Source organism: Chionomys nivalis, chromosome 10 (assembly GCF_950005125.1).
Source record: "Chionomys nivalis chromosome 10, mChiNiv1.1, whole genome shotgun sequence".
Taxonomy (NCBI): domain Eukaryota; kingdom Metazoa; phylum Chordata; class Mammalia; order Rodentia; family Cricetidae; genus Chionomys; species Chionomys nivalis.
The window spans coordinates 77,522,104-77,666,282 of NC_080095.1; the positions used below are offsets into that span (position 1 = coordinate 77,522,104).

The 144,179-nt window shown below is 39.0% G+C and overlaps 1 protein-coding gene and 1 non-coding gene across 5 annotated transcripts; both read right to left on the reverse strand.

The window, feature by feature from the left end:
- Positions 1-9,431: 9,431 nt before the first annotated feature.
- On the reverse strand, positions 9,432-99,992 carry Etv1 (ETS variant transcription factor 1). Of its 4 annotated transcripts, none has more exons than XM_057782470.1 (13): positions 99,844-99,992; positions 99,288-99,419; positions 98,414-98,501; positions 97,049-97,096; positions 86,947-87,000; positions 50,473-50,602; positions 47,184-47,372; positions 44,085-44,332; positions 29,306-29,374; positions 27,403-27,471; positions 23,837-24,006; positions 17,848-17,949; positions 9,432-14,183 (listed from the first exon to the last, which is right to left on the reverse strand). In XM_057782470.1, the coding sequence occupies exons 2-13, from the start codon at positions 99,330-99,332 to the stop codon at positions 13,962-13,964; spliced, it is 1,434 nt and encodes a 477-aa protein (XP_057638453.1). In that variant the 5' UTR covers positions 99,333-99,419; positions 99,844-99,992; the 3' UTR covers positions 9,432-13,961. The 4 variants fall into 4 exon arrangements, with proteins under 4 accessions (XP_057638453.1, XP_057638454.1, XP_057638456.1 ...); XM_057782471.1 differs by lacking the exon at positions 99,844-99,992 and adding an exon at positions 99,554-99,706; XM_057782473.1 differs by lacking the exons at positions 27,403-27,471; positions 29,306-29,374.
- A 12,492-nt stretch (positions 99,993-112,484) lies between these two features.
- Positions 112,485-112,622, reverse strand: LOC130883229 (small nucleolar RNA SNORA22). The gene has a single exon (XR_009057925.1). It is a non-coding gene; the product is annotated as a small nucleolar RNA SNORA22 (small nucleolar RNA).
- Positions 112,623-144,179: the final 31,557 nt, after the last annotated feature.

Here is a 144,179-nt window from a genome sequence, read left to right on the forward strand (position 1 = left end):
TGAAAACACTATTGCACAATTGGTATACTTTGAATGATACCTTTATCATTCTCTTGTGGCATTGAAAACTTGAAAATCCATACATCAAGGAAACGTGGCAGTGAACAGGAGCATGAAAGCCTTAGCCTTGTTCTCAAGTCGTGATGATATATAAGCTTTCGGTAGAGCGTGACTATAGGCACACTGACAAGTATGTGCATACTTATGGATATGTGTGTATATATGTATTTAGGACTTGGCTGCCAACAGTTATTGAGTACTGTTGGTATTTAGTAGCCAAGGTCTACACATGGGATACTTCTTCCAATGGGCTCTGTTTATGAGAAACTATAAATCCAATAATGAGCTACTGGTAAGGAGACACTAGCTTGCAGAATTCAGTGAAAAAGTGAATTCAACCTTTAAGTTCATAGTGAATTTATGAAGAACATATACTGGAATTTTAATTTTTTATTCAAATATATTATACAAACTATCTATTTGTGAGGAATTTTCTCGTATCCTGCCAAAGTTTTACTCAGAAATCCATTACGTTTTGTATTCTGTTGCATAGTCTCAAGCTTTTTCCTCGGATTGATTCAGATATACAGTGTTATGCATTGTTACTAATGTAAGAATAAGTGTATTCATTTACAGTGTGCCTGCTTTTCTTATAGAAAACACTGAATTTCTTTTGCCACCTACCCCAATAGATACATCTATAGGATGACTTTTTGCCCTTTGTCTCATAATTGTGTGTGCCTTTCAATCTTTCATCTTACACCGGTCCTGCCACTTCATTACTGTTCTTGTGTATGCTCTGAGTTCCCTCTGCACTTATTATTCCAAAAAGAAATGTTTCTAGACAGCATGCATACTCTCCTCTAAAAATAATTTTAGTAATATATTCAGAAGCTGACGGATCATCTTGAATCTCCTCTAATAGATCAAACATCATGTTGTATCTCTTGGGTGATACCTGGTGCCATAAACTCAGAAGTAAATTCCTGCTTCCTGTCACCTCCTTGCATCGCAGGAATGAATGCTCCACATTTCTCTCTTCCCTAGTTATTCCCAGGCTTTGCATTTACTGTATGCATTTCTCACTCATGCCAGGGCACTGCTGTGATGTTACTCCCTTGATGCTTTTAGCAGTGTCTAATTTTGAATTAGCAGTAAATTTCATTGGAGTACTTCTACTCTCTCCTATTAATTTAATTACCTCTTATATTTAATCTGCACGTACCTAAGAAGCAGTGTTTAACGTGAAGTACTCACATGCTGCAGTGAAATTAAGAATGCTGACCAAACCTTGTTGTGGGAGCTGTGGGCTGTGTTCCTGCCGCCCCAGCTCCTGGTCACTTGGCTAGCTTATGCCCCAAAATAACAACACACAAACTATATTCTTTTAAACACTGCTTGGCCCATTATATCTAGCCTTCTCGGCTAACTCTTGCACCTGGATTAGCCCATTTCTAATAATATGTGTAGCACCCCAAGGTGCACTTACCGGGAAGATTCTAGCCTACGTCCATCCTGGGTCAGAGCTTCCTTGCATCTGCCCTGGAGAGCAGCTGCATGGCATCTAAGCTCACTTCCTCTTCCTCCCAGCATTCTGTTCTGTTTACTCCACCCACCTACGTTCTAACCTATGAGGGCCAAGCAGTTTCTTTATTTTTTAACCAATGACCTTCCTCCATCATTTCCCCTTTTTCTGTTTAAACAACAACAAAAAAAGGAAGGCTTTAACTTTAACATAGCAAAATTACATATAACAAAACAGTTATCAAGCAAGAATTACAATATTTACATCTATTTTATCATTATCATAACTAAGGAAAACTATAACTATAACTATTCTTCAACTCCAACAAAGACTCCAGAAAGATACAATATTACCTAAGCAAACAAGAAATAAGCAACTTCTAAACTCTAGAAATGACAGAGACATCTCGTTGCCTGGACAGTCACCCAAAATTTCTCTGTACCGTTGGGGTATCCATCTTCGGCCTACAGGCCCATAATTTTCAGCAGACAGGAAATTTCAAAGACAGTTCAGTCACTATCTGCTATGTCCTGCAGAATGTCTCACAGACTCTTTCATGAATCAGGAACCTTGTAATGATCCATTCCCAAGCTGCCATATCAACGGTCCATTATTGCTGTTTTTTTAAACAATCTTTTGTTTCATATCCATTTCTTAAACGGGTGTCAATAATCCTGATTATTTGAATGTATTTCAGAGTTCATGAAACACTGTATCTAATGTATTTCTGAACTTTAAATGTATTACGTCTCCCACATTGCCATCTACTAATGTTATAATTCAATGAAAAAAAAAGGAATTAGATTTGTTTGGCATGATTTGTTCTGTGTAAACCCACGCAGCTCATTGTTCAGTGGTGCTTAAGTGATAAAGAATGCTCAAATCAAATCTCTTCAGCTATATTTTTATTTGAGTTCAGGAACTAATGATTTTATTCATGTTTCCTGGATACCTTCTGGATCCTAAAACCTAAAGAACAATATCCTTTTTCAATATTGTTTTTCCCCATTATTTCTTCTTAATTATTTGTTTTGTTCTTATGTAATTCCATTGTTCATTTTTATTGCTACCTTTTCTTACTAGGCTTTTATTCAAAGTATTAGCTTTTTCATTCTAATTTCCTTTAACAAAGTTTTAGGAAAAAAAGCATTGATTTTTGAAAAGATAAAAAGAGCATGAACATGAATCTGATGTCCAGCATCTCCTTGGGAATACAGGGAATGCCTGTGTCATACTATACAACTTTCCTGCGCTCACCATACAAGAAAGTACCATGATTTAAGCCTTAGTCATACATAAGGATTTCTTCACTTTCCCTTTATGTTCAGCCTATCCTGGTTAAAAGTAAATAAGCTATGCTTTATTTGCACTTGTAGGAGAACTATCCTTTCTTGGATGGAGATGGAACAGGAAGGTGTTGCATAGTAGTAGGGGGAGAATAAGGGAGAGGGACAGGTAGGAGAGGATGGCAAATAAATAAATAAATAAATATATGATAGATAGATGATAGATAGAAGATAGATAGATAGATAGATGATAGATAGATAGATAGATAGATGATAGATGATAGATGATAGATGATAGATAGATAGATAGGTAGATAGATAATAAACAAGCAAGCAAGCAAACGAGAGTCCTGATTGAGGTACCTCACAAGGTAACTCTATTTAGAGACAGGGTCTTTACAAGTGTAGCTAAAATTAGGTCATGGGAGTAGACACGGATATCCGCACAACTAGTATCTTTCCAGCATGGAGAATTTGGACAAAGATAGAAAGACACAGAAGAAAAACCATGCTAAGACCTGCAGGGAGCCAATGGCCTCTACAGATAAAGGTTCTGGAAAGATACAGTGCTCAGTAGACACCAATCCTGCCAACTTCTTGATTTGGGACACCTGGTCTTTAGACCTGTGATCCCATGCACTTCTACTGGGTAAGCCACCATTCTTGCTTCATTGCCTCAGTACTGAAAAACTAGTAGAGTGCCTAACTGTACGTATGTAGTTTTGCTCTTGACTTTATTCCCTTCACTCTAGACTCTTGTACGTTGAGATGAATGACTCTGGTTCTCACTAAGCACAGCTTTTACAAATACGTGCCTCAGTAGCCAGCTTTCAGATCTCATAGGAGCCAAAACTCTTAAAGATGATGGGAAGACATAAGGGATATTCTATATTGTCCAGTTTTCCTTTCCTCAAGATAGACTGAAAGATTATTTTCAGGGACTTAAGAAAGAAACATCATTCTACATGTAGTTCTTAAAATGTCAGTTACCTTCGAGAAATTCTTAAGCATGGGTGGGGCTAAAGCTTGCTGGTACTTGCCGGCAAAGAGTATTTGCACAAATTAAGAAAAAGCTCTGGCGTTCTCGTTCTAGCCTCCAAATCTTGATCTAAGTCGTATAGGAACACAAAGATAGTTGATTATCATTGACTTCAGCACTAGTAACAAAAGTAGACTTAGTATTTCTGGAAGTTAGTTTTTTGTTTTGTTTTGTTTTGTTTTTTGCTAAACCCTTACAATTTCTGAAAGCTGTGTCCCCTATTTGCTGTTGTTCTAATCAGGTCCTTTTTTTTTCTAACTACAAGAGGTGAAGAATTGCCCTTATAGCTGATTGTTGTAGTTCATGCCTTTAATCCAGCACTGGAAAAGTAGAGACAGGTGGACCCTGTGAATTCAAGGGCATTCTGGGCTACAGAGCGAGTTTCAAAATAATTAGAGCTGTTATACAGCGAAACTCTGTCTCAAAAAACAAAACAAACAAACAAAAAACTTCCCTTGTTTTCATGGAGACATATCCAGAGTCCATAAGCCTTAACTTGTATTCAGTTTATTACATTCAGTTTAACACATAATAAAATTTTCTTCTGTCTTCTTCTCCTTCTACCTCTTCTTTACCATATTCAGCAGTGTGGCTTCACTGGCTCCTGCTTTGTCTCCAGCCTTTATCAGCTGCATACACTCAGAATTACAATGGTATCAATGGAGATTTAGTTTAGATACATAAGCCAGAGGGTACCTTATTGGCCAACAGAAAGTCCCTAACCTTGCGGAGGTCCTCCTTGGTGACAAAAGCCACAGGTTCTCCAAGGCTAGGTTGTTATCCAGATGCTCCAGGATGGCCTGGCACATCATAGTAGTCTCAACTTTCAGCATTGTAGTTTTTCAAATGTTGAGTGATCTTAAGGAAGTAGTTGGACTTCCAGGTTGCTGTGTCTTCCCTGGGCATAAAGGCAGTACATCATGGATTGTCATACAAAGTTTAAAGATCATGCCACTCTAATGAGGATGCCTGGCAAGAACTGATAAATGTTCTTCAACAGGCAATCAGGGTAAAGGTAACCCAGAAGTCAATGAGTAAGCAGCCTGGCCTCAAAATGCTGGTGTCCCTAATTTGTACATTTTGCTATTCCTTGACTAGTATCATAATATCTAGGAATGTAAGAATGTTAAATCCATGATAATCATTATGAGTTACCATATATAGAAAGGGGAAAATAGATTAAGTTCGTCAGATTTTTAAAAATTCATTTTTCAGTACTGGAGCACTAGCCTAAAATATTATTCCTCAAGGCAACCTCAAGCAGAGCATTCTAGATAGGTTCTTTTGACTCAGGCTACATTGAGAGTGAAACTGAGCCCTATTAATGTTACACAGGGGCAGTAACTGTAACAAGAGATGGCATCGGGCAGAAGGAGAGTATCCCACACAGGGTGCAAACACAGACAGATGCCAACTTGAGTTTCCTGCTATCAGTCAGATTAGTGGGCAAATAGATAACGGGCTGAATCAACCACTGTTGAGGGATCTTGTGACTCATCTCTACAGCCCTTTGTGGGCGTCAGTGATAGGCTCAGAGTAGATGGCCAGTTGCTAGGTGATATACCAAAAATAGCTGCTCCACCTACAAAAGTGAGCCTTTGGCTTGACTGTGTCCACATCAGTTGGTTCCTGTTGCTTAGCGCTATCACACAGAAGAACACAAACAACAACGCTCTCACTGAGCAGTGAGGAATCCCAGTATGTGCCTATGCTCAGAGAGGGCATGTGGCAAATGTCTTCCAGAAGTTAATGAGTAAGACTGCACTGCTTTGGTTCCCAAATCTTCAGATCAGGCACAGTATGTACCATGTGCTTTTATAGTAACTCACTGCTTTATGTCATAGCAATGGAAATTATTAAACTTTCAAATTATTTTGAATAAAGTCATCCTTGTGCTTCTATTACTAGATGCCATAAAGTTATGTATAAAGCATCAAACACAGTCATCACTAAAAGATACATTCCAATTTACACTCATCTGTTATAGATCTATATTGTTTAGTTTTGTTTAGTTTGAGTACAAAAATAGCTTTCTATAAATCTATCTTACACAGAAGGCACTTAATTTGAACAAAATATGCAAGCAAATGATTTTATGCCAGTATTCAATGTTAATTTCTAGAAGATTTTTATGTTAAGAAATGGACGGTTGAATGTGTGGATTTCCCAATACAGAAAAAGCTGAAACAAGTAATCTAGAATCCATCCTAGTATGCGTGAATTAATGTTTTTCTGTGCATGATCAAATGAGGTCTAAAGTAATGAGTTATTATTTTTGTATTTCTCACTGTTTCGGTTGTAAAAATACCGCCTCAGGAGTTCTTCATAATCATGAATTCTTGTGAAAGTGAGCACACAAGAAATCCAGGAAGGACATCTCTATCATTCACTTTCCATGGTTTTCTTAATAGTGAACTTTAGAGGTAAGCATGAAAATTAATTTTAATGGCAATAGTTAGGTCACTTGTACCGTTTATGACTTTAGGTGCAAATGAATATATGCAAAAGATCCACAGTTGGACCATATGCAGAAAATGAAACACTTTGGAGTGCTCATCTCTGGATGGGAATCTTTTTCACATGCACAAGATTGGAAAAGCTTAAGACAGACAAATTTGAGCTGAAAAAGGAGAAGTGGACACACAGTCCCACCTCTGCCAAGAAGGTGTTTATAATTGACGGCAGCTGGGAGAGGGAACGCTAGTTCTCTTCAATGGAGTCTCATTGAGCATGTCAGCCACACTTGGAGGCATGCGCAAACGGCCAACACAGGAGTAAACGGCCGGCATAAATTAGACTCCATGTTTTTTTAGTGACTCTTTTGCTGGTTTTGTTTTTAAAAGAGAAAGAATATGAGTTGAGTGGAGAGAATCTGGGGCTGTTTGGACGGCAGGAAAGCATATGAATAAAGTATATTGTATGCAATTCTCAAAGAATAAATAAACACAGAAAAAAGATTATAAAAGATATTTAAAGAGAAGGAAAACAGGGTATTGGAGCTTTGTATTTTTATAGTTTTAGATTCTGCCTTTTAACTAATGAACCAAAAATCTACATTATTGCCGGGCAGTGGTGGCACATGCCTTTAATCCCAGCACTCGGGAGGCAGAGACAGGCGGATCTCTGTGAGTTCGAGGCCAGCCTGGTCTACAAGAGCTAGTTCCAGGACAGGAACCAAAAGCTACGGAGAAACCCTGTCTCGAAAAATCAAAAAAAAAAAATCTACATTATTTCATTTTTAAATCAGTTTATCTTCTTCTATAGTTCAATAATATCACAGATTAAGAAAGCTTCAGATTAATTACATGCTAGCATAAATATGGCATGTTTTGAAATAGTTTCTTTTTAAAAACGTTATCTAAATAACCAGTATCTTAGAGAGTTTTATCACACTCTAAAGTTTATTTATTAATAAAAACATCTTTCAATTCAAACTAAAGAAAGATAAAAGCAAAAGGTCACTTTATTGTTTGATGTGGGTTTTCAAACTATAAATTACATTTCCTTTTGGGGGGTGCATCCCTTCCATGGCAGATGTGTGGAGGACATAGTACAACTACCAGGAGTCAGGTCTAAATCCTGGATGGAACTGAGGTCATCTGACTTGGCAGCAGGTGCCTTACCGTCTGGACCATCACACTAACCCTGGTGTGGATGACTTGAAGTCTCTGTTGTTAGCATGTATCTAAAAGGCTGAATTGTTTAAGAACACTCAATTAGCTGATGACTTCAGTATACTTTGCTTTCCCTGACATGATTAAAGAACTATTCGGACATTTTTATTTTCTTAATGATGATATCAAACTATCATATAAAATTTAAGTCAATCTATTAGTAAATGAATCATGTTTATATATTTCAGACCCTAACAACTAAATATCAACTGGAGTATTTTAAATATTAATATTTTGTCTAAGAAAAATAAAAACATTTTGAAATCAAGTGTTTGCCCACCCCTCTGAATATTGTTATTGACACTGGATGCTAAAGATCCTAGCCAGCAAGCGAATTTTTTTCTTTTGTTTTCCTTTTCCTGTGGGGGCAGCGTTTCAAGACAGGGTTTCTCTGTAGCTTTGGAGCCTGTCCTGTAACTCACTCTGTAGACCAGGCTGGCCTCACACTCGCAGGAATCCTCCTGCCTCTGCCTCCCAAATGCAGGGATTAAAGGTGTTTGTTGCCACCAGCGCCTGGTCAGCAGATAGATTTAAACTTGAATGCGTTTCAAGATTTTTTCCCAAAGTATGGAAAACTTTGCTTAAAATTAAGTTTTAAAACTATTTTTAAGAACAAAGGAAATATTTCTGTTCAATTACAAACAGAATAACCATGTTGTGGAGGCGATCAGTAACAAAGTCTTGCCTTATGTGTTTCAGGTCTGAGCTTGATTCCTGAACAAAAGACAGCATTTTGCAGACTGAAAAGTCCTGTTACACACGTTATCTTTCCTTGAATCCACCATTTTTGTAACTTTCTATGAGGTGATTTTTCTAGTGATTTGGAATATTTACCTGTATATGATGCTGTTGTTACCCCCTTAGCAAAAGTAAGCCTTAACAACTGAGTCGTGCTTATGTAACACTTCCTGTTTGGTTCAATTCTGCTCTTAAATCACTCTTGTTTCTTCTCAATCATGTGACTCATCCTTTTGTGCTTCAAAAGTTTTCTGAAGACTCTTTTTTTCCCTCTTCGACTAACAGTGCGGTGTGTACAGCTTACTGAAGGGTGCAGTGTGTGTGTGCACTTGTCGTGTGTACAGCTTACTGAAGAGTGCAGTGTGTGTGTGTACTTGCCGTGTGTACAGCTTACTGAAGGGTGCAGTATGTGTGTGCACTTGTCGTGTGTACAGCTTACTGAAGAGTGCAGTGTGTGTGTGCACTTGTCGTGTGTACAGCTTACTGAAGGGTGCAGTGTGTGTGTGCACTTATCGTGTGTACAGCTTACTGAAGGGTGCAGTGTGTAAGCGCTTCCTTGGTTAACCTTATTCTGGAATCATCTGCAACAGAAAAGAATCGAAGGATACTTCAGTCATTTTCATTTATCTTTGCTGTTGTCTTAAACGATGTTTGATTTACTTTTTAGCTTTCCTACAAGGATTGTTCAAAAGGTAAGACGGAGCAAGCAATCAATAACTCTTTCAGCCAAACATAATTGTAATAGACATTCATGTCAAGAGAAGTTAAAATGAGAATATAGTTAAGTCCAAGCTATGAATTTGCTTGTGCTATCATGACATCTCAGCACAGCCATGTTTCCTTAGCTCATTAGACAAACCTAGTCACGACAGAGGCAGTGTAGGCAAGTTTCATATCCTTGTGAGTCCCCAAAGTTCTGTTTCTTTCCCTCAATACATTTCTTAGGATTTAGTCAAATGTAACTGAAGAAGTTGAAACACAACTGGAAAGTGCACTAAGTGTCATGGTGCCTAAGTCCTTCGGAAACTGAATGGGAGGAGTGACGGCAGCAGCAAAGAAACGCTACAGTTCAGTCACAAATGATTCAAGCTGTAGCTGTTAAGAGGCAGTCAACCACTGACCATAGGGTGTGGCTGTGCCAGCATTCCAAGTGATCAACAACAATCCAATATTTTCAATTTCTGGGCTTTTATTTTAGACTTAAATCTTGAGCATACTTAATTTGTTATCACCACATGAATTTCATAATGATTTCCCAAACTGTAATTATAAGCTTAATACAACCAAGCAAATTAAAAAAAAAATCTCCCCCATAGAAACATACCTTTTGAATGGAACTAAGTAAGAATATTGGTGTTTATATGCAAAAAGAAACCTACCTTATATATGGATTCTTAAACCACAACTATTATATATACATTTTTATTGAACATTCCAAAACCGTTAATATTTCCATAAAGGCACCCGCTAGTCTAACCACAGTTTCCTCTTAAACTATACTTTTCCATAAAATGCCTTTTTTTTTTATAAATAAAGTGTCTAAGTCAGTCTTACTTTAAAAAAAAAGAAATCAAGCCCTAAAACTACTAGTTTAGTTCTCTCTAAGTTTGGTCAGCTTTCCAAAGAACCCAGGAAGCAGTAACCACCTCTCCATTTTCCTAGGTCAGCACTCACCCAAATCTTTAAAATTAAACGTGACAGAAATACTTTTATGAAACTTGGCTCCTACATAATTCTTGTTGCAATTGTCTAGCATACATATCAGCTGTCATTAAGTTGATTCCTCCACTTATTCTGCCTATTTTTAATGTTTTTTTCCCATACCAAACTTCCTGGAAAAGAGCCTATTTGTTACTGATCTTAAAAAATTTTAGGGACTCAAATAGGCATTCAACTGTTTTTTTTTTCTTCATGTTTTATGATTATATAATCTGGAAAGGGCTGCATGATAAAAACATGATTCATTTTAGAACACTCTAATCTGGTCCAAATTTGTGACATTAGGCAGGAAAATGCCCCTCATTGTCATATACAGAGAAGTAGACTCAGTTTTTAGAAGTTCTGTTCCTTCAATTAACAGAGACATATTGTTTATCGTGTTTATTGAGCTAGCAGTTGTCATTTTCCAGATGTGAAAATCAAAAGGAATCAACTCATTACTGATACTATTTTTTTTTCAAAACCTAATATGGCACGAGCATCAGATTTAGCTGTGCTCCTGTCGTTATTATCACAGCTTAGTTATCTTTTCTATCATAGTGTGCTTAACTAGGACACGCGGGATCTTTAAATCATACAAAGGCTTGATGTGTAACCCAGACGATTTACTAGAACAGGTGAATTTTGATACAGAGTTTTTTTTCAAAAGTATTTATACAAAATAAGGGGTGATAATCTGAAAGGTAAATAATGATATTCTTTAGAATACACTCATTTAGCAACCTCAATAAACTTTTTGTTCATAAATAAATCAAGTGGGGTTTTGCTCTACGGGGTCTTTGTGTGGGAAACTCAATAAAGTTGAACAGTCTCCCCCAGGATCGCATCATAATTCTAGGAACCTAGGAACTGATAATCTGTCAAAAGAAACGTGGCACGGATTGAGGAGACTGAGAGGGCAAGACCAACCTGGCTTTTCTAGGTAAACCCTAAATAGAATCACAAGGCCCTTAAAAGAAGTCCGGCTAAATGACAATGGAGAGGAAGGGATGTGTCCCAGGAGGGAAAATTGAAATGTAACTAGTAGTCAGGAAACGCGGCAGCCCAGAAACTGGAAAACAAAAAACAAAAAAACAAAAACAAAAAAACAATGCCCCTCCTAATGTCTTGGCTTTAGCCCTTTAAGGCTGACTTTGAAATTTTAACCTCCAGAACTGCAGGAAGATAAATTTCTGTTGGTACTAAAGTCTAAGTCATTTGTTATAACATCTACAGGAAGCAAGGCTTCTGTGATTTGAGGAAATACACACCCAGGTTTGCAAAATTTCATTTTGAAGCACCCCCGAATAAAATAATTTTTCACTGAAGGTGATATTCTGTGTTTTAAGAAGTTGTTGGATATGGCAATCTTTAGTGAGAGACCTAAATCACTAGTGAATATATCTTTTCATTTCTTTTACTGAGTTGAAACTTCACTTTACTAATTGCTATGTTTGGTAGACAATGCTGTTGAAATACAAAATGCAAGAATCTTGCAGAAATCAGCTACTACGTTTATTATCTGCCTCAAAGGAAAAAGATGCAGAAAACAAAAGATCACACAAAATAAAAACATAAAAACTTCCATTTTGCTTAAGTTTACGAAGCTATATTTTAAATGTTTCCAAATTAAGAAAACACTTAATGTTTGTTGATGACTTATTTAGTTAATTAAGTCACTACCTATGACAACACAACATGTAGTTGTCCTTAGATATGAAAATACCTTTATTCTTGTGATCCCTTGAAACGACTCAGGGTCCAGTTCATCTTCCCTGACTGATTAGAACAAGAATATTAAAAGGGCAAAAAAAAAAGAACAATGGAAAAAGAAGACTGCTCAAAATGATTTACATTTAAAGGTGCATTTAGAATTTCCTTCTATTTTACCAAGTAGCCCAATCACAAGCCTCAGCTGTCTGTACAGTGACTATTTCACTGGTTATTTACAAAGTCGGTCTCTGTTCTCAGTGTTGTAATGGCTACACGATCATGGTGGTGTCCTAAGTCTTAAGGCGTACTTATCGCCCTGTGAAGGACCACGTAGTACACATGCAACACAGTCAATGAAAGCATGTATACACATACACAGATATCAGAACTTTCCGAGAGGATGTGGATAGTACTGGGTTGGCTGTGTGCAGAGTGAAGTAACTGTCGGTTTAAAGAAAGAACTGTGGTCTGTGGGCATGGGAGAATGGGTACCGTGGGCTCATCTTCACAAGGTCTTTCTTGTGCTCAGAAATGCTTTCCTAGGCTTATTTGGGCTCTGTGTTTAAGAGTTTTCTAAAAAATAATTATTTTCCTATATATTCTTTACAAAGCTATTCTCCAGAATACTCAGAGATTGAACACAATTCATTTCCTTTGCTTGGATCTTGAAAGCAGCTACTCAGGGTTCATAAGACACTACTTCCTTGTGGTTTTCAGCGTGAACGAACAACACGGCACACCTTCGATGCTATTGTTTTTAAATGTAAAGCCAAACAAAATGACAACAAAGGCAACAACTCCGAAACTTTAGATCTTTGAATCTTCTTTCATACAATCTGATCACATTTACAGGCGTGTCCAGGAGACGATGAACTGCGTCAGCTCTGTCACACAGCAACTTCCCATATTCTTTAACCGTTCATGAACAGTGCTCCAAATCGCCAAAAGTTACACAAGTTCCCACAGTTTCCCTTAGCAAGCTGAAGCTCACTCTTATTTGTCAATGTGCATAAAAGCTGCTTATAGCAAGGCATGGTGTAAGCTATTTCTTAAGCAATAAATGGTTTGAGTCATCTATTTTGTCCTGAAATGCTATCTGTAGTTAACTGCATTGCTTATAAATGGTCATAGTAAATTCAGCATGAAAGAGAATATTACAGAAAAGACAGCAGCAGAAGCATTAGCATTATCTAATATTTATATATGTTATCAACAGAACACAGCCGTGAAACATTTAAATGCATATCAATGGGTACCATGTCTAAAAATTACTATAGTACCTATTTAGTGTAGTGGATATTTTTCTTAAAGAGTGCTTGCTGTAACTAGAACAGCATAATAGTGATTTAGTACAGTTAATTCTTATTGATTAAATAATGTATTTATGTACTGAAGATAGTGAAAGGAGACAGGTATTTTTTTTTTCTCTTTTTGCTTCATTGTGATCCCAGATTTAACACTTAAATGAAGATTCCAAAGGATCATGACATGTCATTATTTAACTGAAATGGGCATTGACATATTTAAAAGACAGTATTCGTACTGAAACAGCAAGATGGCACCGGATACATGTAATGCTACTGGCCTGTGACTCAATTGGAGCCAGAGTCCAAAATTGTGCCGCTCATTTACAGTAACGGTGATTACTCAAATTCAGAAAGAATTGCCCAAATATATGCTTACCCTTCACAAGTCATGTGTAAAGCAAAATGGAACAGAAAGAACAGCAAATGTAATTGCTAAATACTTCGCTTTTTTACAAGAGCTGCAAAACAGTCATTTCTAACATTAAACTGCCATTTACAGTAGATTTTTTTGTACACCTGCAAAGACTTCAGTAATGATGGGGAAATGCCCAAGGCAAATGGTCTCCAAGTAGATATTTACATATGTGAAATCAAATGTACCGTAGATACCGAGAAAATTATCTTACGATATTATGAAATCGAACAAACATGATATAGCTTCATCATACAGAAAACCCGTAGGACCCCATCCCAAGCCTAAGTAAAGAGGAATCCCCAGTTACCTCTGCCCGTTCACCCACCATCTCCCTTTAACAAAGAATGAATGTCTAAATTATTCCCACCCACCCTCAAATAAAGTGCGCAGTCCATGGCAGACCATAGAATAATGCAACAGGAAAAGCCCCTTTCTGTATTATTATTTTAAAATTAAAATACAAACAACAAAAATAAAACAAAGATTGAAGAGAATTCGGGGATTCTCTCGATCTTGATAAACAAAACAGGCGAAGCGCGGGGTGCCCTGCTTGACTGTCTCTCCTTTCAGTACACGTAGCCTTCGTTGTAGGGGTGGGGGTTGCAGCAGCCCCCTTCTGGCATGTAGGCCATGCTTTCGTCAAAGTGAGACAGAGGCACCGTGTCCTCCTCGTTGATGTGACGTTCCATGTCCGTCTTCAGCAGTGGGCGCTGGTTATCCGGAAAGGCCATGGAGAAAAGGGCTTCCGGGTCACACACAAATTTGTAGACATATCTCTCTCCAGCCACCTGAGAATAGCATGGGAAAGCCCAGCGTCACCGTCCCCACATGGGTAGGGGAGAGAGAAACACAGATTAAGACAACAGCAGGGATGGAGGGCAAAGGAGAACATTTGACTAAATAACAGATTACATTTTCATGGGGAAACGTTTTAACTTTGTGAAGTAAGCCGTGGTTCAATCAAGGGAAATACGAAATGTTGACCTAGAGTAATAATCTATTCCACAAATAGCTAGGAAACTCAGCAGTTTGCTTTTTCCTTTTTAAAATAAAGGGGTACTTTCGCTGCCATTTGGGGAAGAAAATCAATGTGATGCAAGCAATTCACATTGAAGGGTTTGTCTTAAAGGTAACATCTTTGCTTTTAAAAATGTCTTTAAGGTTTATCTTCCCCTATTATATTTCTACAACTTGCAAGTTTGAAAAGGAAAATGTGCTTTGTTCCTAATAAGATAAGACTAGTGATCACTAATTCCCAAGATGCACTGCTTCTTTCTCCTCCATCTTTCCCCTGGCACCGTGTAGTCTCATCTGAAAAAAACCCCAAAGATACATAGCCTTATTTAAATGAAGGATGGAGCAAGAGGACATTATCTTGAGCACATCACTTTTTAAAATGAAGGCAAGATACATTAGATGAAGCTTAAGGATGTGTGTAAAGTGTCAAATTGAAGTAAGAGGCGTAAAAAAAAGTGAAAGGAGTCTAAAATACACACTGGGAAGGGAGGAAATGAGAAAAGGAAATGTGACAACTGCCTGAAATAAAGGAGACGTAGCATAATTTGTAGAGAAAGACATGCCCCAAACTTAAGTTTTGAAGAGTAATGCTTCTGTAGAAAATGATAAACAATTGAAGGAGACAGATAGATGTACCTGCCACTAATAGACAATGCTGAGGAACTCAAGACCCAGATGCGATGGGGAACAAAGGCAGTTCCTTGTGCTAACGTTGGTGTGTGTGTGTGTAGTTCACAATTTCAGAAAGCTGAAAAGTATTGACTGTCTTATGTTTCTATGTCCAAAGGTCTTGCTAGTTGATTTGTGACATGGGGAAACAGTGTGCTCACAGTTTATAAATTCTCTGTCCATGTTTGGGAGAGGGGGAATGACTGCCAAGGATCTCTGCTGCTCTGGACTCAGAGTTAGAATATCTGCTGCCCTGAATTTAAGTAAAAAGATCCACATCAGTGTCCAAATAATCTGGCTATGCCGAGGTTTGAAAGAGCTGACACTAAGCAGTGTTTATGAATCTGGACATGGTTCTTAAACTGCCCTTCAGTTCCTTGTCTTGTGAAACGGAGACAGGAAGGGCTCCCTGGAAAGCCAGCTGTGGCACATGGAGGGAAGTCTCTAGCCCAGCGCAAAGCAGAAGGGGGGCATCGAGCTTGATGCTCTTCCTTTAGTGCTCACTACAAGTTAAAAAGACAAAAAAGTAAACTAATGAAATGACTGCAAAACTGAAAAGCAGGCAGCACCAAACAAACGCTGAGAGATGACACACCTTAGCTTTGCTTCCTTTCCTCTTCATTTGTCAAAGTATTTTCAGGAAATGAAAGTAAAATAAATGCTTTATTCTGCATGCCTCTGAGTGTTTTATAGCCCACTGTGTTTAGTTTGGGGCTGCAGAAAAAGAATTGTTTGCCTTGGGTACTGGACCTGTCATTTTGCCCGATGTGTTGAGGTTGTCTTTACTGGGAAGCAATGTAATAAATGAGAAGCATTTCATCATGCGGAATTTAAATGCACAAGATGCCATCGAAATTATAAAATCTCCTAGGGATTTCTGCCTCTGCTTCCTTCTAGTTTTCTCTGGATAAACATTTTTAGTGCTACTACTGTATTTATCGCACTGTTAGATATTGCTGAGTTTAAAATAGGAGCTGACACACAGACAAAGTAAATGATGCCTTCCTTTGTTAGGGATACAATTACAGGGTGAGAAATCCTGCATATTAGGTAAAATCTAAATGTAACAGTGAGAAGAAAAAGCACAGGGATTCTGTGAAGGGATGTATCAGAAGTAAATGGGGAGGTGGGTGTGTTGTCAAAGACTAGAAACATATTTAAATTATACTTCAATTTTTAAAATTTTAAGATAGCTCAGCAAGTAAAGGCACTTGCCTCCAAGTCTGACAACTTGAGTTCAATCCCTGGGACCCACAGAGGGGCAAGCCAGGCGTGAAGACTGCAAGCTGTCATCTGACTTGCACACGTATACTGATGGTACACATAAAAACACACAGGAAACAATAATTTTTCAAAATTTGAAGGAGAGGGAATGGGGGCATATTTGACCCAAACAAAGCATCTCTGTATATAATTATTAAATAAAATAAATAAAATCGCAAAAGTAAATGGTAAAGCAAAGAGAAGCAAATATATCATGGAGAGTATAAACGTTACTACATTAGTAAATATTTTTATAAGTATTGCTAAATTTTTAACTAGATGTGAAGATATTTTATCTACAAAGTATAAGAATTTTTCCAACACAACTTATTTCTATTTCATGATACTGAAATTAATTACCACTTAAAATGTTTTACTTGTATTAACGCTTTCAGTTATTTGTATTTTATTCTCCAGACTTCTAGCTTAATTGTTCTTTACATACATCACAAAGACCTAATTAAAATTTTAAGCCAGTGAATAAATATCGTCATACAAACTTGGAATTCCCCACTATGTGTTTGTGTGTAATAAGGAGGGGAGTCATTGAGTTCTTCTGAATAAGCTATGCTACAATGTACTTAAGCATGAGAAGTGGCTCTTGGAACAGTGGGGAAATGACTGTACATGTTTGAATGTTAGTACTTGCTAACATGATAAGGGACCCTGGTTGGTTGCTGCCTATATGCAGAGTCCAATCTCCACATGCTTGGGTGGTACACAACCTGCCTTCGTGTGCCAAACAGTGGCATCCAAAGAGTCTGTTCTGTGGAGCATTCACATCCACCTGCAAGGCCTAGAGAATCCATAAAGCACCCAAGGCTGAAGGAAATAATAACAAATATTCAAATGTTTTATCTTTATATATTCATTTATTCATGGACTCCTTTATAAATGTTATATATTAAGAACATTTTATCTTTATCCATGTTTTTGTCTTTTACACCAAACAACTTTTAAATATTAAAAGAAGCTCATTTGAATTAAAATATATTGAACTTTTTTCTACTAACCAAATGAGATGAAATATTTATTACAAGTAAGTGGTTTGGGATATTAAACTGTCAAGTGATGAAATCAGGCAAGATATGGAGCAAGAAAAAAAGTGTTTTGCTTCTTTTTCTAATAAGAACAAGAGATGTTTTAAGAATCAGAACAAAAAGAAAAAAGAAAAGAAAGAGACAAGCATTTAAAAAATATGTGGCTGTGGGGCACAGTAAAATTACAGCTTCTAGAGACATGGAGATCTACTATTGATACTGAAATAACTTTTTATTACCATGTGAGATAAAGTGGAAACTTCAGAAAGCCTGCCCCTTGATAGATACATTTATCTGCAGTGTCCATGACTTTTCAGACAGACCTGTGATGCTCCAAGCAGGAGTCAAGCATCTATGGGTGGAAGCCTGGCTGGAGCAAGGCAGCACTACTGTGATTGTAAGAACTGACTTAGAGACCGGTGGTGGGCACATCTCAATGAGTTTGAACGTAATATCATCTCACCTTCTGCATGATTCCCTTCTCATAGTAATAGCGGAGAGAACGGCTAAGTTTGTCATAGTTCATAGCTGGCCTGTTCTTCTGAATGCCCCAACGCCGGGCCACCTGCCATCAAAACAGGATCACACTGTTAGTGTTCAGCCTTCATCAGTCACATTGTTCAGGGTTAGTGACACGTGTGTGTGTACACACACACACACACACACACACATTTATCAATGTATGACTTTTCAACCCACAAAACCATGTCCAAATCAAAGGCATAAGTAAAACAGCCTCCTCCATGATCTGAGTTTCCTGGGTCCTGCTTTAAACCAGGCATGTGGTCCTCTTTCCTAAATGTCATAATAGAATTCTTTGCCACCATTGTTTTGAGCAGAAGTTAAATGGAAATAAGGGAATATGTTTACATCAGGAAAGAACAGGCTGCAATTGACCAAAACAAGGCATATTTTCCCTTCTGCAATACACTATCAGTCTTTTCCTTCCTGAACTTTCAGACAAAAATTCCAATTAAGAACTGCTTAATAATTCCTTTGTAAAGGTGTTTTACTGCATTTGTGACAAGAAGAAGAAGAAGGAGGAGGAGGAGGAGGAAGAAGAAGAAGAGGAAGAAGAAGAAGGAGGAGGAGGAGGAAGAAGAGGAGGAGGAGGAGGAGGAGGAGGAGGAGGAGGAGGAGGAGGAGGAGGAGGAGGAGGAAAAGCCCCCATTCAGATTGTGCAGAAGAAAGAACAGCTTGGTAGTGTGGCTGCCGAGGAAACAGTATGCCGATTATTATACTAAACTACAAGTAATTGTTATTGCCGAAAGTGGCCTCTGAAGAAAACTAGAGCCAACTCCAAACTGGAAAATTAAACTCATTTAGGAAACATTAATTGGACGCTAAAAATAATGTGGAAATGGAAAAACACCATATATGCGAGTCTCTCTCTCTTGTCTTTCTTTCTTGTCTTTCTTTCTTTTCTTTCTTTCTTTCTTTCTTTCTTTCTTTCTTTCTTTCTTTCTTTCTCTTTCTCTCTCTCTCTCTCTTTCTTCTTTCTTTTTCTTTCTTTCTCTCTCTCTCTCTCTCTCTCTCTCTCTCTCTCTCTCTCTCTCTCTCTTTCTTTCTTTCTTTCTTTCGCAGAATGCCCAGTGTTTAGTAAAGATCTTGGAAGTGTTTAATGTGTTGCTGTGGTGGACCACTGGGTCTGGCCAAGGCAGAACTCTTAGCAGAGCTTTGGAAGCACTTCTTACCAATGATGGTGCCATTCCACCTCCATGTCACACTGGACTGATAGAGGCATACACAGAGAGAAGCCTGCATCTTTGACTGCAGTAGAAGTCATGAACTCATTAATCCATACTCGTTCATAGGCTGAGTGAAAGAAACCATGCACAGCCTAAGCAAGATCAGGAGAGCATTCTCTAACAGACTGCGATCCATTGTTTCCGTGAAATTACCAGTTGTTGTGTCTCAGACAATAAAAAATATCCTCAAAGCCATCTCTCTGCTCCTCTTCTCTTCATTAGCCACAGCCTTTCTGCTGTCTCCCTGCCCCTTTCAAAACAAATGATCCTTACTATTCTTTCTATCACTAATTTGTATTCTTGGAATGAACATAAAATGGTCTTTAATTATATCAGTTGATATACTATATTGTGAGTAAAGTTGTAGTGATATTTTTAATGATCTAACAAATAAAGCTTTCTTGAAGACCAGAGTGCAAAAGTAGCCATAGTAGTCATCATACAGGTCAGGCGGTGGTGGCACACACCTTTAACCCCATACTAGTTAGCCATAGAGGCCAGGCAGTGGTGGCACACACCTTTAACCCCATACTAGTTAGCCATAGAAGTCAGGCGGTGGTGGTGCATGCCTTTAACCACATACTAGTTAGACATAGAGGCCAGGCGGTGGTGCACGCCTTTAATATAATATCTGACAGAGGACTGATCTGCAAAATATACAAAGAACTCAAGAAACTAGACATCAAAAGAAGAAATCATCTAATAAAAAATGGGGTACAGACCTAAATGGAGAACTCTTAACAGATGAATCTCAAATGGACAAAAGACACTTAAGCCATCAGGGAACTACAAATCAAAACAACTCTAAGATGCCATCTCATACCTGTCAAAATGGCCAAGATCAAAAAAAAAAAAAAAAAAACTGATGAGAATTTATGCTGGAGAGGATGTGGAGTAAGCGGGACACTCCCCCATTGGTAGTGGGAGTGCAAACTTGTACAGCCCCTTTGGAAATCAGTACAGCAATTTCTCAGAAAATTAGAAATCAATCTACCTCAATACCCGGCAATATCACTCTTAGGTGTGTACCCAAAGGATGTTCAATCATACCACAAGAACATTTGCTCAATCATGTTCATAGCAGCATTATTCATAATAGCCAGAACCTGGAAACAACCTAGATGCCCCTCAGTTGAAGAATGGATTTAAAAAAATGTGGTACATTTATACAATGGAGTACTACACAGCGGTAAAAAATAAAGACATCTTAAAATTTCAAGGCAAATGAATGGATGTATATAAAAAATGAGTGAGGTAACCTAAACCCAGAAAGACAAATATGATATGTATTTACTCATAAGTGACTTTTAGACATAAAGTAGTGAATAATCAGCCTACAGTCCACAACCCCAGCAAACCTAGACAACAAAGAAGGCCTTAAGAGAGAAATACATGGAACCACCTAGAAAGGAGAAAAAGACAAGATCTCCTAAAGTGGGAGTGTGGGGAATGAGGAGGGCGGATGAAGGTGAAAGGCAGTGGAGAAAATATATAGCTCAATTAAGTACAATAAAGCATTAAAAAAAAAAAAAAACCCAGCACTAGAGAGGAGTATAAGGCAGGATGAGACAGGAACTCACTCTCTTTTCAGTCTTAAGATTTCATAGAGGTAAGAGCTCCCTAATAGTTGGCTGCTTTGCTTCTGGGATCTTCAGGCAAACTTTATTTGTTAGATCATAACCACATAAAGTGACATGATAGAGCAGGAACAGGCTATCTATTCAACTAGCAGCCATGGGGGCAGATACGTCTTAATTTTCCACCAACGTGGCAGTAAATATTCTAAGTAATAGTGAATAGAGTGGGGAAAGGTGGCAATACGAAATAAATACAAGCGAGGCATGGTGAGAAATGCTGCTAATTCTAGCACCTAGGATTTGAGTTTGAGACTGGGGTTATGACAGGAGAATCAAAAGTTCCATGTCACTCTGGGCTATGAAACCCTGAAATGTCAAAGAGAATAGAGGAGGGGAAAGCAAAGGAGGGAGGGAGGGAGGGAGGAGGCTTGGTTTTGTTTTTAAAATAAAATCTTTCAAACCTGTAACAGTGGGGGTCAGTGGCTCAATAGAGACACAACTAGACAGCATGGCAATCTAAAGGAATGCGAAAAGTGTTGCTAAGCAACAATGCCTGAAAACATTCATTTACAAATGAGTGTTTTCTAGAGTCTTACCAGAGTTCACTTCAAAATTAAAATGCAACAAACTTTATGGCAGCATAGTTATCTCTGAGAGAGCCATGTGATAGTTGCCAATCATATCAGAGGGGGTTGTAAGAGCTTACAACCTATAGTGCCGATTAATTCTCATCACTATGGATTAGTAGTCTAGGATTTAAAAGGTATGACTTTAAACTTATTCTGGTCATAACAGTAAAAAGTTAAGGGGGGGAACCAACAATATAGCTATACATTGTAGACAAAAGGGTCTAAAATTAACAGAAAGCATAAATAACTTTTGGGCGACCTGAAAACTGGGAAAGTCAACTTGATTCTCATAAGCACTGATGTTATACACAGCAGCACTCAAAGCCAAGGCACGACTGTCAACATGAAGTCTCAAAGATTAGGCCAAACTTCCAATAACTTTCTCAGGAAGTACTTTGAAATGAGCGCTTGCCCTGTTAGGAAGGAGCAGAAGGAGGGTAGCAACACGGCATTCACCCTCACTGTTAAGTACACTAAGTGAGTCAATGTAGTAGTTTAAGCATAACTTCATCCCATTTATGATATTAGTAAATGTATCTTGGGTGTTGGGTGTTAGAAGTGTGCCAGGCAAGCACTGTATCAGTAACCTAAATCATCCAGCCCACCAATTTTGCAAGGTAATGCTTGGATATGGGACAGTAAAGCTAGAATCAGGGTCTGGCTATTTAACTTCCTGGTATTCAACTAGCTTGAGCATCATCAAGTTGTTGGCATGGAATCTTGTAGGTGTCTTGCTATATTAAAGAATGTTTCTGGGAATAATTCCCTATAATAACCAATAAATTTGGAAATAATATGCCATTATCTCAGATACCTGAGAGAGTTGTGTTTGCTAACATTATCCAAGCACACTGAGCACATAAGCAGGCCAGGATTAGATGTTCATTCACTATCATTTTCAACTAAGAGATGAAACATGAGAGAATAAAACCTGTGAGCAGCATAACATGGTGACTTCCAAGACATCATTCACTGACTGCGGGGGTCAACACAGAAAGGTTTGTATGTAGCGGAGTTTTAGAGAGAGACTGTGAGCCACACAGAGAAGGAAACAATTCACAGACCCTTTCCAAACAAGAAATCTGAGAAGAAAGCAGTCATTGTCTGGTGGATATGATTGTAAGTGTGAACTAGGTAACAATCAGAAATAGGACATAAAATTTTTAAAAATTTTAAATTTCTTTTCTTTTTTTTTGGTGTGTGTGTATGTGTGTGTATGTGGTTGATGATAGTGTCTTCCTTAACTACTTTCTTGACCTCACCTTTTGAGACAGGGCCTCCCACCAAACCTGGATTATGCCGATTCAGCTAGACTAGCTAACAAGTGTGTCCCTAGGATCTTGCCGTGACTGCCTTCAGAGCACTGGATTTAAAGGTATAAGCTGCCACACCTGGCTGTTAGCATGGCTGCTCAGAACAGAAATCAAGCCTTCATGCTTGTGCAAAAGCGTATTATCTACTGAGCTGTCCTCTGAGGACCCTAGGAAAAGATGCTAAACAAAAGCTTCGGAGACATGTAGTACCTATTACACAATTCCCACTGAGCTTGTTACCATTTGGAAGGAGTCAACTGGCTGCATTACTAGGTCCTGCTTTTGACTTCCTGCACCTGTGACAGCAAAGTCATTGAAATGTCAGCTGTATGAAACACGTGATTGCATATCTCCCTTGCATTTAATTAATAACAAAAATCTCAGGATGTTGGCACTAAGTGGCCAGCCAGTCAGATCTTCTATTTTTTTATTCAGATTCAAACGTCTAAATGCCACGGGTTGTTGTATGAGAAACTTAATCACTTGTAGAATGTGGACTCTTCGGAGTGGCTCAAATGTTCCTGACATCATTTAGTAATGTGTCCTGTCTTAACAAATATGACAAAAGAAAAATGTTCTGTTTCTGCTCGGTTTATTTTAATCACAGGTGGAGGGAAATGGCTGTTTAACTGACATAAATCCCTGTTGAACTTCCCCAGTCCAACTCTTGCTTTGATTATTAAAACCTTCCATGAGGGAGAGCACACATTTCTGTCATGGTAAAACGCTCTGAGATTATCCTGTTAGGCATCTTTAGTCTTTGTGGTCTGCACCATATTTTGGTGGTTCTTCACTTATATTATTTAAGTACATCAACAGAAAGCCAAAGTTTCTTTAGAGCCAAATGGAGCTTTAAATACACTACAGATTTAAACAACCAAACGTTTAGCAATGGTATTTCCCATTTCTGAGTCCTCTGTGTGTGTTTGGTGTGAAGCCAGGACTCTACTGCAAAAGCAGCCCTCTGAACAGATGTAAACTGTTGCAAACTGGGAGAGACTACTGCATTCCATGGCTTAAACACCGTGAAGCAAATCCGTACTTTCATGTTGTTTTGACCTACTTTCAAATTTAGGATATGTCTATACAGTTTTAAAACTTTTTATATACCTTTCTAGCATATTAACCAAGTCCACTTATATTATAGGAAATTTTGGCTTCCTACTTGAAATCTACTCGACTAACCTCTTCAGGCTCAATCAACTTGAATTCCATGCCTCGTCCAGTCCAGGCAATGAAATGAGAATTTGAAGGGTCGTCCAGAAGAGCTACCAAAAACTGCCAAAGCTGAAGGGACCCTCGTCTCTGGTACGTGGGTCCTTCCCGGTACATTCCTGGCTCTTGCTTAATGTCCCCTAAATTTAAAAAAATAAACTATTATCAGCAATATTGTGCCATGTGCATACAATTTACACCAAATCAACCATGAAAACACTTAAAGACAGTCACTTCATGGATTTTGTAACAGTGACATTAAATACAGATTTAAAATAATCAAATGTTTAAACAGAAACCAACAATCTACAGACTGTATAACAGTATGGATTCTCATTAATATAAATGTACACCAGTAAGGAGTAAATTCATAAAAATCATTTATTTATAAAAACCTCATACAATTATCTATCTTCCATTCACATCTTTACAACCATCGTACCTAATCACACTCCTTTTCGTTGTGACTCTGAAGGCGTAATCAGCTTTAAGCTCCGGTGTTTTACTTGTATAAATTAATTTCTACGAAGTGTAATTTGTAAATACCTTATTGACCCATACACGAAAGATTACTGAAAAACTCAGAGCAATTATTTCGAGGTAAATTTAGTCATGTCATGAAGTCTAAGTGACCTGAACTTGCTATGAATTGGGGAACTCATGGCAAGTTAGAGGAGTCGACAGCTCTGTCATTCCACCTAATGTGCCTGCCGCTGGAAGCCACTGCTTTCTACTGAGCAACAAAGGAAACAAATACAGCTACCTGCATTTTGTTAATTTAATTTAGTTTCTTGGTCTTTTGCTGTGTTTTTCAAGACAAGAGTTTTTCTATGTACCCCTGGCTGTCCTGGAACTCACTCTGTAGACCAGGCTGGCCTGGAATTAAAACATCTATCTGCTTCTGCTATCTGAGTGCTGGGATTAAAGGTAGTCTCCACTACCCAGCTTGTTGGTTTTTTTTTTTTTTAAGAGAATTGTGGGAGCCAGAGAGGTCCCACAGAGCACCGAGAGAACACGGTCCACAGAATCAAAGACGCAGCACTCATAGGGGCTCACAGAGCCTGAGCAACCATAGGTCTACACTGGGTTATCTGCAGAAATGCTGTGGATAAGTTGAGCTTTGGGATTTTTATTGAACTCAAACAGTGGGAGTAGGGGTGTCTCTGACTCTTTTACTTGCTCCTGGGACCCCTTTCCTCCTACTGAGTTGTCTCCATGTTTGATATGAGGGATTTTGCTTAGTTTTATTGCATCTTGTTATGTCATGGTTCTGAAGGGAAGGGAAATGGAGGGGGGTGGAAGTGGGTGGGGAGGACGAGGAGGAGTAGAAGGAGAGGAGATGGCAGTCAGGGTGTATTTGTGAGGGAAGAATTAAGAATACTAAAAAATCATGTATACCAGAACATTTTGTGAAATAAACATTTTAAGAAAATAAAAAGTGAGCTCTATTTCCCTGGTATGGAAAAGCATAGAACAATCTGATGAGCAAAAGTGTTAACAGTGCTTTTGCTATACAACTTGGCTTTTCAAAGCAAAAAACCAAACCAGGACGCTTAGTGTTGTAGCCAATAATCTTTCCCTTCTGGCTCCAGCCACAAGTCTCAGAACTACGTGAGCTGGTGGGATTCACACTGCCTGTCAAATGCCTGCAGATGGATCGGGTATCTTCTTTGTTGAAGAAACAATACAGTTAAGTAGCTCTATTCACACTAAGTGTGAACTGCATAATGAACTCAAGCACAAGCACTCTAGAGATTTCTGGCAATAAGTAAGCAGAACTACACCTCATCACATGAAAATCATACTCACAACAACACAAACACACACAGCTATGTAGTTCAACAGCCACTAAAGAATCATGATATATGTTTTTTTTTTTAACCTGGAACATTTATCTTTATTTCAAAGTCAGTTTTATTTATCTCAGATTTTTCGTTCTAATATTACCAGTTTTTTTGTGTGTGGAGACAAGTGTGCAGCCATACAGACAACGAAACCTTGTGAAATGAAGCTTCTTTGGTGTTGCCGTCTACAAATGTGACTTATTCAATTAGCTACATGCAAAAAAAAAAAAAAAGAAAGAAAATCCTCTCTGATGTAATTTTGTTCTCTAATACTTAGAAAGACAAAAGCTAGCTTTAAATATATATATATATATATATATAATGAAATTACAGTATTTAAAGTCAAAGAAATCAAACCAGGACAGCGAGTTCCCTAAGCACCAACATCTTATTTTTCCCATAGTTTTAAGATAATTTCCCTTCTTATATACCCTTACTAATTTTGAGATTATTTAAAATGTCCGAAGCTCGCAATAAATGAAAAGAACAAACAAAGAAAGGACATTCCAAAAAGCAAATTTTAAGCCCCAGGTCAACAGAAAAAGCCAAATTTAAGGACTGTGACGGCATGCTCATAGGGGTGGTTAAGACAGCTCGCAGTTCTGAAATAGAGGTATAACTCTCCACTATAGAAGAAAGCCGAAGCAGTGCTTCCCTTTGGGGCTTTAACTCCATGACCTTTAATAATTTCGTCCTCTTAAGGGAGGCCGAGGAAACAGATCTTCCTAAAACTCCCCATGCTTTCCAAAAACTACAAGAACAGCAAGAAGCCTGGCAGTTAAGCCCTCGAGTAACTAATTATAATAGGCTGAGCAGCAATCTGAGCACACACTTCGCTGTTTAAATAATGACAATTAAAAACTCTGAGAGCACCCAAGTCATTACAGCCGAGATCCCCAAAGTTTTTGCAATCAGCTAATCAGAGGGCCCCTGCTCATTTCCTGTTTGACAATCAAAGCAGGAAATATGGAGACCACTCCGAAGAACCAGTAAATGAATTAACCGTTCACTTTTCCTCCCAGCTTCCTTGTAAATGTCAGTTTTTGCCACCGCGCATGTCAAGAACAGAAGATTCTATCTGGTTTGACCTCTCTTCTAATATCTGGGACCCTTTCATTGTACTAGCGAGAGATATTTAAAAGGTAATGCTTCCCTAACTTCCTTTTAAGCAATTACGACATAATGCTACATTAGCAATGGACATCTTCCTTGGTGGGAGTGTGGGGGGCAAGCAATCAGTAAACTCAATGGGCAGTTATGTTGTTCTTGTGCTCTGTAATGCATCTTTTCATGAACAATAAAAAGAAAGGAGGCTGCATTAGTCATCAGTGCATCCCTAGCAGCATGCTTTCTCTTCAGCTTTGTTAATTACAGGATCGGCTTTCAGTAAATCTCAAACAACAAGCTGCATGCGCTCAGCAGGGCAATGGAAAGATGCCTTGCTCTGCAAGACCTGGAGTAACAATGACGTTCTTCTGTCCTGTCTCCAGAAAAGGAATTTCATGGAACCGAAGAGAAGAGAGAAACAGAGGGAGGGGGGAGCAAAGGGAACACCCAGTAACCTCACTGGTCCATAGTGGGTGATATAGGATGTGGACAGATGCCTGGAAGTGCAAATGTTAACTGCTTTCAGCAAAGGAAAATGCAATCTGCACTCATAAAAATCAAATAATGAAACGGAGAGACACCCACCATCAAACTTCTCTGGGACAACACACGTGTCGTCGTAGAACTGCCTGGGGCCCTTTTCAAACATGCAGCCTGTGGGGGGAGAGCAGGACATGGTCATTCAAGACAGATTATGAAATCAAGCTCCCAAGTGCCTTAATCGCTGACATAATGAGATTCTTTAAAAACGACTCTGCAACTTTCCAGCTATTCGATATTGGAAGCATTAGTTTGGCTCTTTGCCTCAGTTTCCCCATCTTTCATATGAGAACGAGAGCAATAGAGTTCTTGTGAGGACCGAATGACTTGCGCGTACTTCAATTTAGACAGGCGCCATAGCACAGCGATGTGTAAACATCAGAGATTCATGGTTTCTGACCTTAGTGTAGACTTTACCAAAGTACTGGCAGACCCTGGCTTTACAGTGTGTTGCTTTATGTTCTGGCTTCTTCTTCTTCTTTTTTTTTTTTGTTTCAATACTTAAGAGAGAGACAGCAAAATGAATTTCCAGAATTGTCCTTGATTTCTGGTGCTGTGCCTGGCTCTCTGAAACTGAGTTAGTTTACCCTTCACTTCCTTGTCAAAACATCTTGGGAGGCTAACCATCTTACTTTAAAACCATTTTATTAGATTGTGTGTCTCTCTCTGTGTGTGTATGCGTGTGTGTGGTGTGTGGTGTGCACACATCACAGCTGGACCTGAAGGTCAGAGGACAATTTGTGGTAGTGGGCTGTCTCCTTCTGCTATATGGATTTGGGGACTGAACTCGGCTCTCCAGGTTTGGCTGCGGCAAGAATCCTCATTTACGGCGCCATCTGACTCACCCACTCCTCCTCTTCATTAATAGTTAAGAAACAGAGAAAGGGGGTTTTGTTATTGTTTTTGTTTTGTGCTGTACTAACTCAGCTTACAGAAAAAGTAAAAATAAACTGATATCTTTTAATAATCATTTTCTCTCTCATGTATACTTGACTTTACCTAATTGTCACCTTTAATTATAGGAAGAAATTTCATGCAATTTAAACATAGTTTTATTTCTCAAGTACAATGTTCTGTATGGTAGGTTTATAATATTAATAACACTAGCAACAGTAATTATATATTTTTCTCTCAAGTATTAAAGATTTTACTGTCTTCTGCTGTCATTTAAACATCTATTAATATCATTCACATAAAGCCAAGTTAGTCCTAACTGAAAAGGTTGTAGCTAAGCGAATTTTACAGAACAAACATGCTGTTTAAGTCATAGTTCCAGGAATCCTTCAGTGGAGATCATATCCAGACAAAATCATTTCTTGTCTAGTTACTTTGTAGATGTCAAAATCTATTAGAGCAGGAGAGTTCCACTGTGGCTACCTGAAATAATAACTCCTTCTCTCCACTGCTCATGTGAATCCATTCTGAATAACTACTTTTCCGAAGGGTGCAAAATCGAGGACATTGAAAGGCAAAGTCCCACCATGTTTTGCTACAAAAACGTGATTTAAGTTTATGAGGTCGTAGACAGATATTCTCCATGATATATGTGGGTAGAGTGAAGTTAGGTGCGCACTCTCTAAGGAGCAGTTTCTAGTTAAAGAGTGCCAGGTGCTGGGAGAAAAGACTACAACTGTTTGTGTGGACAAGACTCACGCTAACAACCAAGTGCAAGCTACCACAATGTTAGAGACTAGCCTTGCATTTTGAAAAGCTGGAACGTGTTTGTGTTTATTTCGCCTTGCTAGGGACTGAACCCAAGGCCTTGGATGTACTGGCCAAGCACTCTGCCACTGACCATCCCCTGTCCCCAAAGGGTAATTTTTAAAATAATGTTTTAGAAACACAATGCGTTTTCTCAAAGCACACAATGACTAAGTCGATCCGAATTTGGAATGTGTGGCTATTTTTAATGTTATTAATTAGGAACTTTTAAAAATGGAGAACTTAACTTCTGTTCTGCTTGGGTGAGCCAGGAAGCCTTCTTGCCTCATGTAGATGGAGTGGCAGCTAGGCACTTCTGAAAGAAGAAGCAAAACTTGTCAGAGAGAGGTAGGCTAACAGGGCAGAACCAGTGTGGGTAGAGAGAAATAAACAGGGTCGCCAAGAGCCCACTTGAGCGAGCTGTCAGCACATAGTGGGCCTTGCCAGCGAGCCTCCAGAAACGAAAGCTCCGTGGATCGCAGGAAAGGCTGGCGCTCTTCAGTCGGAGGTGAACACAGTTTTACCGACCCAGCTTTGCTGCAGCTCAGCAATACGTCACCAGTTCCACACCTGTATGTCTAAGGGTGGCTGGAATTAATTGACATACCCCACACTATTCGGTACATGCGCACTGCGAAACTCAAAGGCTTAGTTACAGATGACTTCACAAATACTGAACAGGAATTACTAAGAAAAGATAGAAAAATTAAATCTCATGAGCTATCTTGAGCCTTTTAAGGTATTTAGGTGTTTTTCTCAGGTAACAGTATATCTGGTTTTTCATTTTTATTAAGAATTTATAATTATGTACAAAGCTAATGAAGAAGCAATGCACAATAAAGAGTTTTACAATGCCTGCGCTAAGAAAAAACCCCACCTACAGGGCCAAGGAATCTGGAAGGGAAACCTTCATAGCTAACCATGAAGGCTGCTTCACAGTGCTAACTCAGAACTGAACATGTTCGATGATTTTGAAACGGAGAAGAAAATAAACATGGCTCAGGAGACGTATCTAAATCCAAGACCTTATTACTATATAAACTACTAAGCTTTGGACAATCCTTTTTTTGCCTGCATTTCTATAAAATAAAGTGTTGGGAGATGATCCCTGACACCTATTACAGTTCACCAGTTCCCCGTGCTGAGGTAAGATTCACTCAGAATTCAGAGACCGATGCATGGCGGCCCCCCAAAATTAAGTACCTTCCAGTATTTTTGGAGTCCCTTCTGAACCCTACCTATTAGCTATTTAATACTTTAATTTTATTTATTTTTCTTAAAACTACTTCCTCAAAACACAAGTTTCAGATCTCCCAGACAGAGTCCTACCCTTGAATGCATAAACACTTGCTCAAGACAATTAGATCCTATGTACATTTTATTAGTTTTTTTTTTCTTAAAGCACATTAAAAAAAGAAAACTAAATTTGTGCCACAAATACGATACTTAATACAAAAAAAAACCCCTTCCTTTCCACTGCTAGTAATTCAAATATACCACCCTTAACAAATGAATCTCAAAGTCTAGTCTCTTCAGATCTATCCATTTAGACACTTGTGGTAAGAACAGATAAGCTATACCCTATATCTGGCCTGGTTTTTTCCTTGATGTGAAAGTTTTCATTTTCAAAGTCAATACTTTTTGTTTGTTTTTTTTCTTTGTTTGGTCTGATGGCAAGCGATATATATATATATATATATATATATATATATATATATATATATATTGGTATAATGATTAATGTCAACAAAAATGAACAGTTTTTAACATAAAAATATTTTAACCCGTATGGTTCTAATCTAAAGCATTGCAACAGTAAGCCATAATTCTAACAACATTTTAGAAGTATGGTTTTGGTGGCACATGCCTATAATCCCAATATTCAAGGGGCTTGAGGAAGAAAGATTGTAGATTTTAAATCATTCAGAGTTACACAGAGACAGTCTCTCAAAAACAAAAACAAAACAACAACAGCAAAAACACAAAGCCAAGGATGTAAGAGGCTGGGAATATAGTTCAGTAGTACAACCTGGCCGTAGGCCAAATTTCTACCATTAGAAAAATAAAATTTAGCACTTATATAAGAAAAAAGTATATAAGAAGGCATAGTCTTTGTGCTGAAGACAGTGGAAAATTTGCAATCACACATTGTCATTCTTAACATGATTTGCACAATTTATTAGATAATGCATAATTCTGAGTCTATGATGGTAGAGAGATTCTTTCCTGACAGAATTAATAATAGGCCAAATAGTCACCAATCACTTTATTCCAACCTTAAACAAATGACAAAGCTTGAAATTAATTTTTAATGTTGTTCTGATTTATTGCGAGGCAGAAGGTCCCTCAAAACAGGTGGGCCTGGAAGGGACAGTGTTAATGACTGCAGTCAGTGTAACAGCTGCTTGGAGGCAAGCATTTTGCTGTACCCACGTTGACACCATGCCACAAAAATACTCTTACTGACTGCGGCACACCTGGAGTACGGCTGTAAGAACAGCTGGCGGGCTCGGAGGCTGCTGGAGGAGAAGGCAGAGGGTGACGGTTATTACATATAAGTGTGACTAAATGTGCTTCCCATCCCAGGGTGGGAGAAGAAGAAACGCAAGTATTTCTGAGGAAATCAGTATACGAGGCTGAAGGACACTTAGAGAAAGTGTTCTGATGTGGTGTAAAATTGGTGTTGCCCTGGAAATCTAGACACAGAGTCAGAGACCTTCCTAATTCTGCATCAAGAAAAACAGCTGATGTCTCTATTGTTCTTATGCCGCACTGTTCCTTGAAAATTCTAGGTCTCTCTAAATAATTAAAACAGATTGTTCTGAAGTTTATTAAAATCAGTGGCACATAATAAGACACAGGCCAGAATTTTCATTACAGTTTTCAACAGACCAACATGTGATTTACATTCTTAGGAAGACAATGGGTAACAATTTATGGAGAGAATTGTGCTTTTCCAATTCCTGCCATTTATTACATGAGAGTAAATCAAATTAGCAACTAGTTTTTAAAAGCAAGGCCTTGGCTATCATTTTAAAATCCAGTCTGCCCTTAAAATAGATGTCATTTATAAAGTAGAGAGAAAACAGAAAAAAATTAAATAAAAGAAAGGGGTAGGAGGTTTATTCACATAGAATAACTAAAGTCATGTTATTCTAAAGTGATATCAGTTAATTTATGACTATCAGAGTGGGTCAGACTCTAATCAAATTGTAGAAACATTTCCAAAGTGATTATTCAATCAAACGACTAACATGGTTAATTAGGGGCCGTAAACATTGCTCTGAAGTTCATCAAAGTAATGACTTGCCCAGAAAAATTACCGCTAATTAAATTGCCTGCTGCTTTCATTTCTACCTTATCTAATAATAAAAAAAAGTCCAACTGGTGAGATCTGGCATTCCATTTGAACTTTTGCTAAATGTCCAGCAAAGACCCAAGCGGGGCTTCACCCAAGCGGTGACTTCAAAGGCCACTGTCTGATGACAGAGAGTGGAGGTGTCACTGGGAAGATTTCCCTTTCCTGTGGAAGGAAAGACAATACAATAGCGACAGACAGCCCACTGCAGCTTGGCCATCGCAAACGTGCAGGACGGCTGACAGACGTCCTCTAGATACACTCTCCTATTTGGCATCCTCTGGCTGTGATTTTAGGATGACCAGCACAGTACAGTGATGGCTGACAGCTACTTTGTCACCTACCAGGCACAAATTCACATCTAAGGTCTTCAGTTTCATGGGAGTATAGCTTTCGGCAGGTTAGTTAAGGGCTCTATCCTCAACCCTCTCCTGTTATAAAACGGGAGTGCTATTGATACTTTTAAAACTGTAGTTAAGAGGCACATATGGAATAAGTTGTATGTAATATTTCCACTAACATGTCCGAAGGAATTTAGGACATCTTGCCATAATTTACTTGTATATATTTATTTTGCGTCCTTAAATTCCATGAACTTGTTGATTTGTTGCTTACTGGTGCAGTTATTCTGGAGCAGACTGTGTAAATCTATCTCTTAATCAATGATACCTAAAAATATATCAATTGACCAGTCATGAATTTGATTAAGCCAGAATTTCCCCCAGATATTCTGAATACTTGAGAACCCATCTTTGAACCTCATATTTTTGCCATATTAGCCCTTGTTGTTTGTTCTGAAATCACACTGGCTTAAGAAGTTTAAAAGTCAGTCTATAAATTGGATTATGTAAATTGAATTTAGGACAAAGGGTTTTTTATTGATGTAGAAACTTGTGGATCAAAGCGTTCTAAAACTCGATATTAGTGCTGACCAAATCAACGCACAGAAATCACAGTGCCTGTAATTTGTTACAGATGAGCTCTGTGGTGATGAAAGCTGATCTAATATGCTGGAAAAATTCAAAGCAGTCAAGTGTGCTGGCCTCTCCGGGCTTCCATGCATGGAGGTGGAATCAAGAACAAAGCTGTCTCCAACCTGCCCGCTTGGGCTTGGCTTCATGGAGGATCACTACTGAAGGAATCAGATTTAGGTGTGATTCAGAAAGTATCACTTCATATCAAGATACATGTGCAAGAAACTTTAAAAAAACTGCTTTATCCCTCTTTGCCTTGCAATGCAATACTGTGCGGGAAAATACAATGATGACATGAGAAGGTTTTCCAAAAGTTTTAGCATAGAATGCAGCTTTGAATTTGCACATCTAATATGCCAGGCACTCCTTTGATTTGCATATTTGCTGCTCAGTTGTACAAAATGAAAATTCCCCTTTAGGGTACCATTTGTGTAAGCTTCCAAAAGCCACGCCTGACCCAGAGAGAAAAGATTAGTCGTGATTGGCTAGGGTGTTTTTAGTGGTTGTTGAAACTACTTTGTTACCAAGTAGTGTGTAAACCCGGGATTATCTCATATAACAAACCTAACAAGGAGGTTGAAAATGAAGTCTCTCTTTCATCTGATGCTCCTGGCTGGATTTCTGCAGTAATAATCAATGTATAACTTAATTCAGCGTTCAAATGTCTTAAGGTAAATGAGAAATCCCAGGAAAGTAGAAGTAGCTCAAGATGGTGCCTTTGCTTACATTTCAATTAGAATGCAGAAGTTGATTGGCTGTACACTGACTCCTTGTTGGAGTGATGGGACTGAGTAAAATCTACATGGAGCTACTCGTTCGTTTGTTCATTCACTTTTAAGATAGGGCTAGTTGTGTCTTTTTGACTGACTGTACCCATTACTGGGATCACGAGCATGAACCACCATGCTAGCTAAGCTCTGTTCAGTACATTTGGATAATGGAAGAAAGTTTAAAATGCTAAATATACAAAGTCAAAATAATGGATTCTGTAAAACATGCATCTGAAAATAGCATGTACTTTGTAAGGGGTGTGTGTGTGCGCGCACATGCACGCACGCACATGCATAATGCAAACCTGGAAGATTTAACCACTTTTTGTTAGTGTTACTATTTAACAAATTTCTGAAAATGTATGTATTAAATCCTGATGTAGCTGGGGATATACACAGATTTAGAGTGCTTGCCTAGAATGCAGGAAGTAGTTGGCTCAAGACCAAGCACCAAAAGTAAGTAAGTAAGTAAATAAATAAATAAATACATCCTGGCATGAGCTCTTTTAACAAGCAATAACACCAACTTTAGGAAAAAAGAGAACTATTAGAACATTGTTGTTTTCAGTCGCTTCAGCTCCTCGAGTCCTGGCTTCACTAGGTTAGATTTGTTTGCTCCTCTCCCTCCTCTAATCTCGCACATCATGGCAAATCCCAAAGGGTGTCTAGGGCATAAACGACACAGCGTGGTGAAGATAAGAATAAATGCTAACACAGAAGCACCCACGCTACCCTCTAACTCCGTTTTTACATTTGACGCATGAGTGCACTTGGTTCTAGTTAATCAGGAAAACTACATTTTATAGTTTCCTAAAAGACACAAGTCATGGAAAAGATGCTTTTGTACCCATAATGTACTCCATATTGGAGAAATCTGCAAGTTATTAAGTCCAAAATAAGTTCCATCAGTTGTATGTTAGACTCTCATGAGAAAGATGACAAACAAGGAGTTAAAACAGAGAAGTTCTATGAACCGCTGGTTCTCAGTCACAGAGGTCTGTGTGGAAGGGCTTGAAGGGATGTCATAGTGGGTGGTTAGAAGCACGTTTTGTTCTTTTGGAGGACCTAGGTTGCATTCCCAGTATGCACATGGAGGCTCACAACCACCCATAATTCTAATTTTAGGGGACCCAGATTCCTCTTCTGATCTCCCTGGGCACCAGGCAACACACATGGTATACAAACATACACAGAAACAAAACATCCACGCACATATTATAAAATAAATACACCTGAAAAGTGAAAGTGATGGATTTGGACATGGCTTAAGTTTGGAGAAGGGAGTCATGAGTTTAGTATTGCTTCATCCATACTTGGGATATTTCTCAGCAAATGGAAGAAAATAGAGTAAATCTACACTACATTGAAGCAGGAAAGAAACAGGGAAGTAATACAGTTAAGTGAATTCAGTATTTCTGAGATATAACAGCAGCATAGTGACAAACAATAGCATATAATTTTCCCTCTGAAACCAATAATCTCACTCATAAGCTTCTGAGATACATTGTGGACAGTATCACCCACAAAACATGAGCAGGCCTAAACAGTATATGAACATTCTGAACTCAGGATACCATACGTTTCACAAGCTGGTGATTTTGATTAAACAAAATAAAAAATAAAGTTCAAAGAGCAGAAGGTACAGGCATTATTGTGACCTGGGATATCTATTAGAAATCACCATGCCCTGGCAGTTGAGACAGGGCTAAAAATAAATGTGAGAACCAATGCCATTAGCTGACCCAATGGTTCACAGCAGCACTTTGCATTGAAGGATTTAATGCTGGGTACCCAGTCCATCCTGATATGTTTCCTGTTGGAATCTGTGATCTGAAAGGAAAGTACACTTGGTTTCATCTTTCCTGTGATTCTTACCTTATTCGGCTGTAATATAATATGCATATAACTTGTTCTGCTTGCCTCCAACAAAAATGAAACTAGTAATCAAGTCTAGTATGAACTGGGTCAGACATAACATACTAGAATTGCATATGTTGACTTTTGTAGAATTTTTCAGATACTTCGTCTTATCCTCTAACCTAAATATGAGTTTGACACCTTGTTAAAGGGCTCATAATCTTTGAAGGAATCTGCAGAAATCATGATAAAATCATGCCAATGAATGGCCAGCATTATTGTGGGGCCCTTCGTATGTGTCAGTCTCTGTGTTAGGCACTTCCGAGCCTTAACCATATTTCATCTTTACAAAAGCACTACCCTCCTCCTCCCCTTGTAAATAAGTAAATTGAGAGCCAAAAGAAATCATAAAGTTTGCTCCATCTGATACAAATGGTAAACAGATATCAGGCCCAGGAGTTTGTATTTTTTGAATATCAGAGAAGCTAGGTGGTTTTATTGTTTAATGTTGGGCATAAATAAAGAGCAGATTATGTAGATAAAGCAAAAAATTATCAAGGTTCACACACAAAGAGGAGTCAGAGTTCAAAACTCAGAGTTAAAGAGGTCTGTGAAATAATCACAGCCACAGGACTGCTGACTTCTCAGTCTCCGGTTGCTTTGTGATTATTTTTCTATGTTTTGAAATACCTGTCCTTATACAATGTCACGGGCACTATTAAAATCAATTAAATAGAGGTATTCACACACATAGTGAAAATGGTAAGCATCTGATTAACCCAACACAAATTGTTTGACAAATATTTCAAGTTATTTGCATCTTACCTAGAAGAAATATTTATGAAACCCATTCCTTCTCTTGCCTAGCTCTTACCTCTTGCCTTCCATACTAGCATTTGAATATGAAACTCCTTGAGTGCCAAAATATTTTATAAGAATATTTAAAATCCAAAAATACTCACTCCAATAAGCATGCACACGCATGCACGCGTGCACACACACAGATAGATAGATAGATAGATAGATAGAGTTTTGAAAAAAGGGTAATCTTTTCTTTGTCGCATGCATGCATGCACACACACAGATAGATAGATGATAGATAGATAGATAGATAGATAGATAGATAGATAGATAGATAGACAGAGTTTTGAAAAAAAGGTAATCTTTTCTTTGCCTCTTTTGTTCATCTTTGCTAGACTCGGGGAGACAACGTCAGTGGTCTTTAAAGTGTTTCACTTAATTTCAAATCTCAGCTCCACTTAGAACCGTTACATGCTCATTTCACCCGCTTGGGGTAAGCAACTCAAAGCCTGTGTCCTGGTTGTTTTGTTCGAAAAGAAACCATAAATTACACACTATGAAAGTGTACTCCACCCCCTTTTGCAAGCTAGTTCAACTAACAAGCACATTATCCCTTCCCTTCCCCCTTTCCTGCCTGTAAAATCCAAGTTAGACAAACACAGTCGGGCTGAGATGACATATTTGAATGGAATTCAGACCCACCAGTTCCTGTTTATGTTTCTGATTTGAGAATGTTGTCTTCTCCTTCACCATACATTAGGGACTCTGGAAGGCCATAAGCAGTGTCACGTTACACGCAGGCAGGACCAATGAGCATTAATCATTACTTCCAGTCAACTGGCAAAAGCAGCAGCTGATGGAACACTACACCCTCCAGCTCTGTATAAATGACATTCCAGAGAGCCAAGCTGTGTGTGTGTCTGTGTGTGTGTGTGCATGTGTGTGTGTTTCCTTTCAGTCTCCATTTTATGAATGAAACTCCAAGCTCTATGGAGTCCATTCATGGAAGAGAAATGCTTACAAATGCCCCTAGGGATCAATCAGTCATGGGCAAAACTGATATGATTGGTTTAAGACAGCCTTCAGCCTTCCATTACTGACTTAAAATGCAGTCCCTGTCCATTTGACCTGTGTTAATGCATAAAGAGTAAATCCAGACTGTAGTCTCAATTCTCAAATCAAATCACTGGCCATGGCCACTTACAGTAACTGTAGATTTAGAGTATACTGAAGCATTTCTTAGAAAAACTGATAGCATAAAGCAGTATCCTGGCTTGGTGGAATTGCTATTTTAACCGGAAACCCACATAAGGAAGGCAGACAATTAAAAGCAGTCAAATTGTGAGGCTGACCCATGACAACAGTTATAATAATGAGATCAATTAGATAAATACCACTGTCAGTTTTCACAGTTGAAGTACCTAAACCATCATCCTGCTTGTCCACAAATCCCTGGTTGAGTGAGAGAAAATTATCCTTGGATGCTAGAGAAACAGAGAGGAGGTTAGCATCTCCCCAGAATCAATAGCTCATTCTTTAAAATTCCCAAGTGATTCTCAACTTGCATTTTGTCAAGCAACGGTGTTAAAAGTTAGGAAAGAGGGAAAACAAGCCACAGCCTTATATGAAATAAAATGCGGCCGTAAGTGAGAATATTTCATATGGAACAGGTCCAGAGCTCAGCCTGTGGGAGTGTTACATCTCAGGTACAAAAAGCCAGAGTTCATGGAAACATAATCATGGTTGTAACAGAAATTACCAAAAATGGCAATGTTCAAAATTATCTAATCTAAGCAATCACAGGGGATGAACTGGAAAGGGCCAGTTCTAACCCAAACAGTGTTACATGGGTTTTATGTGCAATCTGTAACTTGGGCTTTGCCTATTGAGGGAAGAAAGCATATCTATCTTCTGGTGACTTGAGGCCACGTGGGAACATAGCTGCAATCAACAAGCCCCGAGTTCACACCTGGGCAGTTAGCTGGGGAAGCATGGCATGCCCAGGGAGGGCAGAGGAGAAAGTCAGAAGCAGTAAAGTGCAGTGTGTTTTAAATCTGTTTCCACTGTGGCATTGTGGCAGTTCAGCATTTAAATAAGAACCTCCAGCATCAGCAAATCAATGCTAGGAAAGCTTACAGCCTTATCTTGTATGCTCCAAATTTAAATAATTGAAGAATCACATGGGAAGAGGAGTGGTAACCCACCATATAAGGCATAAATATAAATAATATAAATATAAATAAAAGGCGGATAAATATATGCCTTTTTATGTGGTGTTTGTTTAAAAGACAGGATCTCACTATGTATCCTTCCTTGGCCTGAGGTTTCCTTTATAGACCAAGCTGGCCTCAAACACATGAAGTTGTGCTTGTCTTTGCCTCCAGAGTGCTGGAATTAGAGGCAAGTGCCACCGGTGCTAACATTATCTCATATTTTTAAGAATTTAATGTGCTATATAAGCTCTATGACTTAATACATTTGAAACCCGACTTGAACAGCCCATGGAATATAGCCTAGCAACAATTTGAGAATAGATATTAAAATATTTCCTTGTTGATTGATGATTTAGATTCTGTTCTGGTACTGAAGTGCAGATAGCCTACTTAACTTTAACTTTTTGATGGCACAAGAGCAGTATGCATTCAGTAGGAGCTGTAATTCAAAATTTGAAGTCTGGTCATTTCCACGGTTGGGCAGTGGTAGTTTACTGCAGTTTTTTCTCAGTCACATGACCACAAAGATAGACAAACTATAACGCTGTACTTTTCTTAAGTTACACTGCTATGGAAGTTAAACATATTAAACATATTTTATGTATATTTTCTTTCTAAATGTATTAAGAAGTATAATTTCATCATCTAAGAAGGATGCTCTACAATTTTTTTTGAAGAGTTCAACAGGTCTAGATATCGTGGCTTTTCCTGTTTTAGGTGTTCCATTCTACCAACAAGGAGGTGAACTGAGACAATTGAGTGGATGAGCCATCTCTCCAGCCACTGAGGAGCTAGACAAGGTGGTGTGTGCCTTTAATCCCAGCTATTTGAACAGAGATATCTGTAAATTCACTGACTGCTAGGTCCACATAGTGAACTCCAAACAAGGTAGAGCTATACACCATGAGGGCCTGTCTCAAAAGGAAACAGGAAGTTTGAAAGAAATTTGCTAGAAATAAAAAGGAATTAAAAGAATACAACCTAATCTTTTACAGGGTTCGAGGCCTGACAATCCGTTCCCTCAAAGCAGTGAGCACCTAAAATTGGAGTAAAATTTGACCATGGGCCCATGTGAGCTACACTCTTCCCTAAATTAGGGAAGCTCATAGCCAAAAGCTGAAAGCAGTTGATGCTATTCAAGACCCTGGATCTCATAGAGAGCCTTCAGCTGTATAGATTCTTAATCCAGAAGGAGGAAAATCATAATAGTACATGCAAAAATCTGTGGCACACTCCCCTTTATTCTGAACAAATGCAATGAAAGACCATGGGCTGAGCAATAAGCTAAGAACTACAAATAAAATTCTTATATATGCTCTGGTTTAGGATGGAACCAATGCTTCTGAAGAGGTTATATATATATATATATATATATATATATATATATATATGGATGTATATCTGTATACTTCTGCTGTATATATAGGGATGGTGGTCATGCACCAAGTGTAGCAAGTACAGAGGCTGAGCAGGAGAGAGTCTGAAAATCCCAAGGTTTACTTTGTCAACACAGTAAGAACCAGGCCAACTGAGGTTACATAGCAAGACCATCACAAAAACATAAATAAATCAAGTACCCGTACCATTGGCATTCCAAGGTGACATGGGGAGTTAAAACCTGGGCAAAGAAGCTCATACAAGTGGGACGCTGCCTAAAGTAATTGTTTTACATGCTCCTAGCTGTATGTGGTCACTTGGCCAATGAGTGCTGCACATACACTGAACTTTAGAAGGCAACTGACTAATAAAAATCTGTGTGGTGCTCTACACAGCACTAACTGGCTAGTGGACAGAAACAAATCAACAGTCAACATTGTGTTAGCTTCTGAACACAGTACCATGGTGTAACTGCCTAAAAAACTGGCTCCTTGAATAGCTAATTCTTTTCTCTTCTCTGTCTTCTGATCCATGACATTCCCCCCCTCATCCCTTGAATAAAGATTTCTCCTCTAATAACATAATATTTTGAATTTTTATCTCAAATATTCGGCAGTTGAAATTGCATTCCTGTAATTATAATTATAACTAATAGACCTTCCATTTCCCATGTCATAATTAATGTCAGGTTTTATTAGAGCACAATCATGCTGTCTTTTCTCTTGGAAGACATCTTTTATTGTCACAACATTTATAGTACATTGAATTAACCAATAAAGTACCCTAGAATCCCTCTGAAGGGTAACTTTCTATCACAAATTCTAGTTTACTTGCTGAGGAAACCTCACTGCATGTGTTGCTTGAAAATCACATGTGATGTGTTTCCTGATGTGCTACTGGTTCAAACCCAACAGGAAAAAGAGAGAGTGGTGATTCAATGATAAATACATTAGAGTTCCTAAAGCGTTGTTTAATGTGCTCTTGGGAAAGATGAATGAGCTAACGACAACAGAATATCCAGAGATCACCCCTGTTGGCTGCAATATACGACATACGCAACGGATCAACTTCATACCAGCAAAATGCCCTTTGATACCAACAGATTAGTGATTTTTTTTTTATAAATCATATCCCAAAGTGCTTTCTTTTAAATTACACTCAACAGTCCAATCTTTATTGTGTAACTATTCAAATGAAGCTGAACCTTACAGGCAAAACTGAAATTAGTTAAGAAATGTTGTACAACTGTGTCGATTTAAAATGTAACGGAGTAGCATGAAATTAAAGGCTTCTCAGAAGTTAAGTAGCACTTTACAAGTCAACTGAAAGATACAAGGCACACCTAGGAGAGACACCCACAGTTATGACATGATGCTGGAACTTACATGGAACTTATGAGGGGCAAACATTGTGCTTGTGAGGCACACACAGTGGCCAACTAACATCCGCACTCTATTTGACCCACAGTACTACTGCTATCTCTTACAGACCCACCCATTAATGTTTTGCTTCATTAAATCCTTAAATCTCTTCCTGCTTGGTCACATGGTGTAAATGATCAATTCCACCCTATACATACATGTGTTTGCAATAGAAACATCAGGAGACACATGTGGAACAAATCACAGAAGGTTTGATGATTCTCATTTTGGGCACTATAGATTTAAAAACACATAGCAAAAACACAAAAATTTCAACCTATTGCACAAGTCCCATTGATTAGTTATTTGAGCTAATTTATATAATTTCCATCTGTACTTTCTAAAATTCAGTGATGAATTCAACTGTACTGCAGCAAATGAAATACAGTTAGAGATAAGCTTTACAGCCGTTAAGAAAATTTGATATTCACGGACAGAAAATGTTTCCTACCTGCAGTAAAGTCCACTGGCTTGTAAAGTACTTAATTATGGAGATCCAATGGCAGATGTGAAACATCTCTAAACTCAAATCACTAGGAAGAATTTCAAGTTCCCAAGATGCCCACACTCACTCAACAGGCAATTTTTCTAAATTGTAAACCATACAAAATAGATATATCTATTCTTTTCTCTTCTTTGAAAACATATCTGGAAAACAATCCAAAAGTCCAGATCAAATTTAGCTGTCAATAAAGCCTCTTAGTTCTGGAATAGAATGGAGCCAATGTTTCTACCAAGACTATCCCAACTACCTTCCTACTATCCCTCAACCTAATGTTTCCCCAGACCTAGAAGGCTTGACATACAGACTTAAGGAACCTTCTTGTCCTGATCCTATGCCCTCTTAACCAGCTAACCCTGGGAGATCCTCTGGACCTAGGTGGGGTCCCAGACAGATGCTCTGCCCTCAAGTAACCAAGCCTGGGATGAATCTACTCAATACCTAAGAGGGTCAGCTAGACAGGTAACTCAGTGTTATTGGGGAAATTACTGTGTTTTCAGGATGCTGAGGCATGCTTTAGAGTGGCCAGTGCCCTCGGCCCTTTATCTTCCTGTTCTTTGAGGATAGAGGCTGATGGAGAACCTCTAAGTCACAGGGCTGCCTTGTGTTACACTCTGAGGGACATTCATATTTATTCAACTTAAAACCTGGAAGCAGTTTTCTGTCCCCCTGAGCAGAACTGAGCAGTTATTAGCAGGGGTGCAATAGTTCTCTCATAAAGAATGTCCATACCTTTGCATCTAGGTGGAAGGAAATTGCAGCGTACTCAAGTATCTCCACATCTAACAGCTACAATAATGTTAGTAATAAAAATTTACAGGTGTGTAGTGTCCTCCTTATAAAAATTACCCTTTACTTCACATGTTCTTTCAAAATACCTAGAAATATAAAAAGCTTATGTCCTAATTTCAGAGATGGATAGCAGGAAAAACTCAATAGAGATAAGTTTAGGTAAGTGTTTGAGTTTTAAAATTAAATGTTGGGGGCTGGAGAGATGGCTCAGTGGTTAAGTGCATTGTCTGCTCTTCCAAAGGTCCTGAGTTCAATTCCCGGCAACCACATGGTGGCTCACAAACCATCTGTAATGAGGTCTGGCCTGCAGACATACACACAGACAGAATATTGTATACATAATAAATAAATAAATAAATATTTAAAAAAAATAAAATTAAATGTTGGTCAAATTTGGGAGTAATATTTAAAATCAATTTTAAGCTTCTTTTAACTTCAGGATGACCACTTTTCTCTGAAAGATGATATGTAGAATTCTCTAGCTCTCTAAGACAAAGCTAAACCCCATGAAAGAAGCTTAAATCTGCTTTTCTTAAATGTTCCCTTTCTAGGTAAGAATTCTTACTTTAGGGCCACTGGAGTATTGACCCCAACATTTTTTTTTAAGTTACCAAATATAAATGCCTACCATAAAAGACTATTACTTTGTAAGCATTGTTTCTAAATAACGCTAACATAGAAAAGAAAAACACAGGACCAAGAAGGAAATTATAATTTGCTACTCTAGGTTGAGTATGTGGCATTTTATACATTGCACTCTCTTTGAACTGGTTTCATTTTCAGACACGATTTTGATCACTGTCACATGACTAAGTCATTTGATAACCATATGGGATAAAAATCAGAAAGATGCCACTTACAAATCAATGGTCAGAAGCCGCCCAGTCTGACGACACTAATCAAATCAACAAGGGAGGAGAGAAGATGGTTTACATATAGTTCCATCCGAGGATAGGCCTACCTGAATCATATGCAAAATCTCTGGGTTCCTGTTTGATCATCAAAGGAGGGGGGAAGCTTTGGCTGGCTGCACCTCCAACCATGGTGTTGTGTTCATAGACTGGGTCGTGGTACTCTTGCTTAAAGCCTTGTGGTGGGAAGGGGATGTTTGGCTCAGACATCTGGCGTTGGTACATAGGACGCCCTTCCCTTGGCAATGTCGGCAGAGGAGGAAAAGAATTGCAGGGTTCAGAAAGCTGGCGACGAAACCTAGAGAAGAGAGGAGTGTTTCAGATGAGATGGTAACACAGAACTGCTTTAAAGGACGGATATGATGCCTAACTGCAGGAGTTTAATACCAACCGGCCCAATGTGCACAGATCTAATGAACCTGAGAATTCTCCTTCTTAGAACCGTAGTGCTATGGTTTTTAAATCGCATGATGACGTGTGCTCCCCTTTTAATCCAGCCATTGCAAACGCTTCAGTAGATGATGCAATTAAAGGTGTACTTCCAGTAGCTGTAGAACAATAAACTGTTTTGAATAAATATGGGCCCTAACAGCTAAAATGACCAATTTTAAGCTAATTGGATCATTTACATAACTTCTGGAAGAAAAGGTTCTCAAATACTTACATACAAGAAAAAGCAGGAACAACAGGATCTGATCTCAAATGGCATTCTTTCTCTTTAGAGTTTGTTACCAAACTAATCAGCAGCCAGACAAAAATCTATTTACTGGCTTTCCTTCCACAGCCATCAGTAATACAGGGAGCATGAGAAGAACAAATCTTCTCAAAATCAGCATGCCCTTAAATTCTTCAGCAGTTAAATTAACAACATGTAGCAAATTTTGGCATTCTGGGGTTTGTGTTTCTTTTTCTAAAGACTACCTCTGTCCTGTCAAACAGCTCCACAGGACACTGCCTGCTTTTACAAGCTCCAGACTGTTGAGTTGATCAAACACTAAACCTATGCACACAGTCGGCCACCGAAGACGATGATACTAATATAAAGAGCTCGCGCAGGTCTGGGGTCAGCCAGGCAGGCTGGGAGAGTGTCAGGATGCTCGGGGGTCTAGGCCAAGAGCACAGGTGAGGCCCATGCTCCTTCATTCTTGGTAACGATTGGCTAATCACATAATTGTGTATCTCATCTGTAGTTTCATTGACCCACCACAAAGATGTGAACTAATTAAAGATTTAAAAGTGCTCTAAAAATGCTCAAGTGCTTAAAAAATAACCTATAAAACATATCCATAAGCAAATAGTAGCCTATTAACCCCCCCACACTAAAGCATTCCTGAACTTTTAATTTTGAAAGTTAGCATTTAATTTCAGCAATGTTAAATGAAAATAAGGTAAAAGCCACGGCATGGCAAAGCGATTGCTTTAGCATTTCGAAGCATACTCCATGCCAGGAATTAACTCTAGGTATACCAGTCTCTTCCATGGAAAGCATGGAAATTCCACTTACACCTGCACAAAATAAACTTAGAAACTCGGATATTGTGAAACAGCTAGGCTGGCTGGCACTGCATTCATTTCCCTTCTCTTGCTTATTTCATTAGCCAAAAAAAGAAACAGAAATTATCATTAAGAACTGTCAAGGAGTGAATCAGAAAATTGTAACTTGAAGATAAAATAAGAAGCTGGCTCACTTGTGAAGCCTTAAAAGGAAGCTAATAATGCCTGCGCTGAAAGCTTTGTAAGGAAGCAAGTCATTTGCTTTTACGAGTCAACCTGATTTGTACTTATTCTTGCTGGAGGCCACTTATGTGGCAGTGAAAAGCTGCCCAGCAAGATGCACGGTCTCGGTGTCATTCTGGTTAACCATTGACCAATGGGAAAGGGAAAGAAATGGACAAAAGAGTTTGGTGGCCGAGGACAGTGTGTTAATGTACCCGTGGGTAAAAAGAATCCAGGTAGGCATTTGGGGCACCACTGAGGAAAACAGACAGGTCTCTTGCACAGTGGGTTAAAGACAAGGTGCCAAAGGGCTGGCCTGAGGTGTGCAGGGAGGCAGAGGGAAGGAAGTGGAGCGCAGGCCAGCTGGCCACAAACCGTTCCCAGAGTGAGGTGGGGTGCCGGGGCTGGGGGTGGCTATCTGGGAGAGGGATCTGTTCCCACAGCAAATTTGCCATTTATAACCAAGGGACTGCCATTTGTTGGCCAGAACCCTCTAAGAAATCCTCATCAGAAACATAAGGTTTAAGAGATTTTCCTGGGACTGGCCAGCTGGTGCGATCCTCAAAACTCAGTTGGGGGGCAGAGTGGGAAAAGACCCCGAGCTTCCCTCCTGTAGTTCCGGGCCGGCTGTTCTCAGTCTCAAGTACTTGACTTCAAGTTGAGATACCAAAATGGATTTGGCTAAAGCATCTCCAGTTAGGTCATCTAAAAACATGCACACCACTTACTCAGCAGTCACCTTGCCTTAGAAATAGCCAGCCTGCGCCTGCGCGGAAGGCACACGGCATAACCCATAATCCACTGCTCATTTGAATTGCGTGTTGGGGACGGGAGAGGGGGGTATATGTGTGACAAATTAGGGGAAGGCTGCAGAAGTGAAGGAAAGCAACCTTGATAGTGTTTTATTTCCCCTGCTTTTTCTTTCTGGTCCTGCGCAATGTGCTTCTGTTTAATGGCCCACCCTGCAATAGGCATTCTTTCCGACGGTATTTTCAAAACTGTTTACACAGAAGCAGGCAACATTCTACTCTAAAGAAGCCTCAAGTCTGCGGGGGGAGAAGGGAACGACAATAGGTGGCATTCGGTAGCTAAAGCATGGCAGAACTGGGTGATGGGAGGAAAGGTAGAAGATGACTCAGTTCACCGGGGAAAACAGGATTTCATTCTATTCCTTTAAAGCAAGGAGGGACTGAATTTGTGGCTGTGACGTAAAGTGCGTCTTTATGTATCCAGATTTGCCTGTGGCACACCTGCTTTGTCTGTTACCCAGGCGTCCTTTCTGGAACTATTCTGTAGAGATGTGCAAAATTAATAGGTTTGTCTAAAAACACTGTAGCTCTTCAGAACACCTAAGAGGCATGTCCTCCAAGAAAGCCTTAACTGAAAGAGGTTTGTTTGGGTTAGTTTTGTCTGAAATGGCATCTTCAGCTTACCTGTGGTCCATGGGGTAGGTGCTGTCTGGTATGGACTGAGAAGGAGGGAGGTGAGTTGGGAAGGCCCGGTCAGGTTTCGGAGTATGAGCTGTATTTGGAGATGCATGATGTAGTGGAGACACTGGAGTACTGGATGGAGTCGGGGGGTTGGAGGGCCTCATTCCCACGTGTGGCTTCTGATCATAGGCACTACCCAGAGAACAAGAGAAAGTACGGATTGCTTTGGAGTAATTTTTAAAGATTCCTGTCCTCAGAAAGAAAACGTATCTTAGCCATAAGTGATAAGGGAGCAAAAACCTTTGGATTTTGTTTTTTAATTGTCTAACTTATAAACTTCAAAGTCCCTATGCCATTAAACAGAAATTAGAATATGAAATCATAGATGACATGAACATTTGTAACATACATTTTTCGTACACAGACAACTTAGTTAAGGAAGACCCTATGACGGAGAGACATCATCACCTCCATCTATTCTCACCAGGCAGCTTTCAGTAAGCTGGGCAGATCCTTCCTGCATAACTAAGACCTCATCATGACTTTCAGTAAGCTGGGCAGATCCTTCCTACATAACTAAGACCTCATCATGACTTTCAGTAAGCTGGGCAGATCCTTCCTACATAACTAAGACTCACCATGACTTTCAGTAAGCTGGGCAGATCCTTCCTACGACCTCATCATGACTTTCAGTAAGCTGGACAGATCCTTCCTACATAACTAAGTACCTCATCATGACTCTGCCTCCATACTATTTTTAAAAATAAGTCCTAATATTAGTTTAATAAGAGAGACCATTTTGGATTTGCTTTTATTTGTGGCAGAATTTTCAGGCAATGCTATTGCCTTTATAGATGTTTTATATTAAATAAATGATGTTTGGTCTTAAATTCCTCACATGGGATAATAAAGATTAATGGGGAAAATTAAAATGTCTTGGATATATTTAAACTTTCTTTAATTATGAGTGCAAAATAAAATTATTAAGAATAAAATCCCATTATCTTAGACTAACTTCCACTCTCAATTACAAAAACAAAAAAAGTAAGCTGTTTGTTTTATATTATGAAGTTAAATCGCTTCCCAATGTGTGGCTTTCTGGAATATGACTGAACTACTGTTTCCAATCTAGAAAATATCTTACTGAAATCAGATTTTAATTTCTGAACAACAAAAACATATTTCCATGCAAAGTGTCTAGATTTACTCTTCAAATATAAAAACTGATGTGAGCTGAGTAAGGCAGTGTGTGCCTTTAACCACAGCAGAGGCAGGCAGTCCACTGTGAGCCAAGCAGATCTATAGACTGTGGTGCACAACCCAGCCAATGCTATCCCATGAGATCCCATCTCATATACAGCTCTCTCTCTCTCTCTCTCTCTCTCTCTCTCTCTCTCTCTCTCTCTCACACACACACACACACACACACACACACACACACACACACACACACACACACATATATGTTAGTGGTATCCGTGGTAGACATTTTGAAAGAAATACTTTTAGTCACATTAATGTATAATAACTTCCAGTTTCTCTATTAGTACAATAGAATTATATCCAAGTTTAAATATCCCTTCCAGAAGGGCAGGGGCATGTGCTATGTACATTTAGATCAGCTATAAAGCAATATGTATTCATATAAAGAACACTGGGAACAGAAATTGTGGAGGAGAAAAGAGAGGAACTGGAAGGGAGGGAATAGGGAAATAGTAATGGAATATATTATACACATGCATGAAATTCCTATGTGTTGAGTTCTATGAGTGTTTTTATTGACATTTCTGAACAAAAACATACTCTTTCTTAAAGTGGTTTGGTCGAGTCTTTCCCATCAAAAAAAAGAAACAAATGACTACTTAACCTGAGATATTGCTTTAATCTCCCATAAGGTGTTTTATTAAATCTTACTATTTAGACAGACATGGAAGTACTAGAATGTTTTGTATACACCATACATGCTGAGAGAGATGTTTGTTTCCAGAAAACTTCTCCAAATTGTTGACTAACTCCTCAACTGTTAATTTGTGGGTCAGAGACACACTGCATCAAACAGTGTTTTTATGGTCACTGTAATAATCAGGGCTGAATTGCAAAGAGAATCCTATAGCTAACCTGTTCAGTGACTGGAAATCATCCAATGTCAAGATAACTGTGATGGGAATACATGCCTTAAGAAGAAAATACAAACAACACAACCAAATTTTCAAACATGTATCAGTGTCTTACATGAACTCATTATGCAGTTGTAGTTCAGTTTTACAACAGATCTGCTTTATAAAACTTCCTGGTTCAACTGAGCTGCCCCCTCGTTTCAGGCTCCCATGAGCCTCTTAGGAAGTAAGATATAAAACAATAAATTTCAAGAAGAAACAGGAACAAAGGACTCTAACACTTGTCAGTTGCCATGAGATGGTACAATTTAATTGTCTTGAGTCTTAGACCCCACAGATGCGAAAGAGGGCACGCAGTGGACATATTTGCAGCCACACAGGATTCCTCTGGATCCCAGTGCACTATGAGCTTGAGCTGACACACCTTAAACAGGAGTGCACATATTTGGAATCAGTTTTCAAACATTCTCACACCACCTCCCTTTAAGAACTAAGTTTCTACTGTAATCAAAAGTAATAGTCAATAGACAGAGCCAACTTTTTAGAATGCAATTAGAGGCCAAGATGAAAAGTAAAAGCATGCAACTCACTGCAAAGAGTTTTTAATGAACATATGAGTTATCAAATTTTCTGGCGAATGAACAATGTACTTAGAATGCACCACCCTTTGGTATTATTTCAAGAAGAACTGGCTTTTTAATAGATAATTGCCTTGGTTAGGCCTTATGAAATTCTAGTTTTATTGCAATTGTCCATGAATGTATCTTATAGATCATCAGTAAGGCCTATCAGATAACTAATGTACTGCTTTTGCTTGCCAAATGTTGTAGTTTTTTTCTGATAAACTCTTTACCTAAAGTAAATAATGCATTCATTCTGATGGGAACCTTCGAAAGCTGCTTGTGCCAAATAAGACCCTCTTTTCAAACCCAAGATGCATCAATACAGTAGGAAAACAACTGATGATTGAGATGAGAATTATTACTTTAAAATGATGCTAAAGTGTGTGATGGCATGGCAAATGGGCCTTCAGAGTTCTGCTGCATACATTACCCAATTAGCTTATTATATCATAAAGATGTAACCTATAAAGCTGAGTGGAGATTGTTGGATAGTTTTGTGTTTTCTGTTCTGCACAGTATATCGCTGCTCTCAGGGAGAGCAGCGCTGCTTACCTGATGCTGTACAGGCACTTTTCTCCATAGCTGAATTTAAAAGGTTGCTCTTGACTGCAGGCAGACCCGAGTTCTGAACAGGGGCTGTGGGGTTCTTTCTTGATTTTCAGTGGTAGTCCATGAAAAGCCACTAAAAACAGAACAAAAGTATCTGTCAAGATTCAATTCCATTAGGAACTAAGTCTACTAGTCTCTTTTACGTCTCTTATTTAAAGTATCATTAACATTTCATAGTAACCTATGCTTGCAAAAATAGTAGAATTTGATAGTCCATGAGGCAGAAAGGATTTTGGGAGTTTTCTTGGCTCTTCCACCTCCTTTTCTACTTGTAGTGTGTAACAAAATGTATGCCTGTAATTTTTCTCTGCTTAAAGTAAATCAGATCAGTAGTAATTCATTTTGCTGATATTAACAATTCTACAAGCTCGGTTTTCAGAAAGAAAGCTTTGAAAACATGTTATAAAGATTTCCAATGACTACACAGGGGCGGGGAGGAATGGAACTCTTAGTCAGGGCTGGAGTACAGCTTTGGGCATCATTCAGTAACAGTGCTTCAGTGCCAAAGATGTTATGGCACGTGACAAAGAAAATCCAGATGTAAGTCCAAAGGAAAGCCATAGTAGTAGGGAGAAGATGAAAACCAACCTATTTAATATTGGTGGTTATTTTTAAAACAGAAACTAAAGTACCTGCTTATCTATCTACCTAAACTATGAAGATTAAAATACGATGCAAGGAAGTTCTTTATCGCATGAAATTCTCAATAAAAGTCACTCTCCATCAAATGATGCTCTCCGTTTTTTTCATATAATCTAGTTTGTAGCTGTGTTTAAGGAAGGTTACAGTTCATGTGCATTCATTTGTGCTTAATTTAGTATAGATTATGTCATAAAATACACAGCATAAGAAATCTACATATGTATATTCACATAATTGTGTTTATTTTATGACTATAAACCAACTAATAAATTTCACTGTACTTTCCAAAGTTTGATGAGCACTCAAGGGTTCACTATATAACTATTTCACTATTAAATGTCCACAATAAAAATTCTGATAAGTGGGGGAAAATACCACAAAACACATGTTCATCCAGTATACATGGATGATATATGTGTGTTCGCCATTTCACTAATTCATAGAATAACAAATATGTATGTTGCAACATATTTATTGGAACCCTGACAAAACTTTTTAATTATTTACTAGTTCTTTAAATACAGATAGAAAATGTAGGCACTCAATTCCTAACACTGTGAACTAAAACTTAGGTTTTACATGTTTGGAAATCAATTTGCCCTCAGAGAAGTAACATGAAGATCTGGGAACTCAGATTTAATCTCCATGAAAAAAAACTGTGAAGACCTAAGATATTATATTTCTACATTTTTCATACAAAACGTATGAAAAAATAGTAATCAGCTTACAAAATACACTTAACCCCAAAGAAAAATTAACAAATTAAGTTTTACTAAAATTAAAACAGTCTCTTTAAAGGCAACATTAGAAGAACGAAGGAGAAGCCATGCCCTCCATGATGCTCACACCAGAAAGATCCGACAAATAATGCTAATTTTACATGAAAGGAATTGTTGCTTGGCAATACAATTCTCTAACTGGAATGGACAAAAGACTTGGACAAGTGTTTCACACACACATACAAAATGGAGTAGTGACAAACAAGTGAAAATGTAATCAAATATTTCTCAGCAGGAAATTGCTAATAAAACCACAAATTATCACCAGATACTCATTAGAAAAACTAAACTATGAAAGTTGACAATATCAACCCATCTCCTTAGCAGCATGATTTGAAAATGGGTTGGTATAAGCATCTCAGAAAAGAGTGTGACTACCTGCTAAGGTTCAACATGAATATACCTTATGATCTGGTAATTACACTAATATATATTCTCATATGTGTGTATATGCATATAGGAAAAAGGAGTGCATGTGTTCCCCCAAAATACGGATGCAGGACTGTTTGTGGGAGTTTTATTCATGAAAAGAAAAGTAAAAATGCTTTAAATATTCACTGGTGGAGGTAAGTCAGTAATGTATGGCATCTGCAGGGAAATAACATTCTGAAATAGCAGGGAACCAAGTACCTTCCATCGGGTCCATAAACACAGATGCTCTCACAGCTATGGAATTAAGCCCTGTAATTTCCAAAACAAAGCTAACTGAGAGGGGAAAGGTTTGCTTTCGTGTTTAGTGTGTGGTTTTGTACCGAGGCTCAGCTAAATTACGTCTCTAAGGTGATCTGTAACTCCATGGCTAGCATCTTCACTCAAAGGGGAGAAGTGGACAAGACATATGGGTTTGGGAGAACAACATGTGAAGGCAGAGATCAAGCTGAGGATTCTGCAAACCAAGAAATGTCAAAGACTGGCAAGAAAGTGACAGAGATTAGGGGAAGAACTGTGGAGCGGATCTTTTCCCTTATTTCTCAAAACCCTTTCCACATCTCTCTCTGGCTCTGTAGCCTCCGAAAATCAAGAGAAGTCATACCTGCCTTTAAGTCACACAAAACATGGCTTTTTGTTTATACAGTCCAACCAAATTACTGCCCCATTCCCAATCATTTTTGTAAGCAAGCTGGCTCTGTAATGATTTTATGTTACAAAAATTTCTAGGGTATTATCATCACTGGACAAACGCTGACTCCAAAGTGAGCCTTGGCAACACCAGAGTACACTGCATTCAAATAGATCCAGCACTTGAGAAATGCGCTGTAGGTCAGCTCTAGCAGTGGAGGGCTTCAATTCCAACTCTTTTAAGGCTTAATTTTATGCGTGTGGAGCTGTTAATCATTACGGACCAGGAATTAATTTTGTCTTTACTAGTCATATGCCAAATGACTAATGGGAGAGATCTAAGGTGCCCAAGAATTTTTGTTTGGTTGGTTACGCTTGTTTTGTTTTTTTTGTTTGTTTGTTCTGTTTTTGTCCTTTTAATTTCTGCAGGTGAAGAATAAAACTTAAAGCCAAACTGAAGCCTTCAATTTTCTGTACAGGAACATGGGGTTTCTCTTAAGTTCTTCACTTTAGCTTGCCTGCCTGCCTACTGGAGATCCCACCTATGACTTCATATACACGATTTTTAAAATTTACCTTTGCCTGAGAGATGCAGAGACTCCCAGTAGAGAGGGCTGAGTTTGAGGCTGGCTAGGAATATTTCATCACAGTACTCGAGGCTTCGCTTCTGCTAATAGGAGGTTTTTCCAGATCATTGGCACCAGCGCAAGAGAAAGCAGCACATTCATTTCGTGCAATTTGCTGTACCTTCCCACATGGAGTCGGTGCATGTAAAAGGCTGTTAAGTACTAAATTATTCCTTATCAAATCACCATCATCTGGAGTCATGATCAACACTAATTAAATTACTTTCGCTGAACTCGGCTCCAGCCTGCTGCTAAGACTGCTTACATTCCGCTTGCAGTGCGGTCCTCCCTGGGTCTGGAACACAGAGCTGCAGGCATCGGCATTGTTTGTAGTTTAATTAAAGTGAATCTTTCCTTTTTCAAGTGAATTAAATCAAGCGAGTTAGCCTCTTCATTTCATTGACAAAGAAATGATGTTTCAAAATGAGACTTTATTTCCTGACTTCATAGAGGTCCAGTCATTGATCTAGGTCTGAAATTCACAGTTCACCTCGGCTGTTCCTCAAACACGGTTCCCATGAAACCCCACAGCTCTAACAATCAGTTCTTCTAGGGAGAGGAAGTCGGAACACTCAAGAGATGAGCCTTGCATTCTCTGCTTTGATGGAAGTTTGACCTTTGAAACCACATCTTAAGTCTGACTAATGATGGCTGAGTTTGTCTGATGGCTCAATTTAAGAGTTCCAAATATCGGAACTTAAAATACACACTTCCAAAATAAATTTAACTACTTCTTAATCTGACAGTTTACCAGGAGTTGTGGTATTCATTAGTTAGTGATTGGTAATTTAGTAACTGTTTTCATTTTAGAAGTGTGAACTGTGAAACATGGCTTACTTCCTTTTATTTTCTACCTACATCTTAGAAAGACAAACAATACAATCAAAACACTAAAGAAGTAGCAAGAGTGGGACTACCACTTTAAAAATGTATCTTCGAGTGTGCAAAAACACAATATAAAATGACATGGCGGTAGAGAGAGTGGGTTAAATTATCTCAGGAGAGTACTTTCCTAATCATGACAATATGACATCCTCGTAACCTTCCGCTGAGAACAGACCGTGTGTGTGTGTTAGTTATTGACTAAATGCTCATCCATAAATAGGCAGAGTTAATGTGGACTGCTCACTTTAGAATCCTGATGGGAAGCAGCATCCATCTTTGAAAATAACTCAAATTTATGTAGTATTTTATGCTCTTCAAAGAACCACTACAACAGATTCTATTAGGGCCATTCTGGTTTGGTAGATTTGGTTGCTGCTGTGTTTTTAAGGTTGGGAGTGCTCGATGGTGAAGGCCGGGTGTCCAGTTTGAGGCATTATGGAAAAGGGAGGGGGCCTTTAGGTGGTGAGGCATGGTGGAAGGGTTGCTGGAGCGGGACTTCGAGGCACTGGTGCTTCTTCTTCCACGATGTAAAAAGTCTCTGTGACATGATGCAATGTGCACCGCAAATAAGAGAAGCATAACCAGCTGCCTAAAGTCTCTCAAGCCATTAGCCAAAATAAATCTTTCTACTTTTTAAGTTGATTTTATTGGGTATTTAGTCACAGAAATGGAAAGCTAACATTGTCATAAAGAAGCTAAGCAAGTCATCTCGTTAAAGATCTAAGACTACACAGCAGCAGGTTAAGACTTAGAGCCTTGTGCTGGAGAGATGACTCAGTAATGAAGAGAACCTGTTACTCTTAGGGGACCTGGGTTCGATTCCCACCATCTACAGGGTCTTTCATGACCATTTGCAGTGGACCACACGTCCTATTCTGACCTTTCCAGGCACCAAGCATCTGTGTTCACAGACATAAACCGAGGAACAATATTCACACATAAAGCACAATGAATAAATCTAATTTAAAAATTTAGCTATTATTATACGCCTGTAATTCCAGCACTGGGAAGTAGATGCGAAAGATCAGATATTTAAAGTCCTCAAGGCCAGTCTGGGCTGCAAGAGACCCTGCTTTAAAAATGATAACAAATAAACAATTGTTTTAAAGAACCATAGGATTTGGGTTGCAATAAAATTCAAATTTGTTTATACTTTCACCTACAATGTTTCTTGTTCACACACACACCATAACATTATATAAAATCACATCAGGTATTTCCGAAACTTTCATTTCTTCAGTAACTACTGCATCTACCGGGCCCCAGATGCGACAGTCGGTGCCGAGAACTAGAAAGCAATATTGAGCTACGGAGTGCAGGTGCTGAATGAGATGACTTCATAGCATCAAGCACATATATGGGTCTAACCAGAGTTTTATTTAGATTTCTAAAATACATTTCCTCTAGTAAAGATGTTAGCTTGTTCTCTATGCCTTACGCTTGATTAATTCATGTGTGTGTGAAACACGCAGCTGTATGCACGACCTTACTAACATATTACTGGCACTTATATCGAAATGCAAAATGTTCTCAGAGCATTTGTGTTTCTTTTGGGCATTCTGCCTTCTTTCTGTTTATTCCTGAGACCGAAGACATTGAAAACTTCACACTGCTCACCACGCACTGGAGCAAAGGTGGTACTCTCCCACAAGGAAAGCTTGCCCTACCCTGGGACAACCAAAACATCCCAAGCAACAGACAAGTCTCCTTCTAGACATGGATACAAAATGTAAGTAAGCACTACTTGGCTTGACTCAGACCTTTCCCCCCTTTTTTTTTAACTCCTTAATTATTCTAGAGTGAAACAGAATAGTAATTTCTATGAATACAAAACATTTGCCCTAGGAGAAGAAACCTTTATTTTTGATTCTTCTGAAAGGGCAAGCAGGTCTTTGAAACAAATCTACAATTTTCAAGAGCTTCAAGCCAGAACTGCAGACTTCCCATGGAAGTATCCTTACGTTGGTACTGAGATTTCTGGCCTACTAAGAAAATAAAACCCAAACCAAAACAAGATGTTTAGGATAATAATCTACTATATGGTTCTTGAGTTTTTAAATGAGAGGCTATAGCCACCTGTTTTTATAAATGTGGGGTTTTGTTTGTTTGATTGATTGGTTGGTTTTTGTTTTATTTATTTATTTATTGCTTTTTTTGTTGTTGTTGGTTTTGGTTTGTTTTTTTAAGTCGGGGTTTTTCTGTGTAACAGTCCTAGATGTCCTGGAAAACTGTGTAGACCAGGCTGGCCTCGAATTCATAGAGATCCACTTGCATTTTTAACAAAACTCTTTCCCACCCCATTCCTTGGTGGACAGTCTGGGGCTAGTTTGAGCCAAGGTGGCTAACTTGAGTAGTCCTGACCAGAGGGCCTCCAACGCCTAAACATTTACCATCTGACTCTTTCCAGAGAACAGCTTGCTGACCCTCATCTCAGATCATGATCTATAGTGATAAGGGAGAAAGCAAACACAAGAGAAGCTGGCAGAGTGACGTGCGCTCATGTCCACTGTTAACCCAGTCAACAAAGGCCACCAGCATCCGTTAACACTTTGTGTGGACTCATGTAATCGGTTCACGGTGCTATACAAACAAGCTGGTGAAAAATGGCACAAAAGCGAGACTCATACGCTGCAAATTTATGAGACATGAGGGATTTCAAAGCACTTACTCGGACCAGGGGGCCATATAACATGGAGAATTTTCTACACCTTTCTAGAAAATATAACCAAAAAAGTCAAAATAAAAACAAATCATGTTGTGGACATCAAAGTGCTTTATGGGGAAAAAAATGCTTGGCTGTAGAGGTGGTTTGGAGAAGGGAAAAGCTCTGTAAAAGGTGAAAAAATAAATGGTATACATAAATTAGATTATTTAAGACCACACCATGAAAAATGCATGCAGCCTTTTATACAAATCTATGTAGTTAAGAGTACACTCAGTATATGAAGCACTCACTTTCAATTGGTATCGCTTCAAGTTCAGGTGATAAATGGATGGCAATGGCCTCAATTAGTGCTCTGTTAAATTTCAGAAGCAAAGGGGAAAGCTTGTGTACAAGTAAGGACAATAACGTAAATACACCTTGCAAGGCAGAGAAGCTCAGAGCATCCTCAAGCTCCATCTGTGGCGCTCCATAGATTCCTTCTCAGTACATTTACTTCAAGCTCTCCCCATCCTCCCGGCGCACACACACACACACACACACACACACACACACACACACACACTGACAGCCATTACTAAAGAGCCCAATCTCAGCTATCAGCAGAGTGCCTTTATGGGGCCATTAAGCCATTTCTCTTGTTTACAGTGCCTGAAGAAAGATGTGAATTATGTCTGTGACAAAGCAAGCGATAACATTTCTAAACTGCTATCAAAATGCAAACTGAAACACATCGAAGGGCAGGAACCCTGATTTGAGTTTTCATGATTTTCCATTGTTTGCAGCATCTGGACATATATTCCCCCATAATATCTCTGAGGCAGGAATTCAGAGCCTCGCATGGTAACACGATATCCATTTCTTTCTTCAATAAGATTCTTTAAGGCATGCTAAGAAAGATGCCACAGAAATGTGAAGGGGATGTTGCTGGATGCTGCACAGAAATTCGCTGTGTAGAGGCCCCCTTGATGTTTCATGACTTAAAAGACTTTTGAGTCATCATGAGAAACAACCATTGTTTTCTGGACCTCAAAATTTTTTGATTCAAGATGTTGTTACATATAGTCAAAGTTTTGAGACTGAGCTAGTAGCGTTGGTTTAATCTTCAGAACACTCTGAATACAGGAATACTAAGAGAAAGAGCCCTGGAGGAAAGCAGGGCAACTTGGGGACACCCGACACCTGCTGTCCCCAGGGAACTTTAGTGGAATCATGCACTAGAGAGGAACCTAAGCCCCCAAAAGACTCCTGGCAGTAACAGTGAGTGTGCTCTCTCCTGCATGGATTTCAGAATAATTCTGTCAGAGGCACACTTCAACAAAGGGGAGATCACACGTGAGAAAGTCCTGGAGGTGACATTGACCCTGGAACTCACATCTGCATCTAGCCTCACTTGTCCACAGACTTGGCACCTGAAGGCAAAGCTGAACTAGAAACCCAGAATCCTTCCAGTCTGTAGAATGGACCTCTTGGAGTTGTGACTTTGGGTACATTACAAAACACCATTATAACATCATAACCCAATACAGTGGATATGCGTTCTAGGTTTAGTGTGTCATCCCTCTCCTCGGAAGCAGTGGGGATCAAAGTGACTTCTCTCACTTGACTTTTCCCACCAGCTCTGACGATATTGATCAGAGGTTGCCAGCATTTCATTGGCTTCAACTACATTTGCTTACTTGTGATAATTTTCACGTATCAGATTCAAATTAATTTTATGCTTTAAATATTCAGACTTAAGAATTCTCAAGAAAGGAATGATAGCAACAAAGCAATGACACTGGATGTGGTCAACATTCCATCATGAATACAGGTCAGTGGTTGACTGAGCCATATTCGGCTGGCCCCTCCCACCAAGACCTGGGTTTTCATATTTGACATATCTCTTCTGCCTCCATCCTAATCTCTAGCAAAATCTGCATTGATGTCACTTTAGCGCTTATCTGCTAGGCATGTGAGTGCCTTGCCCCTTATATAACATAGTCATCATGTCGTCACATCTATCTATCTATCTATCTATCTATCTATCTATCTATCTATCTATCTATCATCTATCTATCTATCTATCTATCTATCTATCTATCTATCTATCTATCTATCTATCTCTATTATCCACTCATCTCTATCTACCTATATTTCTGCCTGTCTTATTCACACACACACACACACACACACACACACACAGTCAACTCTAACCATAAATGCTATATTGATGGCTTACATTTGTAAGGCCGATCTCAGACAACAATGACAAGATGCAGGGTTACTACTGAATAGACATAAGAGAAGAAAGGCAAAGATCTGATATAAGACTTTAGGACACGTTTCTGGGCCCATATTATGAAAATAGGCATTGAACTCCACTCCAGGCATTTTGGCACTGTGGAAATCATAGTGACTCACATTCGCAATGACCCTTAATCATTATGAAAAAGAAAAATCAGGTATAAATGGTATAAATACCGTATTAAAGCAAGGAAGGCACATAATGCACATTAACAAGCTGTGCAGGCAAGATGGTTGATATTTTAGGGCACTCACTGCTTTAAAAGGTGTTTTAAATCTCTTTTAAAATCAATTACATGGACCACCTACTTCCTAGTTGATATGGGAACGGACGATATTAGTATATTAATAAAACAAAAAGAAATACCAAAACCAGAAAGTTATTATTCTAATTTTAAAAGCATCATCAATTGAAAAATAAAGGGACTGGATGCACAATGTGTGGATTCACTTCTCTAAGCTAAAGTCCAGGTTTCATATAATGGCTGTTCAGCTTAGTAGTACTAAATGCTCCTCACTTTCCTGGGCTAATTGTCAATAAGAGCATGCTGGGAGGAACGAGTTCTTCTTTCTGGAAAAGGGCAGGAACAGGGAAACGAAGTTCTAATGGAGGAATGATCCAAATTGAATCACTTTTGCATTTTGCCTTGGCTTTGAGACAGATCTTCCTGCCCCTACTGGTCCAGTAGATGGAAAGCAGCACGACACATTTTTTGGAAACAAATTCTGTGCCGTGAGCCCAAACATACAGCACTCCACATCCAACTGGCAAGAACAAAACAGAACAAGTGGTAGCTATTTGAGAAACAGATCTAATCCATCGAAATGAAGTTCCCAAATGAGAAAATCCATCCAAATCCATATCTCCCTAGAGCTGTCCTATTTAATGAAGTCCTAACCCTAACCTTTCTGAGCCCAGAACCTACTTTCCTAATGAATCTGTCCCACTGTGCATTGATACAGGTACTCATTAAGACCTGGAAAATCCCCAAAAGAAAGATGACTTCTCTCCACCCTCATCTGTGTCAAATGATGGGTACCAGGTACAGGAAATGACTAGGAAGAAAGTTGTCACTCCCAGCTGGGCATAGCCAGGCAGACTCTGATACTTCTTGGTGTCTCTTAATCTGACGTAAAGAATCTCTGAGGAATGTTGTGTAGCACAGGGGCCTGTGTATCCAGGCATGAGGGGCAGTCTTCCCTGGCCATTATGTAAGCATGAAGACCACTTCCTTGCATTGAAGGAAGCCAGCGCTCCAACTTCCTCTAGCATCCAGTACAAATCATAGGGTGTTGCCCTCAGAAGGTGATGAGGACAGATCTCTAACAAATAGCTTAAGAAAAGTGTGGTAAATCCGTCCTTCAAAATACACTGCTGAAAAAAAAACAAAGGAAGGAAGGAGGGAGGAAGGCAGAGAAGAAGGAGGGAAGGAAAGGAGAGATAAAAGAAAGCAGATCATAAACAAAAAAAACACCAAATGCAAATGATATCAAAACCGTGTCACTTAAGAGTGACAAGATACAACTGTGACCTTCAATTTTGCTTTTTAATTAGCTCATGAGCACGGAAAATCAAACCCAAAGTTTCATGGTAATTACTTTAACTATCGGCCATAGTAATATGCAAAACAAAATTAAGACAATATTACATTGCTTCAAAAGCCTGCCAAATACTAACATGCGTGTCCCTGTGGAATAAATACTAAACAACAGTCATTATGGCTTGTAAGTTTAGCTCACATAAAAACAAGAACTCAGGCTGAGCAATACAATCCATTTCTTAAAGGCACTTACTACCAAGCCTGAGGATCTGAGTTCAAGCCTCAAGCCTCATAAAGAGCAGAGCACATACATCCATGTATGCAGTGGCATAGGTACACACTCACACACACACACAAATAAATAAGTGTAAAAAAATGTTTAACAGGCACTCAATTTTTTTATGAAGGAAAACAAACTAGTTTTCAATTTTAAATTAAATAATAAGTAGTGAAACAAATATGTTTGACAGAATTCACTAGGTTAAGTTTTCAGAAGTAGAGCAATATGATTGTAATTTTAGAAGTCATCTCACATAGAGTAGCATGACTTGGACCAGGCCTCAAATACACACAGGGCAAAGACACTGGTATATGGTCCAGAGAGGGAGGGGGAAAACTGGACTAGAGTGCTGACATTTCACTCTATAATATATAGCATACCCAAGTCTAACAAGACTTTATTATTCTGCTACCTTAGATGATGATTTTTGCACTGACTGTTTTCATATGTACCCCCTCAAAATGATCTTTTGTTTACTTGGTAACTCATTACTACTTGCATAATTCCACTTCCTTGTAAGCTACCGAATCCTGGTGTTTGATTAATAATTTCATATACTTTTCATCTGTTTGGGGGAAAAATAAAGCCTGCAATTTTCATAGTTTTAAATTGACCATTTTAGCACCAAAATAATACATAGCATAAGTACGGAGCAGGTCCCATAGGGCAGCAGCACACCTGCCGCATTTCTGCGTGACCCTACAAAGGGCATGATTGACATCAATTCAAACATTATTAGCCACCTGGCACAGTGTTCAAAAAGACCCCGACAGTAGACAATCAAAGCTGGAAACGTGTTCTCAATACCAGAGCTAGGAAAGTTTGCCCTGAAAAAAGAAAGCCAGCTGGCTAGAGCAAAAAAGAAAAAAAAAAAAAGTACCTTTCAGTAAATACCAATAAAACTTTACAGGCTGCCAAAATAACAAAGATACAGTGATCACAAAGGAAACCTGGCGATTTCCCTGACGAGAAACACCTTCTTCAGAAATGGCTTGTCACCCGGCCATATTACAGCTGTTAATGCCAACTCAGGTAAATACTCCGAGTGCATTTAATTTAACATAACGTCTGTATAATTTGTATCCTACAATAAATTTGAGAAAGGTCTTCCAGAATGCCCCGTAATGGGATGGATGAGATGGCTCAGCTGATAAAGGTTTCTTGCACCAGGGCTGATGATCCCGGTGCTGTAGGGGACCGGGGAGGGAAAAGAGAAGACTGACTTCTGACCTCCACACACGTGCCATGGCACACACATGCACACAGATTGAATACCAGGAACAATAAGAGTGAATAAAATACAATGCTTCATCCTGTTTAAGGTGCTGCTGCCTGAGTGTGTTAGAGAACTGCTTTTATGGGAAGTAGTTAGCACCTTGAAAATCTCCGTGCACTTTATCAGACTGAGAACTGCCCAGCAGGGCTACAGAGGTGGCTTAGCATTTCCTCACATTGGCTGCCCTAGGAGAGGACCTGGGTTTGGATCCCAGCACCCAGAGACTGCTCACAACTTCCTGTAACATCGATTCCATGGGTTCTGATGCCCCTCTTCTGGTCCTTACAGACGCCAAGCATGCAAGTGGAACAGACATTCATGTACAGAAAACATCCATACATAAAATAAAATAAAAATAAATCTATAAAAAAATGAACACTCATAGAAGAGAGCAAGTACGCTTGAACTCATTCACACAGGAGACCACTTCCTAAATAGAACCCCAGTAGCACAGACACTGAAAGAAACAATCAATAAATGGGACCTCCTAAAACTGAAAAGCTTCTGTAAAGCAAAGGACACTGTCTACAAGACAAAACGACAGCCTACAGAATGGGAAAAGATCTTCACTAACCCCACATCAGACAGAGGTCTGATCTCCAAAATATACAAAGAACTCAAAAAATTCGTCATCAAAAGAACAAATAATTTAATAAAATAAATGGAGTACAGACCTAAACAGAGAACTCTCAACAGAGGAATCTAAAATGGCTGAAAGACACTTAAGGAAATGCTCAACATCCTTAGTCATCAGAGAACTGCAAATCAAAACAACTCTGAGATTCCATCTTATACCTGTAAGAATGGGCAAGATCAAAAACACTGATGACAACTTATGCTGGAGAGTTTGTGGGGTAAAGGGAACACTTCTGCATTGCTGGTGGGAGTGCAAGCTGGTACAGCCTTTTTGGATGTCAGTGTGGAAATTTCTCAGAAAATTAGGAAACGGCCTTCCTCAAGACGCAGCAATATCACTTTGGGGTATATAATCAAAGGATGCTCAATCATGCCACAAAGACATGTGCTCAACTATGTTCATAGCAGCATTGTTTGTCATAGCCAGAACCTGGAAACAATCTAATTGCCCCTCATCAGAAGGATAAATAAGGAAAATATGATACATTTACACAATGGAGTACTACACAGCAGAAAAAATAATGCCATCTTGAATTTTGCAGGCAAATGGATGGAGCTAGAAAACATCATTTTGAGTGAGTTAACCCAGATCCAGAAAGACAGTTATCACACGTACTCACTCATAGCTGGTTTTTAAACATAAAGCAAAGAAAACCAACCCACAAATCACAATTCCAGAGAACCTAGACAACAATGAGGACCCTAAGAGAGACAGACATAGATCTAATCTACATGGGAAATAGAAAAAGACAAGATCTCCTGAGTAAATTGGGAGCAAGGGGATTTTGGGAGAGGGTTGAAAGGGAGGGGAGAGGCAGGGAGGGGAGCAGAGAAAAATGTAGAGATCAATAAAAATCAACTAAAAAAACCTGAGCAGGTGGCATGATCTGTTATAATCTTTTTGCCTCACACCCCCACCCCTCATCCACAGCCCCCCACCCTTCATCACCACCCCTACCAAAGCTGAAACAGCAGGGCTGAGTGTCTGAGGCCAGTACAGCTATATATCAAGTGTGTGTCTTAAACACACAACTAGAGAGTAGTTTCACAAAAACAGGAGAAATAAGAGACAGGTAAAAAAAAGAAAAAATAGAAGGGCTGGGAGGGCAGCATTCTTTGTAGTCTTTTTTTTTTATTATTAACAAATGGTAATAAAACATATTCACAGCAAACAGGGGAATCCCACATCATCTCCCCTTTTCTGTATAAATAAAAAGGATGGTTTTAGCTTTAACATAGTAAAATTACATATAACTAAACAGGTATCAAGCAAGATTTACAATTAAAATATTTTTATTATTGATTTTATTGAGCTCTACAGTTTTCTCTGCTCCCCTCATTTCCTCTTCCCTCCTCTTCAACCCTCCCCTGTGGTCCCCACACTCCTAATTTACTTAGGAGATCTTGTCTTTTTCTACTTCCCATATAGATTAGATCCATGTAAGGACTCTTAGGGTTCTCATTGTTATCTGATTGTGATTTGTAGGCTTGTTTTCTTTGCTTTATGTTTAAAAACCACTTATGAGTGAGTACATATTATAATCCACAGACCTGCAAACACACGATTTTTGACAAAAAAGCAAAAAATATATAAAATAGAAAAAAGAAAGCATATTTAACAAATGGTGCTGGCATAACTGAATATCAACATGTAGAAGAATGAAAATAGATCCGTATCTATTACCATGCACAAAACTCAAGTCCGAATGGGTCAAAGACCTCAACATGGAGCCAGCCACATTGCCCATTTTTTCACTTTTAATCATATACAATATCATCTACTGTACAAGAATGACACCAAAATACTAAGTTTGAGTCTCTACAGACAAGTCCAGCCTATGCAAATAAAGCAGGAAGCAAACAAGCCAAACACAATGATAAAGAAAATCAAACGAGAAAGACTTAGATCTGCTTAGCCATAACCAGGAGATCAGCAGTAGGCAGACACTGTGGTAAGACGCTTACATAAGAATTTGACTTTGCAAGCATTGTAAGAACAAACTGCAAACATGCAGCTCACATTTCCATAGCTAAAGGACACATTAGTCTCCAAGAAAACTGATACTTAAATAGATAATTTCAGGACTCTCATATTTTTGTAAGCAGCTTTTGCAACTGCTTTGACATATACTCTATCTATCTATCTATCTATCTATCTATCTATCTATCTATCTATCTATCTTCCCTCATTTTAAAGTTGAGAGTTACAATCATAAATGAGCCAGGTCACATTACAGGGGAGATTTAAGAGGGAACTCTCATTCACCTTCACAATCTTGAGAATAAACAGTTACTGAGAAGCCCTCTAGACACAGATATTTAGCTTACTAAATCAGATTTCATTACCTTACAGCAATCAATAACAAGGCATTTATACAAAATTATAATTATATTTGACTGAGATGATATGATAGTTGGAACAGCTGCAATTTATAATCAATAGTTATCCAAATGCTCATTATTGCCAATGCTTATGACATATGAGATATTCTCAATTCTTTCTCTGCTCATAGACTAAGAGAGTCTTCTACAAAATGTATAGAAAATCACGTTTAGAATTGCATTATTTTTTTACTGATACAGGTTCTCAGTGGCCAGATCAAAGGACCCCTGCCACTTCTCTTCTGCTCTAAAACCTTCCTGCCACATTGCCCACAAATCTCCTAAGGCTTCAGTACAGGACAACACCACAAAGTAAGACCCAGCAGGCATCTCACCTGCCACTCATTTAACTCCACAGCAAAAGTGTCATGCCAACACTCCAGTGGAGATTTTTTACTTTGACTTGCTAACTACAAAGCAGAATAAATTAAATTACAGCATATGACACAAACAGCAGAGCATAAAGCACAGTAATATAACCACAGTGTCCAGGAACTGTCGGAAATGGAAAATCATACCACAGAATGATATTTAAATATTATCAATATTTTTCCTTTGACCTTGATTGGCACATTTTGTGGTAACATGAAAACACACACAGTAGTAATCCTTTTACAGAGCAAGATTTTCTGTTATTCAGTGTACACAGGGGCACTAACTGGAAAGTAACTTCTATATTTGGCATTATTGTTTTACAAAATGTTCACTCAAATAAATATTAGTTACCAATAGCTTCTAAAGTTTTAAATGAAAAGATGTGTTTGCTACTTGATAGTCTAAGTGACATATCTAAGCAATAAAGTATTTTATTGTCTAGCTGCTTTCTTTAAAACTGTAGAAATTTTATGTATTGCTATGTTGATCTACTTAAACTTCAATTTGTCCTTTTGGGATTCTTCTATACTAGATGAGACAGAATAATGACGAAAGCAGGTCATGACTCCAGGCATATCGCTTTCCTATAATTTAGTGACCAAAGAGTGACAGTGACAATTAGCCTTCCTGTTTACACAATATAGGAGGTTGCGATAGAATGGATTTCCCCCCATATTTCCCTTTCGGTTTCCCCCCAGAATCATAATCTTGTACTTTGGTGAATCCTTTGCTGTTTCCAGATATAAGGGGCCATGAGATGCATTAAATGCTGGAAGCAGGTGACAGATCCAGCAACTTATACTAACACTTAAAGGTGTGTGTGTGTGTGTTATAGCCCCTGTTGTGATTGATAGTTCCAAGAAACTCAAAAAATATGAAGATGAAAGCATACTTCTCTGCTTCCAAGTGTGCTAAAAAGGATGGACTGATAAGCTTGGAAAAAGCACAGGGATACCAACTGCAAAATGATCACAGGATCGCAAACATAATAGGCTGTTTTGCATTCTCCTCCTGGCCCTTTTGAGGTAAACAGAACTTTGTAAATTGAGGGTGTGCATATGATGGGCTTGGTTCTCCTCTTCCCCCACTACACATCAGGCTCCAAAAGAAATTATAAAATTCCCAAAGTATATTCATTATTTAATACATATTGTTCTAAGTATACTAAGTATAGTTAATTGAGTACAAATGTGCAGATATGCTAAAATATACACTTGAAACAAACTCTTTGGTTTTTATCTTTCCTCTTTCTCTTTCTCAATGCAGTGTTAGCTAACTTCACCCTGAGAAATTTCCAGGTTCACTTGTTCACCAGATAAGTTCTAAGTGCATCTGATGCACTTTCACTAGTCCACAGAATTTGACTAGTTCCCACCTATGACCCTTACACCTGGGAAATGGGAAAGCCCTATTATCTAATGTCCATTTCTGGATTTGGACACTGGGCCTAGTCTCTCTGAAATGCAACAAATGCACTTGCCTATCAGCAGCATTAACACTTGGGCTTCATCCACCCTGAAGACCTACACTTCATTAACAAAATGAGTGGCAAACACAAATATTTGGGAAATTCTCTGCTGAGAGATGTCTGCCACTATTTAGCTACTTTGGTCTACGTTTGTCACTATTACCTGACCAAACTGTTTACTTAAAAAAAAAAAACTTAAGTTTTGGCACAGCTCCACCTGATGGGCACTGGTTACAAGCAATTCTTGAGGAAACTATCTGTAGTTGGTCATAGTGTGCCCACACTTAACTTCTCTGAAACATAATTTTATCCATTGAAAGACCATAAAATGGACATGGTAGTTTCTACTAAATTAGGTTGTCGTGAAAAATCAGATGTCTTAAGACATAGTGTGCTTAGAAGAAGTTTCAGCACTCCGTGAGCCCTAGGCAAGAACTGTTAGGGTCCAACAAAGCACGGGCTTAATGCTGAGAAATCTCTAGGTTCATGTCATCTTTATTTGTCTGTAAGCCTGGTTTGTGGTTGAAGTGCATGCTTCAATTTCTTCATGCAGCTTTTTTCAATTCCTTTAACTTATATTGACAAGGAGAAACAAAAATCAAGCAAGTAGAGAATTTAGGGTGTACGCCAGCAATCTGTCTGGGTTTCATTGTGAATATCATAGAGACTGTGCTAATAATAGATGCTCTGGACAAACTTCTCCTCATTTTATCTTTACTCTCTTCACCCTTTGGAAGATTCAGAAATGGAAGCAATGGAGCAGTTAGTGACTTGGCAGGATTATAGTTATTAGTCGGGAGACTGACATGATGGCTTAGCTTGCTCCCATGTCTGAAAAACTTGAGTTCAATCTCTATAACCAGCATAGTAGAGACAAAAACTGATGCCATCTGAACTCCATTTGTGGGTCAAGGCACACCTACACGTGTGCACATACACACAGACAAAACAAAAAGAAAGAAGTAGAAGGGAAATTGAGCCTGACGTGTAGGACTTCACAGCTCTCTGAACTTATCGTACATTACCGTTATTCAAATATTTTGAGCATGTCTCCCTTCTTTCTCTAAGCTTCTCAGAATTCTTTCTGAAGGCAAGAATCAGGTTTTTTTTACATAAAAACTAGCTCTCATATAAATGAATAGCCATTATCTTGACATTCTAATCATACAAGTAAAACCAAAACCTTCTAAAATACAATAACTTAAAACTAGCTTTAAAATGGTGAGCACTTAAGAAAACAAAATGATTGTTGTTGGTGGTATTCATTTGGCAACCGTGAATATAGTAAAGAAAACACTTAGAACACTGTGCTCAAAAAACACTGCTGCACAAACCAGAGAACAAGCAAGGTTTTCCATAAATTTGGAATGTACTTGTTAGACCTGTAGTGCTTGTTCCCCTTCACGAGCAGTGGGACTGCTCTTTAATGAGAACTGCAACAACCTAGGAATACATGCTTCTTACATGTGTATCAGGAATGACATCACAAAACCTTGTCTTTGATTGCTACATGAATCAGAAACAATCACCTCACATTTTTTTCAACTGTAGTATTGGCATTGCTATCTAATTTTTTATTCCTATTCACTTATCTTAGAAACTTCTCTGGGTTACTGATATTGTCAATTTTTCACAGAGCTGCTGAGTCTTGACAAAATACAGCTACTTCACACATTATATTCAACCAACTCCCTTCAACATTTATTTAGAAAACTTGAAAAAATTGGCAAGTCCAGATGCAAGCTTCACTGCCAGGTGTGCACAGTTTGTGCATGCTGTACAACCAGGTGTGCATGGTGCATGCATGCTGTACTGCCAGGTGTGAAGAGTATGTGCATGCTTTACTGCCAGGTGTGCAGGGTGTCTGCATGTTGTACTGCCAGGTTGCAGGGTTTGTGCATGCTTTACTGCCAGGTGTGCAGGGTGTCTGCATGTTGTACTGCCAGGTTGCAGGGTGTATGCATGCTTTACTGCCAGGTGTGCAGGGTATCTGCATGTTGTACTGCCAGGTTGCAGGGTTTGTGCATGCTGTACTGCCAGGTGTGCAGGGTGTGTGCATGCAGTACTGCCAGGTGTGCAGGGTGTGTGCATGCAGTACTGCCAGGTGTGCTGGGTGTCTGCATGTTGTACTGCCAGGTGTGCAGGGTGTGTGCATGCAGTACTTCCAGATGTGCAGGGTGTGTGCATGCAGTACTGCCAGGTGTGCAGGATGTGTGCATGCAGTACTGCCAGATGTGCAGGGTGTGAGCATGCAGTACTGCCAGCTTTATTGTTGCCTTCTAAGCTGGTAGGGGTTTCAAGATCTTCCTTCGATGCTAAATAGTCCTCGAATGCTAGCCTTCGATTCAGTGGGCAGGAAACCTAGCATCTACTCCGAAATATGTTCAGCATAGTGATGTCAACTAACTGTTAGAATGTCAGTCTAAGTTGCTTTTCTGTGATTGGCGCTCCTCGCTAAGACAGTTAAGAACCCTCATTGACAATTTTGGTCAAACTCCCCTAGTCCTTTTGGAGCACAGTGCCTCTTTTACAGCTAGAAAGTATCTATTTCACGTGGGTGATTTTTGGCCACCCACAATGTCAGCAGCCAATTGCTTTTAAGAGGGTTTCATAGAGCCTGCATGTAAAGTGGAGTACTAAGCACCCCAATGGAATAGAACCAATAGCAAAGGTCCTGTGGGTATTTTATTATTAAATAGAGATAATCATAGAATTAACACCCTTCTGATGTAGTTCTCATCCTAATTATTACTATTTAACTGGTAAATTTTTTTTCTTCAGGTTGAGTGAATACTATAATTATTATGCATTGCATTGTAAAAGTTACATCTTAATTGAAAAATCACATTTTTTCCCTCAACGAATACGTCAACTTCAAAATCAACAAAACACTGAAGATGTAGGCAATTTTACTAGACTCACAAATCAGCATGTTCTTGATCAACCAAGGTTCATAACCTGATGCATAAGATGCTAGCAGAGCCTATAACTGTGTCTCTATTACAAGAATTGGAACAGTCTAGCTGAACTTTCTATTCATGCAGTCCTATGATCTGCATGTCAACAGGCTTGAAACAATATTTCTGAGTTTCCTCTCAGGGTCCTTGTGACTGTCCCCTGAGCTATTTGGTGTGATCAACTGAAAGGCCTCCATTTTACAGTATATATGTGTGTGACCCAAAGGTTAGGAGTTGTCCATGCAAGTGCCAAGCACGTGGCCAAGCAAACAAACAAATTATATGACACAATGTAGTAAGTGGATTGCAAATAACACGTCATAATATGAATAATAAGATTGAGATAGTTGTTGCCCATGCAACATCACAGAAACACACAGATACATTCTCATGTTATACCTGGGCCACCAACCACATGGTAGTACCTAGTCCTTTGTATGCATGGGATAATTAAGACACCATGATCTTAAGCTGCTTTTATCAGGTCACATATCTAGTCTAACACAGAGATTTGAACTTAGATGTGTAGGTACAGGACACTGCATTCTGATCCTTGGGTGAAAATCATGATGATTATAATACATAGCTCCAGTATCTGCAGCATCATCACTACATGTAGCAGAAAAGGGATTTCTAAAAGCAGTATAAGATAAAATATGATAAAAAATGAGGCATCAATTAATTTCAGCAGATATTAGCAAATGTTTTGCTGTCATTATACATTGCCCAAAGATAAACAATGCCCAAACTAAAATGTTAAAATTTCCTTTGGGAGCATCATTATTTTGTTAAGCAAACGTTCAGGATTCCTGACGCTGAAGTCATGTATACACAGGACTTAACCACATTTCTCCAAGTCAAAGCACAAGGACTGACATTTCCATAGGTTAATAAGGAACTCAGGATGCTGCCCACTCCACCCTTGCTTTCTGTCTATGCATTGTTTTGTCCATTTGGGATAAATTAGATGAATCCTATAAATAAGAAAATGCATATTTTGTTTTCCATTTCCTTTACTGCATTTTATGAGCACGTAAATGTATACATGCATACATGCATGTGCCAAAAATACTTACATAGAACCCACTCCCTTAAACAGTAACAGCTCAGTGAATGCTAGTCTAGCAATTTGCTGCAAAGAACAGAACAGAAAATGCTACAAGGTACATCTTGATGATGTCATACATATACCCATGAAACTCTGAGAGCCATTGAACTTGTGTGAGTCTTGACAGGTATGCCTACCTACCAAGGTCATGCTGCTAAAAAAATTAGGTGTGAAATGGGAAAATGGTCCACGAACTCTAAGATGTCAAGAAGCTGCCAAAGATCAGTGTTAATTACTAGTACAGTATTTAGTTCCTAGCACCTAGCTCAACTCCTGGCACCGTGAAGGGGCTTTGGCTTAAGTTGTTTCTCTTTACACAAAAGGACAGTACAGATGGAATTAAAAGGATAAACTGAATATGGTCAAAGCAAAGATGATAAAGTTTGTTAAAATCCGTGTTCGCTTAACGATCTAATTCTCGTGAGCAAAAGCATATCTTCAAGTTTTGTGATGACTGTAGGCTTAGAAGATATTACAATACTACATTTAAATACAAACAATATTGTTATGTTCCTATATGTATGTGAAGGTTTTGCCTCTTCCTCTCCCTCTCTCTCTCCTTCCCCCTTCCTCCTCCTCATTTTCTTCCTCCTCTTGCTCTGCAAACACATACACACACACACAATTATACATTCAAAGAGTTGGTGATGATTAATATGTAACAAAATATTAAGAGATATGAGTATAATTTATGTAGCATGCAAGTAGAGGCATTTATATACAGGTTTGTATGTGTTATACAACACATGCATAAATTCAGCCCAACTTCTACGCATAAATACTGGGATAGGCCTATATGTCCCACAAGCATTCTCTCTTAACCTTCTGAAACTGCCATTTAAAAGCCCAGGGCCTAAATGTACACTTTGATCAATGGATACCTTCGTCACAGAGTGGCATGACTGAAGCTTATTGATTAACTGATAACCTTCTAATGCACCATCCTTTAATCTGCAATATAACAGTGAGTGAAAGCAGAGCTTTCGGAAAGGAAAACACTGATTATCCTGAAAGAAAGTGTTGCAAGAGACATCTGAGACTGTCAGAAACATCCAGAACAACAGAGCCACATCCTCTAGTTCCTTGGCTTTCTGGGCAGGCCTGGGACAACTGCATCACCTGACGGTCTGGCCCCGTGCCAACGAATGGAAAGTAGTCAAATGAAATCAACGTAGAGAGGCTGTTGTGTCCTTGAAGACAGAGGAAACAACCTCTACCAGCAATAAAAGTTCATGTCACAGCAGGACCACTGTTTGAAAAAGACAGCCAACCCTGTTCAGAGTTGACTTCAGTGCTCCTCATACATCTTCTAGGAAGGGGTCATTGTAAGGGATCTCTACGGTCTTGATAGTGTTTGACAGAACTTTTGCTAGCAAGTCTACAGCTAGAGGAAATTCTCAAAACAGCTTCTTAAGCTTCAATGCTAAACGTCAGTGTCGAAAAGTTCAGTGCAAAAAGTGGAGAAAAGGGGATACATGCTTCTAATCCAAGTTTATCTACAACTTTATAGATCCTTGATGGCAGCTAATGTAAACCATCTAAATAACAGTAAAATGAGAATTGCATATATGTATGTATGTTATATATATTACATGTATAATACATATAGATATAGAATTGAAGTAGATGAAAAAGTTGAGCATAGCATAAACTGCATTGATTCATCTTTTCATCTATTCTATTTTTGTGATCATAAGGCAGAAGGATATAAAAATAAATTTTAAACAAGGAAATGTACACTATCATATTCTAATATTACAAACAGACAATTTTGATTTAAAGAAGTTTTACAGGTTTTTTTTATTTTGGATTATAGTTGTTTTTTTTTTTTTTTTTTACTATTTTCCCGGCACACAATCTTCTTGTAAAACCAGGGAGAGTCCAAGAACTCATTTGGACTTCAGTATTTCAACTCTAACTTTACAATGTGGGTATCATTCACTTGCAGTATCATTTCAAAGCAAAGCTCTGGGCTCTGGTGAAAATGGATTGGCTGCATACTAGGAACTCAGGACTGCTACAGTACTCCAAGCAGGCTTGCTGGTCTCTCTCCCTGTCTTCTCTCTCCCTCAGTTCCTGTTTTGGAGTCTTGCTTATTTGCTTCTGATTCAGGGTCTTGCCAAAACATAAAACCCAGAGTAGTATTGAACTTGTGGTCCTCCTGCCTCAGCTTCCACAGTAGTTGGGATCACAGTCCTGTGCCCTCTAGCATTCTGCTTAATGCCTCTGCTGCTGTGGCCGATACGTCCATGGCCCACACAGGTCTCCTGTGCTCCAGAAACAAATACCTCTGCATTAGGAGCAGACAAATGCACAGGGCCTTCATAAACATCCTTCTCATTTAAATAAACAAGAAAACACATCTTCAATACAGTGAAAGCTAAGCACACCTCCCCTGATGATAGTTGGAGCTTGCAAACACCAAGCTTGCTTTCTTGTTTGCACAATTAAACCAAATGAGTTTCCCAGTGAATATTTTCAGAGCCTATCACTTGCCAGAAGATTTCTTTTGCCTTACCTAAGTCTCTTTTAATTTTTCAGACCTTAATGAGTAGAATTTTCAAAAGTATCAGTGTCCTATATGAACAATCTTTATTAATGATAAATGTCTTTTTGTGTGTGTGTTTTGCCAGAACTCAAAGGTACATGCATCTTACTCTACCACTGATCAATTTTCATAGCCTTTCTTTTCTTTTGTTTTTTCTCAAGGTAGAAATAGTTTTGATGTTTGTAAGTGGTCTAAGGACTGGTTGTCCAAGAAGGAAGATTACCACAAACTAAGCAACTGGGAGCCAAGAGCCAAACTGCATGACGTCATAATCCATGCTTTACTCCTTTGGTTATATTATGCTCTCTAGATTTCTCTTTCAATAAAACAAGAACAATGCCAAATAGTTTCTCAGTATTGTACTAGACAGAGATCACTGGGAAACGTATTTTGAAATAGAAGTACAAATTAATATTTATTAGAGGGCTCTAATCTGATAACTAGGTCTAGTTCTAATGCTGCATGCTTACAGTCTCCATAATTCCTCAAAGGAAAGTAAAACAGCGAAACAAAGCAGATATTTACATTAGCTTTCTGACAAAGCCACCAATGCGTGAAGGTTTAAAAAAAAATAATTCTAGCTACCCAAGATGTTAGTCATTCACTCAGTTGATACCCAGTGAAGACCTACTGCGTGTGATTCAGACAAAGATGAATGGTACATGACCCATTGAAAGCCAATTGAAAGAGGCATAGAATCAGGGAGTAGACGAACCCACACCGGCATACAGGAGCTAGTAAGTCTAAAACATTAATGAATAAGTGCTATCTGAAGTGGATCAAAAGGAACAATTATCAAAAGCACAGAGAAGAGAATTATTACATGGCAATAATTAACATTTAAACAGAGAGCTGGGGTGTAGCTCAGGAGTAAAACATTTGCCAAGCATACTGCAAGTACAAGGTCTTAGTCTGATGTCCATCACTGAAGAACAAAACTACCCCCAAACAAAAAGCCATAAACAGCAAACTACAGCATATAATCTTTAATATACTAAAGTCAGGATAATGACTAGTGTGAGACAAAGAGAGATAGGATTACCAACACTGAGCTGTTGCCTGGGAGACCCAGTGAGTACACTTATGTGCAAGGTGTACCTTGTGGAAATAAATGTAAAATTAAAGGAAAAAGACTTAGCCACTTTTTTCTGCATATAGTAATAGATCCAAATTCAAATATATAATAATGATTGTGCATAGATAGACAATTTCCCTCACAGGACTTAAGACAAACAGGACTGGGTCGGATCCACGTTTGTTTACAAGGTGCAGCAAGATTGGACGTGCTGATTGCTGAGATCTTTTGTCTGGTTGCTTACCACATATCAGGCACGGAAGAAGGCTTCCAATCACGTTTGCTGCATAACTAAGTTTGCAGTCTTATAAACTGATTGTACTTCTGTATTGACTGTACAGGCATATACTCAATACAAGTAACGGTAACGTTAACAGGGTGGTGAGGCCTGCGCTCAGTTGTTCTTGTTGCATGTTCCAAAGCATTCCCAATTCTCTCAAGAAGACTAAACTGACATATTTATCCAGTTTGTCTTTAATGCCAGAACTAGCATTTGGGAGATGAACGTGACAAGACCATCTTCAGTTTCAAGGTCATTCTCAGCTACATATCAAATTCAAAATCAGACCGGCTACACAGCATTCTAACAAGAAATTTGAGAATTGTTTCACTATTAAAATGTATTATTCCTATTTTAAAGTCGCAGGATGACAGACTATGAATACAGACTGCACTTGTAAGAACATAATCATCTCAATATTGCTAAGAAAAACATAGGCATAGATTCTGGTCTGAAGGTCCGAGGTGACTATTTGCTAGCGTGCACAAGACACCAAACTCAAACTTCAGTAAGATAACAATGTCAAATATGAATATATAGATATAATGTTTATAAAATAATATTTATAAAAATAAATATTTATACATGATCCAAAATCATTTATGCCACAATTGAAAAGTATAACTGTAGGCAACTGTGAAATACATGTTGTTTAAATGGTCTGCTGTGCCATCTACAGCATAAAGGGTTTTTGTTAAACCAGTTTTTTAAATGATATTTGAGCGAGGCATGGTAGCATTAATCCCTTTATCCCATCCTTTATTAATGCCTCTAATGCTAGCTCTTAGGAAGCAGAGGCAGGTGAATCTATGTGAGTTCCAGACCAGCCTGGTCTACACAGTGAGTTCTGGGACAACCAGGACTACAGAGGGAGATTTGGTATCAATAAAATAAAACAGTATTTGAAAGCTTGTACACAAAACCATTTCACCTGAGCATTTTTTTCTGTTAAAAATTTCACCAAACAGGAGTTTTTCTTTAGTTATTTACAATATTTTAGGATTAATTATATCAATAAGTAATAGTACCCCTGCTATTGCCAAATGCAAATCATATTTGCGGGAGTAAAGCTTGTTATATTTTTAAAAATATTAAGCTAACATTCTAACTTCATGAGACACAGCACAAAGTCTCAGTTTAAAAAAAAAAAAACTCAATAGCAGACAAAAGCAAGTAATGAGTCATGGGTCTAATGGAAGCAAGGGTGAGAAATGCAAACATAAAACTCCTTAAGAAACAGCACAAGCCGGGCGGTGGTGGCACACACCTTTAATCTCAGCACTTGGGAGGCAGAGGCAGGCGGATCTCTGTGAGTTCGAGACCAACCTGGTCTACAAGAGCTAGTTCCAGGACAGGCTCCAAAACCACAGAGAAATCCTGTCTGGAAAAACCAAAAAAAAAAAAAAAAGAAACAGCACATGCACGAATTTGCTAAAATGTGTCCATGATATCTGATTTCATGATTATGTATGTTTACAAATCCTAATAAATGTCATATCTTGGACCAAACAGTGAATAGGACTGCAAAGGATACTGTGTGTTCACGACAAAACTCTGGAACAAGGACTACGGTCATTTTCCACCCTCTCCCTCCACCCAGATTATTTTATCCGTAATAAGTCCAGTTACTGCATAACAACCTGACTCTTTAATACTGAGTGGACTTCAACCAAAGAGGTCACAGATCACTCATCATAAAGTAATTTGTTACTAATTATAGGCAGGCAGCGTGGAAAGCACTTGTTACCACACTTCTTTTGAACATGTTTTAGAAGTAAGTTTCCCGGGCTGCTGCTGCATCAGGGCAAGCTGAAGGCACAGGGCACTCGGAAAGATAAAGCTAACCACTTGGGCTGAAATAACGTTTCGCCTTTAGCTATATTGGTATAGCAAACCTTAGGGCTGTTAGGCTAATAGTCTTGCTTTGCTTTTTGGTTTTTCCCTTGAGATTATGTCTGACTTACCTACCTTAGTGAGAAGATACTGATAAAAAAAGATAAAAAATAAAATGTTTTTGCTAAAGTACAGAGAATGCATTAAAACCAAGACTACAGAAATTTTTATATATGAAAAAGAAATTACTACAAAGGGATATATATAACCACATATCTATTTTTTCCCCTAAAGTCTACCTTTAAATGCCAGCATGTATTTCTCCACATTTATGTGTTAGCCTTTCTCTTGTCCTTTAGCATGGAAAAACTGATAAGAACAAAATGTGGCCTGTGCCTAAGCCAACTCTTTCCCATCCTACAGTTAAGCCAAGTTTCAGTGACATGCCCAAGGTAGGTAGCTGACTTTTATTTCTTCTCTTGGACTCAGTAAATTTCGATATCACTTAAAAAAAATGGTAGCAAGGAAGAGTTAGTGTTGGATTTTTCCCCATCTAAGTACTAGGCCCAGCCTAGCTTAGGTTCTGAGACTGGAGGAGATAAGGCACCAGCATCACAATGCTGTGTCTGGAGATCTGTCACTGGGTTTCTACCTTGATTAGAAAGTGCAGTTCTTGTGAAACCAGCAAGGACCAAACTAAGATCTCTGCTTTCTTCCACGTGTGCCAGGTGGGCTGTCTGTAGAGTCAGACACAGGACACACCTACACAGTCAGCCAACAGAACTTTTATGGATGAGAATCCTGCCTAGAAAAGCTCGCATTCAGGTGGAGACGGCCTTGCAACTCTCTAAGTAACAGAGAGCGTTCACTGTTGAACTACTCATGGTTCTATACTGGAGTCAGCAATGACTCTCAATGCTCAAAACAAAAGTAGAAAATAGGCTTTGGGACTGGAAAGCAAGTATCAGCTGTAGCGTAGATTTCAAGAGAGAAACATGTTTGGCAGGAGGATCTCTGTGAGTTCAAGGCCAGCCTAGTTCAGAGAAACCCTGTCTTGAAAAGCTGATGTGGGATGTCCTTCTGTATATGTGTTACTTTTATTGGTTAATGAATAAAGCTGCTTGGGCCTATAGAAGGACAGAATAGAGAGGTAGGTGTAAAAACTAAGCTGAATGCTGGGAGAAAAAAGGTGGGGTCAGGGGGACGCAATGTAGCTGATGAAGGAGACAGAAGCTGGAACTTTACCTGGTAAAGCACAGCCTTGTAGCAATACACAGAATAATAGAATTGGGTTAATTCAAGATGTAAGAGCTAGTTAGAAATATGCTAGAGCCATTGGTCAAGCAGTGTTGCAATTAATACAGTTTCTGTGTGATTATTTTGGGTATTATTATGTAGTCTCTGACTACAAAAAACAAAATAGAAAACATTTTAAACAGACTTCATTTTGTAACACCCTAGTGTGTTTAAATAATAAAAGGATGCTATGTTTATATAATATTGTTAGAAACGGGCCTTGTTGTTGGATAATAACGTCTAGATATACACACAATCTGGAATCAGGTACCATTGCCTCTGCAGAGACCACCGCTGCTATCTCTACTCTGAGTAAGCAAATGGCAGGGTAGGTAAAATGTCTAACCTTACACTCCATGCTAGGCCTATATGGGAATCACATAACAACCTTTAGGAATTCTGAGTCCAAGATCTAGGATTTTCTAGCTCTTACAAGATAAAATATTAAAATTTAGCCAAAACGCCTCTTTGTCTCTATCTTAACAGGTGAGATATGAAATTGAGAATTGGCCATGGTAGTTACTGTCTCTAATCCAAGCAGCTGGAAAGTAGAGGCAGAGGTTTATGATTTAAGGTCTTCTTTGACTACATAGAAAGTTTAAGTCCAACACAGGCTACACAAGATCCTGTCTCAAACTCTTAAAAAATGAAAAAAGAAGGGAAAGAGGATGGAGCTAGATGAGGGTCAGCATTCCTCTCTAGTTCTCGATGTGCTTAGAATGGATCAGGAGTTCCCTGCTCCTTCTATCCTACCTTCCCTACCACAGCAAACTACGCCATCTCAAAACTATAAACCAACATAAAACACCCTCCATCAAAACAGAAATGTACAAAATGGAGTTGGGAGCTGTAACAATGCCTAGAAAGTTTAAAAGCACTACCTGGTTTTCCAAAGGACCCAGGTTGAATTCCCAGCACCCACATGGTTCCTCACAACCATCTGTAACTCCAATCCCAGGGGATCCAATGCCCTCTTCTAACCACAACAGGCACTGCACACACATGGATGCACAGAAAGACATGCAGGCAAAACACTAGACATATAAAATTTTTTTAAAAAAAAGCAAGAACTATGATCAAATGTGGTTAAATGGAGAAGGTAATATCTGCTTATAATCAGAAACTTGAGACAGCTAGGAAGTGGAAAGATGCATGTTTATATCTAGAAAGGACTGTGCAATAAAAAACTTTAGGGACACAGAATGGTTTTATGTATGCCCAACACTGTGTATATATTGCCTATTTCCTTAGTAAAACATTTGAATTGTGAAAAAGGAAAAAAGAAGCAATGACAATAACCAATGAACAGCAACAAACCATAGATAAAGAGGAGGCAGACTTCTCCAGAAAGCTGGGATTCAGACCTCAGACATGGAGTCTCATGTGAAGAAAAACAAGACTATGAAAATGAGTCTTACTAGGGCAATATGCTTAATGTTGCCTCAAAAATTTGAGAAAAGCAGAGATGGTGAGTTCAAAACCGTGCTGGTCTTCACAGAAATTTCTAGTTTAGGCAGAGCCTCACATTGAGATGCTGTCCCTCTACAATAACATTTCGAGAAAGGAATGGGGTAGAGAAAGGGGAAGGAAGTGGGGTTAGAAAGAAAGGAGAAGAAACACTAACAGCACACTAACAAACTCATGGTCTCCAATGGCAGCAATGGAACTGTTCTGGGAATGCTCCTCTCTCTGGCAGAGAGAGAGAGAGAGAGGACCACAAACTCCTCTTGGCCAATCAAACCCCCGGATTTTGTCTAGGGAGAAGGTGTTAGGACTAACACTGAGAACCAAGCTTTCAACAAGGTCTCACACTGTACTAAAAAAGAAACAGGTGCCGGAAGATGTAGATTACTAGAAAGGTGAAAAGTTAAGAAAAAAGTTAATACAAACCACAAGTGGAGTTTGCCAAAATAACTTAGTTAGTGAAAGCCTGCATGGAACCATAACAAAATAGATCTACAGGGAATACAACACAGATCTGTGAAAAAGTGTGTGCTCAGCTTATGTAAGGCCCTGGCTACTCCCCAGTATCTGCCCTTCAAAAAAAGACTGGACAAGAACCCTATTTCTGACAGGAATTCTTAAGTGTAGCTCCTCTACTGCTCCGAAATCCAGCATATTCCTGATAATAATAATAGTAATAATAATAATAATAAACTTGAGAGAATCTCATTCTGGCTTTTATTTCCTCGAAGGTATCACCATGTAGTTACTGCTTTTAGAAGACCGATTCCCTACACACTGGCTTACCTTGACTAATAATAGATGCCCCACTAGTACTGTATTATGCATGTCAGATAGAGTGAAGCATTTGAAAATAATCAGTTTAGAAAACACATGAGGTTATTCCTCCAAGGCCATCATTCTAATTGCTTTGCATTCCACTGTCCCTTTGCGAGATAGAAAGGGTAGAGCTCCAAGGTGTGCCCTGCTGGGAATGCTGCAGGACTCCTGAGAACATCCTGAACTTAGAAGTGTCCATGAACATTGACCATCCTGAGGATTCCTACAGAGAAAGACCAAGTGACTAAAGTAGCCTAAGGAAAAAAACTAGCTATGAAGATAATGTATAGCTGTAGGATGAACAAAATTTAGGGTGGATTTTAAGACTATTGTGATATGACTGCATTTAAAATGTTAATTGATAAATGATTGATAAAATTTTAAATACATATTTATAAAAAATTCAGTTCATTTACCATCCTTTATGTACTTCAGAAAAACTCATCTATGTAGTTTTACTCTTTGGAACTCCTGGAACTCCCTCTGTAGACCAGGCTAGCCTTGAACTCACAGAGATCCTCCTGCTTCTGTATCCTGAGTGCTGGGATTAAAGTTGTGTGCCACCACCTTTTACCTTTGTGCCCAACTTACCTTTTCAAATGATATTCTCTCTCTCTCTCTCTCTCTCTCTCTCTCTCTCTCTGTGTGTGTGTGTGTGTGTGTATGTGTGTGTGTCTGTGTGTGTGTGCGCGCGCACGCGTGCATGCCTGTGAAGATCCTTTCAGAAGTCAGTTCTCTCCTTCCACTGTGTGTCCTGAGAATAGAACTCAGGGCATTAGACTAGGCAGCAAGTGTCTTTGTACACTGAGACATCTTGCTAACCATACATTCCCATGTTAAAATGACCTTTGAAGTCCCTTTTCTAAGGAGATACTCTATTAGTTCCTCACTAAAGTTACAAAATATCATTAAGTGATTAAGTGTTTCCACAACATGTCCAAGTTATGAAAATGTATAGGCACAAAACAAACAATGTGTACAAACCATTTGTTTCTTGGAATGAATGAATTAAAAGTTATTTGCCGTTATTTGTTTTATTTTGCCTATCCTTGCTTTAAAAAATAGAAATTCTCAAAACTTAGCCAGCAATAGTATAACATTGCATTCCAGATTTTTAATTCAAATAGTTTTTCAATAAAAATAAGAAATGTTGGCTGGGCAGTGGTGGCACATGCCTCTAATCCCAGAATTGGGGAAGCAGAGTCAGACAGATTTCTGTGAGTTCAAGGCCAGTCTGGTCTACAACGTGTGTTCCAGGACAGCTAGGGCTGATACACAGAGAAACCTTGTTTCATCAAAAAACTGACAAAGAAAAGAAAAAGAAAGAAAGAAAAAAGAAATGTTAAAAAACTATTTTAGAAATTTCCAGTTGTTGTAGTTTTATATCTGTTCAGTTTTAAAATGTCCTTAAGTACCGCAGAGATCCATAGGTTCTCTGAGTATGACTAAAGTGTTAAAGGAAGCTTTGCTGTTAACTTTGCTAATCTTGCTTTACCAGAGGACTGTGGCAATAAAGACATACGGAAATGTCTTGTTTTGTGGCCTTCTGTAAGGAAATACAATTATCTATGTTCATCTTGGAGAAATGTAGAAATAATTGGCCACATTTGGGGTGAACAATTTCATTCTTTCCCTAACAGTAAAATCCTTCTGTCCCACTAAGTGTCCCCAGACAGAAAGCCCTTCAGAAACCATACTGCCTCTCCAGTCTAGTTTCTGAGAGCTACTTCATGAAAAAGCCTTCCTTCACTCCCAGCCCAAACACTCTACTACTTTCTTCAAATCATTCTTTTATTCTCTCCTTACTACCATGATGTAGGAGTCCCCTCTTTTGTGTGATACCACTGGTTAATAAAGGAACTGCCTTGGGCCTTCACGGGGAATAGAGGAAAGAGGGAAACTAAACTGAATTCTGGGAGAAAGAAGGAGGAGTTAGAGAGAAGCCATGTAGCCCCTGTTGGAGATCTTTACCGGGTAAGCCATAGCCACTTGACGATATACAGATTGATAGAGATGGGTTAGTTTAGGAAATGAGTTACCCAGAAATATGCTCAAGCTATTGGCCAAACAGTATAGCAAATAATATGGTTTCTGTGTGATTATTTCAGGCCTGAGCAGTCGGGAAACAAACAAGCGAGGTCGCTTGTACTTACAACAGTACCAAGTGAAATTAGCTGGGCATCATCAGCTGAATAGTTTGGTAAGGCAGTTAAAACTTGAAATAGGCTATGCCTTAAACAAGTTTTATGAGACCATTTTAGAATTAAGCTTACCCGTTGCTTATGCTTCTTTTATAAAGGAAGATGTTCCACTTATAAGTCTCAAGGTCTCATTAACTTGTCAATACTCGGTGGTGAAAATGACATTACGATAATTAGGATACTGTCTTACTTCCAGTGCATCTGTAGCAGGCCAGTAGTGTTGAATATGACCCTCACTCTTCAGAAATTCACAGTCTCTGGGCCAGGTATGAGGATTCACCCCATTCCTGCCAGCACAAGGAAGGCAAAGAAGATAGATACACACTCTCTGAGTCTGTTCTACATACTAAGTTTCCAGCTGGCACAGACTGACTAGTGAGACAATGTCTCCTAAAAAAAGAAAAGAAAAGAAAAGAAAAGAAAAGAAAAGAAAGAAAGAAAGAAAGAAAGAAAGAAAGAAAGAAAGAAAGAAAGAAAAGTATACAATAGAAACACGATGCTGTAGGGTAACTCTGTAAGATGGGGTAGCAAGAAAAAGCCAAGAAAGACAAACAAGATGTAGTCTGAAACGAGTGTGGAATAAGACTACCAAAAGGTCACAGTAAAATCTTTTAAAGCAATATGAGGCGTAAAAAGTGTGTCATGCTTGAAGAATTGAAAAGTGAAAAAGACTAAGGTATAGAAACAGCTGGAAGGGACGGAGTACCAGAGGCACAAGAGTCAAACAGTTGAGTTGAAGAGAAGGTCAAGGCCTGGGTTACGGAACAATTTTCTGCAGAGCTCAAACCTAAGGACTTTGTCCAGCAAGAGGAGCAAGGAGAAAATTAACAAGGCCAGAAAACTGTGTGGATGCAAAGGGCAGACTTGAAGGAGAAAGGATTGCAGGCAAGAAAACCAACCTCAAAACCTAGTCCCGACCTCTTTGGCATCAGCCTCAGGAGGCAGGGACAGAGGGGGACAGGGATGGAACAGGTCAGAAATTTGAGATGCTTCTGAGAGGCAGAATGAACAACTCAGTAAAGTACAGGGTTTTGCAAAGACCTAAAGGGACAGTGTAAATCAGAGATTTCCAGCTGGGTCAGCAAGGTCTTCATTCAGGACAGCAGAACCTAAGAGATGGAATTTGCTTCAACCAGGCACATTGGTGCATGTCTATAATCCCAGCATTTGGGAAGTGAACAAAAAATGAGAAGTGTGAGATCATTTGTGATCATCCATGATAGTGAGTTTGAGGCCTGCTTGGAAATTTATAAGACCCACCACAAAAATATAAAGAAAAACGAAACAACTGTTGATCTGGAAAAACACTGATCTTTCTGATGTGAATTCTCGATAGAGTTTCAGGCTGAAACTCTAAACGCTTTTACTCCACCACACAGTGGAGGGTGCAGGGAGATTCCAGAGGTATCCTCCAGAGGATCCTTGTGGGATGGGGACATTAGGGAAGAAGATGGAGGAGACAGCAGAGAAGAGACCAACGATAGAAATAACAGCATGGTGGGTGTGGTTGCTCAGAGCCCTGCTGGTCAGAAAATAACCATCATTCACGTGAGCCTCCAATGATAGAAATCAAATTTAACTGAAAGCAAAACTTCATTTTTGTGGTCCCGCTAACCACATATCATCAGCTTAATAGATGAACAGCGGGTGGAGTCAGAAGGGGAATCAGAGTGGGGGAAACAGAGAAGTAGGGTCACACTGCTGTGACTCAGAGTTTGAGGGGTGAAACACTGGAGCAGAAAAGTTGATAAAGATAGCGAATAAGAAGAGAAGTGAAAATCACCATTGAGTGTTGTTTGCTATCCTGACAGCCGGAGAAGTAGTACCTAGTACTGGAGCTCTTAGCCAACTTAGTCAGATGTGAAGTGACTCAACAAGGCTTCATTCATTCTCTAAGAGGACAGGTTGAGTTTGCAGTGCAAAAGAAAAGTACCTTCACAGGAAAGGAAAGAGTGGATGTGACTGTTCCCTTCCCATGCTTTAATCAGTAATTGTGGGCCTTGCATAGCTCTGGCCCTGAGCCAGCGTCCTTCTGAGAGTTCTGAAGGTCTCTAGTTGAAATCTCAGGACTAAATTTCAGCGATATGTGGAATACTTGTATCCAGATACCAAACAGCACATCATGCTCTCTTCTTTGATCAAAATGAAGGAGACCAAACAATGTTTGCAGGGCTGGGGAGACAGAGGCTGTTGCTTTGTGAGTATAGGGTTTCGGGCCTAATTGAAAACTCTGAATGCCTTGATGATGGTCTGGCAATCAGAAAGTACTTAATGGCATTGAAAACTATATGTAAGATAATTTAAAATGATAGAATTTGTTTTAGGTACATTTTACTACAAGGCTTTTAAACATCAAGCTATACTATGAAGAATTTGAATTATTTCTTCCTACAAGTGAAATTTGTCATCTGGTGGATGAAACTTCGCTGAGTCATTTCACATCCGAAGAAACTGGTGCAAATTCTGCCAGCCTTCAGGGCCAAACCGCCATCTGGAGGGCACATTTTTACACCTTTTCTTCTTTTGACCTCTTAGATGGCTTTTGATTCTTGAGAAAGTTCTAGCTACCCTCTATGCCTGGGAAGTTTAGGATAACAGACACTGAAAACAGACACCTGCAGCAAACATCTGTTACTTAAGGTAACATAGGTGTGTGGGAGACCAAGGTCGACAGCATGGGTTTCACTAGGTGTACGCTGGTAAGAAGCTCCTGTCCCTGTCCACGCCCACTCATCTGATACAATAAACAGTCTGAATGCACAAAACAGGTTAGTGCTTCAAACAGCACTTAGAGGAAAGAGAAAGCACCAGACATGTTTCGGACTGCAGCATAGTCTTCTCTGCCCAGAGTCACTTTCACTTTCTACAAATGTAGTTGACTGTGGCCTGCCACAGGCCAGGTATTCAAAGGAAAGTTCAAGAAAGAATTAACTTATACAGCCTTAATGATAGAGCTTTGTTAGGATTGTTCTAGCTTATTATTACCACTGTTGATTTCTTGCTGTGACTAATATATAAACTAAGCTTTCTCGTATATATATATATATATACATATATATGTATATATATAATGAGAAAACAGCCTCTAGAATACAAGATCCAAGGCTCTTCGTGGAGACATGAATCCACCAGCTAGACTGAAGCATGTCCCTGGGGGATGAGGAGTAACTATGCTTCTTCTTTGGATTTACTTCATGGGTCAGTAGCTTCGGTTAACGCTAGAATTGCAGAGTATAAATATCAGCAGTAAACCCTGGGGCAAGTATGTTTGTGCAGGCAAAATGCTCACTCTGCAATTAAGGGAGGGCAAGCATCCATGAATCACTCTTCCTGCATTCTGAAGGGCCCTGGAGCAAGGCTCCGGGGTAGGAACACAAAAGCAAAGTGATGCTGCAAGGAGCCAATGGCTACTTCCATTGGTGCTGCTGCAACCTGGAAGCTGAAAACTTCAGGCTAGGAATTAAATTGAAGCAGGATGAAGTGTACGAACATAGAGGAATACAATTAACTAACGCATGTCCAAGCCAAGATCGTTTTACAACTTAGGGGATAACTAATTTCACGTGGGTTTTCACTCTGCCTCCCGTCAGCCTCCAGACATTTCCTTGTGAAGGCATTGGCAAAACTGAAGTAAACACTTGCACATTCGCACAACACACCCTGTTTCCTCTCCAAGGAAATGTACTGAGTCTGGAGAACGGGGCCAGCATTTCAACACTTCAGCTTTCCTCACCCACCCCTGGAAGCTTTGTCCAGATCGTGCACAGATTCTGCTGATGTCACAACCTGACAAATAAAAACACCTCACGACTAGAAGCCAAATACAGCACTGGCACAATGCGGAGACAGGCTCTAGAAGTTGAAACCAACTAAGGAGAATGAATGAAAGAGACAGGACAGACATAGGGAAACGTGAGAGATGGGGCATGCTGTACTTACCACTTTCAGCCTGATAGTCTGGCACGGACTGCTCATCATTGTCAGGTACCTGAGCTGGAAAAGAAAAGAGAAAGATTTTGAAAATTAAGAGTGGAACAGCCAAGGCATAAGGAACGTCAAGTCAGATGTGACAAGCAAGGCCTATTTTGAGGGAGCTCAGTCCTGTGATTATTTGCCAATAACTTCCTGTAAAACAGTCTTGACAGCCTAGGAAAGGAAACGAAGAGGTCCATTGATGGAACTAGAAAACATGAGTGTGTCAGAAATAGCGCAGTAGCAGGTGGGATCCCTTTGAATTTAACCTGCCAGATGGAGATGGCGAATAAAAGGTACAGGGTTCCTACCTCCTGCAGAAGTTGCTATCTCTTGCAGAAGTTGCGCTAAAGGCATGCCCATTCACCCACTGCCGGTGCTTAAGACCTCATGGTGAACTACAAGGATTTTTTTTTTTAAGTGATGTGTAGTTATCACACAAATCCCCTACATTTTTTTGAAATGACTTCTTCGGGTAAATGCTGTCTCCTGCAAACAGGACTACCATAATTGAAAACATTTGTCCTAAGTTTATTCAAAGCAAGCCATCAAGCTTTAAAAATGAAAGAAACATCATTGACTTGTGCTACGTGCAACAAAGCAATCTATCTTAACAATAATTGTATTCATAATAAAAATGAACAATAAAACAAATGTCATCTTCTCATGCAAAATATTTTCCTAGCCATGCTAGTCAGCACTGAGGAAAGAGTTTCACCATTTGTCAGACCCTAGGGTCGACTGACTTCCAGCTTTGTTAAAGGAGAAGGACTAACGGGGAGGCTGTAAAGCATTCGGCTCCAGTTGAAGCCAAGTCCATCCCTTCACCTTGAAATGTATATCCTTTGATGTGGACATCGAAATAACCCTACTCAGTCTCGCTGGATATTACTCAGTTTTCAAACACAAACAGATATGCATACCTTTTGTGTAAACAAATGACACAAAACAGAAATCAGGCTACTTGTAACTCAGTGAGCATATAATAAACTGTCGTCATCCTTATTAACTTTCATTGTGATCTCATTAGCTAGAATTACCTTACTAATATTGTATAATACTGTAAAATTTTATCCGATCAAGTCTCATTAAAGTAGATGTCAATCAGATTTCTTTTGAATGAACTTATTCTGCGTGGGGAATGTTAATTGAAATGATCAGCCTGAGCCAGGCATGTAATTCCTGCATTTGGAAGGCTGAGGCTAGCATGAGGCAAACAGGGAGCTCCAGGCTAGTTGAGGATGCAAGCTGAGACTCTGTCTCAAGAATCAAATATCAATGACAGCAACACCAACAATACTAATCACTCTCCGTTGAAATGGTTCATACTGATGAGTGAGTTAAGAAAAAAATCCATATCAAAAAAGGAAGAATTGCATGCTCTAATTCCATGTGAAAACAGAAGACAGCCTCAGCGGGCTTTTCTTTTCTGTGTTCATCTTTTCAAATGGAAACATTTGTGTGAGTAAAGCATACATTACCTTAGTCAAGAATATAACTATCCCAGGACAGTCTTGCCTGGGATTAAAATGTATATATCACAGAGTTGCTCTCTAATGGTTTTCCCTCATCCCAATACTTTATGGAGGACAGACCATTCCCTACCACCAAAGAGAGGAGATTAACCCCCAGTAATTCCAAGTCATAGCTGGTACCAACTTGATCACCTTGTACGAGGAGCAAGTTTGTTTTCTTGTTCTACCAGTGTTTGATGCTGTGCTTAACTACTTTCAAGGCTGACAAATTTCATTTCACAGACTCATAACTTGCCACCTATAGGTAAGTTATTTAATTTCCTTAAATGTCACCCACCGCTCCCTCCATTGAAACTTAATGAAATAATAAGGGAATTCTTAAAACCAATAAATCAAGTAGTCTAAACACAATCCCAGATAGTTGGATATGTTCTCCTTTACAACTGTCTACCACCTGCTTCCTAAAAGTCACACACAAATGCACTTAGGAGCATTATTGTGGCCAGCTTAGTGTTTTCATAGTTTTACATCTAACAAACATGACTGGACAAGATGGGTGGTGGGGCGCACACCTTTTTTTCCAGCACTTGGGAGGCAGAGGCAGGCAGATCTCTGTGAATTTGAGATCAGCCTCATCTACAGAGTGAGTTCCAAGACAGCCAGAGCTACACAGAATCCAAAAAAAAAAAAAAAAAAAAAAAAGACTGGAGGCTGGAAAAATGAGGATGAGTTTGCATTCTCTTAGCTTTTGACAACGTATTTTTGCTATTGACAACATAGTTTTTGATTTTCTGCTCAGACTGATGAATCACACATGAAGAAATGTACTTTATAACATGTTTTTACATCTAAAATAATTAAAAATGCTCTAATACATATTTAATGTAACAAATAAATAATTAAATCCTGGACTTAAAAACCACATCCATATTTTACTTTTCCCTCTAAACAGATACAGGCCAGGTGTGGCCTTTACTCCTAGCACCTGAGGGAGAAGGCAGGTTGATTTCTGAGCTTTAGGGCATGTTGGTCTACAGAGTGAGTTCCAGGACATCCTGGGCTACACAGCATAACCAAAAACAAAAAAGCTAAACAGATAAAACAATTGAGATATAAAATATGCTGTTAAAAAGGCTGCACTTGGGACTGGAGAGATGGCTCAGTGGTTAAGACCACTTTCTGCTCTTTCAAAGGATCCAGGTTCAATCCCCAGCACATAGCACCCAAAATGGTGGCTCAAACTCTTTGCAGTTCCAGTTCCATGGGAAGTAGGTGCACACATGGCGCACAGACATACTTGCAGTCAAAGTATTCATACCCATGAAATAATCTTTCATTTAAAGTCAACTTTCATTCCAGTGTTGTGGCACAAAGGAGACCAATAAAATAAAATAAAATATCATTTGCAATAATCTAATGAAGATGTAATGCTTGTTTATAGGAATGGCTGAAAACAGGGAGTGAATTATTTGCGACTTAATACGCTTGCACGGATATGCTCGACCAGACCTTTCCCTTAGTTTCATAAGACAGACCTGCAGCTTCATAGAACACATGATACAAGGAACAGCATCCAAGGCCCCATAGGGAGTGTGGCATGTCCTGGGTGTTGGCCTGTGTGTGGAGCTGGGGCAAATACTTAAGGGACCGAAGAATCTAGAAGGTAGACCTCACAAGTACAGAGAAAATAGCTCCAAACTAACAATTTGTAAAAAGAGTATGGATGAAGGATGCTATTTCTGTTCTAACTCCTTAACATACTGAATAAGTACTTCACACTTATGCTTGAACATATTACAGAATTTTAACAAAAAACATATGACTCACATTTTCGCAGAAGCTAATCTTAAGAAGCTGAATAGGCTGAACGAGGCAGCACGCTATTTAAATAGACAAAGGCTTAAGCCTACCCCTAACTTCAAGTTGGAGTAAAAGGAAAGCATTTAACCAAAAACACAACTTGGATTTGGGAAAGAAACTACGACACAGTCTCATCACACTTGTATCATGCGTTTTCTTCCTTAATTCATAAAAATTCTATGAAGGAGCAGACTACAGCTGCCGGAAACATTGTTGCAAGCCGTACCAATCCCCCCCAAATTTGAAAATTAACAATATAAGTCAACCTAATTTTTAAATGTTTTTTATTACATTACTGTCTACTCTAAAATATGCTTGAAGTGATCATCTTTGGGGAATAAAATTGTTTCTCTACACAATGTAATTAAAGAGGAAGGAGAAAAGGAATGGAGAAGGAGAGAAAATATATACCAAAGACCAGGAAAAGGCTGGCATGAACACTGAGTGTGTAGATTTGACTGGTAATAGCGGAATCAGTTCATTGCACATTAATAGACCAGTTGCAACTGAGTCTCCGAATCTTTGCTTTAAAGGGCTAGCAGCCCCTCTCTCCGCTTCTGGCTTTATCTAGTGTCCTATCCATGGCTGCTTTAATACTCTTCCCTGCTAGGATATAGCAGCACTGTGGGAAAGAAATTCATAAAAAGTATTCATCGCAACCAAAATGTCACAGAATCAATGCCCATTTTTAAACTTTAGTATCGGTTCCTAAACATCAGTGCCTTGGGGAAGGATAGTTTTAAATACAGCTTGCTTTGGCTTTATGCTGGTTTCCAGCTTTTAAATAAAACAATATTCATTACTTAAGAACTGATGAACTTTTAAAATATTTTTCAAATTTAGCTGCAGGCAAGAAAAAAAAACCCTCTTATTCTTACAAACAGCTGTCTGATGAGTTTTTTTTTTTTTTTTAAGCAAAGGGGGGCGGAGGGAGTGGGAAAGTTACAAATGAAACAAATGTCAAGTATTAAAGGGGTTAATATTTAATTAAAACCAGTTCTATCCACTGTAACAATGACCTGGAGCCAAACAAGGCGGAAGATGTATGACTCATTCTTTCTACCCGTGAATGAGACAGCTGATCTCCTCAGCATTTCCTCAAGACAAGCAGGCAGAACTGGATTTCTGCCTCCATTCACAAAAACACAGTCCAGCACGAGCCATGTGGCCCAACCGCAATCTCTTGGTGTCACACCCTTCCAGAGAACTAAAGCAAGTAAGCCGAACTTGCAGGGTAAACATGCCACTTTTATTGCTCTGTCTCAAACAGACCCATTAAGAAACACATGATAATAAATGATATATAGAGAGAGGAGGTGGGAGCAGGAGAAGGAGAAAGCAAAGCAAGATGTACAAATGCATATTTAATCCGTCATATTTTACAGACAACCTTGGCCCAAAACCACGGATGTACAGAATTTAGGAAAGAAAGTGAAAAATAAGGAAAGGTGACGAAAGAAGGAAGAAAGAAAAAGGAGGAGAGGAGAGGAGAAGAGGGGAGGGATGGGGAGAAGGAAGGGCCACAAAATGGGGTAGCATCTACCTAAAGTGAGAGAGCACTGGCCGAGCTTGTGAGAATCCCTAAGTTTGAATCCCAGCAACAAAATAATACTAGTAATAAAATAAACAGATGGCCTTTTTCGCTTGTCTATCACTCAAGTTTTGAGTCATAAAAAATGTAACATGTTATTGCTGAGGTTTGTAGCACAGGGATCATTCTTTACCTGAAGAAATCTAAATTTTATTTCAAATAAAACAGGAAAATCAACATTTGCACTGTGGTACTCCTTCTAATCCTAAAATGAGACTTCAGTCCATGGAACAAAATAATCATGAGCTCACTAAGCCTAGATTTATACCGCATCCGGTTTGAACATTAAAATGATTGCGAAGTAAAAGCATTAATTAGTGTAGAAATATAAACATATTTAAGTAGAAAGGGGAGGGGACTTCCCTAGACAGAAGGCCTTTAATACTGGACACACTCTTTGTGTATGCAGGAAAAGCAGAAAACAGGAAGGTCTCAAGTCAGCTTCGGTTTCTAACTAAACTGACCTGCAGTGACTTGAAAACTTAAAAGGGAAGCCCAGAGCCAGGCAGCAGCCGTCTGTAGCCAGATTTTTCTTTCTCTGCTTCTAGAGAGGCCTGGCTCTATCATTATTCTTATTATTTTTAATTACAAAGTTGTGCACAAATCAAAGACATAAAGTTGTACTGCAACATGCAAGAGATTACGGATTCTCTGTAACTCGACTGCAAAAGTTCAGCAACATTTTACTTGTCGGCAGGCTGAGAAAACTACTCTCTGCTCCACCACATCCAATTTTTCTATTTAAACAAAATGTCTCTTCATTTGTAAGTAGATCACAGCTGAGTTACACTTACATTTAAAAGTAAGATACATGTGCTCTACCTGCTACCTTTACTCCAAACCAGGGCCCTTTCACATCTTACAGAGCTGTCTGATACAACAAAAGTGGGATGGTAGCAGCCACTACTCCAGTACACCACACACACACACACACACACACACACACACACACACACACAAGAATCATCTCCTATCTAATTCTAAGGACCTCTCTGGACTTTCTTAAATGCTGAACTATCAGACCCTATTTTATATAACCATATAAAGTACTGCAGTTATAAGAAGTGCACCAAATAAGAAAAAGAAGTCTGAGCACATCCAGTGCCAACACGTGTTCTATTTTCTTTTTAAAGTAGAGAGCTTGAGCAATCACAGTGAGTGCCCCGAGAGCACTGTGGACAGCGGAGGTCACTGTGGAGAAAAACAGCAGCTCATACTCCCAGTCAGTATCATCAAAACAGAATTTGGACATAAATTTTGTACCAGAAGCAAACTGAGAAAAAAGTAGTAACATCTCTATTTCTAGGCCAACATTGCCATTATTTGACAATTTCATAAAACCAAAAGGCAGTCCCCTTGTTGGTATAATAATAATAATGAAGTTTGGTGTAGAATGTTGTTCTTGGTGATAAACCTCTAAGGTGTAGTTGTGGCTGCATCCTGAAATTTGACTTCACTGTCACCGAAAACCTTTTTACCCTGGTGGTGGCCAGTCCACCATTGGTGACTTTCTCCTCAAGCTCATTCATCACAAAGAGCCTCAAGACACCCAGACCACAACAACATAGGACAAAAGTAGTCATGTTTCACACGAGATGCATAGTGAAATAAATTCTTGTCCTATAAGCTGTACTAGTAGGTAAATGTTGATAGTGCACTCTTAGAAAAATGCAATGCTTTCTTGACTTCATTTCTTGCCCTTTTCTATTTCTGTCCCCCCAAAATAAGAAGTTTGGAACAGCACTTACTATATACAGCTTTCGAAACAAGTTAAGGACAAAAAGTTGCTACAATGCTGATAGGAGTGACATTTGAAGTAGTTATTTCAAGGGATCAAATAATTCCAGTTGTCTGTCAGTAGCAATCTAATTCAAAGGACTGAGGATCAATAAAGAATTGTCCATGCCGGGCGGTGGTGGCGCACGCCTTTAATCCCAGCACTCGGGAGGCAGAGACAGGCGGATCTCTGTGAGTTCGAGACCAGCCTGGTCTACAAGAGCTAGTTCCAGGACAGACTCCAAAACCACAGAGAAACCCTGTCTCAAAAAAACCAAAAAAAAAAAAAAAAAAAAAAAAAAAAAAAAAAAAAAAAGAATTGTCCACAGTGATGTTCAGTCTAAAATTGCTATGGTAACATTTAAAATAAACATAGACTCTTCTTTTCACCTGGTCTTGTAGTCACTGAAAACATGAGTTTTAAATTTTTCTTCAGAATGGGATGATTTTACATTGTGGCATGTTTGTTATAAGCTTTGAAATTGCAGCATTATTGCTTGGAAAGTGCTTCTAATGTGAAGCTGCATCCAACAGACATGTTTTACATCTCTGTATGTGGGTAAGGCTGCAGGGAGGAGTGCAGTCATATGTGCTCAGAGGGGACTTTAGCAGAATGAATACAGGAACTCTAAGATTTCCCCCCAAGAGTTCTGCCTTATCTAACTCAACTGCCTTTTGCAGATCAAACCTATTTCATAATCCACAATAATTTACTCATGACTAATCAACATGCTGTTCTTGATGTAATTTATAAAATTTTTTATAGGAAAACATTTAAAATGCAAGAGGCATCATTTCTATTTAGGGATTTTGAGGATTTTCTTCTTTCAAATGTGACTGACTATCATGTGACACTTCGTAGCAGACTTGATTCTCAGGTCTGAAAAATTTTTAGAGACCTGTTATACTTCCTAGAGGGACTCTAGCTCACAGGAGAAACTTGATAAATTGTCAATGATCTCTTTTTAAAAGATCAAACTGCTTTAAAATCCTATAGTCATTTTCTTGACTATGGAGCACTAAGAAAAAGGATAAATTCATAGCTTGCCAGTTTAGCAATCCATTCATTTCTACTTGTCTATTATAACAGAAATGAACAAAACTAGCAACACATTAAGTAGTCTAGTTTTGAGACTCTCTTATTGTTCAAGCCATAAGATAAGTAAAATTAAAATATATAAGCACAGTACTTATATTTAATTGCTAAGGATGAAAATTAAATGTGTAGTCTATTACCATGAAAAACTGCCTTACTATTAGATTTTTTAAATTACCTTAATAAATTTTGCTTGCTGCATAACTGGATAAATTAATGTAACTACTTTGGAAATGTTTAGATTTTCTAAAGTGCCATATGTAAATAGTAACACACCTGGATATTCAATAGGGAGCTCCAGCTTAATTTCTGAATTTACTAAGCTCATGAATTCTTTTCTAAGTAAAAGCCGATGTTCCTCCAAATACATTAGTCCTTATCTAGGTTTACGTTATGTGAAGATGAATCTCAGGGCTGATTTACAGGTAGTGAAGAGATAAGAATATTTCATACTGTTGTAGAAGGCAAACTCGAATAAATTATTCAACTCTCTTATCTGAGGAATAAGACACAAATAAAGCAAGGGGGAAATAAGAAGTGAGAGAAAGAAAAATGTACTGAAAATGATAAAAGTCTGCCCCAGATCCACATTTTAAAATTCTAGAAACAGCTGCTATGCACATTCAAAATCTGCCAGCCAGTGCACTAACTTGGATTTAATTTTCAAATCTAAACATCACAAGAACCAATAAACCCTCCACAACAATTAAGGTAAGTATGGTAACTTATTTTGGATAAATGAGTAAATTCTTGAATAAACAAAAATTCACATAACCTTCAACTTGGCAAAACCGACAGATAAAAGTTAATGCAAGAGCCTCTGCAATTTTTTATCAAAAAGCTATTTGAATATATGGTTTATGTTGCAATAATAAGTAATCTATTGCAGTAAGTTTCATTTAGCTACGAGAAAAAAAAATGACCTTACATTTTTTAAAAAAACAAAACTTTCACTAATACTTACCATTCATTAACATATAAATGCAATCCACCCTTTCAAAGGATAATTAAGAGCTATTTAACTTAAATGATTTTGAATCATTTAAGATGTAAAAGCCTTTTGAAGAACTAGAGTTATCAGCAAGACAAAGAAACTTGTTTACATGCTAACAGCAACTTGATCAAGTGTATACAAGACCATAGCTAAAACTAGCTCATCTGTCTACCACAGTGCTGCTACAGCAGCCCTGGGTTCCACTTGGAGACCCTCCCTTCACTTTTAACCAGAATCAAATTCCCCTCAGAAAGCATAAGCACATATATACATAAATATATATAGTATATAATATACTAAATATTTAACAAAACATGCTAAATATTTAAATATCGGCAACTCTCTCAACAAACACACACACACCACAATTGTAAAATAACATCTCACAAATATTGCAATTCCAAGAGAAAAAACTGAAATTGTAGATATTAACAAAAAAACCTTCCACCTTAAGCATATCTGAACATATGTCAAGCTTTACCGAAGCTAAATCTTATTGTTTCTATAAACAAAGTTGCACAAAATAAAGGATATACTAGGTTGTAGCATAAAGTTTTTTAAGAAATCCAAAATGCCATTAAATGTCTCCACATTAAATTCTAATAAAAGTGATAAGACGTCAAAAGTCAAACTTCAACAACCATTACATGCATCATAACACACAAAACAATTTTAAAATCTTCACTCCCACTAAAAGATTTACTTTAAATCCCCCAGATTTCCTAGCTGTGAGATACACACCTAATGTCCTGTGTTGTGAGCAAGGAGGAAAGAAGATCCCTGCACTTAAATCTTGAAGCATCCCGTACTGATGAGCCCAGAGAAACTAATTTCTGCCATCAGAAAGTCCCCCACCAGAACACCAAATAATCAGATGCGCTGCTCAAAAGGAAACAGCAAGCCAGCCGGTTCTGGCTCGAGGTCTCCCGAGGTACAATAATATAAACCTGATCAATTGCAATTAAAATCCGAACAGAGACTTAGAACCTGAAGTCTTGGTGCATTAGCTCTTGCCAAAAGCAGATGTGATTGGGAGCTGGAAGCGATCTCTCCTGGTAATTTGTGATGACACCGGGTAGTGCAGCCGAGAGTCCCCAAAGACAAGCTCGTCAGAGGCTCTAATGTATGCATGACACATGAGGTGGCTCTTTTAGAGCTCAATTAATTGGGTTGAACATTAAGACAGCAAGTTCAGGACTCCCTCCACCCCCTTCTAGAGTTGCTTTTCCCCTTCAAAGACGTTTTTTTTTTTTTTTCTTTTTTTCTTTTTGCCTTACCTTCAGCAAGCCATGTTTCTTGTAACTGACTCAGATCTTGAAAGAGTTCTGAAAAGCAAGTCAAAGACCCAAACATCAGACTCAACCGTCTGCAGTCTTCATTAACTGAAAATGTTTGTCATGATGCTGGCATTAAGCTTGATTTTAACTTAGAGAGCATCAAGTAAATACAGTATGCGCCACCAAAGTATCTGAATAATCCTGCTTACTTATGACATCAGGTAGATGACACTTTATGAGATTTCTTTAGACAAATAAGTGTCAGTTATCTTTCTTTTAGCACATAATTAAGAGGTAAGCAAGCTCATAGAGAATGGAAAACACGCGTGCATTGAAATTCACCGTGGTGCTGAACTAAAGATCATACATACAGAAACCTTTTCTCAGTACACTTAACTCCTGCTAAAATAGGACCAGGGCAAAGAATAGAAAGACAAAACATTTACATCTTCTAAGTTTAGACACAAAATACCAACAGAACTCAAGTTAACTTCCAAGTTGTAATTTTCAGTCAAATACCTCAACACTAACAGGGACGACTTCACAAACAGGCATTTAAAGAAAAACTTCTACATTTGCACACTTATAGAAGTCAGAGACAGATAGTGCCCTGGTTATGGTTTATTAGCAATGTCAAACTGTATTCTGGCATGGGGTGCGGGGAGGAGAATGAATATGTGATGGAGCTGTAGAATTCAGTACATTTAATTTAAATTGAAACTGAACTTTGGTAACTGAGCCTACATTTCTTCAGTCCATTATGAATGCCCCTCAGGTTGAAATAATTCCTAATTTATTGACTTTTTACCAACAGTTTATAGAAGAATCTGCAGCCTCATTTACCAAATAATATATAACTACTCATTAAGCCTAAAGTTTGATCTCGTGAACACTTCAAGGCCTATTAACAAGATGTTATGACTTCACAATACAGTCATCAAACTCACTCATAAAATTTCAACAGTAGTATATGGCTTCATTTATGCTGTTTAACTTGTAATAAAGTTGAAAGAAAAACGTAAGCAGTGTGAATAACTACTGGCTTTGTTCAAGGGTGTTAGATAGTTTTAAATTGTTAGCTCGGTGCAGGGAATTTGTTATATGCCATATGGACAAGAATAAACATGAAGTAATGTTTAAAAGAAGAAGGTCACTGTTAGGTGTTAATTTACTTCTTTCATTAGTAAGTGACAAGACCGTAAAATAGTCTCTAAGGCAAACTCTGTTGGAATGGGTGCATGTAAAGTCCATATTAAGTTCAGGAGTCCCAATGTTTGTAATTTTTTAGATGAGCTTGAGATGGACCCCTTCTTTGGAGTTCAGAGGGTTTCAGGAAGAGGGGTTCAGCTCAGAGTCAAACCTCACCTTCTGAATCATGAGCCAGATCTCTGTTAATGACTTTTCTTTTCCTGACATTTGTTGGTTTCTCGTTACAATTTCTCCCACGCTGACTCTACAAAAGGGAAAGATAAAATCCTTTAAAAGAACGGAAACCTCAGATGTCACACATAAAAAAAAACATGCATACATAACAAAAGCCTACTGGATCCTCTATGAGTTGGAAAAAAATAAAAGTTCACAGGAGAACTCTAATATGTATTGTCTGACTTTGACAGCGAAAGCTCACACTGAGAGTTCAACAGCAAGGGAGAGTGGCTTCCCAGATCCTTACACTCCTGTTTATTCAGAGCTCATGTAATCTCAGCAGCGAAACATTAAGCTAAAACACTTAATTTTTTTTTTACTTAATCAACTAGATTAAAACACTGATTCCACTCTATCTCAGACAACACCCCCACCCGCAGTAAGAGAAGCCAAAGGAGTGGAAAACTGGAAAAAGCGAGAAAATGAAGGAGGAAAACCAGCACCGCCCCCCAAGACACCCCATGTAAATAAAAAGTGTCAGCGTTTGTCTCAACTTCGTTCTTTTCAGTGTGGCAGACAAACCCAGCCACAAACTTTGAGTGCAGCTGCAGCTGCCCTCCGTCTCCTATTCCACTCATGGTGGACACGTTAACCAGAAGGGGTCTTAAAACAAAACTACGCCTTCTCCAAATCACTTAGAGGTAAGCTCATTTCGTAGATGGGTCTTCGAGAAGCAGAGTCGCCCTACAGTGGCAACAAAGCAGAAAAAGTGTCTCCAGTCCCAACCCCCTGCCCCCTCCCTCTGCATCTCTCGCTCTCCCCACCCCCGTCCGAGCCAACTTTATAAACAGCAACTTTCGAACTGATCACTCACGTTGGTGACCACGTAAGGCACTTGCTGGTCATAAAATCCATCCATTCTGCTGCTCTTCGCAAATATTAGCTCAGTGGTTTATATTTTGAGCATTTAGCTGGAGATTTCCTCGGGGTCTGGACTTCTATCAACCTAGAGGGGAACAAGATGGCTTTTAGGCTTAAAAAAAAAAAAATCATGAATGAAGCTCTTGCATTTGCATAGCTAATTACCCTCGACAGTCCCATTCACAAAAAAATAACCCTCCCCTACGCCGCCTTCTTCACCTGGATCCAAGAGAGCTAAGAGAGTTCACAATTTACATATTTTCGGTCGTATCAAAAATCCTAACAAGAGGCAGTGTATTCATTACACTCTGGACGTTCCCCGTTCGCTCAGTGTACCAGGCAGCTCTGATTCGCAAACGTGTGCAAAACTAGCAATGGCGATCAACGAGACTTGCTTTTCACCTAACGGGACTAAAGAGAAGGAGACACCTCTTTCATAAGGATAGTTTTTGCAACCCACAACCATGCAATTATCTGGAGAGACATAAAAAGTTGTTGGAAAGACCCACCTGAAGGCCACGCTAGGCGAACGGCTGCAAAAAATTCCCTCCAGATTTAATAAAAACATTAATTATTGCCCAGCACTTCCCCTTGGAAGCCGAAAGCGCCTCTGACAGAGCTCAATTCGGTGGTTTTTCCTCTACTTCTCCTCCAGGGGCCTCCAATCCAAACTGATGGATCGCTGCCTCCCATTGGCTCCACGGCTCTTTCACAAGATCAGATTTCGGGCTGTCAATCAGGCGGCTTTCGGCCCCTTCCCTTGGGTCTCTTGCGCCCCTCTTGCCTACAAGACTGCTCTACGGGGAGGCTCAGAGTCCGCACCCAGGAAAGGCACCAAGGAAAGCTTCCTAACTCACTGTTTTGGTCAAGACCCGGGGGATACTGAAACCTAGAGCACCGAGTCTACCAGTTCTCATTCCTAGCGTGTTTGATCCATTATTAGGCAGATGTCCTTAAAGCCCGGCTGTGAGGTTAAGGTTCAGAGCTACGAAGCCGACGTCCCCAGTCCCCCTTTACGTCTGACCCCGAGCCCACCGCACGCTCCAGGCTCACTCCCCACTAGCTTTCGGCCCAAGCAATTTTCTCATTTTTTCGACGCTAACCAACACTATAGGGCTTATTGGACCTTAAAAAAAATACATCCTCAACTCAAACGATCTCCTTTTGTCCGTGGGATTTAAAAACAATGTTAGGAAAGCAAACGGGAGAAGCTGCTTCTTAGGAGAGGTGGGACCGGGAGGGAGGACCCGAAACGAGTACGGAGCTGAGAAGGCGAGGAAAAGTATAAAAATCAGATTCACCCCCGGCGAGTGCTGAAGGAACAGAAACCCTCTGCGGGCCACAGAGGGGTGTGTGGGGGGGACTGGGAGGTTCAGATGCCCCCCCCCCTCTCTCTCTCTCTCTCTCTCTCTCTCACACACACACACACACACACACACGCACGCACGCACACACACACACACACACACACACACGCCGTTTCCGGAGCTTTTGTTATGTATACAGAGAGGCGGAGAGTGTCACTTACAGTACTTGAGGATTTCACTTCCTCCACCAAGGAGGGGGAGGGAAGAGCGGGGAAAGCTCGGGTTACAAGGACAATGATGGGACGTTTGGCAGCGGGGACGTCACCGAAGCTGCCTGCCCATGGGGCTTGGTTCAGATGTCCCTTTCGTGGCCGCTTTCCTACCCGGGATGGGAGGCTGGGAGGAGGGGACCAGGAGCTTCAGGGTACGAAAGTCAGTTGAGACCGACTAGGGCTAGTGACTAAAGGACTTTTCCAGCAGCTGCTTCTCCCGTAGTGCTCATTTCTATTTGAAAGTTTCTTCCTTAAATGGTGGAGACATTAACGTGGGAGCAGCGTGCGCGCCTGGCCCTCCAGACCCGCCGAGGAAGAGCAAGGTCTATGACAAAAACACTCTGCGTTTCACCACGAGGGAAATGTGGTCTTGGAGGGCACACACAATGCTCGCCCCGAGACTGGTCTGAACACCGCGCGCGTCCCCCTTCGCAGAGAACTGCAGGAGAGCCTGGGCGAGGGCTGCGCTCGCGGCGCAGCAAAGCTGGAGTCGGGGAGCTCTGCAGTGCTTTGTGAGGGTGCAACCAGGACAGGGGACAATAGCGCGGGTGCCCAGCCGACCTGCAAACCCCGGGACAAGACAGCAACAGTTTCCAAAGCCCTTCTTAGAGGCCAGAACCGGACAGGTATCCAGGGCAACCGGGAGAGGGCGGAGCTTCTCCAAAGGCCCCGCGAGCCTGTCCCTGCAGCCAATGAAGAACCGTAGATTTCCAGTCCATTGTTGTTTATTGCTGACCCCGCAGCGCTCCGCCAGCGGATTGGCTGTTTATGAGAAGGGGGCGTTGCCCGTGCCTTCCCCTCCCGAACCACCTTTCAGCTCCATTCACAAAATCCCAACCTCTCTGGGTCACGTGGTTGGGGGCGTGGAGGGAGAAGGAAAAAAAGACACAACAAAGATCCAAGTTCCTAAAACCACTAAAGTTTATATTCGTCGCTACCTCCCCTATGCACTCTAGACAGTAGATGAGGGAAAGTACCTTTTATCTGAGCAGGGATAGAGAGTGAGGAACGAAGTCCTGGTTAAAGGAACGCTCACAGAGGATAATTCCAGGGTGCCCTGCCTCGGAGAAAATCCTGCCAAAGAACAGAGACCTGAGAGAGGGGAGAGAGCTTAGAAAGGACTAGAAACTCTTGCTTGCTCTTCAGCAAGAAGATGTTTAAAAGTGCCAGCCGTCTCTATAGAAAGGAGAAAGTTCTCTTCTGAAGCTCTCTTGTTATTTCAGTGTCGTTTTCTCTCCAGGTTCTTTCAGTGCAAGTTTTTACTGGCTGACCATTTTGGTTCCGGCTTCCAAAGTTCATCAGCCCTCCAAGGCCCCTTCTTCTCTGATGGTCCTCCTGCTGCTGGGCTCCGCATTTCCGCTTTCCAGCCCCGAGTCTCACAGTAGTTGAAACTGGTTTTCTTCTATGACTAAACAACCATTCTCTCTACAGCTCTTCTAAGCAACCTAAACTGCTGAACTAAGTGTGCTTTTTGTGACCAAACGGCTATCTGAACCAGAATACCTTCTCTTCGTCTTTCTCTTTCTCTGGCTTCTTAGTCAATGAGATATTTTCTCTCTTGATTGTTCTGCTCCTGGTTATTCATGAAGTATTAGCATCTAGCCTGGAAACTACCTCTGGTCTACCCTTGTCACTGAGAAAAAGAACAATAGATCCCATAGCAGAAGGTAACAAAAGAGTTGAGAATTTATTTATTTATTTATTTATTTATTTATTTTTATTTATTTATTTTTTTTTTGGTTTTTCGAGACAGGGTTTCTCTGTGGCTTTGGAGCCTGTCCTGGAACTAGCTCTGTAGACCAGGCTGGTCTCGAACTCACAGAGATCCGCCTGCCTCTGCCTCCCGAGTGCTGGGATTAAAGGCGTGCGCCACCATCGCCCGGCAAGAGTTGAGAATTTAATTTTCAGTAGTGTTAAAGAGATGGAAAAGTGCTGCAGACTCAGCTTTATGCATAGGAAGAGTGCTTTGGAGTCGCACAAGTTTCCACCACTTTTGGAGACTGTCTTTTTAAATCAGTTTAGTACATTTCAGTCCTTCATGAATGGAAAATTTCATTTTGGCACGATTTCAAACATAGAATGGCAGTGAAGAAGCCAAGAGGCTTTGACATTTATTTACTTGTATTTTGAAATCCCAATTGGGTTTTGAAATAGGAGCTCTTGAAGGAACATGCCCCCTCCCCACCCCTGCTTTTTTTTCTGAAAGTTTTTTTAACTTGCATATAAAGCTATTTAAAGCTTTATAGTTCCTTTGCTGCTATTTTGTGAGTGAAACAATATACATTAATGGCTTTCCTGCAGTTGACTTTATGACATTGAAAATGCATGTTAAGTAATTTAATTTCTAAAAGTTGTCCAGAACAATACAAACTAGTGTGTTCCCACTTTTTAAAAATGGTTAATACAGCAGGCAGGGTGCCCATGCCTGTACTCCGGCAAACGGGAGGCAGAAACAAGAGAATTACTGCAGTTTTGAAGCTACTCTTGTCTATGAAGCAAGTTGCAGTTAAGGATATAGAAAGACACATATCCCCACTCTGGAAAAAAATACAGTAAGCAAAATTAAATTATGCACAATTAAAATTTTAAAATATTCTCAAAAATTGTATGATTAAGTAAACTAACAATTTTTTTTGTTTTACTAAAATACTATATAAGTGAACTGATGATGAACTAATTTCCCCCCTCCATAGGACTATATCAAATAATCATGATAAGATATATCATTATCTAGGATTATGAGCAATGCAAAAATAACTCAAGGAGAAATATGGTGTCTCACCTACACGCAGAAACATAGCTGATAACCTCATGCTGACGTCCTCGACAAGGGAAGCGGGACACTGAGGTGATGGTTAAGATTATCAAAGAAAACACAGAGTAGGCGACATTCTCATCCCTACCAGTGGCAATCCCACTATCATCTAGAGGAAGTCTGTTCACCATGAAGTCGAAAAGTGGCTCCTGATGCCCACAAATGTGGATGGCAGACTGAAGTAATTCAGGGACACTGCAGTTGGGAAGTTAAATACCCTGTGTTCAAGGTCAGTGAGTTCAACGTAGAGGGAGGGGTATGACATTATCTCCTGGTCCATGACTGGAAATTTCCTCCTAAACTCAAAGTTAGAGCCAATAATCCTGACTTGAAAACTCCACAAAAGCCACAGAAGTATTTATTAGAAGAAAAACTCTAGATTCAATCCAATCCCACCAATAAAACAACAGGGTTAACGAATTACACTGCTTCAGAATTCAATTGCGATTACGTACCTCTTTTCTTCTCTTTTTCCTTTTTAACTATGTGATTTTCCTGATTCTCAAATGAAATCACAGAAGAAATACCCTAAGAATTCAAGTTCCTAGATGTGTTTGGTCTTTGGCACTGTGGACTGGAGCTAAGCTGCAGGGATCTGAACTCTGGGCTAATTTCTACAAGAGTTCAAGGAAATGCTCTCAGGTTAGCCCCTGGGCTGGAGAGTTTAAGGTAGACGGTAGGGTATGACAGCCACTCAGTAACAGTTAGGGACTGAGAGATGCTAGAAGAACCTGAAGGCCAGGTTTCTTTGATATGTTCACTAGGCACTTTAGCCTTTTGTCCCAGGTTTGAAAGTTAACAGGTGAGAATTCTTAACTCTGTTGTATTGCAAAGGAAAATTGTGGAATAGTTCTTTACACTGCACGAATATATATGAATATGTATCACTGAGATTGGTTTAAGAAAAAAGGTTGGACAGGAGAGTCAAACTGAGAATACTGGGTAGAAGGATGAAGTCTCGTGAGTATCAAGCAGACACAGAAGAAACAAGAGGAACATGCCATACTGAGAAGAGGGACCAAGCTCTTGGTAAATCATAGATAAGAAATATGGGCCAATTTAACACGTAAACTACCTAGTAACAAACCTGAGCTTTTGTCCGAGCATTTATAATTAATATTGAGTCTCCCTGTCAGCTAATTGGAAGTGACCTGTGGGACAAAATCTTCCACCTACAGAAAATAACTTGTTTGGGGGCAGAAACTACCAACAGGCAGTGATATTTAAAGGAGCTAACATTGGAAGGGACATGGGCTCTCAGTTTTGCCCTTCGCACTTTTGTAATTTCTGTTTGTCTCGTTTTCTTTGCCTCTCACACCTTCATACTGACTTTGAAGTGTTGCTGTAGAATAATTTTCTTGTACATTGAAAAGATTTATCACTCGAATTATTTTAATAAAACACTGATTGGCCAGTAGCCAGGTAGGAAGGGGCAACCAAACTAAGGAGGATGGGAAGGAGGAGAAGGGAGGATTCAGGAGTCACCAATTAGACACAGAGGGAGCAGGAGATGAATGTGCCATGCCAATAAAGGTACCATCATGTGGCAGAGCACAAATAGAAATATGGGTTAATTTAGGTGTAAGAGTTAGCTGGTAATAAGCCTGAGCTATAGGATGAGAATTTACAAATATTATTAAGCCTCTGAATCAATTACATGAGAAGTGGCTGCCAGGCATTTGAGACAAAGTGGTAGGGACAGGAAATGTCCTATTACAATGTGCCACCCATGATTTTAGTGTGTGTGTGTGCATGTCTATGTTTTCAAGTATCCTTGTGACTTACTTCTGAAAGAAGTAGCAAAGAAAACAAACCAGGGAACACAGTTTATGGTACCACATATTTTATTTTTTGTTTCTTTTAAAAGAAGACAGTGTGAGTAAAGGCAGATGTTTCTGTGCATGGGACACATTTTCTGAAACATTTTTTCTAGATCTTGTTCTGAACACCACGAGAGCATTGGAGAGATCTTCACTCTCTTCTCTGAGCTCTGTGTTCTGTCTTAATGTTTGTCACAGTCTATCCACTGATAAACTCCTAGAACTCAAGCATTTACCTGGATTGTCCTATTGTGAGTAAAAGCTCAGGAGTCAGATATTGACGTAAAAACCTGATAGATCAAGAAAGCAGTGGAGGAGCGACTAGCTGAGCCTCTCCCATAAAGTAGCACATCTTTTGACTTAAATTTTGAAGTCAAGGTATTTCTAAATATAAAGATTGGTTGACTCTAGCAGTTTTCATAATCCAGTGTCTCTGTAGACAAAAAATTCATAGAAAACACAATAGCATGTGGAATCAAGATTCTCTGTGTATTTCCCATCTTTATATGGCTTGCTGTGGGACAATGATCTGTACCCTGTCACTTATATTTTAAATAAACACTGATTGGCCAGTATCCAGACAGTAAGTATAGGTGGGACAACCATGTAGGAAGTAGAGGCTGGGCAATGAGAACAGGAGAATTCTGGAAGGAGGAAAGCTCGGTCTGCAGTTGTGACCCAGCCTCAGAGGATGTGACTTCCTCATCAAAAAAGATACCAAGTCACATGGCTAACGCAGACAAGAATTATGGGCTAATACAAGTTATAAGAATTAGTTAATAAGAAGCCTGAGCTAGTAGGCTAATCAGTTTATAACTAATGTAGACCTCTGTGTGATTTCTTTGCGGCTGAATGGCTGTGGGACCTGGTGGGATAGAAAACCTTAGTCAACAATGACTTTTTTTTATTTTATATTACTTTATTCACATTTAAGGACTTTATTATTTTAAAACTTTGTTTTTTAATCGAAGACTGTATATATTTTTCCTCTGCTCTCTCCCAAGCCTATGTATATGTTTAAACACACTGTACCCATTTAGAGGTCTTTCTTGTCTAAATCTGTCTTTACTGTATATCTGTATTGCTTTTTGAATGCACAAGAGAAATCTTAAACTTCTATGTCCTTCTTCCTGAAAATGACCTTAGCTTGAGTCAAGTTGAATAAACAAAAAAAAAAAAAAAAAAAAACAAGGGACACACAGTTCAAGCCTTGTGTGGGTGATGGTGTTTTGAAATCACACAAGACAAGAAAATATAAAATCCAGAACTGTCCATTAGAGAACCAAGAGGAGCCAAATATCTGCACAGAAAATTGCCTAAGATAAAAGTTTGATCTTGCAGGCATGAGTTTCAGACCTATCGGTCTACATAGACAGATAACAGCATCAAGAAAACCAATGTTGTCCTTGATTTTCACAGTAGATTTCAAATGGTCCCAACATGAAGGGATGCATACATGCAAGTGTGTATTACAGCTATATGTATCAATGGCTGTGTAGTTTGATGTAACAATCATTTCACAGTGTACATATATATCAAAACTGTTAATTTCATCTGATTTAGCAGACCTGTAATCCTGGCTACTTGGGAACTGAGACAGGAAGATCACAATTTCAAGGGTACCCTTGGCAATCCAGTAAAACTGATTCAAAATAAGAAGTTGAGCCAGACATGGTGGTGTACTGTTGTGTGAAGTTTTACACCTTCAGCTGTTGGGGGGCACCACCCAGTTCCTAAATAGCTCTCACATGGAGGAGGCTTGTTCTTAGTTAGGAATGCCTAGCCTTAGCTTGGCTTGTTTCTTGCCAGCTTTTCTTAAATTATCCTGACTACATTTTGCTCTGGTCTTTTATTTTTTATCCTGTGTACCTTATTGATAAATAAAGGAACTGCTTTGGGCCTATAGAAGAGCTATAGGGGAACAGAGCTAGGTGGGGAAAACTAAACGGAATTCTGGGAGAAAGGAGGCAGAGTAAGAGAGAATCCATGTAGCTTCTGCCAGAGACAGACACTGGGAACTTTACCCAGTAAGCCACAGCCATGTGGTGATACACAGATTAATGGAGATGGGTTAAATTAAGATTTAAGAGTTAGCCAATAAAGCTAGAGCTAATGGGCCAAGCAGTGATTTAAATAATACAGTTTTTGTGTGATTATTTCAGAGCTAAGCGGCAGGGAACCAACAAGCGGCCTCCTTACTAAACCCTTATTTCTTTCTTGATCCTTGACTGGCTGGGTGGCTGGCCTCTAGTGTCCTCCTCTCCTTGTTTCCTCTCTCCTCTTCCCCCTCCTTCTACTTATAGCCTTTGCTAGCCAGCCCTGCCTATCCTTGCTCCTGCCTTGCTGTTGGCTATTCAGCTCTTTATTAGGACCATCAGGTGTTTTAGGTAGGCAAAGAATCAAGGCTTCACAGAGCTAAACAAATGAAGAATAAACAAAAATCACACACTTTAATATTCCCCAATAGTGTACATCTTTAATCTTAGCACTTGTGAGGCAGAGGCAGGTGAATCTCTGAGTTCAAAGTCACCCTGATCTACAAAGTTAGTTACAGGACAATCAGGGCTACACAGACAAATCTTGTCTCAAATGATGATAATGATGATTATGATGATAAATGAATAAAATGTTTAAAATAAGAAACTAGAATGGAGAGGAGGAAGAGGTAGAGGAAGGGGCTAGGAATATGCCTTGATGGGAGACACTTGGCTAATGTGTATTAAGTCCCGAGTTTCAACCATAACATTGAAAACAAAATTCATGAATGCATCTTTTGTATTCTTCAATCTCACTTCAACAAAGCTGGAAAATAAAATCTTGCTCTAATAATTATAAAATGATGATTTAGAAGTGATATAGAACTTAATTTCTTTCTCAAAATGTGCAGGTTTATCTCCTTTTCTTTTTTTGGCACAGAGACATTCATTCTCTGGCTTTCTAGATATGTGATATTGATATGTGTAACAACAGGTGTCTGGAGTAGATGATTCACAATATCAGCTGCACTAGGACCTCCTTTGATTTCTTATTTATTAAATAAAAGGCTTGGGATAGATGTTCTTAAACCCCCATTAAAGCAGTTCCTTGATTTTTTTTTAAATAAAAGGCTTGGGATAGATGTTCTTAAACCCCCATTAAAGCAGTTCCTTGATTTTTTTTTTAATCTTTGCAGCACTTGGGGGTAAATTTTTGCATTTTAAATTATTTTTTAAAATAAACCAAACTATCTTTTTTTATTTTACGTACCAACCCCAGTTCCCACTCCCTTCCCTCCTTCCATTCCCTCTACTCCCAAACCCCATCCATTTTTCAGAGAGGGTAAGGCACATTGCTTTGGGGAAGGTCCAAGGCCCTCCTTACTATATCTAGACTGAGCAAGGTATCCATCCAAAGAGAATGTATTCCAAAGAGCCAGCACAAGCAGTAGGGATAAATCCTGGTGCCACTGCCAGTGGCCCCACAGTCTGCCCCAGCCATACAACTGTCACCCACATTCAGAGGATCAGCAATAGAGGAGAGAGAATCCTGAACTGGCCTTGTCCTGTAGTCAGATTGATGAATATCTTAAATGTCACAATAAAACCTTCATCTGCAGGCAGAGACCTGAAGCAGAGCACTGACTGGACTGAGCTTCCAAAGTCCAGTTGAAGAGTGGGAGGAGTGAGATTATGAGCAAAGAGGTCAAGACCATGATCAGGACACCCATTGAAACAGTTTATCTGTGCTAATGGGAGTTCACCAACTACAGTCAAACAGGGAAGGAACCAGCATAGGATCAAATCAGTTCCAAGATTTTTATATTCTTTATAAATGACTTTGCTGAGCATGTCAGTATGGAGAAAATGAAACACACACACACACACACACACACACACCCCACACCACACCTCCACCAGAGTAATGGAAAGACAGCATTCACAAATCATTGGCAGAAAGGAGGTCTAGCTCCAGTACAGGTCAGATTACTTCTCTCCAAGAATGAGCTTGCAGATTTGCAAATTGCACCTAAAGATTATGTTCCAAAATTTATGTAAGGATGAAATAAACCAATAAACTGAGTTGCCTAGCAGAGTAGGAGCTTCACACAAATTGCCATCCATGTACATTTAGAGGGTTTTCTAACAGTCAATGGTGATCTCTCCTCTTGGCAAGTCTTCCTTGAGATTGACCCACACACTCTTATGGAAGGTTTGCTGCCCGATCCTAAACACAAGAAGCAGCCTGCCTTCCTGTCACTCTGAAAACAAATCTCTGGCCCCCATTCATTCAGGGGCCAATTCTTGATCCCTAACAGAGATGAAAGATTGTCTACTGTTCAGAGGATTGACACTTCAGAGTCTTTTCCATCTCTCTGGTGGCTAGCTGACTTGGTGCCTGTCACAATACATCAATTATCTTGCAGTTAAGATCTCCTTCCTAAGTTCAAAAGTCTGACACAACAGAAGGCTTGGCTGCAAGAAAGTACAACAAAATAGTGGTCCAAACTGAAGGAGTTTCTAAAAGGGGGCAAAGAGTGGCCTTGTGTCCATCACTTCCTTAAATCCTAGAAAGTCTCCCCTGAATAAGGGTCACCAGTGATATTTAAGTCAGTGTCTTGATATTTGAAGAACAATGTGTCTTTGAACTTTGTAATAGTGATTTTACTTCTTTGTGATCTTCCTGAATTCCCTTTTATATTTAAAATGTTCCTTTTGTCCCGAGTTTCTTCTCAAGTTTAAAAATAGCCGTTTGACTACAGGCATTTCATGTGAGCACATCAAAGGATGCCGCAAATCTTCCTTGTATCTGTGTGACACACTCTAAATAAAGCTCAGGGTTTTGTTCTTGGTTCACTTTTAGATCGCAGACTGCAATTACGCCTTGTAGGCAGGGTGTCAAATAATATCAGTGCTCCTCGGTTTATCATATGCATCTGGGAGCGACATAGTCTACTTAGAAAAATGCTGTTTATGAATGAAGCCTTATCTTCCTGAGGGAAGATTTACATGTGATACTTCCGGCACCATTTGGGATCATAAAGGAAAGCAGTATTATCAGAATGGTCTTCCAGAAGGAATCCCATTGTTTCAGGAATTTAAATTTCAAGTTATAACGTGGATATTATGCTTTGAGCTTGCACACATTATCAGCCACCCCTACTGACATCTTAGCTCTATCTCCCTCTCCCTTTCCCCTCCCCTCCTTTTCCCTTCCTCCCACTCCTATTTTCCTCCTCCCTCACTCCTTCCCCTCCCTCCCCCCTGCCTGTTTTTTCCACCCTCTTTTTTTATTGATTTTATTTTTATAAAAAATTTTTATGGTGTAGCCCAAGCTGACGCTGAGTTACCTATGTAGTAGAGGTTGGTCCTGAACACTTGATCCTTCTACCTCCACCTCCTGAGCATTGAGATTATAGCCATATACCACCATAACCTGTATGGTTCTTAAAAATAACTTGTGTCATTAATTAAAATGTAGGAAAAGGTCATGGGATTTATTAAACAGCTATCAATGGTTCTTTCCTAATGCAATGTGGGATATTCTTTATATGATTCAATCTCACAAAAGGAAGATGTATCATTCATTCACCCAGTTTGATATGAGCATCGTCAATGGCATAATTACTCTTATCTTTAGCAGATGGGTTCATACTCAGCAATATCTTGCCCATTTATGTAAGCTTTCTGTTCCTGATCACTGGTTAAAACTACTCCAAATTATTGATTCTCAAATTATCTGCACTGAAAAGGCAAATGTTAATTATCTACTCTTGAGTCAGTTTAGGGTGAAGTTTAGAAACTCAGATCAGTCTACATTCATTATTACCACATTACTTTGACTAAAGAATCCTGAAACACCCTCTCTGACATATATTACTATAGCATATGTCATCAGACAGAACCTAAAGTAAGAACAGAGACATAAACCAGAAAAATACCTTTCAGAGGAGCTTCCAGGATATCTGTCCTGTTACCCTGTTAAGGAAAAGACAATGGACTTAAAAGATGATAGGCTCACTTGTGCTGAGGCTCCATGTCTCTTACCAAACCGCAATTGTTTATTTCTAAGATGTAATTTCATGAGTTATAAAGATCACCAGAGAACGTCTCCAGCAATGAGTCTTTTGCGTCCTCATTGGAAAGTGACCGGTCTGCTGTCAGTGGCCCACTTACTTGTTCATTTTATTTCCCTACTCCTAAAAGTTGCCTATAGGATTCAACTGATGTCCTTTTCCACTTAGAAGACTTGGATGTTACTGGGTTTCTGAATAGTAAATAAAAAGCTAATTAAATCATTCATATCTACATGGTGAAGTTTTGTCTATTAACATTTGTGCCAGTTTGAAACAAAATTTCCCCCATAGGGAGTGACACTATTAGGAGGTGTGGCTTTGTTGGAGTAGGTAAAGCCTTGCTGAAATAAGTGTGTTACTGTGGGGTGGTCTTTGAGGTCTCCTATGCTCAAGCTACTCCCAGTCGCACAGTTTACTTCTTGTTGCCTTTGAATCAAGATGTAGAAATCTCAGCTCCTTCTCCAGAATGGTGTCTGCCTGCATGCCATCAGGTTCTACCATGATGATGATGATGGACTGAACCACTAAACCTGTAAGGAACCCCAATTAAAAGTTTTTCTTAATAAGAGTTAGCATGGTCATGGTGTCTCTTCACTATAATATAAACTCTAATTAAGGCAACACTCCTAACACAGACATTCTGTCAGACGTTAATCTATGTAGGTCACTAAAGACCTTAGCATGTTCAAGGCATGATAAAATCTGTTTCTCTTTTCTTCAAACCCTGTTTCTCCTAAACTGAATTAAATCATTAGTCTTTTGGGCTGTCATCATCTGGGGTTAGGAACTTGTCCAGTCAGCTCACTCATGGTAATTGACAAGTCTCAATTTCTTATTGACTGTTGGTCATATAATTTCAGATTTTTTTTTGCTTGTTTGCAACTTGATAAGTTGATTTTCTGAACACATTTAAAAGGACACAGTACCCTTTCAATGCAGAGGAAAAGAAGAGGCTTTACTCTAGCACAGAATCAAGGCCAAGGTAACGAAAGACAAAGCACACTTGGGTGTATACTGTGCAATAATCTCAGCTTTTTGAATGTGGGTTTTTTTGTTAGGCTGCTCATCACTTGTCCCCCTGTGTGAGTCCAAAAAGAGGGCTCAGAATGGAGTCTTTTAAACCTTACCTTAGAAGTGACTCATTGTCACTTCCTTCATATGCTTTTTTGTATACAATAACCTACTTGACTACGACAAAGGCCAAAGGAGGCTGCAACTGCTACTGGTCATTATACAAGAGTTAGTGTCATGGAAAGCCCATTGTCTTAGGGTTTCTACTATTGTGAGGAGATACTATGACCATGGCAACTCTTTTTTCTTTTTAATCTAAAATAAAATTCTACTCTGTTTTTTATCATCATGTGCCTTGATTCCACTCATTCCTTACTCCTTCACATCTACCCTCCACCCCTGAGCCCTCCCCCCACCGAAAAAAACAAAATTCGAGAGGAAAAAAATGAAGGAAAAAAATGAGATGGGGGAAGGAATTAAAAATATCTCCGTGGAATCTGCGGTGACACCCAACAAGCCTCACTATATACTCCATGATCTGTGCATCTCTACTTGCAAGGGTTCATTGAAAAGAGTCTTTGGTCTGGTTTGAGCTCCCTGGTCCCCACTACACATTCAATGCAATGCAGGGCCCCCACTAGGACTCTTCTTGGACATCCTGCTGGCGCCCTGTGTTGGGGAGGTTCTACAGCTTTGAGTCTGCAGATAACTATAGCAATTCTTATAAAGGAAAACATTTAAATGAGGAGGCAGCTTGGAGTTTCAGAGGTTTAGCCCATCATCATCATGACAGGGAGCATGGTGGCATACAGGCAGACATGGTGCTGGTTACATCGTGATCAGAAGGCCAATAGGAAGTTAATTGTGACACTGGGTGAAGCTTAATCAAGAGAACTCTAAGTCTGCCCCCCAGTGACACACTTCCTACAACAAGACCACACCTCCCAATACTGCCACTCCCTATGAGTTTTTGGGGGTCAATTACATTCAAACCACCATACCCATTAAGGCAAAGCTTTTACTTCTGGTCAAAAGTCTATACTCTATTCAGGGTCCAGGCATGACTTTGTCTATTCTGTTAAGAGTTAATACTATTGGGCAGGTCAGTCACCTGACAAAAGGACTGCCCCCCAGGAAAGCTGTTTCATCTTAAGACATGGAAAGAGATGGTAGAAATACTTACCCCTATAATGAGTTTATATACTTCTTAACAGAATCTCTGCTGTCCTCTTGAGGTTCTGGTTTGTCTGCCTCCAGATTGGTGGCATTTTTTCCCCCTTCTTCTGTCTTGTTCTTTTGGTTGTTGGTCAACACATAAGTCTACTTTCTTTAGTCCTGTGGACTCCTTCTCTAAAGCTCTCTTCCCCACGGTTTGGCTGCATGTCCACCACGTAGTTGCTTCTAAATAGCATTGTTTTCTCTCTTTCTCCTCTCTCTCTCCCTTCTTCAGGCAGCTGTTAAGGTTTATGTCTTGGTTGGCCTAGGATTTTTCTCTCAAACACTAATAAATTGTCCTGGAGCTCTCTTTTGAATCAACATGACTAAGAACCCTTAGAGGGGTCTCTGATTTTCTCAGTAACACAAACTGATAAAAGAATCATTTTTGTCTTGTTTTCTTTATAATATGTGAAATACAACATATTCTATATTGAAGAATTTTTTCCCACTATTAGATTCCAGGTCAGAGATTTTACCAGATTCAGTTTCATTGCTATCACTCTGGAGAAAAATCCAAATAGAGACTTGAAATGGTGGTTAAAGCAGTTGATAAATACATTTTTGCTTGTTTGTTTTGGAGTATTCAAAGAAAGGATCTCATGTAACCCAGACTAGTTTCACATTTGCTGTCTAGCCTAGTCTGACCTTGAACGCCAACCCTTCTGCCTTTGTTTCCTGTGAGCTGGGATCACAGACATGCACAACCATGGCAGACAATTCGTAAAGTTGTTGGGGTAAGGGAAAGATAGAACTTAAAGCTACAGTATCACTTAGGGACTTGACACTGTACGATGGAGCTCTGTGAAGGAAAAATGAAATCTTATGTGCTGCAGTTTAAACTTACTTTCTCATGCTGAGTTCTCTCTTTAGTACCCATTAACTTGATGCACAGCTTAGGAGTTAGCCCAGTTGGTAAAAGGGCTCGCTGTGTACACATGATGTTAAACAACACAAAACATGGTGTACATATCCGCAATTTCATTACTGGAGAGAGAGGCAGGAAGGCTCTTGGGACCTAGTTAACTTCAGGACAATAAGAGACCACATTGTATGTGTGTGTGTGTTTCTGTGTCAACATTTTTTGCTGTTGTTTGAAAATAGTTTCATCTCTCATACAGTATATCCAAGCCACACTTTCAAGAGACACTATAAAAAATGAAATAACAATAACAAGCAGTGCCTGAGGACTCCCACTCTATTCACCGCTGGCCTGTATACTGTGTGCATGCATGCCTAGACAAACAGGCTTCATGACCACTACTCCACTCCAGTCACTGCTGGCCTATGTACTGCATGCATGCAAGCCCACACTAACATTCCTCGTGCTATGACAGTCTATACTATACTATTCTGTTTTCTTTATACATTTGTTTAAAAGATCTTACCTCTCAACATTTTGATAATTGTCGCTATTTTATGCCAAGTCCTCTTCATTTCCTTAGTTCTTTGTTTTATGTTCTTATTCTCATTTATTTATGTAAGGTTTGAGTTGCTAAGTGTTGAACCCAGAGTCTTGAATAGGCTATGTCTTAAGAGTTTACTGATGCAAGACAGAAAGATAAGATTTAGGGACCATAAGAAAGAAACCACCTCATCCTGTAGTCTAGTTTCCATTTCTTGTCTACTGGTAGTCAAGAATTTCAGCACAGCACTAGGGATGTAGTTTGACAAAGTGCCTGCCTAACACATGTGAAAGCCTGTGTTTGATCCCTAGCACTATGTAAATCATGCTAGGTAATACATGCTTTCAGTCTCAGTATAGAGAAGGCTGGGGACAGGAGGATCAGAAATTCAAGGTCATCTTTAACTACATAGAAAGTTCGAGGTCTTCTGTTGAACGATCTTTGTACACTGAAAATATATATTACTTTCATTGTTTAATAAAAAAACTGACTGGCCAATAACTGGACAGATAGAGCTAAGGTGTGACTTGAGGATGAAAAGAGAGTCAAAGAAGCAAGGTAGAGAAACAAGATGAACATGCCATGCTGAAGAAGGTACTGCCACATGACAGAGGGTAGATAAAAAATATGGGTTAATTTAAGTTGTAAGAGCTCAAACTCTCTATGTGTAGGCATTCATGCACACAGTACGCGGGCCAACTAAATTACTCTCTTGCAATTTTTGTTTGTTTATTTTCTTTATAATTTACTCAATAGTCTTTCAAGCTTCTGAATTACCTAGTTTCTGAGAAAATTAAAAACACCTTCATCACTGAAAATAAATAAACTCAACATTTTAATAATATTGTGGTTGTGTTTCTTTGTGGACAGCATGTGGGCCTAAGGAGAACAATGGGTTCCACTGACTGTAGTCTATGGGCAAAGCTGCTTAAATACATCATAATTCTCTTCTACCCTCCCACCTTTTTTTTTTTTTTTTTTGGTTTGTCAAGACAGAGTTTCACCGTAGCTTTGGAGCCTGTCCTGGAACCAGCTCTTGTAGACCAGGCTGACCTCAAACTCACAGAGATCTACCTGCCTCTGTATCCCGAGTGCTGGGATTAAAGGAGTGCACCACCATCGGCCGACTCCCTCCCACATTTTTAATAACCAAGTGTGGTGGATTGTTATCTGCTTATATTTTGTGTGCATACTCTGCTTATATTTTGTGTGCATAAAGCTATCTGCTTTTCCTCTTTCTGGAGAAGCTGGTCAGCTGGGCCAGCAGCAACGACAAGTCCCAGGGTCAGCAAGAGAGCAATCTGTGGAGACACCACTGTTAGCCGTGGGCCTCCACATGTATCTGTACACATGTGCAATGTCCACCTCCACACACACCACATGCATGAGCTTACACATGTCACACACACACAGACACCTTACATATAGATACTGAAAAACAAACCACTTCCAAAAGACCCAAGTTCATTTGGATGAGTTACAATTGCTGGTAACTCCTCCTCCAGGGAATCCAACATACAGGTGCCATCACACATATGGCCCACATAGGCATAAGTATAGACACACCATAAATAAGCCTGTTAAAGAATAAGAATTGTAAAATCAATCAAACAAACTAAAGCTACAGGAGTGGGGCGATTGTGCAAAGTTAAGGGAAAAGATAGGAAGGGAAAACCTAGAAGACTAGAAGCTACATCTCTGTGTCTGGTTTTTATGTAGTTTTTAGAAACAGTAAGGGCTCTGACCTAACAGACGGATCACTACATGGTGTACTTATACTATGACAGTATTATCAGGAAGTAGTGAAACACATAGGTGGGCCATAGTTAGGGGTTAGCTTGCTGAAGGTGTGTTCTTGTGGGCCATACTTCTTACCCTGCCTCTTCGCATATCCTCCTCATGTTGCTGTCCACTACAAAATGGAGTGCTTCCTTCCACCATAATATTCTGCAAGTAGCCATAGAGACCTAAATAAGTTCTTTCTCCTCTAACTGATTTTGGTCACTGTGGCAAAGTCTAACTAGCACAAGAGCTTTAAGCTTTCAATACACTGAGAACTTCTGGAGGACAATTTCCCACAGAATAGCCATGAATCTACTCTCACAGCATGGGTCACTCTTCCCATCCTAATGAAATGTGTAGGTTTATTTGATACATTGTATCATTTTGAACTTTGTCATTTATGGCTTACAATACACAACAACATTTTAAGTTTGTTTATTTAGATGTATATTTGTACTATATGTTCAATAGATATTTAATTGCTCATTTACTTCAGTGGTTATATTATTTTTTAGTTTATAGAAATATTACCCTATTTTTGTGTTATTAAATCAAAGTGAATCTGACTCTAAACCACATCTTGATTGTTTAGTAAGAGAGCCAACCTCCACCGTTTAGCCAACATTCATCTCCTTGCTAAGACTAGACCAAAACTCAAGAGTTTTATAGCATAACTTAAGCTTCCTCAAAATTCAGATTTATTTATTGCTTTTTTGAGACAGGACCCCATACTATGTAGCGTCTACTGATCATTACTCTAGACAATCCTCTTGCTTTAGCTCCTCAAAGGTTTGGGATTAGGTTTGCGAGTAATGATACACGGAACGTTTTTTATTATTGTTGTTTTATTAAATTGTCTTTTCTGTTACAGAAAATATGCTGAGAGGGGAGACAGTTTTCTCAGAGTCCTAGCACACACTAGTACTATTTGTGGTTCATTGTGTGATTTAAGCTTTATTAATTTTTGTTTTACAAATGTGGATGTCCTTATGTTTGGGGCATAGATTTTTCATAATTGAGAAGTCATCTTGGTGAATTTTTCCTTTGATAAATATGAAGTGTCTTTCCCAGTATCTTTGATTAATTTTGGTTGGAAGTCTATTTTGTTAGCTATTAGAATGACTACAACACCTTGCTTCTTTGGTCCATTTTCTTGGAAAATATATTTCTAACTCTTTACTCTGAGGTAGTATTATTTTTGATATTGAGGTGTGTTTCTTGGATGCAGCAGAAGGATTCTGTTTTCAATACTTTTTGTTAGTCTGTGTATTTTTATTGAATTGAGACTATTTACATTGAAAATATCAATGACCAATGATTGTCAATTCCTATTATTTTCTTATTGGGGGTGGTAGTGTGAGTGGGTATGTGTGTGTATGTATGTGTGTGAGTGTTTCCTTTCTTTTGATTTTGCTGGTGTCAGATTATTTCCTGGATTTTCATGGGTTTAATTAGCCTCCTTTAGTTTCTCTTTCTTCTCTAGTCTTCCAGCCAGAGTGCCTGTGGTTCTCATGCTTGCTGACTCCTCAAGTCCAGTAGGGTATCTCTACTGGGGTTTGGCTGCTTACATTACCTCTGAGGTTTTTGGTGCTGGCATTACCTCTAAGTTTCTGGGGTTCTGACAATTGGTGTATCTTCTGAGTTTCTGGGTACTGTCATGGATTCCAGCAGAGCAGGGGGCTTCTGGGGTTTGGGATATCAGCATGGCCTCTGGGGTTAATGAAATCAGCGTGATCTCTGGGCCTCCAGGTTGCAACGCTTCCTCCAGTATAGCAAAGGGTTTCTGTTAGAGTTGTGGCCTGAGATATGGAGAAGACAGGAATAGGGAATGCTGTTGGGGAAAGCTGAGAGGGCTCTGGGAGAACACTGGATTTCCGTGGGTGGGCTCTTACCTGGAGCTATCTTATCCATGTGACCTCTGGTAGAACAGGAGTGCTTCTGCAGGAGTTGTCAACCAGGATATATGGAGACTAGGGATGTGGAGTTTTGTTGGAAAGTTGGATGGGCTCTTTGGAGTAAGTGTTGGTGGGTGAGGTCTTAACTGTGGTTCTGAGTACCAGTATGGCCTCTGATAAAGTAAGGAGTTTCGGTTAGAGTGTGAGCTGGGATCTATCTTACTTTTTCCTTCCTTCCTTCCTTCCTTCCTTCCTTCCTTCCTTCCTTCCTTCCTTCCTTCCTTCCTTCCTTCCTTCCTTCCTTCCTTCCTTCCTTCCTTCCTTCCTCCCTTAACCTCCCTTCCTTCTTTCTTTCATTTTCAAGACAGGGTTTTTCTGTATAACAGTCTTGTGTCCTGAAACTCGCTTTGTAGACAAGGCTGGCCTCAAACTTACTGACATTTGCCTGCCTCTGCTCCTAACTGCTGGGATTACAAGCATGCGCCGCCACCTCCCAGCTGATGTACTTTATTTTTAAGGCAGTGTCTCACTATGTAAGCCCTGGCTGTCTTGGAACTTTCTGTGCAGGCCAGGGTGACTTCAACTCACAGAGGTCCACCTGCCTTTAGCTTCCTGAGTGCTAAGGTTAAAGGTGTTTCCTACCACGCCCCACCAATGATGATCTTTCCCAGTTCCCACCAAAAATAAACTTTAAATCATTCTTTAACTTGAGTTTTCAGCCTCAAGATCTTAACTGCAAAAGTTCCATAACAGTTATTAATCACGATGAGAAAAACGAAACAGTTAAAATTAAAACAGATTTAAATTCTCCTCAATAAATCAAGTATTTTAACATTAGTCTGTGTTTTATAAATGAAATTTGAAAGAAATTTAAGGATTTGGCTATTTCAGTATTATTTATCAGGACTTCCAAAATATGCATTATAGATTTCAATAAGCATTGCACTTAAGTAAGAAACATTTTGAAATAAGACTACATAACACGGGCCATTAAAGCATTTATATGTAAAATTTTGCTTAGAGCACAGTCAGTTTCTCAGGGAGCCATACTTTCCCAAAATTATATTAAAGGCTGGTATTCTATATAATTGATATCATTTTAACATAGAGATCATCTTAAATGGATAAAACATGCTTCAATATATTCATTCAGACCTGCCATATGATATTTTATTTAAGGTGGGATTTAAAGAATTTGTCATCTTGGGTACCATATACCAGAGTCAGTTAACCAAGGCAAGTACATTAAACATGTAAGCAATGTTTTAATTATTATCATCACTGGTGATTAGATATATACATTTCAGTCTTCTGTTTAGTGCACGTAGAAAATAATGCTGAAGCACACTAAATTTTTTAAACATCAGTTTGACTCAATAAACTACTGTAGGAATGAAAGTTTTAGATTTTTCTAACACTAGTGCAGCTTTGAGAAATAAGGAATGACCTGTATAAGCAGGAATATAGACAGCTTTTTATAAATACAGTTAGGATAGAATTATTTTTTATTTCATAGTATGTCAATAGAAAACATCTATGTGACTGATTTTGCTCATTTTCCTACAGGTTACATGTAAGCTAATATGGAGTGTGTGTATGTGTGTGTGTAATCTTGTCTTTAGAAAAAATTGAGGTATGTTTGTTTTATATATCACATATAATTGTCTCAAGCATGATGAGGTTATAGCAGTCCCTGTGTCATATTGATCATTGTTCCCAGGTCATTTGTCTTTGCCATGTTTCCATGTACCTGGCCATGTGACTTAGGATTTTATTCTGAAAGAAAAATGATGAATTTGGTCAAATTATCTCTGTAAACTTGTAAAACATAAACAAGAATGGCAACATGACTTCAATCTATTTTTTGTTTATTTGTTTATTTCAGTATCACATCAACGAATACAAATCAGGTCATAGGTCATTGCTATCTGGTTAGTTTGGTCCTCAGATCAGGATCAAATACATAAATTAGTTCTCACTTGGTGTGGCCTATAATGCCAGTACTGAAGAGACTGAGGCAGGAGGATTCCAACTAAAGGACTGTCTGGGCTACAAATGCAGATCAGCTCAAAAATATGGGAGTTGGAGATGGACTTAAATTTCTTTCTGTTGAAATCATGTCCACTAAGATCATCCTCAAATGTCCCCTCTCAAGGTGCTTCCTGATGTGCACATTTGGAGAGGATAATCTTAAAGCACTTTGTCCACAAAGCTCTCATAACTCTCACGTGCTTCTTGGTTGAGCATTTGTTGCCTGCAGGAAGAACATTGAAGTGGGGGCAAACCTACTTATTTAAAGAGGAAGGGAAGATTTTCTATATTGGTGGGATGTTCTGCATCAGAGACTGTTTTTACTTTTATTTTTTAAATTCAGGAATGACTGCTGCAAAATTCTGAAGAGTTCCTAAGGACTATTTTTGGGAGGATTCACTGCTCATGTGCAGGGTAAAGAAGGAATTAGGAACTTGGATGATGAAGACACCTTTGCCAGGCCCGGAGTTCATATGGAACAGTGCGAACATTTATGTACAGACTCCAGCAATGTGATCCATTTTCTTCTGGGAGGCATAATTTCAATAATGGAACATGATGCAGCTATGAGGAAGAAGCTTCCTAATGCTGTGAGATTATAAGACAGTATTTTAAAGGTGAAATGAGGGTGTGCAATTGGGCCATGGAATTTTAATGTGCATAAGAATCACCGGGGGTTCCTACGGGAGCTACAGATGTCCAGGATTCAACCTTAGGGAATTTAAAGGAATGACTGTTGAAAACTATCCAATAAGCTATAGTTTAATAAGTTTCTTGTGTGATAAGAAAGTTGGTGGTCTATAGATCAGACTTTGGCCCTGGCTGGGGATCATAGCCGCAACCCTAAAGGGAAATGCTGGCTGCCCACTTCCCATTTATCTGATGCTGGTTAAGCACACATTCATTATCTCCTTCATACAGTACCTTCAGTTTTAGTTATTGATATTATTTTCCAGTATAGTGAAAGCCTAAGGTGGGGAGATGAAGCAATCCCAGTGTCCGTGTAGGGCACAATCAGAGTAGAAACAAAGACGATCTGACTTCAGAATTCACACTGGAGAAATCCGTGATATTAAAAGCTGTAGCTTTTGTCTTTCCTCTTGTCTTCCTCTTTTCAAAAGTTTCAACTGATTGGGCCCAGTGCCACATTTAACAAGATTGCCTGATTAAATTTACTCCAGTAAAAAATTTCATTCCTAAGTAGAGAAAGACCAGCTGGAACATAATCAGCCATCATAGTGGGATGCCCTAGATATGAAGATGCCCATCCTACCAAGAATAATACATATGCACATAGCAGTAATTCCAAAATAAATATAGAAAACTTCCACAGCATGTGTTATTATAACCATTTAAGCAAAAACATAAGAACTTTAAAGTGGGACATTATCATTGCCTTGAACACTTTTTTTTTCACTCTGTCTCAAAATTGACATCTCAAAATAAATCCATGATCATGAAGCCTAAGTACTAATTGTCTAAAGGAATGGTCTGTAATAAAACATAATTACAGTCAGATTTAACTTTATTTTTCCCAACTACTTCTTGGCCAAAACAGCTATATTGTTTTAGACGGACAAGACACCTCCATTTCCTATGACATTGGAAGCAGAGATAACTTATGCTCCTTGATAAAAAGGAAAGATATAAAAGAAGTTTTGAGTTATATTCAAAGTCCAGTGAACCTACTACAGATGCTAACTCTGTCCATATGAAGAACCAGGCTTAAAGAGGTAATGAGGCTTGTATCGGCATAAAATGAAGGCAGACAGAAATTATAATAATATATACAGCTTTAATTGGGAAATAGACTTACAGAACCAGAGGTTCCAGCAGAGAACAGGAAAGCAGAAGGGGCCGAGGGGAGCAAGCCTGCAATCTTTATAAGTGAAAAATATTCTCGGGGGACCCAGCCCTACAAGTAAGGTGATTGGCTGGGTCTCCCCTACAGAGGCTAGAGAAGACTTAGTCACCAGAGTACTTCGCTAGTCTACACCATAACAGCCAAATGTGGTCGCTATGACACCAAAAGTCCCCTAATGAAGGCAGAAGGTCATTCAAAGTCATTCTTGGCCATACCAAGTTGGAGGAAAGTTTGAGCTATCATTCCTGGAGAGGGGAGATATTGTTGAATATTTTCCCCATAAAACTTGAGAAAAAATGAAAAGTTTTCATGTGTTGGATCTGGAGTTGATATCTGCCTTTACTTATGGTTTCTTTTTCCTTTCAAATGTAGTAACTATCCATTGTGATTAGATTTGTTCTTAAAGATGAGGGCTGAAGAAAACACGATGGCAGTACGTTTTCACTGGTTAAAGGGGTAACATTTTTCTTCTGCTAGAGAAGTTCAATGTCAGTATTAGATAAAGTTACCTTTAATTTCAGACTAAGTAATAACTACCAGCTTGTCAAGTTATTATTTCCCTAGATCATTGGAGACAGATTTTGTTTGAACTCGACTCAGAATCACCTATATCCCAACACTGTGCTAAACAATATGTGGGCACTGTGACCACTGACTTGTTTTTCTTTTCCATTTGTATCAGCTTGCTGTCAGCCCTTTTGCAGCCTTAAGGGGCTTATTAACCCACAATTAGAGGGGGGAAAAGAGCCTATGTAGTGCTGTCAACACCGTTATTATAAAGCAAATAGAGGTATACGCTTAGACTGATACAAAGTTCTCTTCTCACCAACCTCAGTAGGCTTTCACACTAAACTTCTAACTCCTTGGCTTCCAACAAAAGACTATCAAGCTGGCTAGTGTCTGCATGCCTGGCCATTCAGGTTTGACCTCTGGAACCTAAATAGAAAAACCAAATGTTGTGGCAAGCATCTATCTCAATGGTCCTATAGTGAAGTGGGAGGCAGAGATGGGAGAATCCTCAGAAAGATGGCAGACCTGTAGCCTTGAAAATGCAGCGCGGCAGAGGCAAGAACAATTCTGCTTTAGTACGCAGGAAGGAGAAATCTAACTCTACCAAATTGTCCATTGTCTTCTGGTTCCATACTTGTGCTATAGCACAAATATACCTTCGCACACACACACACACACACACACACACAGAGAGAGAGAGAGAGAGAGAGAGAGAGAGAGAGAGAGAAGTGAGGAGAGGCTACAAACCTCCACAGCCTGCTCTGTGCTTGGTGATGTACTTGCTCCAATGAGGTTCAATCACCTAAAGATTCAAGAATTTGCATGACTAATAGACAACCAAATATTAAGTATGTGAGCCTGTGGAGAACATTTTATAGAAACAAAGTTCTAATCTCAAAGAAGCTTTCTCAATTTACACCTTAGGATAAGCTGGTTTCCTCCCTAATTTTCCCTAGACTGCCGTGTGCTGCTCCAGCACTGCACTTAGCAAATCATACAGCAGCTGGAATTATAGTTTTATGTACATAGTTTCCAGAAACTATGAACTCTGTTTGAAGACACATGCTCTAATATTCTGTCCCTGGCATGGCACCTCCAGACAAAGGATGCCAGTAAGTTTTGTTGTTGCTGTCTTGCTCCTTCCCACTTGTCACTGATGAGGTGTTTATGTCTATTGCAGGTCCCCACCTGATAAACCAGTAAAATTCTATTTGACAAATGCTGATTACATACTCATTTCTGCAAGAGCAACTGTGTTCTCCTCTTCATAATATTCAGTTCTGAAAATATAAACCAAAAAGGATTGTAAATGTTTGATCTTGGGCAGTTTGCTTTCATGCTTGCTGTATTTGTACCTTTGCTTCAATGCTAAGTTGACAGTTACCAGTGCATAAAATGTATAGGAGATGAAAGGAATGTGGGCATTGTACAAATCGGGCAAGTTGTTCTGAACATTTGCAAATCACCTACTTAACACTAGTGAACCTCCACTTACTAAGAGTAAACACTTGTGGTGTCACAAAGTATTTTAAACTTCTATTGGCAAAGATAGTTCCTATTTATTTAAGCTCAAGACACAAATTAAAGTCCCACTAGTAATTCTCTAGTTTTAATTAAAATCCAACTAGTTAATATTTCTTTGTGTTCAGTGGATATACTAAATAAGTCCAAGAAACAGTGAACTAGCACATAAAATATGCACATGTTTTCATGTGTTGTCCGAGTCTGGAGAAGTGAGAGCCATTTTCAACTGTCCACGTGGTCATCTAGTTGTTAGCAATGAATTCAGTCTGCAGAAATGTGGCCTTTTAAACTTAAAGATCTATATCGATGAGTCTGTCTGTATCCAGAATTCTCACCAAACTTATCAATGTTTACGTAATGCTAACCACTTGGACACTGGATTAAACTCGTATAGTGTTTGGAACCATACCAAGCCTATTGAATCCCTTTCAGGACTTGTGGACGATCAATTTTCAGTGTGGACCAGCTTTCCAGCATCTTTTAACTTCCCTGTCCCCTCCACTAGATCTCTATAGCTATAGGAGAGAAAACAAACAAACAAACAAAAAACAAAACTACAAAATCAAAAGCACTAAGCCATGCCACAGAATTATAGATTATGGAAAATGAAAATGGCATCCTTTGCACAAACTGAATAATGAAGAATGACACCATTTGTTAAACAACTATCAAATAAAATATGCTTCATGAATAGATTTTAAAATAAAGAGATGGTAGAGGGAGGGAGAAAGACGGGGAGAGGACAGGGGCTTAAGAATACAGAGTTTTATTCCTTTTCTATCAGGCTGTGTTCCTGTTTCAATTGTTTCTCATTCCACACTATAAGTAGAATTCAAAAAAATCTGTTTTTTTAGCCTAAAAAAATAATTATGACAGACTAGTTTCTTCCTTGAAATTTGTGTGTGTGTGTTATTTTTTTCTTGAAATGACTTCCTCCTTCCAACTTTTGCTTCATTTTCTGACAACTATTTATATTCTTTAAATGAATTATCAGCATGAAAACCTCCTGTTTTTCTTTTTTATTATTATTTTTTCATTTATTTTATATATCAACCATCTCTCCTCCCTCCTCTCTTCCCATTCCATCTGCCCACAACCCGTCTACACACCCATCCATTCTCCTCCATCAGAAAGGGCAGGCCGCCCAAAGGAGTCAATAAAGCATGTCATATTAAGTTAAGGCAGGACCATGTTCTTCCCCCTCCATCAAAGGCTGGGTGAGGCATCCCTGCATGGGGAATAGGTTCCAAAAAAGCCAGCTTATGCACCAGGGACAGGTCTTGATCCCACTGCCAGGAGTCCCACAAACAGACCAAGCAATACAACTGTCACCCACATGCGGAGGGCCGAGGTCAATTCCATGTAGGCTCCCTAGTTGTAGGTCCAGAGTCTGTGAGCTCCCACTAGCTCAGGTCAGTTGTCTTTGTGGATTTCCCTGTTGTGATCTTGACCCCGCTGGCTCGAATAATTTTTCCTCTGTCTCTTCAACTGTACTCTTTATTTTTACCAGTTTAAAGAAATCCTTTTTCATGTATTCCTTAGGCTAATACTCCCCCCCACCCTATTTCTTCTTTACAGTAGAACTCTATTGGATATTTGTCAACACCTACTTAAGTGTTTTCCCATCTATCCTTTGTTCCTTTAGTTCCATTGATGCTCCACCTGGTTCATCCTATTGCCACAAACAAGTTCCATGTTGATGAAGTAAATGTTGCATTTTCTTTCCTACTTCCATTTAATCTATTAGCAGTCCTGGACTGAGCGCATACACTTTGGTTATTTCTCTCTTGATTTCTAGGGCATGTACTTTTCTTATCTTCTTAGTTATTTATAGCTACTGTTTCTCAGTGCCCAGCTTAAGATACCTCTGAACTCCAGTCTTTAGGGTGCCTCCTGGTCTGATGCTTGTATTCTTCTATTGGTGTGTTGCTCTCAATGGTCTCACAGACTCACTCAGCTCAAGACTTTAAACGCTTCCTATATTCTGAATATTTCTAAAGTCATATTTACAGCTTGGACCTCTGCCCTGAGCACTTGACTGAATCATGAGCTAATCACTTGGAACTTCACAAGGATATGTTACATAGATATTAAATGGAAGAGCCTTCACACCGAGCTGCTCTGCATCTTTCACCTCCAACCCTGTTCTGGCAAAGCTTTCACCGACTCTGAGACTGAAGTCTCTTTGAATATTTTAAAAACACTTTTGAGTTCTTTTTCTTTCTCTTGCCTTACTGTATTATATTATCAATGTCTCTTGGCTTGTTCTCCAAGTGTATTAGATTCCGATCACTTCTCATTTTCACAGCTTCTGCTTTAGTTCAGCCCTGAATCATCTATCACCTGAACTAGGGCAATGGCTTCTTAATGTTTCTTAATACATTTGCCTTTGTGCTCCTGAAAGTGTGCCCGCCGGGGTGACAGTGCCAGAGCAGCGGCAATCTCTTTGCCCTCCTGTTTTCATGCAGGTTCTGTGACGTTCAGTTTTAGTCTGCACTCATGACCCTCCTGTGTCAGTGTTGAGGGCGGACTTTGCAGGTGTGTATACCCTGCCTCAAGATCATTTCAAAATGTTCTTCACTTCCATTTCCCACATCATCCAATGGCTTTTCCTTTCATCCAGAAAGATGAATGAAACCTGTCATAGTGCAATACAAAATCCAAAGGACTCTATGCTGTCACATATGGAAGCACATATATCCACATGTTTTATAATAATTTGCCCTAACCTAGTGATTTCAGACAAGAAACAAGCTGTGTAATATAGTTTACTTCTGGGCCAGGATCTGGATGCATACTAACTCATTCCTCTGGCTAGGGTTTTGTACAAGGTGTCAACTGGGGTTGTCTGATAGAAGGAACCAGTTGTAGAAGGTCCTTTTTGATACTTCTAACGTGGTTTGTAGGAGCCTCCAGTTGCCTGCTGGTCACTGAATGGAGGACTCGGTTCTTTTCATGGGCATCTCTGTAGGTCAGCTCACATTGTGGCAGCTGACTTCAGTCAGAAAGAATGGGCAAATGGTCAGAGAAGGTGATAAACATGAGCCAGTCGTTCTTACAAAGGAATCTGAGGAGTGACCTTTTCTCAGAGCATTGCCCTGGGCCCAGCCCGTCAGCACCACTCAAGAGTGGCACTAAAATGTTAAGGCCAAGAGGCAGGCAACATCGAGAGCCACAAGAAAAGCTACTTACCATAAAATTTCCCCCCTCTCCCATTACATATCTGACTTTACTTCCTCTTATCACCTTCTACTTGGTCTCTGGGCTTCCATTTCGCCAGCTTCTTTGATTTTCCATATGTGAGTCATACCTTTCCATGACACTTGGGCTAAACAGGTGAAGTAGCTTTTGATTTTTGAAAGTTACACTCAAGTCCTGAGAAGGTATCTGAACCCACTGGGATGGAAGTGACCTCATGGGAATGACACAGGGGTCTATTGTCTTGAAGTCAGTAATGTGTTTAAAGCTGTTGCCAAGAGAATGGTCTTCAGGGCATTACTTCGAGTTTTCACCATTGTGCACAAAGGAAAAGACATATGAGTTAAAAGGAACTGGCTTGCGGGTGCTTCAGTCTAGTCATAACTGTATTAACGGGTGGGAAGCTATCTCAATTGTCTCCAGACTTGTTCATTGCTTAAGTTAAAATGTCATGGTGGCCACAGTGCTAGACTGATCAAAGGAGAAATACCAAATAGACATTAAAGTACAAACTCAGAAAGAATTTATAATATGTATAGCTGCACATTTTTAAAAGAGGAAAATATAAGAACTGCAAAAGGTACCTAGATTGAGTTTCACAGGAATTTGTAGCAAGGACCACACCCCCTGGGGATGCTTTACAAATGGCTGTAGGTGGCAATGCATGAGTGTGATCCCTGTGTCTGGGATGAGACCGGGGAGTCCAAGGCCGTGTACTGTGAATCTGAAGCTAGTTTGGGGAACATGAGGCAATGTCTTAGGAGACAAAGTAAACAAAGAGACAAACACACACACACACTTTACAAATGATGCTCGAAGCTTAATTTAAACGGCACAGGTAAAATACACCATTACTAAGGAAGAAAAGACAAAGATATGCCTTTGAGTTGTCACATTAAAACAATAGTCTGTTTTGATGGAATGTCAACAGAAGCTGAGGTCTAAAGGAGAAAAGTGTTGTCAGGAATCTATTTTGATAAGGTATTTGTTCTTTCTGCTCTCTCATTAGCAAGCCCCTTTTAAAGGTTGCTTATGTTAGCGTACACTTCTTCAGACAAAGATCAGGCTTTATGGGTTCCAGTGAACTTCATAGATGCTTCATAAATATTAAATAATCAATTTCGACCAGCAAACAATGACAGGATCTTCAACCAAAACCCTACACTTTCCCGATCATTACATTATATACAGATAAATGCGTTTTAAAAAATTGATTTAGCAGTATGTTTATTTAAAGTACTTTTTAAAATTAATTTACAATCTCTTACAAACATGCATAGCTCATATTATAGATAATCACATTTTCTGATGAAATATCAACATAATTTTGAGTACTTTAATTAACAGCATAAATATCAAATGTTAAGGATGAATATTTAAAAAGAAGTAATTTTATCCCATTTTAAAAGGTCCAGACCTTTAAAAAAATTCACATTAAAAATGTTACTGTAAGTTGGATTATTAAGGCAAACATTCTCAATTCCTATGCATTACAAAACAGCAAGGATTTTAATATATTAATAGATGGGGGTCATGGTTTTATTTAATATATCTAATGCTTGCTAATCACATTGTAAGTTCTTTTTACTAAACAGTATTTACCTGACATTTAAAAATTAAATGGAAAGAAATGCATTTAAACCTACACTATACATTTGAAATTGATAGTTTATATTTGGTATAAAAGGGATAAAATTTATAGTCCTGGCTGACAATTTTATGTAACAAGGCATGAGAATGTAAAATTCCATTCAAATTCCTTTCTTATCACTATTCATGAAAACAGCATTTCTCAGCTGGGAAAGCTAACAGTGATATTACATGGTGACATTATTTCAGAAGAGTTGTCTACGATGCAGAATATCTAATTTTTTCACACATGAGTAAGGACTATGTAGAATTTAGCATTTAATTTGCATTTTGTGTGCAGAATTCTAAAGGGCAGGGTTAAGTATCTTTTTGAATTATTGTAATAACCTAAAATTAATTTTGAGGCAAGAATTTAGTATTTATGCATCTTTTTTGGTTCAAATCATTCCAAATAGCTTTGCCAAAGGAATAGTATATCTTGATACACTAAAGACACAAACACTGTTATTGCTGCTTTAGAGAAAAGGAAACTAGAGCATGGAATTGCATAAATGATTTTCCTAAGGCAATCCAAATAAAGAATAGGCACCTAACACATCCACAGTTTCAGGATTCCTCAGTTTAATGGCTGATGCTTTTCTGTTAAATATTAAAACAAGTAGAACACGAGATCACCTCGCACAGGAGAGGAGACATTGTTACCTGCTGTCTGTAACCTTACAGGATCATAGACAGTGCAATCTGGTGCAGTTTAACACACTGCCTCAGTGGAGAAGGGAACTGGAATCCAGGGGATCCAGGATTTGCCCAAGGCTTTGGTGTTTGTAAACAATGTGGACTGGAAACAAACCCAGGTGTCTGTTTTCTGTTTTGTTTTTTTTTTTTTTTTTTTTTTTTTTTAATATACCGCTATGTCTTCTGAGGTGGTGGTAAAGAAATATATCAAACTCCCACTCCCAGATCCATTGTTCCTTTATGTAAGCAAACAATGAAAGACCGGGTTTTGTTACAAGAGAATCTGGCTTTAATGTGCTTCAAATATAGTGCATCCTAGACACTCTCATTCACCTTTATACTTAAATAATATCATTAGAAATATTTCTTAGCTCAGGATACTAGAATTTTCAACTCATTTATCCTTACCTTTGATTATTTACTTTATTTGATTTATTTCTCATTAATAACAACATTACTTGTCTATTGCTGATGTGTAACCATAATCAGGACCAATAAGCTGACTAGTCCTACCTAATCATAAGCATGCAAGTTGATAGAACTGAGGGAGGGTAGAAGTTGGAGAGGAAGTGATTGCAGGAAGTTCAAAAAGGCAGGGAGAAAATGAATGGGAAATTCACCACTATGGAGTTGGTAACTCACAAGTCAATAAGTAGTAGAAAGTTGGTTTCTGTATGCAGAAGCATGAATTGTTTTTAGAATTTATCATTTGATAATTTCATACATGTATATAATGTATTCTGGTCATATTCATTTCTCTACTCTCTCTGACCCTCTTCTCTCCCACCAAACTCAGTTGGGTTATGGTCAGCTGAGCCACTCTGCTAAACAACTGCCGTCAGCTAATCAGTCTGGAGCTGGATGCCTCCTCTCATTTAGAGACTACTGCTGAGTGACAGTTGAGTTATAGTCACCATGGTAAGGTTAGTTTCAGTTTCTTATGTATCAAGAGAGTGACAATGTCATTACAAGCTCATGTTTAAAACGCTAAGAAAAGTCATCTCTGATATGTCCCCTGGTCAAAACAAGCCACAAGACAAACCCATATTTAAAACTGTTGTACATCGCTGAACTATATCCCCTTATTCTTGGAACACGATATAAATACACGTAAACAAAGAATAAGAGAATGTGACCATTATTGTACAGTCTATTGTATTGCTACCCTCAAACTAGGTCATATGAAGAATATTTGATTTAAAAAAAAAAGCTTGCTTAATCTGTAAACAACAGCAAAGGAGCTATGGTAGACACTTTCTTTGACAGTGTGGAGTGACATTGTATTGTAGTGGGAGCTGCGGGCTGTGTTCCTGCCGCCCCAGCTCTTGGTCGCCTGGCTAGCTTATGCCCCGAAATAATTACACGGAAACTGTATTCTTTTAAACACTGCTTGACCCATTTCTGTTCATGTGCGTAGCACCCCAAGGTGCGCTTACCGGGAAGATTCTAGCCTATGTCCATCCTGGGTCAAAGCTTCATCGCATCTGCTCTGGAGAGGAGAGCATGGCGTCTGTCTCTCAGAGGAGCTGCTCTGCATCTTCCCGGGAGAGGGGAGCATGGCGTCTGCTCCAGAGAGCAGAGCTGTCGAGTCTGAGCTCACTTCCTCTTCCTCCCAGCATTCTGTTCTGCCTACTTTGTATTTTCTATTCCTCCAAGCCAAATGAAATATGAAGGAGATTTTAAAGAGTTAATTTATACCCAACATAAAGAGGAAGTCTTTAAAATAATGGTGAGATTCGTGGTCCTGGGAGGCATTAGGTGTGTGTTGGAGCACATTTCCTGTGGGTAAGCATGGAAGGAGTTTAGCAGGGTTGCATTATCTCTTCCAGTCCTGAATCTCCATGTATCTACATAATTCTTAGAGAGTGTAACTCAGGGGCCAGGATTCAGTATCGTGTTTGGGATGGGCCTGGGAATGAATGACTACCTCAACTACCAGCTTATAATGACAACAGAGTAAAAGACAGGGAGATCAGAACCTTAGAGAGATTTGAGACCCTGGAAAAGAAATAAGAAGCAGAGTCTAGCAGAGGAACAGCAGAGGAATGGAAAGAAAGCCAGAGTCACTGATTTTACATGGGCCACCTCAGCACTTAGCTATGCGTGGAAAATGTGATTCTTCATTTAGAATACCCGTCTTACCCCATTCCTCTCTGACTTGTAAATCTTTTTCACCTGGAATTCCTATTTGTGAAGTTATTACTTGGTCAGAGTTATGGGGGCTCAAAGGCCCCCTCCCATCTGAGTTTCCCATCTATAATAGCATCCAAACTAGTATATCTTTCCTGAGAGGATAAATTACTGCAGCTGTGGGTTTAAAATCTACAGTTACTTCCACCCTCCTGCATTTTTAACTGAGTGTATATTCAGGCACTTCAGAGAGAAATATGACAAAGCAACCAGGAGAACGCTGCATTACCTAATCCAACTCTACATTAGTGGCAGGATGAAGGCGAAAATCCAGGCCCAATAACCAAGGTAGACAATTCTCAGGGGACTCTTTGGACTCCTCCCTCTCTATTTAGCTTTTACCTGGGGCTAACTCCAGTCTGATAATGATAAAGGTTCTTAACAAAGAGACACCTACATTTCTACAAATGTTTCCCTGTTTGCAAAAAAACAATAACTTTGTATGATAAATTTAGTATACAGTCTACAAGGAGAATAAATATCAAACTGACAAAGATTAAGGTTTTTTTTTTTTTTTTTTTCTGAGACAGGGTTTCTCTGTGTAGCAGTCCTGGTTATCCTGGAACTCTCTTTGTAGACCAGGATGACCTCAAACTCATAGAGATCCACCTGCCTCTATCTACCTCCTAAGTGCTGAAATTAAAGGCATGTCCCACAAGATGTGGCTTTACAGGTTAACTTTTAGAAAGAAGTTTTCAAATGGAGTCAAACAGACTGCAGGCTCAACTCAAAACAGATACATTCAGTACAAACAGGAGAACTTAGGATCAAATAGGTCCCTAGTAGAAATTCTTCTATAATAAAGTGTAGAATATATATAGATATGGCTTGAATTGAGAAGTTGGAGTGAAGAGGAAACTATTGTTGGTCCTTGGCAAGATGGTTTGGCTGATTCTCCGATATTCCTCAGACATCACTAAGCCATGATGCAGCGATGTCCATGGATGGCGTTGACATTTTTCTACATGGAGGTTCTTTGAGTTTCATAGTTGGCACTATTTTCTTGAGGCACTTTAGTTAATTGAGATGTCTACTCTCCTATACCCTAGTAGTATTTCTCCATTCCATCTGGCTTTCTAAGGAATTCACAGTCTTATTTCCAAGTTACTTGAGAATTTTATGATGACAACATTCGGATGGAAATAAGACTGTTTTCCTTTCTCATGTCTTAGGAGGATTTGGAAAGTCACAACAAATCTTTTATGATTGATACTCATATTTTACTTTTGTTTGTTTGTTTTTCGAGGCAGAGTTTTTCTGTGTAACAGATCTAGCTGTCCTGGAACTAGCTCTTGTAGATCAGGTTGGCCTTGAACTCACAGAGACCCACCTGCCTCTGTTTCCAGAGTGCTGGGATTAAAAGCATGTGTGATCGCTTCCCAGCTTCATTTTCCCTTTTAACTTTGCTGAACCTTGGTCTTTATCCTTAGTTACCAACAGTCAGGATCTTCTGAATTTTATTCATACCCATAAAACTGAATATAATATTGAATCTTGATCACCTTTAACTCTAAGAGTGGGATTCTACTGCTTGTTTTCTGTATTCCTTGCTTCCTCAACTCCTTTGTTATTGAGAACTGAATCTAGGGCTCATATATGGAAGCCTATTCTTAACTCTGAGCTATATGTACCTCCAACCAGGCAAGTGCTTTCCCATTGTGGTGCACCCCCACTCCTTTCTTAATCTTTTATAAAACACACATATTAGTGAGCATAATCTCTGCGCTGTCTCATGGGTTTCAAACATACATCCTTTTGTCTAACTGAGATGTTTGGCCCTTTGAACAGTCTTTCCATTCTGCCCCACTTTTATATTTGTTTCTGGTTAGATACTGTATCCTTTGCTGCAGAGTTTAACTTCTGTAAGTTCCGCAGGTAAATGAAGCCATGTGGTATTTAAAGTTTTTTTTTTTTTTTTTTAGCTCTGCATTTTTCTCCACTCCCCTCCCTGCCTCTCCCCTCCCCCAAGGTCCCCATGCTTCCAATTTACTCAGGAGATATTGTCTTTTTCTACTTTCTACTTCCCATGTAGATTAGTTCTATGTAAATCTCTCATAGTGTCCTCATTGTTGTCTAAATTCTCTGGGATTGTGGTTTGTGGACTGGTTTTTCTATGTATTGAAGTTTTAAGCCTGGTTGATTTCACTTTGCTGTGTGTCCTCTAGGTTCATACATTCTATAGGAAAGGCAGCATTTCTCTCTTTCTTAAGAAGGAATGGCATCCCACTACAGGTCCATAACACATTTTCTTCTTTCATCTGCTGTGGTCGTGTAGGTTTATTCTGAATTTTATCTAATGTGAATAGTAATGAAATGAACATCAGGAGGTTGGTGTCTTTTAAAAGACTGACTTTACTTCTTTGGACCACCTACCCCATTGTGGGATTTCCAGGACATATGCAGCTGTATTTTTTTCTAAAGCACCCTTATACTGTTTCATGTTCTAATCAATGATATACAAAAGTTACCTTTTGCCACAGGTTCACCAACATTTATCACCCTTTGATGCTAGCTATTTAGACACCTGTGGGGCACCTATGAGGCAATAGCTTATTGTAGTTTTGGTTTGCATCTCCCTGATGACTACTGATGTTGGATGTTTTTCAGATACCTGCCACACATTTGTGTGTCTCCATCATACATATTTTTAAGGTCATTGTCTTATTTTTATTTGGGTTATTTATTTATTATTTTGCTATTGAGTTGCTTGAGGTCTCTGTGTATTTAGGGGTAATAACAGTTTATCAGTGGTATGAGTAAATTGTCCCCCAAAATATTTTTATTAAACAGTGTCATTCACTTTTATTTTATAAATTCCAATGGTCTGTTTTGTTCTTAAGGCAACCACAATAAAAGTGTGACTCTTAAAAATATATTGGAGTGCAGTTAAAAGGAAATAAAGTCAACCATTAGGTTCACTCAGAAGTTAAGGAATGTCACTTGTTAAAAAAGTCCACTCACATGTGTTATACTATAGCTATTTATTTAGTGGACATAACAGTAGGTTGAAAACCAGGTTGCCATGTTGCTATGTGTTTACAATACTAATCATTTTTACCTATGAAAAGAAAGATTGTGGGGATTAAGTAAACCATTTAGAGGAGCTCAGGGATAAAATGAATTTGAAAAGTTCATAGTCTAGTTTTCCCTTAAAGGTTTTACCAGATGATTGCAATGTTATGAGCTCCCCCAGGGCAACAATGAAGTTATTGTCACTTTTCATGCCTAAAAATTGTGGTAAATGATCAATGCCCATGCATCTGATGGATGTAAAGTGACCCTCGGGGGAAAGGAAATGTAATTACAGTCCAAAACACAGTTAAAATGGGACTAGTAAAGCTGTGATTGTAAAGGTGAACGGCAGACCCCGCGCAGGAATTTGTACACAGAAGCATCCTAACTCCGGAAGCAGAGGTCGCAGCAGCACTGGGCTAGGATGCAGGCACACGGGAAGACTGGCTGAGTCCTCGGTTCTGCTACCCAAACAGCCGTCCTTCTTCCTCAGTTTTAGTGCCAGCTTGGCGCTCTCCCCAATTCTTTGAAACTATGAAGATTCTACAAGAATCTGAGGAATATTTTTCTTTTATGGCTTTGAATCTTTAAATCATATTTGGTTGATATTTGACATACTTGTTGACAGCCCAAATGGATTTTTTAATAGCGTAGCTTAGATAAATCTTTCTCATGCTGTAGGGGAGCCAAAAATGTTTTTATGGCTAACTCTAGCTTAATACGCAGCCAGAGTTTTTCTTTTCTTTTTTTATGCAACCACTTAATTTTTAATATGGATTGGTTCTTTTTGGTAATTAAAAACAAACATTTTTGTAAAACTGCCAACATATTAATCAAAATAATGTAGGGTTTCTTACATCAGGCATTTAAATATATTTTAAACCTACTGGGATGAAATAATAAATAAAATTAAAACAGATTGAAATAGATTCTTTCGTTGCTCGTGTTCTGTGTAAAGCAAAGGTCATGTATAAAGTTCAACAGGGGCCATATTAATTTCAATAGATTCCAGATTTTATTAGGGGAATGCATGTAAGAATGTTTATATCACCATAATAACATACATTACCAGGAAATAAAAGAATTGTGTGTTCCCTTGGTTTTATATGAGTACGTGTGAAGATTTTGTCCCTAGCCAGCCATGTTTAAGGATGACCTAAATTCCCTGCTATTTTCATTGGTGTTCATCATCTGTTCTTAAATCAAAATTTGGCAAGATATTTTTTTTGTCAATCATTGCTAGTAAGTCTTTAGATTAGTCAAGCAATAAATAAATAAATAATCAGGAAAAAATTACGTATTTGTTTATTTGTTGATCTATCTTCTTACCTACCTGTCTGATATCTATCTATCTATCTATCTATCTATCTATCTATCTATCTATCTATCTATCATCTATCTATTTCTGCACCAAAGACTACAACTCCAGTATATTCTCAGACACTGGGTTTTATAACATATTCATCCCAAGGGTCCTGAAGTGGTCCTCACTGCCTTCTGTCTTTTTGTTTCATGATCTGCACATGGATTTCCCTCACTTCTATTGTTTCTATTCTGATATATTTCAGGATTTCTTTTGCTAGAGACTTTATCAGTAAGCTGGAGATCAAGTATAAGTTCTTTTTTTACTTTGTCTTGTAAGAAAATTCAGCATATTCACAGTCTTAACATTAAATGCCATGTATTTCATTCTTTTACAAATATCTTATTTAACTGTCCATCTTTAAGTGGAGACTATATAAAATATGTTAATTTACATGTCTTTGCAAAAGAAAACATTATTGAGCTATATATTTTTATCCACTCCCCTCCTTTCTTCTCTCTGCTTCTACTCTCTCCTGTGGTCCTCATGTTCACAATCTACACAGGAGATTGTCTTTTTCTACTTCCCATGTGGATTAGATCCGTTTATGTCTCTCTTAGGGTCCTCTTTGCTGTCTAGGTTATCTGGGAATGTGAATTGTAGGCTGTTTTTTGCTTTATGTCTAAAAGCCATTTATGAGTGAATACATATGATATTTGTCTTTCTGGGTCTGTGTTACCTCACTCATTATGATGTGTTCTAGATCTATCCATTTGCCTGCAAATTTCAAGATGTCATTACCTTTTTCCGTTGTGTACTACTCAGTTGTGTAAACATATTACATTTTCCTTATCCATTCTTTGCTCGAGGGACATTTAGGTTATTTCTAGTTCTAGGCTATGAAAAATAATGCTGCTATGAACATAGTTGAGCACATATCCTTGTGGTATGACTGAGCATCTGTAGGTGAAGGTTGCCTATTCATTTCCCAGCCTCCCAGACAGACCCAAAATAATTACATAGAAACTATATTATTTAAAACACTTCTTGGCCAGTAGCTTAAGTGTATTGTTAGTTAGCTCTGATATCTTAAATTAACCCATCTCTACTAATCTGTGCATCACCACGTAGCCTACGGAAAGGGATCCATCTGGTGTTTGTCTTCTGCTATGGTTACATGGTGTCTCACTGTCTTACTGACTCCGCCTTCTTTCCTCCTCTGTCTGCTTGGAATTCCCGCCTTGTCTATTCTGCTAAGTCACTAGTCAAAACAACTTTATTCATTAACCAATAAAAGCAACACATACACAGAAGGAGTAGTGTATTGCTGGGTCTTGAGGGAGGTTGTTTCCTAATTTTCTGAGGAATTGCCATACTGATATCTAAAGAGGCTGTACCAGTTTGCACTCCCACCAGCAATGGAAGAGTGTTCCCTTTACCCCACATCCTCTTCAGCATAAATTGTCACCAGTGTTTTTGTATTTGGCCATTCTTACAGGTGTAAGATGGAATCTCAGAGTTGTTTTGATTTGCATTTCTCTGACGACTAATGATGTTGAGCTTTTCCTTAAGTGTCTTTCAGTCATCAAAAGAATAAATAACACAACAACAACAAAAAAATGGTATACAGACCTACACAGAGAACTTTCTACAGAGGAATCTAATTTACATTTTGAAACAGGGCCTTGTGTGTATCCCTGACTGGCCTGGATCTTGGTATGCAGACCAGGTTGGCCTTGAATATATGTTCTATCATGATGGCACGCCTGGCAGTTCTTTTGATTTTCTCAGAATGTTAGAGTATTAACATATTAAATAATCAGCTGCATTCTGACTGCATCAGTTCAGCTTTTTTTCTCCAGAAGGATAAGATGAAACCCTAAGATTCTTAATTCTGAACTTCACTTCACCTCAAAAATAAGGCTAGTTCAGTGATAGTAAATGATCATCGTCGGTAAAACAATGAGCCTTGGTGAACTTAGTTTGACTAACTGAATTCTAAAGAACATTCCCTTTGCTCAAAGAAAGTACCACGTCATTAATTGTTAGAGACCTAATATATTCAAGGGCTGATAGTTTGGCATGAACTGCCCAGAAGTTTGAAATAGCATGCAAGTGTATGTGGGGTTGAAAGCTGAACTGCCCTATAGATCTGTCTGCTTCCTCCTGATCGTCACATTTTCCAAGTATTTTTACAGTGATGCAAAGGTAAAGATCACTAGACTCTCATTTTCTTTATGTTGATGGAGCCACTGAAAGCTCCAAACCACCACAAAGTCAGGAAATGCAAAGTGTGGTCACTTTCCACAACCTATTATGAAACAAAATTGCTTAATATTCTTGCGCTATATTATTGATCTGAGCATACATCATCACCAGCAAGCAAGCGAGTGTGTTTCTTCTGCCTTTGTGTGCTCTAAAGAGTCAGCCAGCTGTAGCCACCTGCATATTTTTCTGATATCCCCAAAACATTGATATAAATGTACTGCAAAACAGTAATCTGCTTCATAGTTTATCTATATTTCAGATGAGATACTAAAAGTACTTTATAGCCGGGCGGTGGTGGCGCACGCCTTTAATCCCAGCACTTGGGAGGCAGAGGCAGGCGGATCTCTGTGAGTTCGAGACCAGCCTGGTCTACAGAGCTAGTTCCAGGACAGGCTCCAAAGCTACAGAGAAACCCTGTCTCAAAAAAACCAAAAAAAAAAAAAAAAAGAAAAGTAAAAGTACTTTATAAAAAGGACATGATATTGCTGTATTTAGGAAGTATAAATATATTTCTATAAAGTAATAATTCAATTGAAATATGCTGTACTAAAATTTTGTCTCTGAGGGTATGAGTCAGTTTCATAAATGCCACTGACCTGAATTAATTTTAATTTTTACTAACTGAAAGGTAATTTAAGTGCTACCTTTTTCTGATTCATGTAATTCTCTTGTGAAAATGGGGAGGTTAAGATGGACTTGGTTGTAAAATAATTTTCTTATATAATATGAAGCAAATATATTCTTTCAGCTTTTGGTACTTTCTTTGGAAAGAAAAGTTTCATCAATTTCCCCTTACAATGATCTGTATCTGTAACAATGAACTGAGACCATTAAAGAAATTTCTAAGAATCAACAGTTTATGCAAATTCATCAAAGTCTATGATTCAAAATATGACAGTACTTATATTTGATCTTTGTTCCTGTATCACTACCAATCTCTCCATCTCTCTCTGTCTCTTTCTCTTTCATGTGTGTGTGCTATGTGTGTGCATGTGTGTTTGTGTGTGTGTGAAAGAGGGATAGAGAAAGAGAGCAAGAGAGAGAAAGAGATGAGAGATTGAGAGATAGAGAGAGAAAGTGATTGACTTTAAGTAGGGTTGTTTTTCCAAGTGTGGGTTGAAAATTATCTCCTGGAGCAAGGGAAATTTACCAGTAGCTACTGGACTGAAGGAAATGATCACCATGCCCCAGCAACCTTTAACTTCCAATAAACCTTTATGGATCACAACTCCCTCTCCCACATCCGTTGTGAAATGTAGTCTCATAGAGATCTTGTATGGGTAGCTAGAGGTACTATGAGTTATAAGTACGAAAGCCATGTCTTGTCCAGCAGATTTATTTACCAACACACATCTGTATCCCCTTGACCTGACATTCTTTCTGTCCCATTTCCTGTGAAGTAACACTGTCTTTTTAAAATATATCTGTCTGTCTATTTATCTATTTATCTATCTATCATCTATCTATATCTTTCTGTCTGTCCATCTATCACTTGTCTGTCTCTCTATCTCTATCAACTATCTGTTGGGTCTCTATGTATGTGCACTTCCATGTATATGTGTATGTGTAGGTAAATTGCTTGGCACAAGTGTGGAGGTCAGAAAACACACTGTAGAACTTGGTTCTGTTCTTCTATCATGTGAATCATATCATTCCTGACCTCATTTTCTGTTTCAGCTTCTTTCATGTAGCTCAGTAGAAACCATCATGGTACTTCTTCATGGAAGCGCACTCCTATCTCCAGGCCTTTTTGATGCTGTTGCTGTAGACTTCACACCCTCCACAGGCAGAATTGAAGTCTCCTCTTTAAAAGTCACTATATACGTACTACTTTTTCAGAGGCGTGCTGTCCTAGTTGGCTTGCCAATGCGGGAATAACGCAGTGTCCAAACCCAATGAGACAAAGAAAGGCTGTATCTCATTTCTTGACTCCCAGGTCATAATCCCTGACTGAATGAGTCAGGGTAGGAATTTAAGGCAGGCACTCGGGAGTAAAATCTGAAGCTGACTGTGCAGGAATATCGCCTATTGGCTTGTTGTGCATGACTCATTCCCCTTGCTTAGCTTAGCTTGCTTTATAATATGACCTAGGACAACCTGCTCAGGGCTGGTACTGCCCAAAGAGGGCTGGGGCCTCCAACGTAAATCAATCAAGAAAATCCCTGACAATCTTTCCACAAGTCCGATCTGACAGGCAATTATTCAGTTGAGGTCTTCTCTACTAAGGTGACTCAAATTGGTATCAAATTGGTGAAAACTGACCAGCACAAGTCCATCTTGGTAGAACCTAACTTTCCCTTTAATTCCTCATCCTCTTTACTGGTGTTAATTTTCATGGCACAAATCAACATCCAATATTATGCATTCATTGACTATTTGTAATCTGTTTTTGTGCTTGAGTGATGCTTCTTAGAGAAGAAGGAGAGAATTCTATAATCTCTGCTTTAAGAAAACTCTCATAATGCATGTGTTAAAGTTACTGCTAAATAAATGAGTCAATCATGTTAAATTTGTAAACGACAGGCATCATTTCATATTACATTTTACACTACTAATCATCTATCATACTGGCTCACTGTTTTGTGTAACAGTTTCCTCTGAGATAAAAACCCTCCTTCTTCTGACAAAACTTATTAAGACCAATATTGTAAAAGGGACGTGAAAGAAAAGGATATTTCAAGACAAAATATTTACAGGAAGATGAAACAACTGGATGCAAAAAGGAGGTAAAACATTTCATATTTTAGGGAAGCTCATTGAGACAGGAAGTGAAAAAAATGACCTCAGGAAGTCCCTGAAACTGAGATTCGTTAGGAGCCTCCCTCTTCTATAAACAATAGAGAGTGCTGAAAGGCACTCTCGACAAGGTAAAGAAGACCCAGGGTCAAGCAGAGCTGCAAAGACTCTCTGACAATACAAGTTGCAAAGTGGTCTCTCAAACACATTGATTTACTTAGATGATTCTCTGAAAAAGCAGCTGGAAATAAGCAGAGGCCAGCTGAGCTTCCGGCAAGAGGCTCAGATCAACCAATCACTGGGAAAAGATACCTGACAACCCGTTGAGCTTCCTTTAGGTTGTGCAGTGTGCTCCAGGGTTCCGGCTTTTCTGCACTGTCACACATAGTAGGGTGGGCTTTGGTGATGCAAATGTCTAATGGTCATTTCTGCTCCTGTAAGTTATCCCTGATACATATTCCTATAAGTAACCCCAATAATACTTATAGCTTCACTATTTGGACTTTGGTGATGCCCATAGTTTTGTATGACATTGGTTCCCTGTATAGTACCATTTGGACTTTGGTGATGCCCATAGTTTTGTATGACATTGGTTCGCTGTCTAGTAATGAATAGACATTTGTTCATGTCTTCCTGGTAACAGCGTCACACAACAAATACCAGACAATATCTGTTGAATTGGCGTTCATATGATGGCTTTTATCATGAGTAAGTGGTGAAAACAGCAAATAGGTTCTGTCTATGTGAAGTGATAGGCTGCCTTTAAAATATTCATTCTGAATATAGTGTTTTATTTTTCTGCTCTTTTTCTTTTTCCTGACATGTTTTTACTATGTAGCTATGACTATCCTAGAACTCACCCTGTAGACCAGACTGACCTGCCTCTCTTTTCTGAGTGTTGGGATTAAAAGATTGCACCATTACTGTCCAGATTATTTTTCTGTTCTTAAATGTTTTCATCTCATTCCTCTCTTTTATTCTGAGTTTTCAATTTTCAACATTCTAGAATTTATTTGTGTGACATCAAAGAATGGCATGTTCATATCTGTTCTGGAAAAAAGTCTTGTATCTTGAACAGCTCTAAACACTGAAAGATGTTAAAAGTGCTGCATATCATTTAAAAAGGGTCATAGCACACAAGTTATGTAGAACGAAAGATAATATTACAGTCTTTGTGGATCATTATGACTTTTTAAAATGAACAAATGAAAATCACAATAAACTAGTTTTTTAAATACCAAATAGATGATAAATACCAGTATCTTGCCAGAAAAGAAAAATGCACAATTTTATTAAAATGTTTATGCTTGGGAAATATTTTAGACTATCTTTTGTATAAATGACTGAGTACAAGAGCCCCTCAGCTGAATCTCAGAAAATCAGATTGAGGTTTAACTGCATAATAATTGTAATTCAGTTCTAAGTGACTTAAACGCTTAGCATTTCAGCTTTCTTATTACTATCTTCAAAGCAGTTCATCAAGAAAAACAAAGTAGAGAGCCTTATTCATCATGTCTACAACCAAGGTCTCATGCATACTTGCACGGCAGGTTTCAGCCCTGTTTATAAAAGGGAAATCCTATGGCACAGACTGACCAGGGAAATTGTTGAACTTCCTGCAGTGAAAAGTTATCTACATTGAGTTGTATCAGCTTGGACACAGTAGGAAAGTCACACAGGGATTACTTCGTTTAACCTGTGTCTGGTCATGCCATGTAACATGAAGAAGAAGAGAGTGGTGGAGGAGTGAGCTTGCTTTTCATTTTTAATTCCTTTTTAATTTTCTAAGCTGCTAATATTTGGAGATTATTTCCTTTGAATGAAGTATATTATTAGCTAAAGAAATAAAGAAAGAGGAGGAAGAAACCAAAGTAGCACTCACTGTAAAGGAAATCCAAATAAGCAAGCAAACTAACTAACAAAAAAAAAAAAAAGAAAAAAAAAAGAAAAAAACAAAAACAAAAACAAAACAAACAAAAAAAAAAACAAAGCTAAGCAAACATGAGATTGATGCTTCAGACTGCCTCTTTATCTTGGGTGGGGTCCAGTGACCCTCAAAGGTCCATCTACTGACAGCTTGATTGCCACACAGTGATATGCTGGGGGAAGTTAGGATCCTTATGAGGAAAGGCTAGCGGAAAGAAGACAAACTGTTGGGCATGTGACAAAAGGGGATATTGGGGCCTTGCCCTCCTCTCTTTGTTCATTTACAGCTACCGTGAGGTTAAGGGAATCTTGCCAGGACATATTATGTCACCACACAGATGACCACTGTCAGACTGCAGACTGTACCTTCCAAACGGTGAGCC

What these genes read in the sequence shown, in the direction of transcription:
- Etv1 (XM_057782470.1), bottom strand. Translation starts at nt 99,332, where the DNA reads ATGGATGGATTTTATGACCAGCAAGTGCCTTACGTGGTCACCAAC. An exon ending in TGCCTTACGTGGTCACCAAC is followed by an intron (nt 98,502 to 99,287) that starts GTGAGTGATCAG and finishes TCCCTTTTGTAG; the next exon opens with AGTCAGCGTGGGAGAAATTG. An exon ending in AGACTATCAGGCTGAAAGTG is followed by an intron (nt 50,603 to 86,946) that starts GTAAGTACAGCA and finishes TTCTGTTTTTAG; the next exon opens with TGGCTTTTCATGGACTACCA.